Source organism: Aythya fuligula, chromosome 6 (assembly GCF_009819795.1).
Source record: "Aythya fuligula isolate bAytFul2 chromosome 6, bAytFul2.pri, whole genome shotgun sequence".
Lineage (NCBI taxonomy): Eukaryota > Metazoa > Chordata > Aves > Anseriformes > Anatidae > Aythya > Aythya fuligula.
In genome coordinates, this window is record NC_045564.1 from 8,913,356 (window position 1) to 9,056,034 (window position 142,679).

The 142,679-nt window shown below is 46.5% G+C and overlaps 4 protein-coding genes across 11 annotated transcripts in view; 1 reads left to right on the forward strand and 3 right to left on the reverse strand.

The window, feature by feature from the left end:
- Positions 1 to 10,562: 10,562 nt before the first annotated feature.
- On the reverse strand, positions 10,563 to 110,505 carry LRRFIP1 (LRR binding FLII interacting protein 1). 8 transcript variants are annotated; one of them, XM_032190258.1, is made up of 21 exons: positions 110,410 to 110,505; positions 67,926 to 68,012; positions 62,064 to 62,081; positions 58,211 to 58,258; positions 56,813 to 56,857; positions 56,243 to 56,293; positions 52,333 to 52,380; positions 49,007 to 49,063; positions 41,137 to 41,214; positions 34,949 to 34,981; positions 33,776 to 33,901; positions 31,038 to 31,208; positions 29,969 to 30,061; positions 29,379 to 29,471; positions 28,098 to 28,190; positions 27,501 to 27,642; positions 17,579 to 17,625; positions 16,556 to 16,673; positions 16,005 to 16,084; positions 15,242 to 15,346; positions 10,563 to 13,375 (listed from the first exon to the last, which is right to left on the reverse strand). In XM_032190258.1, exons 1-21 carry the CDS (start codon positions 110,497 to 110,499, stop codon positions 13,265 to 13,267), a joined length of 1,734 nt encoding a protein of 577 aa, XP_032046149.1. In that variant the 5' UTR covers positions 110,500 to 110,505; the 3' UTR covers positions 10,563 to 13,264. The 8 variants fall into 8 exon arrangements, with proteins under 8 accessions (XP_032046149.1, XP_032046150.1, XP_032046142.1 ...); XM_032190251.1 differs by lacking the exons at positions 10,563 to 13,375; positions 15,242 to 15,346; positions 16,005 to 16,084; positions 16,556 to 16,673; positions 17,579 to 17,625 and adding an exon at positions 22,619 to 25,782; XM_032190253.1 differs by lacking the exons at positions 10,563 to 13,375; positions 15,242 to 15,346; positions 16,005 to 16,084; ... (1 more) ...; positions 17,579 to 17,625; positions 110,410 to 110,505 and adding exons at positions 22,619 to 25,782; positions 74,562 to 74,651.
- Positions 110,506 to 123,665: 13,160 nt separating this feature from the next.
- On the forward strand, positions 123,666 to 124,997 carry RAB17 (RAB17, member RAS oncogene family). Its single transcript, XM_032189964.1, has 5 exons — positions 123,666 to 123,825; positions 124,050 to 124,201; positions 124,305 to 124,430; positions 124,708 to 124,801; positions 124,891 to 124,997. The coding sequence occupies exons 1-5, from the start codon at positions 123,666 to 123,668 to the stop codon at positions 124,995 to 124,997; spliced, it is 639 nt and encodes a 212-aa protein (XP_032045855.1).
- A 1,288-nt stretch (positions 124,998 to 126,285) lies between these two features.
- Positions 126,286 to 126,826, reverse strand: PRLH (prolactin releasing hormone). Its single transcript, XM_032189975.1, has 2 exons — positions 126,733 to 126,826; positions 126,286 to 126,452 (listed from the first exon to the last, which is right to left on the reverse strand). The coding sequence occupies exons 1-2, from the start codon at positions 126,824 to 126,826 to the stop codon at positions 126,286 to 126,288; spliced, it is 261 nt and encodes an 86-aa protein (XP_032045866.1).
- Positions 126,827 to 126,867: 41 nt separating this feature from the next.
- The window catches only part of MLPH (melanophilin), a 21,768-nt gene continuing 5,956 nt past the window's right edge, over positions 126,868 to 142,679 (reverse strand). Inside the window, exons 7-17 of the mRNA XM_032189976.1 lie at positions 142,230 to 142,358; positions 140,909 to 141,107; positions 139,798 to 139,961; positions 135,608 to 135,691; positions 133,883 to 134,074; positions 131,839 to 132,033; positions 130,632 to 130,787; positions 130,442 to 130,528; positions 130,175 to 130,232; positions 129,401 to 129,498; positions 126,868 to 127,017 (exon numbers count right to left, since the gene is read on the reverse strand). Coding sequence (XP_032045867.1) covers positions 126,868 to 127,017; positions 129,401 to 129,498; positions 130,175 to 130,232; positions 130,442 to 130,528; positions 130,632 to 130,787; positions 131,839 to 132,033; positions 133,883 to 134,074; positions 135,608 to 135,691; positions 139,798 to 139,961; positions 140,909 to 141,107; positions 142,230 to 142,358 — 1,512 coding nt within the window. The remainder of the gene's footprint in view (positions 127,018 to 129,400; positions 129,499 to 130,174; positions 130,233 to 130,441; positions 130,529 to 130,631; positions 130,788 to 131,838; positions 132,034 to 133,882; positions 134,075 to 135,607; positions 135,692 to 139,797; positions 139,962 to 140,908; positions 141,108 to 142,229; positions 142,359 to 142,679) is intronic.

Consider the following 142,679-nt stretch of genomic DNA (forward strand, 5'->3'; position numbering starts at 1 on the left):
CTGTGTTTGCATTTCTGCAGGCTGGAATACTCACTTATTTACATTGCTTTCCCCCCTGCTACAGCTGGGCGCTGACTTCCTTAGGATTACAGAGGTCCTTTCCATAATAGAACTGATGGACAAGCCACTTAGGATACCTTTATTGTTCTTCCTCACCTCCAACAGAGCATCCACAATTTTGTCTCTGTAGGAATAACAGAAATGACTGATTACGTCCCATTTCGTGCAATCCACTTAGCGCTCTAATCAGTTATTGCAGATGTTGGATTCACCACAAACCAGGGTAGAACTGAAATACAAACAATCTCACCTACTAGCCTCTGGATGGATTTCTTGAAGTTTCTTCATTAATTTGGTAAAGCTGCTCAAATTCAAGGTATTAGGAGAAACAAAGGCACCAAATGAATTAGTGGAGAAAGGAGCAGATGCTTTTTGCAGGGAATTGTCTCCAGTGTCCTAGAATTGCATCAAAATCAGCAAAAAGTGAGCAGATTATGTATTGTACAAACTTTATGGCTGATCTTTACTACTAAGAAATATTTCTGTTATGGAAAAAGAAAAAAAATGAAGAAATACAGACTCAGATCAGTAAGTGTTTTAACATGAGCAGTCACATTATCAGACCTGTAGCTTAGAAATAAAACTGCACCACGTATTTATGGTAACTGGCATTCCTGCTGCATTATGTAAGGTCCAGCTTTTATTTCCCAGAAGACTACAACTTCTGAAGTTCAATCCCCAAACACAGCCCATCTATCCAGTTTGTCAGAGCAACACCAATTACTAATTTTGCCTCATCCTCCAAGGACCGACCAACCTGAATGAATTAAAAGAAAATCTACACATGACACTTCTTTAGATTTACATTTAAAAATCCGACGGCTTCTCTTCCACTGTCAGAAAACCTTTTCTGTATAAAATCTGAAGGCATTCAAACAGAAAGCATTTCAAGTGAGAACTCAAAGAGGAGAAAAGCAAGATAAAAAATCCCATGCAAATGCCTAGGTTCCTGGTTTAGGATTAAGGAAAAGAGGGACCATCACAACTTGATGCAGAAACAAGTGAACGGTGCTCTCACTCTTCTCCAGCAAGACAGAAATTTGTTACTGAGACGTAACGTGCTTTCATATCCTAACGTCACTCAATATATACTAAGGTAACATGTTACAGAGCTGTAAGTGTTAAGTCTGCCACATAAAGGAGCCCAGTAATCATTATTGAGCTTTCGATTAACTGCAAACAGAAAACGTACCAATTCTTCAACAGAAGATTTTGGACCAGGACACTTTGTTTCTGAAGGTACTTGGGTAGAGCAAGGAATTGTTAAAGCAGCAGTGGGAAGGAGGGGTGCCTTCTCAGAAGCAGAGGTGGTACCAGGAGCTTCCACTGAATTGGAGGCTGAAGTGAGTGTTTTATCTTGATCATTTCTCTGACTGTTGTTGACAGAGTGGGTTTCATGCCACAGCTTCTTTTTAAGTATTTGGGAAACAGAATATTTGTTCTCTGATGAATCATTTACAAGCTCAACACTTATTGTTTTTCCTTTTATTTGTTTCTTGCTCATTTCCTCTACTGCTAACTTTGCTTCATTAGCATCTTTAAAGCCAAGAAATGCACATCTAGAAGCAAAACACAAATAGAAAACAAAGTAAAGCACATCTTAAGTTCCAATGCAATGTTGATAAGAATGTTATTAGTACTGGGAACTGTAGCAGCGCGGTTGGACCCCGTGACTTAAGTGACCTGTAGAGATCCCTTCCAACCTTAACCACTCTGTCAGTAAGAACACACCATGATGGTTCTGATTTTTTGAAACATTAACCGTATCTCAACAGAAAATTTCAGACTACTTAGCTTCTCTTAAGATGAGAAGCTGTCTGGAATTACAGGTTTTTGTCAGCTTATCTGTATCTACATTACTTACTGAAACAGAATAAAAATAAACTAATGAACAACTCCCTCTTCTCTCCCATGATTCATTTACTTCAACAGCAAAAATTCTAAAACAAGTAAAACTTTTATTACTGTACCTGTGGTTACCAGAATCCACACAGATAAGAATGTCAAAGATCTGGTATTCCCGGAAATGTGATCTTAAGTCATCCTACGAAAATACAAGCACATTTTGATTGCAAATGTATAATATGAAAATTCTGAAGAGAGGTAATACACTACTGCTATGTTAACAAAAATGGGTGTACCTCTGACACTGAAGAACTTAGGCCACCAACACGAACAAAGGAGCACTCGTCTGCACTTTCCATTATCTTTGCTTCTGGTAATAAACAGGAGAAAGCAAATTGTTCCTATTATTTCTATTATTATCTACTATTATTATATTATTAGCATTTAAGCTAACGTCTTCTCTGTAAGTTTCAGAAAACCTTTTAAAAAAAAAGTCAGTGAACGGTAAGTGTCTTCTAATGGAAAATGAAATATTGCCATGGAAAACTGAAGAGCTCAGTTTCTTCATACCTCATTCCCTGAAGAGGTGGACAAGGTAAGGTTTCTAGCTGCAGTCAGAGAGAACACTGGTTTGAACTAGCGGATCCCAATGCCTAAGCATGGGCAGCACACTGTAAGTCCCTGCCATGGGGCACACGAGCTCTCTGCTTTTACCGTTCTGGGCTTTGTAACCATGCTCCTCACCAGGACCCTTGGTTTCCTAACACAAGATAACTCTCGAGAAGTCACTGTGTAGAAGGATGCAGAAAAGAAGTATCCCAAGCTCCATGGCTGGCTAAGCATTTACTGATTTGGATGTAACCACAGCAGGTAAAGTTTTTGAGGAAAAATGTGGATGAGAAGAGCTGTGTAACTATACAAGATTCACTGCAAGTCAGGGCAAAAAAGCATGAAAATCCAGCTGGCATTTTCTTCAAGTTCCTCACACTTTTACAAAGCACACGGAGTATTCAAATATTAAATATCAACACCATTATTAGGTATAGCAGCTTAAAGCACATGACCTCACCTCTTAAATCAACCGTGTCTTGTTTTTCTTGTTGCTTTTCCATTTCTTCAGATATTAATGAAAATTCTGCTACTGTCAATTCCTCTTTAGCATCAAACCAATATTCATTCCTGTCTTCGGTTTTTACATAGCCTTAACAGTTCAAATACATTTCAGTGCGTTAAAATTCAGAGCACAGTATTTCCTAAGAATATTACATTTCTATGTATTTAAGAGGCTTCCAGCTACCTATGTTATTTGCCACTACAACTGGAAGAGGTTTCACTTACTTTCTCACACCAGGTTTTTTCTCACCACATAAGGTACGATATATGGCTGATACACACGGACATTGAACTGTCCCTTCTGTGATGGAAAGCTTTACATTAGACGTTTTACACGGTTCTCCCCACCACACCCCCTACACAACTTAGCTAGCAAGTCATGCAGTATCTGTACTAGAAGCAGCGAACTCACCATGTTGCACATCTTGATCTTTATGCTGTCCTTGCAATGCCTTGGAGGAGGAAGAGCCACTAGGCTGACCGCCACCAGTTAAACACGCGGTCTGCGGATTGTCCTACAAGTATGGTTCAGTTATAGCACAGAACTTGCACTTGATATGTTATTTTTTGGACATTCAGAACATTAATTAAACAGGTAAGTGTAAAAAAGTGAACCTACTGATTATCTTCCAAGAATCCCAAAGTTATTTTGTTTTGGGAAAACGATCACATGAACTGCATTTGTTATTACTGGCAGGGAATCTCAACTTGAGTCTTAAAGACTTTAATTGCATTTGCAATTAAAGGAGCCTAGGCTCAGCAACGTAAATGCCAATGAAATTCAGTAAAGACAAAAGCCCTACCACATTGACAGAAGTTTTGCTTTCTTGCAGTCTTAGAGCTTCTAAGTCTGCTTTCCTCATGCCTGAAACAGAACTGTAACAGAACCAAGAATGTAATACAAAATACGGCACAACAATTTTAAATTCTGCAATGATACTGAGTGCTCTGAAATATTGATTTAAGTATTTCCAGGCATAGAATGGGAAAAGCTTGCAGTAAAATAAGATGTACTTTATAAATCTTGGTGTAATTAGAGAACCAAAGTTTTTAATACCTGTGTTTTATGAAAGCATCAATTGCAATCTGAAACATAAAGCTGTATTCTAGATATAGGGTTTAGATTGTTTTTCCTTTATACCTAGAAGTCTTAGTAATCAAGTTTTCAGTTTATACCTAGAATTTTAGTAATCGGAAAGTGCTGAACTGAGAACATGACCTGTACATTGAGAACTTTTTCTATAAAGACAGCACAAGTACCACTCCACAGTCTGCATATGAGAACAGTGCAGAGTAGAACTTTTCTTAAAAAAAATCACTGTGCCCAAAGTGTTAAGGTAATCTTCCAGCTAAACAGTTTAGAGCAAAAAGATGCATCCTGAAATAAGAAATCCTAAGTTCAACATCTCTTAAGGTCTGCTCCCATTTACTTTGAAGGTTAGTACCATGAACAAAGACTACTTACTCATAGCAGAGGTCCTCTCTGAACAGCTGCCAAAAGAAAAAAGACTTGTCTTAATTTTCTAGAAAAAAAAAAAAATCACAATCAAAAAGCAATAAAACATTACCTTGCATGGGGTGTAAGAAGAAGAGATTGGGAACAAGTTTATCTCAACTGACAGTGGTGGAAGTGCATTTAAAGGTATGCCCATTTTTATTTTCACTCTCATGCTGTTGTAATTCTTTTTTAGCTCTTCCAAAACCAACAAGACAGATGAACCTAATTCAGTCTTGGCATAACCATTTCCATGGTATCTGCTAAAATATGTATAAAAAAGAAAAAAAAAAAAAAAAGATCAGACAAACATTTTATTTACTACTTCAAAAATTGCTTAAACATTTCACCACATTTAAAATTCTACTTTTTTTTTTAGCTGGTATCAATAACCCTGTTCGTATTGATAAACATTAACTTCTTATTTCCTCCTTTTTTTAATCTACATTTCTAATGTCTTTCTTTGGACTCTGCCATTAAAAATTAATGAATTTATACTTCTGTACAAGAGCCTGATGCTTTCAGCATCTAGAAGACACTTCACATATTTTCCGTGGAGCAGACAAAGCACTACGATATCTAAGGCAAGACTTCTTGGTGGAATCCCAGGTTTATTGCAGGACATGCACTTCACCAGCTGGAGACCCTTCAAACACCATTCCCTTCTTGCATCAACTCTCAGTTCTGCAGCCCTTCTCTTCCTCATTTACTACCTTGCCCCCAATTTCCCCTCTCTGCATCCAGTCCACTCTAGATTGTTCCTCCTGTATCTTTCCTCCTGTCTGGAAAGACATTCCTGGAAACAAACTGTTTCTGCTGGGTCTGTGAATGCCCTTCTCAAAGACAGTACAGGACAGATTAAATTTTAGGCTGAAAATGAGCCTTGACAGTTCTGAGAACATAAACCCCTTCAGATAAAAATGACAGCTATTAAACACTACCAAAAAGTATGAATACATCCATAATACTTAGCAATTAATGCCTTTTAGCCAAATTGTGTCCTTTTGAATGAAATACATTAAGGTACATGCCTGCTAAAACATGCATTTTCCTCCAAAGCCAGCTTGTAAACCTTCAAGCAGTGCTGATAGCACATCTGATAATGAGTGGTTAGAATCTGCAATTCTGCTTCAACAGCTCTCTGCAGTAGATTTTGACAGCAGCTTGACACAGAGTTCTTCACAGTTTGTTTGTCGAGGTGTCCTGGCCTTTAAAATAACAATAAATAAAACCTTGAAGCATTTGAGTCAATTATAGGTTTGTCACGTCTTATTTTGGGACAAGTAGCTTTCCAGAAGCTATTTCTGATACAATTTAAGGGAAAAAAAAAAAAAAAAGAAAAATGAAATCGGTTCCTTCTATTCACTCCCCAGAAAAAAAATGATGTTCTACAGCATCTAGTGGCACAGCTTTCACACAATATCTAGCCTTCGTTGAGAGCCAGAAACTGCACTAGTACCTTCATCATTTTTGTACAAAATGTATGGTCACAAGAATGAAGAGAAACTTAGCAACTCTGCTCATCTACAGATTGTACTGATTTTGTTTTCAGAGCCACAGTATATTCATCTATCTACTGGTTTTAGAGCCACAGAGTATTTTATTGTATAATTTTGTTTTTAGCTTCACAGGGTACTTTAGGATGTAAAGGACCTCTGAAGGTCTGCGGCTTGTATTACACAGCCCACAGCTGGAGGAACCTTTCCCAATGCAAATTCAGGATAAATGCTTCCTTATCCGTTGTTACCCCAGGATGTGCTTGGCCTTCTTTATCTCACAGGAGCACTGCTGACTGATACATGACCTGTTCAGAGAGACCCCCAGCTTCTCTTCTACCAGGCTGCCCCTTGGCCAGCCTGCAACCCAGCCCATGCTGCTTGGTGCAGAGCTGCTCTGCTCCTGCTGCACGGCTGCATTCATCTTCGTTCAGCTTCAGGTCTCACCAGCTCCTTCTTGGCAGGCCAGGTCCCTCCAGAAGGCAACCCAGCAATCTTTTGTGGTCATTTTGTCACAGACAGCCTTTCGATCTCAAAAAATCCAAGTCTTACTCAGCACCCAGAACGCTAAATCAAGAGCAGTTCACTACCCACCTGTCAGTACTTAGCTTCAGATCCCTGCTATGCAACTCAGCTTTGGATTCCCACTGCTCCTGAATAAAAATCATTGAAAAGAAGTTACAGGTTAATGTTTAGATAGACAAGTCCTGAGCAACTTAAGGTCAAAAAAAACTACCTTCATTTGTGAACTTCTCTCAGCCGCTGCAGGATTGCCATCCAGGTGCTTTTCCTGAGTGTCAGTAAGCTGTGAGCCAACATCTTCCACACTACCAGCTCCACAGGGCTCGTCCGTGTTGCAGGCAGCGTCTGCGCAGGTTTCATGGCGCCACCCCACAGGCCGGGATTTGTTCATCATCGTTATCTCTGTATTGACAACCCTGGACACAAGATGGACCCGGGCGCTGGTACTCCTGCTGGTTGTAAAGCAAGCTCTGAAATCAGAGGTTGCGTCGACAGCCTGGTTAACTTTGGAGTCGCTGCTGAGGTTTATCAGGTTTTCACAGCACTCCGGGTCCAGGCTGAGCGAGCTGGCCTTTCTGCCAGACTGACCTGCATCGTCCAGCCCAAAGAAGCAACTCTCGCTGCTGACAATCGCACACGCAAGAGGTTCCTCGCAAGAGTAAAAATCGCAGTCCCCTGTGCTTTTGTACAGTTGCGTGGCTCTTGCAGGGGCCTTTCTTGGCGGCAGCAAGGGATTTTCTTGCTTCACTGCCATGCTGTGAGCGTGCTGGTCATTCTGCTCAGACACCTCTTCGTTTGGGGCCACCTGCGGTGACTGTGCGCCATCAACCAGGGGAGCATCTTCCTCCTCTCTGTTCTCTAGACCATCACGTATGAGCAGATCTGGACAAACCCTCTCCTTACCCCCACAAGCATGACTTTCAAGTATATTTCCATACAGAACACTGTTACACGCTGTATGCTCTTCCTTATGATCACAAGAAGTGCTGCTGCAAACTGGCAGAGAGCCCTGAAGCAGCTGGGGAAGCTCTGGCACAGCTTCTTCTGTGTGGCCCTGGTCCCCTACGCAGTACTCAGGGGCAGAACAATCTTCTACCACGCCAAGACTTTGCTCCTTTGCGGCTCCACCACCTGGAACCTGATGAGCTGGATCCACTGCCTTTAGGGTTTTGATCTCCCACTGCTCAGAAAGCTCACCTGAGCAGTCCCTAAAATCTGGTTGGGACTCGTTAGCACTGACATACTCCAGCTGTGAATCTTCTTCACCTACATGGATCTGTCCACAGTCACACACGCCACAACTGGAATGAGTATCACTGCACGCCCTTCCCAGCGTACCAGCTTCTTTCTTGCTTTCCTCTACCTGCGCACAGCAAACTCGCATCCTCTTCTTACTGTACATTTCAATATCCGCATCCAAAGATGAACTTAAGTAAGGTAAGCTTTCCTCTCGCAACTCTAAGTCTGGAACACTGGCACAGTGTGCCTGGCCAAAACCAGAGAGGTTAGCTCCCGCTGCAAGGTCTCTGCTCAGAGTTTGCTGAGCTTTCTCAGAGTAAGGATAGAGGTGAGAGGTCTGAACAAAGCCCCGCGTTTTGCTTTTAACGTCGCTGCTCTTTTGTAATTCCATGGTACGGATACCGAAGCCCTCCCTCCTCAGAAGTAATCCACACAGCTCGCTTCACTGCAAGCTATCCAGGTCATCAGCTCGTCTCTTCCTACCGGTTTCTCACCTTAACAAAAATAAGAGAAGTTCAAGATACTCCATGGTGTATGAGAAGACAACGCTGTTTAAACAAAGACGTTAAACTATCCCTCTTATTATTCCCTATTCTAGTGCAGAATCAAGTAATTACACATTCTCAAGGACATCCAGAGCTCAATTAAGGCTCATAGAAGAATTTGCTGTCCTTCCTTCTGCAATTTCAACGGAGTAAAAGCATCCTGACAGGCCAAACCTATTTTCTTACACTGCTAGGAAAAGTTTCTGTCCCCATACCACTGAAGCATGCCTTGGCTGAATCACCCGAATCCCCGCAGATACCCAGCGAGCTCTTTGTGTCACACACTAACTTTGTCACAGCACACGACTTATTTCAATGCATGTACTGACTCTGAAAGCAAAGATGTAGACATTACCCTGGATGCAGTGACCACAAACTAACCTCACATTATTCCTACCGATTTTGTATTTGGCCTGTAAGCATTCCTTGCCACAGGAAGCTTACAGCTTCTTGATCCATGACCAGGGGATTTACTGTGGGGATCATCCTGCAGACGAGGAGCTACGTACATTTTAAAAACTTTAAAAAGTGAGCAAAAAGGTGAACTCAAGAGCTCTGTACCCCCTGAGAACTACAAACCCCGTAGACATTGGGTAAGTGGGAAATGGAAGCATATTCCTTTGAATCCTGAGGAATCAAGAAGAAATGTTTGCCTATCACGGAATCGTAAAAAAAATAAATAATTAATAATCTTTAGATCCAGGAAGTGTAAGACATAACAGAAAGCAGGTATTTTTTTGGCAGAATGTTTCTTTCAATGACAGAAGAAAGCCAGACAATTCACCAAAGTTTTTTCCCCGTGTTGCACTTGTAACACAACCAGTTTTATAGCAAACGCGTAGAAAAAGCAGAGAAAAAGCACTGGGGGATGGAGTCACTCTTCGTTAAGTTTGTTTCTCACAAATAGTTGTCTCTGCCTTCACAAAATATGATTTTAACAAAGACAGGGACACGTAGAGGTGACAGCCATTTCCCAGGTACACTTTTAAAGAAAACATGGCTGGTTTATAACAGGCAGCAAAATGCAGCCTTGCCTGCAATGCTCCCCTCTCCCCAGTCAGGCAGAGCAGCCCATGGGCCCACAACCTGAGCTTCATCTACCTTCAAAAAACACCTCCTGTGTTTAATGAGTGACCGGCAGATGCCAACATAAACCCTACCATGCCCTCGTTACCCACAGGTGCAGGTAGCTTTGTCTCTACACCATTACCTTTCTCTTCACACAGGCAACCTTCACTCAGAGCAACCACAGCCGGGAAATCTGGTCTCGCCGTAACACCACCAGCGCACACCCACGCAAAAATTACCAAATACTACCGCCGAGCAACGGCAAATCCCAACTTTTCCCTCAAAATTACGTGACAAAACCCCCAAACCACGGCGCTTCTCCCGCCTCGGGGAGCCCCCACACCCCCTCAGCCTCAGCCGCCTCAGCACGCGCCCAACGGCCGCAAACTGCCACCAGCGCCCGCCCACCCCGCCCACGCCCGCCGCCCATTGGCTGCGGGGGGAGCTCCCGAGCTCCTGATTGGCCGAGGCGCGCCCCGCGGCCGGCGCCGAGCGCCGCCATTTCGCAGCGCGGGAAGCGGCGACGCGGCCCCGGCAGCGCCTCATGGCGCCGCCTCTCAGGGCCGGTGAAGACCGGGCACTTCAGTGGTGTTTGAAGGCTGGTGTTGGTCCTGGCTGCCCCAAGGCCTGAAGTAAACTTACTTCCAGCCACATGCGTTATAGTTTTTATTCAAGTGTGCAAAACGCCCCTGAGCTGCCTAAAAACCACCACCAACCCCAAATCCAACAACCCCAACATTTACTATAAATACTTTCAACAGATAGTAAGTCCCACTAACACCACCGTTCAGTTTCCCTCTGATGAGATGCTTTTTCAAGGTCTGATCTTCAAACATACTCAAAATAACAGTAAAAATATTTTGAGGCCTCCAACCATCTGCCCCTTCAAACCTCAATTACCTTCAAAAGACAATCCCCCACCCTTACCCTCAGGGACACCCGGCGGTTATAAATGTTAGTATTTTGGGGGTACGTTTTGCACCAGTGCCTCATATCACAGCCCCCTGCCTTCAGACAGTGAACAACTGGGAAGTGTTGCTCAAGTTTGTGTCTGCGATAGTGTATTGAACAGTGTGGTGAGCCTGTTGTACCAGTGTTGTCCAAAAAGCCTGTATTTTCCAAGGGAACTTTTACCAGTAACGTTATGATGACAGACCACTCCATAAAACGTACCCGAAAAGTGACATTTTTATTGGCAAGTTCTGCTGATGAATTTCCTTATCCACGCTCCCATCTCCTAACAGATTTGTTTTCAAACAAACAAACAAACCAACAAACATTTCGGGTAACATTCCATTCGCAAACAATAAAATTATCGAACATTTAAAAACGAAAACAAAAGGATAGCAGTTTTAAATACAATTTCTAGGAAAACTCATCCTGGTTCTCCTCGGAGCCGTTCCTCGCCAGGCTGCCACCGCTCGGCTCCGCTTCGAGTCAGCAGGCTGGGCACAGAGGCTCTCCTGTTTGGAGCTCAATTAAAAGGACTGGGGCATGTGCTATTATTACCATTCAAAGCCCTGTTGTTGTACATTCTTCACAGGAAAACATAAACCAGTTTGCATTAAACCTACCGGTACTTCTTCTTCCCTTATTCTAAAGCTAAGTCATACTGAAAGTTAGGGGGAAAAATGCGGCTTCAACATTCAGCTACTTCATCACACACAAAGATTTCTACTAAGCATAACCAGGTTGAAATACACATCTGATTTGTCATGAGGTTAATGTTTATGGGGTGCAAGATGCAATCTACTTAATAAACACATCACTTCTTGATGAGCAAAGTATTACTTTCAGCCTTTTGGACCAACATTTAGTTGCTAGTTCGTTTCTCCTGAATCGTGCCAGGGGAGTTTTCACTGCTACCACAACCAAAAATGATCGGTGGCAATCACATACCGCATCATCAGTTGGTAAGATGTTGTATTTAGCATGTTTATTTGCATTCAGAAAAAAACCCTTAATTCATTTTTTAGGCCCCAGAGGCTTTGTACACCAGAAATTACACGAGTCAACCACAGAAAGTTGTAAATTGGTATCCACAGCGATTTTGAGGTATTCCACAAGAAACATGGCTCTGCACCTGAATGTTCCCCTCAAATAAAAAAAAAAAAAAGGAAAAAAAAAATCAAAAGTCCTAGCTGGAGTTGAAGTTTAAGATTCCTTTACTCCCCACGCTCTACCCGACTTGATCGACAAAGACATACTTATTTCCCCCAGGGGCACAAAAAACTTCCTCCTGGAATATTATTTTCAGTACTTCATTTGTAAGGTTCGGGGCCCACCCAGAAAAGGCAAAAAAGGAAGGTGTTATTTTCTAGCCAAACCACAGAAACACATTCAGATACTGTTTTTGGTTTATGTAATTTGCGAAGGTGCTCTAAGAAGATGCCAGCAATCCCCTGATGTTGAAAATAGCAGCGGTTTGTACTCTAACCTCTAGTCTGCGAGGAAGAGGCTAGGGAAAGATCTGGACCCAGAAAGTCCAAGTTAGGAAGAAATGGTCTCCTGGGGTCTGGATTTGGCTTAACAGAACCGTATCAACAGAAGGTTGCTCCTGTTTGCCAGGAATCTGCTCCATGCTGGGAGCAGATTGCTAAGGGATCAGTCACCTGCATTACTTGTGAGCTTTTGGTTAGGGCTGAAGGGGAAAGGACAGACTTCATCTTCAGGCAACTGCTGTTCTCCTTTGAGTAGTACATTCAGAATAATTTCCAATAAACCAGAGCTGTAGTGCTAGTTGTGTATAACCAATTCAAATGTTGCAGGCAGTTTATTATGTTATTTCTCATGAAAAGTGGAAAACCTGTACAGTAACTTCAGAAGGAAATAATTTGCTATTTCTGCATTTGTAGAAAAAGCATATGCAGTAACATTTTCTAAAGTGCTTCTTTACTTATCAGTTACTTTTTTAAGATGAGACTTGCATTTGGTAGTGGCATAGTTTTCTAGCAGTTCAAGGACCAGTAGATAGTTTCTGATGTAAAAAACCCAGTATGTATTTTGTTTAAGCAAGTGACACTTGATTTGACAAATGCACTGAAGTGATGTAAGTGCAAAGCCCACCATTTCTTAAAACATGGCCTTATGCTGGTTTATTAATGCAACTTTACATCCTTTAGAAGTATTTTACTTCAATTCCAAGAGCAGGGATTAAATAATACAAATAAGATTTGAAATCCAATGAAGCTATTGCCTATTTACCCTGAAATAAAATAGTCTTATGATTCAACTGGTGCAAAAATCCCTCCAAATACCTTTGTTTTATTGGCAAAGTCATTTAAGGTCACTTTTGCTTCCAAGACCATCTTCTTCCATGGTTTCCACTGAAGGAGTTTTGCTTTGTAATGGCTTGTGGTTCCACAGTGATTTGTAAATGAAAAAGCCTACTATGAATAACTCTACCGTAGTCACTAAATTACAGATACTGTCATGAGAAAGTCTAAAACTTAGTGTTTTATTAAAGTTTTCAGCAAGACACAAAATTCCAGTCCAGCTAAAGTGTTTTTTGTTTTTTTTTTTTCTTCTTTGAATGCCATTTTAAATGGCAATAAATGGCTGCTGTGCCTTCTGGATGGAGAACACACGGCGCCCCGATGTGCTTCTTACATGGTATATGGATACCGTCTGCCAAGTGTACCCAAAGTAGTGTGTAGAAGGGCCCCCGCGGGCACAGCCATTTGGATCAGCTACTCCTATGCATGTAGCGCAGTAGGTTTGAATCTGCGTAGAGAGAACCACGACTGGGTGGCACGTAGCAAGTGTTGCGGTTGTCTGTTGTCAGAAGGCATGACGCAAAGCATCCCAGACAGCGAGAGACAGAAGCATCTGCAGTGTTGTTCTCATTCTGTCAAGTAGTCGTTTCCGCTGAAAGGCGTCGGTTATTGCTGTGACAATAAAGCACTCCGGTTGGCTTTCATCTTCTCCAAGCGTTTTACTAGATGGCCATTGCTGACCTCGAGCTCTTCGGTTTTATCCAGTGCTGAACGAAGCTGGAGGAAAGAAGCAGAAAAAGAATGTAACTTTTGCAGTGCTTTTTCTTTCCAAAAAATAAAGCAAGGCTTGTAGATACCTCCACTAACTGTCAATATTGTAAGAGCTTCCTTACAAGATATGAAGCAGCTGAAAATTCCTACTAGCAGCGTTAACAGTGAATGCTCTTAACTGCTTGTGCTGTTGTTTTGAAGGCCACGCAGATATTTTCTAAGCACAGTGCCAAGAATCCAAGCTATTTACAGAATGTTGAACATATGGCTCGGACTTTGCCTTGGCTTCAGAGGCGTGGATGCTCAGAGATCCGTCGCGTCACAGACACCTTTCTCAGAGCCTGGCTTTTATGTTTCTGTTTCCCAGAATTACAGCCACTGCCTAGGTGCCTTTCTTTTCTGTAAAATCCACCAAGGGACAGGGGTAGGTAGAGAGAGGTGGAATGCAGACAGTCTGCAAAAGCCACCACCGTGATAAAGGTGCCAACGACTCCACAAAACAGATTTGAAGGTTTGTCTTGATTTGTGACTTGCCAGTCAGTAAGACTGACCCTGAGAAACAGTGAGGATTATTTATTATATAGAAGGAAGGAACATAAAGAGGTGTAGCATCCTGGTCTAGAGCCAGGAGAGAAAACAGCATTGCATTATTTGGTACCCTTCTGGCCTTGGGCAACCTGCTGCCCCCCAGGACAGCATCCTAAGGAGCAGACTAAAACCTTTAAGGTGGCTCATTTTTGACTGAAGCCACTGCACTTAGTGGAAGAGACTTCAAGACTTATTAGCCCAGAAGAAAGAAGCCTTTTACACAGCTCCTAGGGTACTCACCAGGAAGGAACAACAAGAATTACAAAATCTAATTTAAAGGCCACTTAATCCAGAATATCTGAACAATCCTTAGATATTAAAATGAACCACCCTAGCCCATTCCCCATCCCCTTGGAACAGGGACCAGAATTTAGTATCCTTATCTCAAAGGAATCTGATCACTATCAACACCACTCCCTGGTTAATGTTTCTTTGTGACTTCTGATGTTTATACAACAGATGCTTATAGTGTATTTGTGAGCACTGCCAGCTCTCCAAATGTTCATGATGGGCAACACCTGCCTCGGTGTCTTAAGAGGAGCGTTTCTTATCTGATAAGCAAGATAACAAGCAGGAAGGCTAAGTTCCACAAAAGACCACCTATTACAGGCAGAACAGCAGGAGGAATTTAGTAAAAGCAGAGAGAACCATCCTGAAAAAACACACCTCAGGAGGCAGGTGTGAAAGAAGCTGGTAATATATATATGTATATTTAAAGCTGGTTGCAGTTATTTGGAGTGAACATGAAGTTTGGCAAAAGAACTACGGTCAAAATCACTCTGAACCACTTCTCCTTAGAAGACCAGTGATTTATTCTCATTACAAACCTGGAGTTTATAACATCCAAAGTAAAGAGCTTCTGGGTGCAACAAGGACACCAAATAAGTAGGAATTATTCAGCTTGATGAATGGGGAACCAAGTGAACACTTCACAGTACAGTAACATGCAAAGCTGAGCATCTGAAGGCTGCTTCCAGATAAAAATTGCACAAGAAGCACCTGAGTTTGCTCCAGAGAACCAACTCTGGTACAAAGTGAGGCATTACAAGTCAGTTCAGGAGCAAACGCTGAAATGGCAGCGGGAGTCCACAGTCGTGACTGTTACTCCAGTTTGAGTGCTAGAAGTTTGGTTAAATAGACCAAATGCCAAAAAAAAAAAGGTAGCTGTTTATTCTTTGCTACACACCAAGACAGGTAGTTCCTGCTCTAAAACACACTGCAGACAAGTCTCCCCTTCTACAGCACAGACTGACTGCTAGTTTATGACAGTTTACATTTAGTTACCTCTCGCTGTAGTTTGCGTTTCTCTGCTTTCAGTTCATCTTCTACTCTTTCAGCATTTTCAGCAGCAGTTTTGTATCGGGCTACCTGACCTTCCAATCGTATTACCTAAAGGACAAGCAAATTTTCTGAATTAAACAACTGCACAAAAGGAGTTACTCCGAAGCTTTACTCTCAGTTAAGAGTGAAGTTACAGTTAAGCAATATCCAGAGAGAGTTGCTAGATTTTATTTTATACAAGGAAGGGATATTTTGAGGAAAAATACATCAAAGCCTGGCCATGGTAAGTACCTCCAGACCTTTCATACATCTCCATATTTAATACACTTCCAGCAACAGAAAATAGACTAAATACAGACTAAATTTACTAAATATAGCTATTTATGTCAGCAAGAATATTGATGACATACTCTGGCCAAGAGCAGTCTTGTACAAAATGCATGTATACTACATCATACACCAGGAGCCATGTAAGAATTGCCCGTAGCTAGGCACAAGAAAGCATTCTGCAGAGTTCTTAAAATGCTTTAAGTAGACATTTGTCTTCGAGAGGTTTTCATTTGGTGAAGACAAATAACATATTCTTTTTCCTATAGATCAATGCAAGCATTCTAGTCTTTGTGACTTAACTTCAACAGCCTTAATGCAACAATCCTGCTTTTTATTTTAAGGGAATTCACATTAATCAAGACTTTCTTTTTCATAGAATACAATACACTCTTTGCATTCTCACCAAGAGTAAACAAACAACAAACCAGGAACTTACATTCTGCTCCAATGCCGTTATCTCTTGCTCAGACTTTGCTAGTTTAAATTTGAGATCACTGATCTGTCTGTTGGCATCTCCTAAAAGAATCGCAGATTTATAAGAGATGTCAGAACAAATCTTGACAGGTCTCTCGTAAGATTTTCATGCTACATAAATCTACTCAGGACAGCAGGACTGTAGCTCTCTGCCTTGGGTTTCCTTCTGTATCCGAGCTGGCAGCTAAACCCATTCAGTGCCTAGCAGGTAGGAGCTATCCCCAATCTCATCTGATCACTTTCTGGCCACTCTGAAAGCAGAATTAACCAGGCGTGACAGGGAACTTATGCCCAGTTCTCCTGGGGAACACATGGGAGATTTCCAATTGCATTCTTGTTCAAAGGATAATCATTCCCTCACCTCTAGCAGAAGTGCATGGCTGGCTCCCAGGTTGAAGCTGCCTTAGAACCGAAGGCTGGTTTTTACCTAGAGCTACGTGTTCATTGTACAGACACATTCTCTCACTCACATGCAGGACACAAAAGTTCTCTTAAAACCAAAATGCAGCTCACTTTGGAGGTCAATCATGTGCATATCTGTCCCGTTTTCCAGAACTTCATCTTCTGATTGTGCATTCTCCATCTTGCCATTCTTTTGCTTTTCTTCCAGTTGACCCTTTAATTTTTTAACCTGAAAGACACAAAATAGCTCTTAAAACAAGTACAGTAAAATTGTGGCTCAGGACTCAAATTCAGTCAAGTGTTATGAAACTTTTAAAAAACTAAATTCCAAAAAATCTTTTGGTATAAAATTTCCTGGAAATTCTTTTGGCAAATAACACCATAGTTTAAGTATCAGTACTTATGCATAAATTCAGGACCAAGAATAATAAGAGGAAGAATGTTTTATTAAAAAAAGCTATAAATGTTCTGTTGGCACGTTCATATAAAGCATTCTTAAAAACCCCAAATTGTGATTGATTGTGCAGGAAACCCCAAGGCCAAGGATACAGTCCATAAATGAAAGCACAGGGCATCCTGGAGAGAAACCGATCAGCTAAAATGTTTTGAATAAGGATTATATCCACTATATCGTGGTATTAGCAATAATTACTTTAATTGCATTTTACCCATCTCCTGTAATTCCTCTAACATTCTTTCCAAATTGGTCACTACCCACAGATCCAGCAATTAGGAAGGCTAACTCTAGGAAGTAAAGCTTGCTTCTATAATTTCCGGATCATATATATGTTTTTCCCTTGGCCTCACCTAATCCAAAGCATTTTTTCAGAAGTAGTCATGACAGAGATTTAGGTGGCTACAGACAGGAATCTGGAATACTCTGAGCGCCAAATGTGCCTGGTTAGCAACATGAAACAGGCCCCGTGGGTCATCTGTTTCATGCCCTGAGCTAATGCACAGGAGAAAAGACTCAGGGGGAAGCATAAAGTCCTCAGCAAGAACACAACACATGCTGAAAGACAAGGTTTGGTTTGTTCTATAATCTGTATTAGGGGCATTTTTTGTTTCCTGAATCTTTACTGTTTTCATCATACATTTAGTTAACGCACAGCATCTCAGTTTGTGTGAGATTACCTGGTCTAGTAAGGATTCCCGTTCATCAATGAGTTTCCTCAGCCTCTCTGAAAGAGAAAACTGGAAGTTCAGTGCTGACTTAAGTGAGCCACGCGTTTCAGAGCATATCCGATATGACAACGAATCGTTAAGGTTAGTGAAACTAATGATGAAGGTAGTTATGCACGTACCACAGGAAATGAGGCCACAGACAGGACTGGGAGGGGGCTGCAGCCAGGGGAGGTTATGTCATTCTCACAGAGCATGCTTGTCACGGCAGTAGCAGCACCCAGCTGCATGCAAAGAGGCTAATCTTCTACGTTAGGTTAGCATGCAAGAACTCTAGGGTCAAACACAACTGCAACACAAAATCTCACAGATCTTTACAATTCAACATCATAAAAATACAGTAAACACCTGTAATCACAGCACATTCTCAACGCTTAAAACCCTCAGTTCTTTTACTAAACAGCATGACAATGACATTGTGTTATCCCCAGCATTATGACCATGAAATCATTTTTATTTCAAACACAGCAGTCTTGTAAAATATTTTCTCTTTTATCCTCCAGAGTAAATCCTCTCAGTCAGACATCAAGAAGGCAACAGGCAATCCAGACCAACGGTTGTGGCGTTAGACTTGAACCTGCAAGTGCTACAGATCAGCACACAGATGTGTGGGGCATTGATTAATAAAGTACACAGTACAGAATGAGACAACTGGAAAAGAGAAATAGAGGCAAGGAACCAAATCCCTTGTTTCTTCTTTCCTATTAATGCAAAATGTGAAAGCATTTTAGCAAGAACCGTACGCAATGAATCTTTACTCACAATTTTTCAGATCACTAAGATCACTTTACCTCATTCATTAACAACCTTAGTTTGTTCAGTTACCTCAACAGAAGTACACTGGAACATAGCCTTCAAATGTTCTCATTCGATATATTGACCTCAGACAGGTTTACTCCACGGCTTTGACACGTGTGTTTATTGTGGTTTTATTTGGTTTACCTCCCTTGCCAGCAAGCAGTCACTGCTCAGAACCAAGCCAGAGGGTGTGCAGAGCTCAACTCCACATCTAAGGTCTTGCCTGTTAGTTATTAAATTGTTAAAATCCAAAGGTCACTCGTAGGAAAAAAAGACTTTTGTAAACTCAAGGAAAGCAATTTATAGGTCACAGACAGAAGGGCTTTTACCAGGTGGATGGATTTTCATGTTGACAGACAAATATTTCTGAAAAGCTTTGAAAATGATTTTAAAATACAACACGCTGTTATCCTTGTTCACTGTTAAATCCCTAGCAGGCCAAAGTCTTCACCCTTTTTTTTTTTCTCTTGTTCACACATTCAATAAAGAGAATAAACAGTCTGTATCAACCAAACCATGGGCAAAACTGAAGTTTTCAACTGAAACTCCATCTATTTGGCAGACAGGAGCAGTCCATTACCTAGTATTCGTGGTAAGTCATTTCTCTCCTGTGTATACAAGTTCCCATGTACCAGCAGTCATTCTAGAGCATGGAATAAAACCTTTACCTTGTCTTCTGATGCAGTACTCAAATACAGACCCTAAAGTGACATCCCAGTTCAGCAGTTCTACACATTCATTTTGAACCTATCTTTTTATTAGCTATTTGTAACACGCCCAGCATTGTTACACCTGAGCATTGATAGGGGAGGAAAACACATTCATGTTTTTGTAAACTAACAAGAGAAAAATATCCTTTGAAAGAATAAAAGTTTCACATACTTATATGGGAAGCTGAAGACAGAAATTCTGTAAAAATATGAAGGGGGAAAAATGAAGTCCAATGAAGAAAGCGAGGAGGGCAAACAGTAAAAGGAAAGTCATAGATATTCAGAATGAAGATAGAATTGGGTGTCACGGGTCAGCAAAGATCGAGAAATGAAGTTACATAGGCTTAGGAAAGAGAAAAAGGACTGGTGCAGAAGAAAATCTCTAGGCCACTATAAACCTATCCCAAACTCGCAGACTCCAAAGAGGCCAAATAATCCACCTTAATCCTAAAAGGAAGTCAGTCATGCACACAGTCGAAATACTTTTATTACCACAACCACTGTTGTGGGGTGAAATACGTCTGCCTTATGAAAGGACACCTCCAGTGCCCAGTAAGGAAGCACATCATCTTCCCCCAGCCTCTCTCCCTGCAAAACCAGCGTGAGCATTTTGGGGTGAACCTTCAGATTGGGTCTCACCATCACTTCTCTCTTCCCTCATGATGGGCATCTGCACCACACTAGGACAGATGACATGCTGGCAGCAGGATTTACAAGATCACAGAAAATATTAGTTTGCTAAAATTGCTGCTTATGTAGAAAAGCTTTCTGCACGTGTAGATAAAAGATCTTCAGTTTCATGTATCCTACAACCCCACAGCAATACATAAAACTTACTTCAGCTTTAATACATCTTTTCATAAAGCTTTATTTTTGCTTTTAAGAGACATTTTTTCCAGCAAACCAAGGATCTGAGGGCTTCTAGAGCTATGTGTGGAAAAGAGCAATGTCCTGACTTAGCACATGAAACAGCTAATTATAACTCCCACGTAAAACAGTCATTATCCATATTTCAAATACAAAGATATTACAACGAATGAAATTACTCTGAAATTAATTAATTAATTACTCTGAAATCAATTAATTAATTAATTACTCTGAAATTCATCTCAGTGAGATCTAACGTTGGTAAGATGATTTCCAACCTGTTAAGGCACGTGAGCACTCTCATTACTTGGTAATGCAGTTGATTCAAAGTATTGCTAACTATGGTGCTGCTTCAGTGGCAAAATTGACCTAACATCCCCTAATAACCCACAGACACTTGATATCTCTTCCTATATTGAGGGAATTGTGACATGGGAAGCTGCTAATTTTAACTTTAATGGTTTGCATGGTCCAACAGGTAATTAATGTTGATGCAACTGAAAAGGCTAAAGCGTGCGTGGAGGGTGGGAAGGCCAGCAGTGAGGGCTGCGTCCCATGGAAACACACCAACGGCTTGAGGGAGCTGGAGGAATCCAACAGAAGGTGGCACAATATTGCCTCTCTGGATCCATCAACTTATCATGGGTCATTTAAAAAAAAAAAAAAAAAAAAAAAGTAAAAAAGTCTTGCACATCGTGACCCTGTGCTCACATGAGCTGGCTGCCTCTGCTCAAGACAAACTGGGTAACGTTGCAGAATCAGATTCCTGGTTTTAGTTCATCTCATGATTTCTTGGTTTCATTGTAAACTCCCTTAAAAGTTTGAATGTTATTTTGCTGTCTTTGAAAGTCTAAAACAACGCAAGGGACAAGATGTATCTATTATTGTATTTGTTAGATATCACAGGGAAAACATGAAAAATGGTTTTCAATTATGTAACTTTACAAGGCACCCATTTGGTAGGAATTTCCTCCTGAGACACTGTCCCCTCCCCCTCTCTCTAATGCAATACATTTTGTTCAAAAGCTAACTGGCATATAATATTTGATTTAAACTCCGAACACATCATCTTGCAGTTCCTTTTATCTTTAAGATTATTTCCCAGAGAGACCACCCCCCCTCCCTTGATGTGCATATACCGAAGAAGAAACTGAAGAGCTAAGGAACACCAGGACCACCTCCTGCTCCGTGGTGCTTGCCCAATTCCAGAAGTCAGGAACCGGCTGCCAACACTGGCACCAAGCAGCTAACATTCAAGGGAGGACTTACAGTACATAAGCTGTTTATCACCTGCCCATGTTCTTGTTCCTACTGTAGTTTCATTGAGATTTGGCAAGTTACTGCAGGATAAAAGCAGGCACATGGACAGTTAAGACTACAGTTGTCATTGTTTCTTTCCGTGACTTGCCTTTAAAAGAGGACTTCCCTTATAGATGCTTTTTTACCTTGAAGTGGTAAAAAAATAGTTAAAAATAGGTCGCCATTACCTGCCCTTCAACCATCCAGAAGCACTCCCGTTGTGTTTCTAACTCCTGAAAAATATGGGAAATGCTGGCACATGCCTAATTTAACTGGAAGTTGATCGTATATCCATCCACAAGGTTAGGTGACGCCTGGCAAGAACATTTAGTTATATATTTAACTGTACTTAACATTTAAATATAAATACCTTTAAATACTTTCAACATTAAACCATGTATTACAGTTGAACGTGGCAAGGGAAAAATCTTTATTTAAACACTACTACACGGCAAGGAGAGATACTTTAAAGATTTGTGACTTTTTAGGTTAGCATTTAGTGTAAACCCTTAATAAAAACAACTGCTAATACTTACAGAAACCATACTGAAGCTGTTTTAAGTTGGAGAGAAGTCATATGAAAGGAGTTAAAGGTTTATGGTTCTGTCACAGGTGTGCTGCCGTGGGTGCCATCGCATCCACTGACCTCAAACCCCAAGGCTGCCTAACGGGGCAGCTCTATCTATGCAGCACAACGCAATACATTTAAGAAAGCTGTAGAAATGGTGTTTGTGAAATGATACGGATTTTAAAAAAATATTTATGCAGGTTTATAAACAGTGCTCTGGACAGGCAATTTAAAGTAGAAAATATGTTTATTTCAATTATATACAGCTCAGTACATTTTGATATACATCTTAAAATTTTGCAGTCTGTTTGCAATCCATCAGCTTTGTAACATCAACACAGACAGAACCTTCCACAGCCCCCTCCCGACTGCTCAGTTTGCATTCCCTTTGGATGTTCACTGCTTAACACAACTTATGCAAAACATGCTCTTCCTCCCAAGCACTACAAAAGATGCACAAAATATAGCAGTGAGTCGAAGTGCCTAGTTCAAGCCAACAATTCAAAGTACTCCAGCTTTTCAAAAAGGCTCGGAGGGCTAGTACAGAGAACAACAACAGTCTTTAGTCTAACACCCAGTAAGGACTAAGACATCCAAAGTTATCTTCTCTCCAGAAAAAGAGGAGGAAAGAATTTTTCAGAGAAAAAAAACATTCTTTCAGAATAATATTTTGGAAAAAAAAAATATATATATATATATAATGCAGTAAGGAATGCAATTTTAAACAAAAACCTTCTTGGAAAAATAAGTATTTTGTAATATTCATAGCTAGACAGTACTGGATAGCAAACCTAAGCAAATGTTACAGTGTGTACTGATACTTGCTTAGGAAAAAAACCATGTGAGACATGGTGTAAAAGGCCTATTGTGGTGCAAAGTGCCTAGATGAAGTAAACATTAATATATTTGCTCCTTTTAGCAACCTGCATGCTGTACTTCCTTCAAAATGTGAATTGTTCCTCCAAAGTGTTTAGACTAAGCAGATTCACAGTGATTGATACTTTGGAATATGTCCATATTAGAAAGATACAAAAAGTGGAATGACATTATCTTGTTCCACAGCAACAAAAAATTGGTTCCTGGGCTTTAATCATTCAGCAACAAGTTTCAACATTAGATCTCAATTGTTGCTGAGCTACTGAGTTCCTTCATGACAAGGCGTTAACATATTGTCGATCACACATGGAAGTACATTCAGATAACCTATCATTAGAGTAGGCTAGAAAGGAGGAATTTCATATATAAGTTCCTCAGTAGCAGTTATTCACACTAAAAGTACTTTAACTGCAAGATAGACTGCATAGCTCGTTTGTGAAGCTTGCTCTTTTGGTAACATTTAACCTGAGACACAGCAAAACCAAACCCACGCATGATTTTTTGTGGCTAGGTACGTCAGTGAATAACTTAATAGTTGCATCATTACCATGTATATGACCTGGCAGTGTATTATGATGAGAGTTACCTATAAGGAAAAAAAACACCTTAAGAGTATGCCTGTATTCCTAAGGCCTGATCTGTTGTGCAAAGTGCATGCTTCTGTACTGAGACTGATCAAATGGCATGTATCTCGTGTAGCCTGAGATTTTTAACTTAGGATATTGTACAGTCATCTCTAGATTTACCCTTACCCCTTCTACCACCTTGCAAATCCTCTTTGCTTTCTGCCCTGTAAGCACTTTCCAAATCCTGTTCTGAAACATCTGGTACTTTTTCCACTTCATTAGAATCTGATGCTTTACTTTCATCTTCCAACACATCGGCCTTCTCATCAGTTTTCAGTGACGACGCTTCCCCTTGCAAGTGCCCTGCTTCCCCAGACTCATCTCCGTTCTTATGCCGTAAGCTGTCATCTTCAGTCGAGGGGACTTCGGTTTCTATTTCACCAGTTCTTTTTCCAGCTTCACGTGCTTGGGCAGTTTTTTTGACCTCACCATTTGCTCCATCATCCTCCCCATTCTGTGTATCAGCTTTCTCTCCATCAGATTTTTCATCAGTTTCCAGTATCTGTTTTGATTCTTCATCGAAGTCAAATGCATCACCATCATCTTCTAGTTCTTCCTCTGCTTGAGCCTCCAAGCTAACTCGCTCACCAATATTTTCATCCACCTCAGCTTTCTGTGCAAGACACTTATTTGCATCACCCTCAGGAGCAAATCCATCACCGTGGGGGTTTGCAAGCTCTAACTGTTTCTCATCTTCTTTCAGTGTTTCTTTATCAGCTTGGTTTTCACTAGTTCCACTAAGATCTACAGTTAACTCCTCTTTAGATTCACTTTCCTCTTGCTTCACTACAGCTTGTGCTTCACCTTCCTCTTGCTGCACTACAGCTGGTGCTTCACTTTCCTCTTGCTTCACTACAGCTTGTGCTTCACCTTCCTTTTGCTGCACTACAGCTGGTGCTTCACTTTCCTCTTGCTTCACTACAGCTTGTGCTTCACCTTCCTCTTGCTGCACTACAGCTTGTGCTTCACCTTCCTCTTGCTCACCTGCATCCTGTGCTTTGCCTTCCTCTTGCTCACCTGCATCCTGTGCTTCATCTTCTGAAGAGCTATTTTTCTCTCCCACTAGATCTCCTGTTGTGTCTTTACTACACTGAACTGTCTGAATTTCCACCTTTGGTTCTAAGTCTTCCACCTGTTCTGCCCTACTTTCCTCTCTTTTCCCAGACTCACATTGTATTTCCGTTTCTGATTCCTGAATTTTGTCATCTAAAACCCTTGGGTCTGAACTGCTTTCCTGAGGTGCCATTTCTTTCACAACGTCTGGGCCTGGCTCTGCCTGCTGCAGCACACTTTCTTTCACCTCGGTACCAGAGCCCACAGACTCCGCAGGTGCTTCCTCCTGCTTGCCTGCTCCTGCAGAATCTGAACACACCTCCAGGTTTTCCATCAGTACTTCTTTCTGGCTGTCTTCCTCAGCAGCTTTAACTTCTGTTTTCTCTTGCACATTCTGTTCCTCTAACAATGCTAAATGAGCATCCTCTGAGGAAGCTGGCTGAATGCATGCCTGATCTCCCCCCTCCTCTTTTTCACTTTTATCTGCTGGGACACCACTTTCATGGGACTCCTTCCCCTCCAAACCCACAGAATCCCTTTCTGTTGCCTGACCCTGAACTGCATTCCCCACCTCATCTTCCTCTTCAGCTCTATCACCTCCCTTCTCATCAGCTGTCCCATCAGTGCAGTCTTTGCTTTCAAGGAGCTTTTCCTCCAGGACATTTGTAACTTTGTTCTCAGCACTTTCTTCCACATGCCGGAGTGTCTCAAGGTGACTCTCCACATTTACCTCTTTGCTCAGGGAGCCTGCTACTTCAGCCCCTGGTAGCTCTGGCTGGTCAGAAACCAACTCACAGCTGTTAGCTGCAGTGTCAGCTGCTTGTTCCATGTCACTAGCACTCAGTGCATGGCTAGTCTCCACATCCTCTCGTTCTTCCTGTTCTGGAGCAGCTTTTTCCAGTTCATGCTCTGTCCCTAAGTCTCTGGGCATTTCCTGAGGACTCTCAAAATCCTGACCCTGCACTGAGCCCACCTCTGAGGTCTGATTTGTCCTTGGATGTGAGTTACTGCATTCAGCCTCCTCGCTAACAGGCTGTGGGGCTGCTGTGTCTGCTGACTCTGCCTCCTTTCTCAAATCATCTGCGTCACTATCATCATTTGAAGAAGCATTCCCTGACACAGGTTCTGCAAGGCTTTGGATTTGTTCTGTAAGCCTACTATCTGGTAACATCGCTGTTGACCCGGCATCGGTTTCTTCAATCACTTTTTCTGCCTCTGTGTTTTCATCAGCATGCAATGTCTGTACTTCCTGCTCCTCAGACTCCTCTTTGTGTTCCTCATGCTCAGTATTCTGCAAGATTTCTCTTTTCCCCACATCCTCCAAAATCTCATTTTTCATGTCCACTTCATTGGCTTTGCCTAAAAGACCATTGAGAAAGTTGAAGGGACCACACCACAGCACTTACCTCCCCACTTAAAACCCGAAAGAGAATGAATCAAAGAACAGGTTAATAGAAGATCAGCCTTTGCCAATTATGTGAGGCAAAGCAGCAATTGAATTAGTAAGGGTATGGGTTTGTTTTCTGATCAGTGAAATTCACCACCACCACCCTCTCAAAGCAAGGAAAGTCTCCAGTGCTGGCCTGTGTTTTTGTAAATTAAAGGATGTTTGCTCTTGGCTGTGTGAATTACAGCTCTTGTAGATGAGAACAACTTTGTTTCAAGCAGTGCAATTTAACAGTAATACTTGCAGATGGAACACTAACACGAAAGATTATGCTTTCTCAGCAATATTCTCTGCAACTTCAACCCTAACACCACTCCGTGCATGCAAGAGTGTGTGTCTGATGCCAGTATAACGAAGTGATCACAGATTACCCAGTAATATTTTGCTCCTTAGATCATAAACAGGCATCATTAGTGTTTATGTGGATATGCCAAGGACTGCGAATATAAAATCTGATTGGCAAGCAAATGTTTTAGTTGTTTAACATTACCAACACAGATCAAAGATCAAGTACTTAGTGCCCCTTAGAGCCACTTCATCCTCTCAAGGGAAAGGGACTTGTGTTTTTTTGGTTTTGTTTTTCTTTTTAAGCGCTGTTTCTTCCAACATTATTTAGGAGCAACAGGTATTAAAACAATGGTTTTTGTGTGGCTTCAGCAGTTAGCTATTTGGGTTTATGGTGTACCTGCTTCCAAAAAACAAAACAAAGCAAAACAGAACAAGGAGAGAGAGAACACATTGCATGTAAAATTTGCCCTTACCTTGGTTTTGGTGCTCCATATTGTTTCCACACAAAAACTGAGTGAGGAAAAAGCAGCCAACAGCCGAAAGCAAGATAACTTGCACTTGCAATGGTTGGCTGCCTGTTGCTATTTACTAGTATGTCATTTTAGAGCAGCAAGAACAAAAATGATTTCCCTTTCGTTCCACTAGCATAGTAGTTCTCTGAGTGATCATTCATCCTAACTGCCTAAGGAGGAAGTTTTTTTTTTTTGCCAGCCAGATTTCTGCTTCCTAACACTATCCATCTCACAGTCATGTTCTTTGAATTTAATGGCATTATTCCTGTTACAACAAGTACAGATGTTGAAGTGGTAATATTAACTGCTCAGCAGTACTAGATACCAAGAACAATGAATTCATGCACTAGTGTTTTTTAACAGTGCCCAGCACTGTTCAGCAATCACTGATAATTCTCAGGGATATAAATGACCCAGCGTACAAATTCTTTATGTAAAACTGAAATGTTTTTATTTTGATTCTTTAAGGTCCGTGCAGAAAAATATCGAGCAACAGCAGGATTACTCTGGGACAATTTTCAAACTCAGGGTTTGAATAGCAATCTGAATGATTGCTACTTATCTGTAATATGTAATATTTGTATTCTCGTCCTTTGTCACCTTGAATGGGGAATGAAGTTTGCCTTTGCAGGAAACTGCACAACATACTCGGAGTGATCATAAATATCAAGCAGAAAAATGCATAATGTGATGTGATGCACAAGTGATTGAACAAGTAGCATGCTGCGCGTGATGTGTTAATTGTCCCACTAACAAATGCCCAAACTCCAAGCAAAGATGAATGAGTAGACAGATGGACAGAAAGGTAGGAAAGGATATGCAGCACTTACCTAACATCCCGTCCCCTGCTGTCTTTAACGCCTGCGTTGTGCCTTGAGCAGTTTTGGAAGAATCCAAGTGTCTTTCGTTATCAAGTATGTCAGATGTCTCCCCATTGGTAGCTACGTCAGAGTCTGGGATTATTCCATGTTTCTACGGAGAAGCAAAAGCAATGCTTTAAAGCCTGCTGCTCGATCAGATGTTCTTGTCTTTGACATTCTGAATAAACAATCGCTTCAATCACTCCATTAAAAATGGCTGGAAGTCAGAAAATAGCACAGAATATTACAGTTCTCTGATTAGCCAGCATCACAGAAAGCATGTGATACCAGCTCTTTTTGTTTATTTTTAAACTTAAATCTGCTGCTTAAAGTGTTCCTCGGAGATGGGTCTCCTATAAAAGCAACAATTTAATACTGAATATTATGGTCTACACTAAGAGCTCACGGTCGATCGATATTAGGGTGAAGGACTATCAGAAAATTCCCGAACTGGCAACTTAGGAAAATAGAGTCCTTGGTACTGAGCTGAATTCATTTTTCTGCAAAAACGTACAGGAGGTAAAAGTCAGCAGTTAAATACAAGTTTTTCTTATTCCTCTTGCATACCTTCAGTTGCTCCTTCAGCACAACCACTTCATCTCTAAGGTCATCCCGCTCACTCCTTAGGGAATCAAAGAAATCTTTCTGCCTCTCTAACGCCTGAGTTCCCAACACAAACAGAGGGCGAGGAGATGTGAAGAAAGGAAGGAAGACAAGTAAAGAGCATGAAAAGCAAGTGTCAACAAGAATGAGCAGATTTAAGATATTCAGAGATTCATGGAAGTGGCATGTGTGAAAAAGGTAAAGTTCACAGATTAAAGGATTGAGTTTACATACACACTGATAAGCCTCAAATCCAAGAAATTCACAGCTTATTCAATAATCAGGCAGTCCCAGGAATTCCTACTGAAGACACTCAAAGTCTGAGCCTTCACAAAAAATCCTTCAAAGGAGGATTCACTTTCCATTCTTATCTGCTGGATGAGCTAATTCATATCCAACATACATGCTGAAGTAGTACACAAGTCCCACGTGCTAACGGAAGAGCATGAAAGCAGGACTGACATTTTAATAGTCTATTATGGGTTGTTAATTTCATGGGTTACTGTGATAGGTGCAGCACGTTTCAATTAACCAGAAAACTGCCAATAAGCTATCTTTAAACTCTGGGATGTACCATGTGCAAGTGCAAATGTTAGTACTGAACCCCCTGGTATTTCTCTATAAGCGCACAATAACTAAAAATCACACACTTTAGCTTCAAATTGCTGCAAGTTACTGGGCATCACAAACACGTATGAACTGCCAGATTTCTTTCCCCTTCTAAATTCAGAAAGTCTTCAGTGTTTGTTGTTGAAAAGAAAGCCATGCTTTTCTTTAAGAGTTGGTTTGCATTTGGCTTTGACAGGAGGTGGTGGGAAAGGATGAGAAACAAGTGAACGTTAGAGACTTTCATCCCCAAAGGCCACAAAGAGCTCTGTTACTTCTTAATCACACTCCGGTTTCTGCTCAGTCTGCAGATTAAATCTGAATAAGCAAAAAGTCAGTGCTGATGGAATTGCATTATAAATAGCACTTCCTTTCTCAATATGGCATACACAAACGGAGCACCACAGCAGATAAATTATCCCAGGTTTTGAAATCTGACCAGCTGCTAGGTTTTTCTTGGATTTTCTAATATTGAACAAAGACAAAGTTTACTATTTGCTAGTTCACTGGCAATATACTAAGACAGCCACACCAAGCAAAGCCACTGAGGAGGATTTTCTTCGTGAGGTTTTACAAAAGCAGTATCAGCTCAAGAACACAACGCCATTCTGAACACATTTCAGGAGTTGACAGTCCTACCCCTATTTTTTTGTCTTTCCACTCTATTGTCTCCTGAAGATCAGAAATTTCCCTGACATAGCTCTGCTGTTTCTGTTGCAGCTGTTGGATTTCCTGAGAGACGGGAGGCAAAAGAAGAAGACAGAAAGCAGGTAACAGGTTAACAAAGATGGTCAAGATTGCAGTGATGCCAAAGAATGAAAAAAGTCAGGTGCTGAAGTAAAAGGTTATCTACATACACAATTTCATGGTTTCTGACATCTCAGCTAAATCTACACTTCTGAAGATGATCTTACTATTCAAAGATGACTTAAAAAGTTAGATAGTTCCATGTTTCCTCTACATCTCCACTAACAGCTGTCAAAAACAGCTTATTTCATGTTATGGACAATGAAAAAAGGAAATCTATCTTCAGATAATACTTTTGAAAGTCTTATTTCTGTTAGTCAGTTCTAAACCTGTTTGGCCTGAAACACGAGTATTTCGTCAGGTGAGAAATTTGAGTAGGGAATAAAATTCTCTGTGCCTCACCTCCTACACACCTAACTGGGAACACACCAATCAAAGAAGTCATTAAACAACAACAACAACAAAAAGGTGAAGTTACTTACTGCAAGCATTTCTTCTCTTTGCTTCAAAGCCTCTTTGACTTCCATGAACTGAAACTGCAATATGCTATGAGCATGCTTCTCTCTCTCAAATTCCTGTGAATGAAATATTCATGAGGTTTTTATTGATCAGAAATAGCATCCAAGAAAAACAGAAGAAATTAAGTCCTAGCACAAAGAAAATGCTTGCCACAATTCAATTCCTGAATATGCTTCTAATCACAATCCCAAAAGAATATATATATATATTTTTTAAGTCTGTTTTGTCATTTTTCCAAGAAATTATTATTCCACCAAATATGGAAGTGGCAGCCTTCATGTAGGCAGTTTCACAATTTGAGCAGCAGGCTGCCAGTGAATGGCTTATACACCCAAGTCCTAGTGACTTCACAAAAGAATGGATGGGAACGTGGGAACGCAACCTGCTCTTTTGACATAACGCACTAAACAAGTTAGGTAGAAATTAAGGAATTAAACAAAAAAACACTACCAAATCTTCCAGAAACCATGTGTTTCACAGTGTGCTATAGTGAAATGTCCCCAAGCTAAAGAGCTGATTCTGAGAAGCTAGTAGGCCACAGTTTTAACACCAACTCACTAGGTGTTAGAGAAGTTGAATTCACATAAAACAATTCAGCACTCAGCCACATAGCTCCCTGAACTATGTAAGCTGCACAACTCTCTTCTGAAGGGAGCTTCATGCATTAAAATACTCTGGAAGTAAAAAAAAAAAAAAAAAAAAGAATCCTCCAGAAGTCACTCTGAACAACACCTTTGAATTCACTTCAAAGATGGAATGTCAAAGGACATATGATACTATCAGTATATCCTTACCATATAAAACATTTCTTTACTTCTTCAGAAATTGCTTTATAAAACAGACATTTCATGAAAAAGTCTGTTTGTATGACCACAAACACATAGCATGCTGCTACTCCACTCACTTTAACAGATCTAAACCAAAAACTTATTAAAAATCTTGAAGAGTAATTTGGCTGTCTCCTCCCAAAGGTGTCTGCCCCCCTCCCCAAATCCTTCACAGTTAAATAACATGCCACAGCTAAATACCTACTTTACTTTTTTCTTCATATTGCCTCCTGGATTCTGCCAGCTGTTCTTCTAACTCTAACAGGGCATCCTTCAGGGTATCTACTTGGTACATGAAATTTGTTTTTTCATTGTCTAGTTGAGCATTTGACACCATAGCCTTTTTATATTTCTCTTCAACTTCGGCTAAAGAGTCCTGCAAAGAATAAACATCCACAGTCAGAGGTCAGTCACACACACTCTGCCAGCCAAGACCTTGAACAAGAAAACGAAGTGCTAAACCACAAACTTCCTGAGCGCTCCTGCTGAAACCGGTGCTAATCACGCGCAGGAGAGCCTTACCAACTGTCCCAAGGTGAGGATAACCTCCCTTGTGCTTCCGCAAGCCTTCTGGTAGCAAGCAAGAAACCTTACCTTCAGATGGATAAAATGCTTCCTGTTCTCTGCCGCTTCAGCTCCTGCTTTCTCAGGGTTTTCTTCCTTCTCCCTCCTCCCCCTGCCCCTGCACATTGGCAGCTCAAAGCAGCTGCTGAAGATGACAAGTTGGATTTTTTTTTTTTAAAGGTAAACTGGCCTTGATTTAAGATCAGTTTAGGTAGCGCAGCATTAATGAGCTAGGCTTTAACCTAAGGTGGTTTAGCAGCCAGCTCACACAGATTTTTAGGGATCCTTTCAGTGTGAGGTAGGAGACACTAAATACGCTAACTCAGGAATTAGGATTTGCAGTGAAAGCTGCAGTTTTTGTGACTTGATGCATCATTTCTCATTAGGTTTCCTATATTGCATTCCCTCTTTACAAATTCACTCTAAGAAACAACCCCCATTGCCTTGAAAACCCTCCCCATCCATGTGAAACAAATATAAGATAGTGAGAGGTTTGTAATAACAATGACAAAAAGTATCTTCCATGCCATGCAGTCAAACTTGCAATGTTTGATTTTAAACCAGAAATAAAGGACGTACGTAGGCAAAACAGTGCAAATATGCAAACATGTTGATATTTCAGTTCACACATCAAGCAGTTTCTCTTGGGACTTCAGTAATATTAGAATGACGCACAGAGTAGAGGTGAGATTCATATAATTCCCTTTCCAGCCCATAAACAGAACAGGGGATGAGAGTGATGAAATGATCACAGAAATTAAGCCTGAATTGGTTTAGTTTGTTTTCTATTGACAAATAAGAGAATTTGTCTTCAGACCCGTATAAATTCATGTTCTTAAACACAAATTGTGTTTTGGTGCACTTTCCAGCCTAAGTATTAGAAATATTAAGCACAGGAAAGCAGTCAGAATTTGGCACCAGTGGTGGGATTGAATATCAGAAACGAGCTGGAAAGGAAGTATATGCAAATAAGAAGTTAACTCCTTCAGCATGCTGAGTTTTGTTTTATTAGCATCAGGTTCCATCACAGCACTGAGCTAGCCCTGGACATTAAGCACACTCTTTTATACCAAACCAAAGCCAGAATTAAAGATCACCTTTGTAACACAGTGTGGCTTAGGTACAAACCACCACAAAAAGGCAGTTTAAGGTATGCAGACCTACTTTTTTTTTTTAATGTAGCGTGACTATTTTGCTACATCTGCTACGCACTGATCAGGGAAAAAAACAACAGGCTTTACAGAAAAAAGGACAAATTACTCTTCTTTCCATTCACAACTCATAAGATGGGAGTAACTGCACCTGTTGCAGCCCTAAGCTGATGACAAACACAATAATTCACACCAATAAATGTTGTACTACATGCTTGGTGTCTATCTATAGCTTTGCAAAGTTAACTTTTCCAAAAATGTTATCACTAATGCTGTTCCTCACTTAGCACATGATGTTATGCTGATGTATGACACCAAAATTCATGCATGGCTTTGTGGAAGTGCTAAGTGCTTCCCTCCTGCCAGCTGCTGTGAGCACTGGTTAGCTTTTCATGTGATGCGTTTTGTTACACAACATTTTGTTACAAGTACTGAGGGTCTTTTCTGTGATCTAAAGATGAAATCTAAATGCCAGTCAGTGCTGTATATGTGCAACTTTCCAAAGGCACACCAGACCTTTTCAAATGAAAATGTAAGCAAAACATCTGAGCTTTTAACGTCGTATGATTTTTCATGGCATTGTAGGTCACGTGTTTTATTTTGTCTTCCAATTCTGGGAGGTTTCCTTACAAAGCAATTTAAAATATAGCAGTTTTAATTTGCTAGCAAAACAATTACCTTCTCAAAACAGCAAGACAGACATGCAAGAGTAATTAGCCGTCCTTCAGTCCACACTTGGAAGCACTGCTCACCACCTTCAGACACCAGGACAGCTACTTTTTCAGCTAATGAAATGTTTCCACACAGTTTACAACCACCCCCAGAAGAAAAGCATGCAAGGTCAGTTCTAGGTCTCACGCTGGCTCTGTGAATGTTTAGCTGGTGTTAATTACCACACTTCCACTCTGCAGTGAAGCAGTACCTTCATTTCTTTCAGTCCCTGCATGTATCTGCCTTCTACATCCTGAATCTGGTCCTTTAACTCATAGATATCCTGAGAGAAACGGTGAGAAAGGTGAATGATGTCACTGAAACTAAGGGGCAGAAGTACAACTGATACGGAATTATTCATATTTGAGGCTCTCATTTAAATATTTATATCACACGGGTTAAGCAGTCTGATCCCAATCTGAAGCCTTGCCAGACGACGAAATTTCTTGGACAGAAGTTTAAAAAATGCCATAGTTAAAAGATTCCTAACAGTTTGTGCTGGTTTTAAGAACCTCACCTTTATTTCTCTAATTGATGCCTCCGTATCTGCTGAGATGGACGTATCCCCGCTGCCTCTTCGTGAAGATGTCCCACCTAGAGAAGCTAACGTAGCTGCTGATAAACTCGAGACGGTTCGTGCTCCCTAGAATTACACAGTTTAAAATGGTTGTAATTTTTTTTCCTAGATATATGGATTTAAAAAAATAATTACACATAACATAGACTGTTGACCTACTGATATAGACAAATGACAAAACATTAATTGTGTTCCTGGGAGTTACGATATTTCTGTGTTAGCTTCAGCAGTCCCAAATTAAAACATGAGGAAAACAGCTAACAGCAATTGTTATCTAGGCATCTAACACAACCAGGGGCAAGTCTGTGGCTTTTAGGTCATCCTAATTCCTCGTTGGCCTCTGGTGCCACAGAAAACATTAGAATTCAGTATTAACAACAAACCCAGAGGAACGGGAGCTGTTGTTGCTCTGCTCCTGCAAGCTCCTCAGCAAGGGAAGGCTTAACAGAAAAGAACCCTTGCACTTCCAAATCATACAAGCTTGATTAAATAACCTCTTAGGAAGAAGAATCAGAAGATCAAGATTCACCAAGGGAAACTAATGAGAAAGATCAGATGTAAACACTTACCTTTGTAACAGCAGTTTGCACAGCTTAGATTTAAGTATTAATTCTAAATTAGATAAAATCTTTAGGGGCTTAGTATCATCTTGCCAGATATTTTTAAGAACTTGCATTATTATATTTTGTGGATGTTTTTTACTACTCTTCAAACTCTTCTTGCTTTCATTTATATGTATTTACTCTGCAGCAGTAGCCTCACTGTTTTTAGAGAACTGAGGGTTCTGTGTGAAGCCAGTTTCCCACTTAATGCAGTATCACTTTGGTTTTTTTATTTGTACACAACACTACAATTAAACCCTACAAACAAAACCAGTATTCTCATGGCTTAGCCTGAAGCAACTTCAGTCAAGTGCTGCTGAATGTCAGTTATAACTTCTGAACATACACATAGGTTTAAAGTTCAATAAATGCAGTAGTAGAAGGTCTGATAATTCAAAGTTTTGCCCCCACAGTAGGCTTCCTAAAAGATTTCTGTAAATTCACAGCAAGTTCTACCTACCTTAAAAAAAAATAAATAAAAAATCAGAGTAATTCACAAGATCCTTCTTACCTTCTCGAAGTCTTTTTCTGGCCTTTCCTCGATCTGTAAAACAGAGGTTCAGAAGGAATCGTTAGATAATAAAGGACAGGAGAAGGTACAATGATATCAGAAGGGGAATTCCTAAAACCTTTCAGAGACTTTTCATTAGCAATCTCTATGTGCTCAAAAAGCAGCTAGCAATGTCCTAGCTAGCACTTCAGGGCATAAGCCAGGACGAATCACCACGAGTTCCCAAGCAGTACATCGCTCCCTGGAATATATGCATTGATGAAAACCTATGAGGTCTGTAAGATAAGACAGAGGAACACATTTTTCCTTATCTACATCACAGTATTTCAACGTTAAGACAACAGTTATCTGTAGGTTATCAATGAAGGCATATAAATCCTACATGGATGTGAATGTAAACCTCCAAATCTTTTCCTTTACATAAGAACAACTGTATGCTATCTTTTTATTTATTTTTTTAATTTAATTTTTTTTTTGAAAACTTAAAACCATGCCTCAAAAGAACTCGAAATAGCAATTTACTCAAGTAGAGAGATCATACCATTGTTTAATTGAAGGCTGCAGAGACTTCCAGACCAAGACACCTTCTTGAAGCTGCAGTTTTATGGCCCTTAAATAAAATCAGCTACCTCTGAAACCCACCAGCAGATCCTTCCCCCGTTCACAAAAGCAAAGCGTCAAGTTCAGTTTGAAGGACCATACTGAACCTGCACTGCTCCCAAAAGGAGAAGAAAAAAACTATGAAAAATGAAGTCTAAAGCTTAAGACTTCCACTGAGTGTTCTCTTCTTGTGTCAAAGAGCGACTCACTTCAAGCAAAGAGCCCAGCAACGCCGAGGCTGCAGAAACTGACCCTGAAGCCTCTATGTGGGACCGGTGCAAAGTCTAAATAAACAGCCAGTCTGTGACTTCGGCACTTCCCTGGAATTTACTGATTCAGAAGCTGGATCCTGTGCTAACACTGGCCAAGGAGAAATAAATCAGAGCCAAAGTGGGATTTAGGAGTACAGAAAGTTACCACGAAGCAAGACAACTTCAATGCTCAGAAGAGAGAGCAAAAACCACACGCAACCTGGGCATCCCTTCAAGATGTTTTCACAAAACACTTTTAAAAAACAAAAGGCTTACCCAGATTGAAAGCCTAAGAGCTAAGAAGAACAGTGGTTGTGAAACGACTGAAAAACCAACACGGATCTGCTCCAGAGGAAGGCAGGGCACTGCTGAGGTTAAGTTAACACGTTTCATTTGAAAGAACACTCAGAAACCTCCATCTCTTTCCAATCAATTAACATTCATCATTTTTTTTTCCCCTTTGAATTCTACAGAGCAATGTGTGGATGACCCTACTTGTCGTGTGTCACACTGCCCACAGGACCCTATTATTTCATGCCAGGCAGCTCCGCGGGGTGGATTTGGCAGCCTTCTGGCCCTGCCAAACACCAGGTGGCTGTTTTAACAAGAAAGTTGTGGCAGTGCAAACATTGGTGTGTTACTACAGAGCAGTGTACACACACACACACACACACACACAGGCCTTTATATCCAGAAATTTATGCCCAGCCTTTTGCAAAGCCTGTGTTACGGGTTTAGGGCACAACTGCAAATACTTGCCTTCAATGATTTGTGGAATATAGATGGAAAAATGTTTTTGATGAAGAAGAGAACAAATCTTGATATGATTTTAATTATCCATCACCTGAGTTAGAAAAAAGCTTCCATTCACAACAGGGAAAACATTAAAGTTACTGTTACATTACCACGCCTGTGAAGCCTGCTGCACCTTCACTGCAAAACAACCCCTAGCAGTTCCGAGGATGCAATCATTCAAAGGTATTAAGTGACTTTTAAAATCAGTGTGGTTTCAAAAAATTCTAGGAGGTTTCATTTTCCCTGGTGATGCTCTGCTACACGCATCTATTTGGTGCCACGCAACACCCAGGGCATTTCATTTTCTTCTCAGAGGAAGAACCACTGGTGATTTCTTTCAACGCTGATGTTTAAAAAATTGATCTGTTTTATATGAATGTTTTATATAGCTTTCATTCTGCTCTTTTTAAGATTAATGTAGTGATAGCATCGCTCCACTGAAGACAGAAATCTCTTTTTCAGCCACCAGAGGGAACCCCAGGTTTTCAGCCTTCAGCCACTCTCCGAGGAGCCCTGTGGCAGATGATCCAGCAAGAAATCAAAGAAAGTTCACGAAGAAATGTTTATTTTTATTTGAAGCCACACAAAATTACGGTCCAAAATGTTTACCTTCCGTATAAACATGCAATAAAGAATATTATGGCAATTACACTGAGAATAACCTCTCTGCTCTCATGGTACTAAGCGTAGCCCTTCATTCGTTTTCTGTGTCAAACTCTAAAAGACTAACAGAATACTTGCTAGAAGAGGAGAAATGAAGAGTAATTCAGCTAATGATACACAACCTTTAATCTAGAGAACATCGTCCTTCTGCATTACCTTCTTCCTTGCCAACAATGTGGGCACTTGGTACTTTGGTATATAAAAACGAAGGAAAAGGATGCAATTTTCAGAGGATCTCCAGCACACACAGCTTCGTTTTGGCATGGGGACTAGGTTGCTCTTTGTAAAAATAACTACAATGGGATGATTTCAGCCTCTTCTGAAAGTTTTTCAGGCTAAAAGCCGAGCCACGCTGCCGTCACGTCAGCACTATCAGAGGCTTACTGCAGCTGGAAACTTAACGAGAGCAGAATAATCCTACAAGTCTATATAAGGCTCTATCGCCTATTTTTCCTAGATAATAAAAACATTTTAGCACAATGTTTTAAAAAGTATTTCTCCCTCCTCCACGGGCAGGTTAACCCTTGAGGCTCTTTGCCACCAGGGGATTATCCAGGTCACAATCCGACTTGAACACCTCCTGCAAAGTCCTGACACCCCGGGACAGTTCTGCATTGCATCCAGGAGAGAAAAAACATGAATCTTGAAGTCAAAGCAAGAGTCAGGACTCTAGAACACGTTGTCTAGCTTCCAGCGTCCTAAAGCAAGCTCGAGAGAAGCTAAATATGAGATTGCTGCTGCTGTGCGTGCTCCAGTACTGGAACAACGTCAGTGCGTGGCTGCCACTGTTCAGCTGCAGCGAGGATCTTGCTCAGAAAAGCAAGGTCTTTCTTGTGACATCTATTTAAGATCGTTTCCTGCTCTTGAAATGAAAACTTAGCCCACACCAAAGACAAGTTATTGCAGTGGGTAGTGCTGAGCAGAGGCTGGTATCTGCAGGGATGGGAACTAAAAAAGCAGCACCGCAGGCAGCCCACACAATCACAGCTTCAGCCCTTCGGTCGGCTCGGCTGGGGCACCCAGCAGCACAGGGCTCCTGCGTGCTCTCCCAGTCACAAGAGCCACCTTCACACCAGCAATAAGCCTTTAAAATCCTCCCTCCAGGGCTACAGGACACAAGCCTCATGTAAATCTTTACATTCTGGCTCTATCTCAAATACAGAAATGCTTGCTTTTTGCTACCAGCTTATTGATTTGAGGAAAAAAACCTCCAGCAGTTCGCATTAAAAAGCTCATCTCAGTAGCTCAGGCACAAAGTTTACCTCCACCTGTACAGGAGGGACTGATGCTGTTCTCAGTAGTCCTGAGATCTGCATTTAATAGCAAATATAATGCTTAAATATTAAACTTGACACATCCACATATCTGTTACAGGAGCAAGGGCAGCAGACAGCGATTACTGGTGGGAATAATGGGAAAAATGTTCAGGCACTGCACCAAAAATCAAACGTCAAAGTTGAGGCAGGTGTATTTACAGCTTGTGTTTAAGCATCTTCCTGGCCTTTGCTGTGCTACGAACAGCACAGCACAAACAGGAGCACAAGTCAGCAAAGCTGCGTGCAGCAGGTAGGACTCCTGCTCATCAAAAAGCTACCGTGACAGAGGGAGAAGCAGTTCTGAAAAAAAAAAAAAGATTTAAGGGCTGGAATGACAGGATATCACAGGCTTTAATCTAGAAAGTTAGGCTGACAAGTTCTTTGTTCTGTATATCTAATTTCTCACGACAGTTAATCAAGCTAGGGAACTGTTTGGTTTTGGTTTCATTTGTCCCATAGCGCCCAGAACCACAAGAAAATCATTAACTTTCAGTGTTAAGCACTCCTAATTTTTATTACAGTACACAGAGTTTTTTTAAACTATCAAGTGACATAAGCTTGCTGGGAATCCAGCTTTTTCAACCCACCAGATACTCCCCTTTCCTTCCTCCTCCGCCAGCCCTTTAAGAAGTAAACTTGGAGTCAACTCTCTAAGCGTGTAAATGCCAGAGCATATCTAAAGCAGAACCACGAAAGCATATGGCTTGATATATCGAGGGAGGGAACAGCTCATTTTTATGGGCTGGCGATAATTAAATACTGCTACAGACCCAAACAATCACATTTTTCCGCTCAGAAGTTACCGTGGTTGCCCAAGGAGGTCTTTATTCTTCTAGGCAACCCGAGCAGATGACATTTTGGGACCGTGCGAGTGGCAGCAACACACTGCTAAGCCAGCTGAGAAGACAGGGCTCAATTTCAGCACCCCGCTGCCAAGCCTGAGCACATCACTGGACCGAGGCACTGCTTAATGTAGGTGGAATAAATAAAAACGGGAGTCAAGAGGTGCTGCAATGACTTAGTGCACTAACTTGGAGGTGGCTTTGCAGTGAAGCTGTGGTGGCTGTAGGGTACCAGGTTCATTCTGCAGGAGGTGGCTCGGTGTCCCTACAGCCCTGTACCTTCGGGAGGATTGATGCCCCTGCAGCCCTGTGCCTTTCAGACCTGCTGACGTTAACGCTCTGCCGAGCTGACACAGCCGGCCTTCCCCACCCACGTGCGTGCAGCCAGGCCAAGTCGTAAGCAGAGAACGAGAGGACAAAATCCCCTACAGCTCCCAGAAGGGGCGAGCTGCGTTTTGTTCTCACCACAAGCAACCTGCACTCATGACTCAGGCTGAGCACAAAACACACGCAGTGGAAGCCAGCGTTAATGTAAAGGTACCCAAGCCTTATGCTTCAAGGTCTTTAATGAAATAAATCCCTGGTTATCCTAATTATTTTTTGCCTTGGGGATAACTGAAATTCAGTTTGCAAGGCCATTTAGGAAGAACTTCCGTGTTCTGCCTTGCGGTACAGCTGAAGATACAGACTGCAAGAACTCAGAGCTCCCTCAGACTCAGGGACTAATTAAAATATTGATTTATTTTTATCTCACCAGCTGCCACACGTTACCTGATAAAAATCAGGAAGAAAAAAAAAATTAAAAAAGCAGCTGTAGCCTTGCCTTTAAGGAAGACGTCTGCACTTTTTTATCGGTTCCATTTGCTTTTGCTCAACCCAGTTTATTCAGCATGTTTCTCCCCCAGAAGGACGGGGCTCACTCGATGAGCTGAAGGCTTCCCTGCGCCCTGCCTGATGACAAACGTGATGGGAGACATCAGATACCAACTGCAGACCGGGTGTTACTGCAGAGGAACGCTCTGGATTTCCACGCTGCACCTTACCTTGCTGCATGCTGCCGTAGCTTCGGGTATCCAGATATTCCTCTTTAATTACTCCTCAAGGCACCATTTACAGCACTTAAGTTCCAGCCCCTCAGCAAAGCGAGCAGCGCAGTGGGATGTTATGACTAAAGAGGCGCTTTGTGCGTGTTAATTTATGGCATCGCCCTCTCCATCTTGGTATAGACCAGTTTACTGTAAGCTTTTTTACTGTGCCTGGTAAGCTGCAATCCAACAAACACGCTCAGGTCCAGCCTCCGGATAGCCCTGCGGCAACACCACCACACCAAAATACTGCTGAACGGAGAGAAACCTGAAGGCTGCAGGGAGATTTAGGGCTTCCTGATTTTCATAGCCAAGTGACATAGAGCACTACCCATCAACAGTGCGCAAACTTTTGCGTAAAATGCTTGCCAATGTGCTTTAAGCTCAGTAATTTCTACACAAATACTGTGTTTTTACAGTAGAGGTACAATCCAGGTTCGTGTGACTGCTAATTTTTTAATTATTTTTTGAAATTTCTCATCTTGTTCATCCTTCATTGTCCCTAGCATAGCCTAGATAGCCCAATTAATACAGGCAGAAACAGTCTTATGAGCGACAGTGACCTCTTTGTACAGAAAAGACCTTGAAGAAGAGAAATTAAGCAGTGTAGGAACAAAAGAAAATAGAGGAGCTCACCACAGGACTGGCTCGAGCAGAGCTGGCTCTTGAGGATGCCCGAGATCCTGACCCAAGGTAGCAGCTGTACTCTGAAGGCTGCCGCAGGTGAACCAGGAACAGCAAGCAGAGAAGAGAGAAAAGAATTAGGATTGGGAAAGGAAGCAAGAGAGGATTGCATCTGAAGTTAGTTACGAAAACGGTTACATGCAGCTGAACAAAGGAAGAGCAGTTAAAGGTCAGAGAACAGACACTTCAGATGTTATTTTAAAAAATAAGGCAAGCAGTACTTCTAGTTGATGAACCCAGTAAAGAGCTTTGATTTAATATAAGAAATGGCAGAACACAGAGTAATTTTTATTTAAATATCTTAAGACAGCAGTCACAAATCAGAAACCTCTCAATTGCTACACAAAAGGCTCGATCCTACCACTCTGCAGGAGCATCGAGGCTCTCCGGTGAGCCTTCTTCAACATTGCACACACAAAAGAAATCTATGCTCCAAAAGCCAAAGCCAAAACCACCTCATCTACGTGGTGCTTAGAGTCCAAACGGAGCCCATCGCAGGGGCTGAACGCCCTCCTGACCGTGCAGCACCTGCAGCCCCTCTCTGCTGCCATTTTAAGCCTTTCAGGCCAGTATCCGAGCAGCTGAGCTGGGGCTGACAAGGGCAAGGAACGCGTACACACTGCTCTGCTTCCTGAGGTCACAACGCCGTGGCAGCAGAGAAGGGAAATGAAAGTTTAAAGCATCAGAGACACGGCCCTGGGACTTAGCGTGGCAGTAGGTTTAGAACCACTCCCTGCGTGTTCACAGGCCTCGGAGCAGCAGCTTCGCACTCAACCTTGTACTGAAACGTATTTTATAGAAAAATGCAGGAGCTTGTATGAAGTTTGATTCATTCAGAACAGATACGAGTTAAAGAAGCCACTGGATGTTTACCAGACAGGTTATTTTTCCTATTAGTACTACCTCAAGGCAGTTGTGACCAGAGCCTTTGCAAAGGGCCTCGTTGGTGCACCAAAACTTGTGCAGACCCTGGCACGGAGACAAGGAAGGAGGCAGCTCGGGGCCAGGAGCAAGCACGAGGAACTCCTCAGCAGCTTCAGCTGTGCTGCTGATGACCTCGGTGAATTTATTTCAGTCATTTGTGTCTGGGATATGAGAACACTGCAATCTGAAGACCTCTCTGACTGTTTATACGTGTGTACTCTTACCCTTTTTTTTCGGGTTTCTTCCATTGAGCTATGTGGCCGCTGTGGGAATCCCCCAAAACTCCCCAGCTGCCCTGGGACACCCAGGCCCCCACCAGCTACTGGAGGACTGATTTCAGTGTCTGTAACCATGCTAAGAGAGTGGCTCATATAAACGAAAATTAAGCTTGCAGTACCAGTAAGTGGTACAAGAGAAAGCAGGACATAACCCCGGCTCCAGTGCAGCCACCAGCTCGGTTCCTGCCACTGGAACAGGCCGGAGGGTGACCCAGCCCCGTCCTCAGCTGTCCTGCATCCACTGACATCAGCTCCTCAGCTGCTGAGCTTCACGTCGGAGCTGAGAATAAGCAAAATTTAGCACTACATCCCACAAGTCACCCCTTTTTTCAAATCAGAGCCAATTCAACTTGAAGCCCCTCTTTGCCCCCTTCAAAGCCACGAGCTTTTAACCTTACAGAAGCCGCAGGCAGCACTGTAGCTGTGACGAGGCCGTTCCCTTAGAGGCAAAAACCTGGTGGTCCAGCTCTTCCTCGGGCAGGCACCAGACACTGGAAGAGGCTGCGCCGCGCCCGGGCTCCCGAGCATCCTTTCTGCAGCCTTCCCTGCTCAGCTCACTGACAGGGGCTGGGAAAAAGTCTTCAAACAGCTCTCGGGCTCAGAGCCCGCTGTAAATGATTTCTCCCCAAAGCAGAAGCGAATCGTCTGGGCCTCTGAGAGACTTGTGGAAAACACGGGAAGACAGCCCGTACAAACAGAGGATTACAACCAGCTCGGCGCGGCGTTAACCAGCAAATTCACGGGACTGCAGGCTGCCAGAGCAGCCCAAACAGATAACTATCAATGGGTTTCACAAGACAGCCAGAAACACAAACGAGGCAGCGCTGGGAACCAAAAAGCCACGCGAAGCTTGAGGGCAGCAGCAGGATGCACGGCACAGCTCAGGAACCTGGGGCTCAGGGAGCGTTCGTCAAAGTTGGTTTCCTCCTCCACACTAATATAATTGTAATTTTTTTTTAATTATTATTTTTCAATTAAATTAACATCACCGCTTTGTTCTGGGGGCTTTTTGCTGTTCGGGTCTTGGTGGTTCGTTTTACATCCCTCTGGGATATAAAGCCCAGTGACAAGAGCAAGCCGGCCGTACGCTCACACGGCTCCTGCGCTTCACCTTAATGAAGTGGCGCTGGGGAACCCCTTCCTTTTTTAACCTACATAAATCCCCCTCTGCAGAAGACAAAGTCGCAGAGAGGGAAGGGACTTTCCGGGCTCTTTCTAAGGTATTTTATCAGGAAATGAAGCGAAAAGGCAGAGCTGAGCTGCCCTGGCTGCAGGGGCTGGGCTCTGCTTGTGCCACCCGGAGCCAGTCTCGGAGCGGCGTGGGTCAGGATTTAGGATTTGATGGTAACAGTGCTCGTTCCTACAGCAGGCTACGATCTGTCACAGGCCATCTGAAATGCTCTCAGCCCAGAAAAAGTCTGCGTTCTGGTAAAAACGGGTTAATGGAGGACAGAGACACGACAACAGGGAAATGCAGAAAACAGCTTACAGCACGAGAACTAGAGGCACTATACCGACGGCTCCCACTGTAAACGCTCTCGTCATACACAGACGCCTACAACCAAAAGACAGAGTCAGAGCAGGAGTGGAAGACCTACTTTCGGGTTTTGCAAACTCACAAGGTGCAGGGCACGGGGAAACGAAGGGCACGGGCAAGTACGGGGACGTCGCCCCCACGCAAGCACGAGCAGCATGCAAGTGAAGAACTGGCGGAGCTGTGCCAGGCACGTGCAAACCCCCCATGCCCCCCACCCATCGCCCCCTCATGCATTTCCAGCAGCTCCCCCACTCGCCGCTTCAACTGGTAACCTTCCCTCCAACCAAACCGGCGACATCAATTCTTAAATGGCTGAAGCGGGTTTGATTTGCGTTTCTGGGGCTTGTAAAATGTGGGAAAAACTTATGCCAGATGAACCCCACTTCGTAGCCAATTTCCCCAATTAATCTAAAGGGAGGAAGATGTGTGATGCATATTCCCAGACAGCCGCCCGCCTCCAGTTTACCCTGCAAGTATCTGGCTCGGGAAACACAGAGGGAGGAGGAAATTCTGCCCTTAAGTGGTGAGAATTGAAACGAGCTTCTCTCGGCTTTGAAGTTTGCACAAGAACAGTGGAATTTGGAAGTTTTGAAGCAGACTGTTGTCAGCTGCTACACCAGCAGGAAGAATTGATGTTGCCTCTCTCTGGCCTGCTCCTGCTTGCCCCGGGTAGTATGGCAACACGAAGATGAAGGTCTCCATCCAAAGAGAGGTCAGCAGGAGCACCACACACCCCTGGGCACTGCTTGCACAACGCCAACAGGGGTCAAAGGAAAGGGTCAGCAAGCCCCCGTCTGTACAAACAGCATGGCACGCGTGCACTCGGGTGGATCAGACAGGTGGCACCAGTGTGGAAAACATGGGTCCAACGAGAACGACAGAGGTTACAACGAAGGCATGGCTGAAGGCGAGCGGCTTCAGCGCTTGTGTTTAGAGCAGGAGCACCACAAACCCTGTAACTTCTGGCTGGCAGGGCATCGCTGTACAGCAAGGAGGGCTGAGGAAGACAAGCACAAAACTGTTTTTTTGCATAGAAAATGGAACACGAAACAGGAGGCCTAGAGCAGAATTAACAAGCCTGGCAGAAGACTAGGATTAAAACACTGCAGCAGAAGGAAACCCGGTATAAAGAATGTTAGTCAGCTGTGCCATAAAGGCATTAGATCTCATCTCGCACAGACTAAGAATACCAAGCAGACGTTTGTTTCCTACAGGAAGGGAGGACACCACGGTATACAGAAACACAAGAGCGCGATTTCATTGTAGGTTAAGTTGTTATCATCTCCGACACATTTGTGTGCAGCAGACAGGGTGTTTCTCCTCACTTCAACCAAGGGCAGAAAAAGAGCTACGTGCACAGACAGAAAGGTTTAAAGATACACACTTTAAAGATCACCTCTTGCAGATTTTGTTATTAAACCAAAGGGCAGAGAAGACCCAAGTTGCTCCGGACCAGGTGACGGATACTCAGCTCAGCACACCACACCCCAAGTGATTTGTTAGTGCTCATCTCTTGCAAGATGCAGGGATTCAGCTCGGAAAGCACACACGGTGCTTTAAGTAGGTGCAGGCAGCAGCAGTGCCCGGCTTGTAGGGGCACGTTCCCACAAGCCACCCCAATCCCATGCTGGTGGGGACCCCATGGTGAGCCTGGGGACACCACGGACCCGGTGACACCATGAGTCCAAGGTCCCCTGTCCCACCAGGCAGGACAGGTTGCACGGGCTCAAGCCATGTGCAGAGGACAATCCAACCTCTATGGGGACTTTAAAGCTTTGGGGTTTTCATCCAGCTATGACTTGCTTGCTCGACCCATCTTAAAGGCCTTAAGCTTGCCTGGCAGGCAAGGTGAGCAGAGCAGTTGCCCCAGATCGAATAAGGAACTTGCGTCAATTTAGATTTCCCTTATTTTTTTCCAGCCCAATTTATTTAGGCCAAAAGCAAGCAAAGTAACTGCAGGAAAGGGAGGAGCACCAAAGGAAAACTGTCTGCCCCTTTGTAAATGGCTTTCCATTACTCGCTCCAACCTTAAACAAAAGGTCTTCTTCAGTTTGGGGATTTCTTTTTTTTTTTTTTTGGTTGTCGAAGTTTTGCTAAGAAGAGCTACAAAGACGCTTAACAACTGGTCCAGATTTGCTCCTAACTACGAGAGGTTGTATTATCCAAATGAAATCACAACAAGAAGTCCAGGCCAAGCAAAACCAGGGGGCAACAGACCAAATTTCCATTTTGGGAGGAAGGCTGAGATGTGGAAGCATAGCCAGGGTTGTGGAGGCCCAGGTCGGGATAGTAGGAAGCCTGCATTGACGACAAGCAAAAAAAAATCAGAACTCAGTAACACGAAGGGCTTCAACCTCCTTTAAGTGGGGAGCAAAAAGTACATGAGGAGCTTATAAACAGCAAGAAGTCAGTCCTCACTGATGCAAGAAGATAAATGCATTAAGGAAACTGCATTAAAGGTATGAGGAGATGTGAAAACCATGTGCCCTTTCCATTTGTACAGCAGAGATTTCTTTCCAACAGACAGAGCCTTCCTCCAGCCCTACAGCACCTTATGCACAGGATACCTGGCTGATTTGTCTTCCATTGAAGGGTTCAAAGCCTCGAGCTCCTTCCTCCCTCCCACCACTGCAGCCCCTAAGACAACGTGCTGTAAGGGGATGGTCTGGGGGGGCTTAAAAGATGGGACATGTTCTCCAAAACATGGATGGAGCTCGTTGTGAGTTGAGCCAAGTGGAGGGGTGTTTAGCAGCATACTTCCAACGCCTGTTTGACTTCCAGTGCCTGTCTGACACCACCTGTTTTTACAAGGCACTGGGAACGTTATCTGTCAGGCATCATTCATTCTGGCTGCACCATACCTAAAAAAATAGCAGGTTTCTGCTTTACAGGATTTTTTTAGGCAGCAATATGCCATGAACAACTTACATTGCCTTAAACATCCATTTTTAAGGTGCACAGATATTCACATTTGCAAACCAAGGGCTGTTTTCGGCGAGCCCTGACCGACCCCAGCAGCAGTACTGGAGACAAAGCAGACATCAGCTCCGCTTCCAAACGTGGGAACTGCAGCAAGCTAAAGAAACCTCTCCCCTCTTGCTGCTGGATGTCTGTCACTGCTGGCAAACAGATGTGTGGATTAAACGCTACACCTGCAGGTGAACAGGGAGGACGGGTAACTGGCCAGCCTCGAAAAGCTAAATCTCTTCCTACCCCATTATTCTTCCTGCAGAGCAAGGCTTTCACTCAGAAGAAATCTGAGCACGTTGTCCTGAGCTTAAAGAAATGATTTTCATTCCTGCCTAGTGAGCCTGTAACCTATGCACAGGGTGTTGTTCACTTCCAAGGAATGAACCTGCCATCCGGCAAGCCCTGGGTACAAAGGCAGCCCGACTGCCAGGCACACGTTGCTCCCTTTTCCTAGAAGGTTGGGAACAGCGGTGACAGCAGGCTCAGCAATTCCCAGACTCTGAAGCTCTGCCTCTTCTCAGCTTTTCTGTTGTCACTACGTCAATCTTCAGTTAGGTCTGGGGCTTTTGGAGAGAGCAGTCCTAAAGGTGAATGTCAGCCAGACCAGCAACATCTGGTTTGGGATTTCCAGCTATTCCAAGTCACCTCTAAACTCTTGTTCACCTTCTAAATGAAGATTAATCTGAAATACACTTAGTAATGAAAACAAGGAGGTAACGATGCTGCCATAATTCTGCTCTACGTACAGTTAAGCCTCCACGCTTCAAACCCTAATGCCAAGAGGATTTTAAATTATTTCAGTGGAAAGCAACCCACTTCTTTTCCCTGGATGACTTTCCTACAGACATTTTGCTCTTGAGCAGGACGCAGAGCTCTGGAGTATGTCACCAAGGAGTAAGAGCATCGTTTGTCAGAAGCACTGCAGAATAAAGTTCCTTCAACTCAAACAGGTCAGCAAGAGTGCCAACAGCAGGACACGCTGCTTTCTTAGGAGCTTAAGCAACACTATTTCATTTTCTCTCAGCCACATGCACAAGCTAAATGCACAAAACCGTATGGAAGCACAAGCTAAATGGCCATAAAGCACACGGTCCTGTTTCACTATTTATACAAGTGCCCGTGTAACTTCACCAAGCAACCCACTGAAACCTGCTGAGACACTTAGCTAAAGGAAGCCTTATAAAAGCAGTTTATTTCCCCCTGAACACCGAGCTTCATTCTGCATACCCTTAATATTGCTTTAAAAGCCTTGATAACGTAAAGATCAACAGGCTCCGTACTGTAGCCAGGCAAAAAGCCCAGAGCAGTTCCCCTTCCTGCACCCAAAGGGGCTCTGCTTGGAACAGCACCTTGAAGGGTTTTGCCCATCAGCTGACATTTGACAGAGCAGGACAATCAGTCCCTGTAATTGCCACAAAACCCTTGTGCTGGAACAGAAGGGAACGCCGTGAGCCACGGGCGTGCACACAATGGAGTTAATCATTAAGCTTTTGTCACGGGAATATTTCTGGAAATGAAGCCCATCAGCGGTGCACAGCTAAGCAGGAACACCACCACTGGCTGGCCACCTCCGGGGGAGCTGCCAGAAACCCTAGAATGAGGTTTATAAAGGAAAAAAAAAAGTATTGTGTTAAGCAAACTTCACATAAACAACATGAATTTGGGGAAAATGTTAAAGCCCAAGTGCTCTGTGCATGCGCAGTACTCCCCGTGGCTTGGGAGCCCCAGTGCTGGAGCACGATTTGGGCATGTTGCAGGAGCTGGGAAAGTCACAGCACACGGAAACCCTGTGTGCCAGGGTCATATATTCAAAATATTGAAATATTGCTGGCAATCACATTTGGGTGAGGCTGAACTGTGACACGTTAGGCAATGCCAGCTTCCAAGTCCTATTTGTGCCAAACTCAGACACTTCCCGCCCCACTCATGGCCTAATTTTGCTGGTTTTTATTTTTAAAACAGCTTCTTGCTGCACCTCTGCGCCTGAAATTGCAAAAGCCACAACACGCAAGACAGGCAAAACCTGCTTTACCACAGAAAAGAATTTGCTAATTAGATTTAATCCCATTAAACAGCACGATAGATCGTATAGCAACAGAAATCAGCTACTAACCCTGCTAGATTTTCTACTCTGGGACGATCCGTACGCGTCTTCCTCATAACCATTAGTCTGTCGTGGAAAAAAAGGAAAAGGAAAAAAAAAAAAGAGAAGAAACTGATGCAGACCCCAAAGCCAGGTTTTTGTGATAACCATCGTTTACGAGGGGCAAAGGCAGGGACAGAGCTTTTCAAAGATACACCAGGAACAGGAGAAGTGCAGATCTAGGTCATGCTTTCAAACACGAGGATATGGACATTTGTGTCTGTCGCTATCTGTAAGCCAGCCAAAAATGTCAAGGATACTCCTGCTTGCCTTTTTTGACCCTTTTTTTCTTCTTGTTAAGAGAAATTTCTGCTTCCCTTGTTATTACAGCTCTGTAACACCTGTACCTCTTCAAACTCTTTGGGGAAGGGAACGCAGGATGAAAAGGGAACATTAGGGATGAGAGGATAATAAAATACATTTAAAACTGTAGTTACTAATACCTCTGGCAGCTGAGCAACTCGAAAGCATCAGATTATAGCTAAAAACTTAATTTTAAGTTTATATGATAAAGAAACTCAGTTTAGGAGACACACGATGCTACGTGAAATCTCCTTTTAGCTTTCCCAAATCACATCAAAGGGGGGTTAATTTTCCATCTGCCATGTGCCAGCATTTTGTATGGCAACCCACAGACCACCAAGGGGTTTTAGCTGGTTCAGCTGTCCCCTGCCACGCTCAGCAGCCTGTTTTGTTGTCATATGTGAGTTTTCTCTGAACACAGAAGACACAAACGTGCTCAGGAGGAGTGATTTACAAGCAGGGCTGGGTATTTCAAGTCAATAAGAGCAGGGCAGCAGGTTGGGAATAAAAAATAAAAATAAAAATCAATACAACGCAGATTGTTCTTAGTCTGGAAACACGTTTGAAGAAGTGATTATAGACCCAAAATACCTCAACAGATAGCATTAAGAGCTCAGATTTCTCAGCCAAGTCCCCACGCTGGTATCACTAAACAACAAAACCTGGTTTATTGAACATTAAAAATTTGCAAGTTCTCCGTGATGTTGTGTTTTCTTTGTTTAAAGTGGAAATTTGATTGGAATTTCTATTCCAAGTTAAACTTGAGTCTAAATTGTATTGCATTCCTGAAATGAAAGCCCACTAAGCCAATTATGAGCCAATTTTCAAGCAATACGTATAAATCATATGCTACACAGCAGCTTTCATGAAAGAATTAAACAAGTTTAGAAAGCCCCTGAGATGCAAGCTCATAAGACAAGGTCTGGGCAAAGCTTAGGATTCTCCACTGAAATGCAATGTTGGTATCGCAAATGGAGGGCCACTGCCCAGTTTCCATCTTTCAACAGTCTGGAAATGCTACCAGCCATCCTACACAGCCTTTTCTGGCTTTATCACCTTCTTCAGGCCCCACCAATCTGTCTAATGCTTTCCTAAAAATGGTTAAAACAGTGCTGCAGGAGCTGAAGGCAAGGATCCCAGCCCCACGTGGGCTGATGACCACTGCCGTTCCTTTTGTTACTACACCGAGGAATGAAGTTCATCTTTTTTTCAACAAGGCAATCTTGACCAAATGTAACCCCTTGGATCATTATCTGAATGACTGCTATGCACAACTCCCTAGTTAACATTAGGGTATTTAATTCCCCAGTTCGTAAGATGTTTCTCATTTATTCCTACCATTCTTCACTTTTGGCAAGTTGTCTCCCACTCGCCATCAGTATTTTTTTATCCCAGCCTTGCAGGAAGCCCCCTTTACTCCCTGAATGTAGACAAGTAGGCATTACGGACTCCCAGAGAACTGATTTCCCCTTTAAAACTCCACGATGCTGTCTTAGAAGAGATCAGAGGAGATCCCTTCCAGCTGTCACTGTTTTCAGCAGGATTATTTTTCAACTAACTGCATTTCTTTTACAAGAACTTGGTCTTGGCAAACGTTTCGCTCAAGAATGTTAGGCAGAAGCATACCAGAAGCCTTGCAGTCACGTTGTAGTCTCATCCAGCGCTCTTCCTTTATGCCCTTAGATAATTCCCTTGCTTAGGGAAATTATGTTGAATTGACACGATTCATTTTTCACAAATCCAGGTTAAGTGCCTACCACTTCATGAGACACTTCTAAACGTATCTAATTTAATTTGCCCTATTATCCTTTACATTTTAAACTGAAGCTCCCCAGTTCAGGTCATTTCCTTTATTTCCTTCGCCACTATGACCACCGTCCCCTCCTCTCCAGCTCAGATTTTTGAAGGCAAATGCTCCAGATGTAGCATTTCAGACAAGCTCTGCAAGGTGAGCTTTATCAGATCTTGCTAACCTTTGTACTATGCTATACTAACATGCTAAATATCTGATCAGAACCTTTATGAAGACCGAAACAAATAGGGTGGCAAACTGGGGAGGCCGAAATATTCTGTTTTATTTGCTGTCATTTCAGAACTATGCAATCGGCCCTACTAAATGTGCATTTGACCCTACTAAACGTGCAGTGCTTTAGGTGCAGCTGCCAGTAAGGTACTGCTGGTACAAAGAATTACCTTCAGATTGCCTTAGAAACTCTAGTGCTGCTCACCAGCCTACAATAAACTAAGGAAGTGTCAAAGTGTCTCTGCACTGAAGGAAAGCATGTAATTACAGTAATTGCCCTTGGAAACAGGCAGCTGAATTCTCTTGGTATTTCATCATCTCAGCAGACAGCACCTACCTGGCTGAAAGCGCTGCCGCTCGCCATGTGCTGTGCTGAACAGTTAACATCCCGATCTGAAAGGCGCTCCGGGATCTGTTCTGACACAAGGCGCTACTGACGGTGAGACAAAGGCAGCATTTAAGCAAGCTGCCTCAGCCTCCTGAATATCGTTTCCTCAGTTCAAGCTTCAGCACTCCTACCAGACGTAGCATACGTCGAATCTGAAAATGTGCTCTTGAAGTATTGCTGAACTACTAGTTACACAAATGTTGTTATAATTCAGGGCTAACCTCTTACTTTGAGACATGAAAAACATTACTACTCCTTAGATGAAAAGATGCAGCCTCTATTATATGTATTTTTCTAGCAATATTACTTATTTCAGTGCTATGTTAAAGCTCGAGTTTGGTTTTGAGTTTTCCAAGAGGCTCTTTAGGTACAACACCAAGATCAGTGTTGGGCTTATGCTACATTTTGTGGATAAAGAGATTCTTGGTATTCATGCAGACCCAACCAGGCCTTGAGTTACACCGTATCCTTGACATTAGGCTGGGGAGCTCTAAGAGCCAACATGCTTGCACATATCCTCTGGTCCCATACACATTTACGTTGTGTATGTAAAAACCTCAGACAGACGGTTGAGATACATACTGCTTTGGAGTAGTTCTTCCTTTTGGTCCTCTCATTCTCTAATCCAGCCTGCAGTGAGATTAAGAATGCAGGGTGAAAAGATCAATGAATTTATGTGCACACATCCAGAGCCAGGCATGCATACCACCGAGCAAAACCATCAGCCCAATACTCCTCCAGCTCTGCAGAGCATGGCTCAGTCAGCACATGTGAAAAAAATCAAATCTCAACTCAAACGACCGGTTATTAACAGGTATTGTTAAAAGTGATGATAGTACTGTTAAATTTAGTAGCCACAGTTAAAATTATTCATGCTTGATGGGTTAAGTCAATTAATTGAGCTACCAGCTGTCTATACTTACTACATCAATAGATCCATGCAAAATCCAAATGTGTTTGAACTATTTTTGTATATAGGTCACTCAAACAGATTCATTGCATCTCTAATCTGAAATAGGGCAGGGAATGAAGGAGAGTAAAAAAAAAAAAAAAAAGCTAGAGAGCCTATAAAACTGCTCTCCAGGCTGCTTTCTGCAGAAACAGAGACCTCCGTTTCAACACGGTACTGACACAAGACAGCACTGCTAACACTAGGAGGACATTTAAAGATCTGAGCTTCAAGTCCCCATCTTCATCCTGGTCCTCCAAGAGTCAGATCTGTGCTAGGAGGTTTCTGAGGGTTCTCTCTTTTTGGGTTTATGCTGACATAAATCTAGATAGAGCCAGTCAGATGATGGACAGAGTAACAGAGAAATAAAAGTTTCTGTCTTGTCTTATGATAACTACTGAACTGGACTTGATTCAGATCTCCCTGTTGAAGGGGGGTGTGTGCATCCCAATGGTAGGCAAAGGGTCTTCCCACTGGGACCACAAACTGCCTCAGGATCATTTTGGAGCATCCCTTATCTTATGTGAGCTGTCACAGTTGAGGTTAGTTCCTTCTTGGCAATTAGTTTTTAAACACACGCTGCAACTTTCAGACTAATCTCACCACTGGATAGGCGCTGGCATACTCCAACTGAGACTGTCAAGGCATGGGAGGAAAACAAAACATCAGAAGGCAAGGGAAAACACTAAAGCAAGCGGTGGCAATCAACCCCCTCCACCCCCCTACAAGAACAGCAAGAACAGAGATTTAAATCCCACATAAGTAATTCTGATAACTCCGGACTTTTTGCACAAAGCCAGAAGTCAGGAACTTTGTCAAGTGGCCAAAACAGGGCAACATGCAAAAGCTCCATCACAAGTGACTAATTGCAGCAATATTTCACGCTGGATAGCCTCGCACAAGAGAGACAGCCAGCTGAGAAGTGGGAAAACAAGGACACTTGCAGTGGAAAAGTGACTGAAGAAAACCAGTGTCTTGACAAACACAGGATGATGATGTCATCATCACCTCGCACTTATTCCAGGAGAAAACTCAGAATAAAACCCAGGCAGGTTAGCAGGGAGGTAAAGTTGCATATAAAAATGTGTGTTGCCCCATTTCATGAGAGCTTTCCGTACAGAACACAGCCATCGCTTCGAGGAGTAACTCCTAATGCTCCCAGCCTCACAGTGACCCGGGGTGCCACGGGCACAGGATCTATTTTCAGAAAGTGGAAGCCTTGCAGACCAACTATAGTGGCATCCCGCGACTAAGGAAGTAGTCTTCAAATGTCCAGAAAAGAAGTGTGTAGTTTTATAAACCCTTTGTGGACACCACACAGCAGTTTCTGGGGCTTTCTTCATGCTCAAATAGCTCAGAAGTCCTCAGAGGTGATTTGTAGTAGTAGTTCAATTTTTTTTTTTTGCTTTGTTTTAAACAAAGTAGGAGCCACACCTTCACGAGTTAAGCACAGATGTGGTCAAACTTAAAATAAGCTACTGTGTATCCGTATTAGGGAAATAATGTCACTTAATTGTGAGTAAAAGAACCAAATGAAGTGTGAGGGTAGATTTCAGTTTCAACTAAACATACTACTTCCTTTCTCCTACAATCCCAGTGACATTTGGACATCAGGGAAGGAAGTCTTCAGTTATCCCAGCTCCTGCCAAAACTCCTCCCGTGCGTGCCCAAGACGTCAGATATCTTGCACAGCAATATTCAGTGTGCTGCTTCCCAAGGGTAGGGGGGCGTCTGTGCAGCATCATGTGAAATACCAGGCTGTCAAGCTTCAGCCAGATGGGTCTGTCAGAAAAGGACATTCTCTGCAAAAATATTGGGTATTTATGGGCCATCTCCTAAGCCAGCTGAAGATCCTTGTTCAGCAGAAGAGCAGTGGTTAGCATGGCCCGAAGGCACGTTGACAGCTCCAGGAAAAGCATCAGAAAAGCTCCGTCAAGGCACGGTTGGGAACAGAGTGCAGGGCTTCTGCTGCTTAAATGTATGAAAACAAAAGGCAGGGGCAGGATTGAACCATGAAAATGCATCAAAGGGATCCCCAGTGGCTTTCCATGAAGACAAGCAGTCTTTCAGATGAACACAGTGCCAAAGTGCTTGCATTATACCCCGTGAAGGGGGACACAGCTCCAGCCAGGGTTGAACAAACTTACATCATAGTCACCTTCTGAATATAAAAAAATGAAATTTTATCTGATCTAGCATTTTTTTCTCCCCCAAATGTGTCCAAATTTGAGTAAAATTAACATTGGTTTTCAAGTTCAGCCATAAAGATAAGCTTTCCTTCGTTGAATCTTTCCAATTTTAAGTCACCTTCTCTCAGCACTCGACCAAGTTTGCCATCCTAAAGAATCACGATTTTCACAGCACTTCTTAAGTAGTAATAAGGAAAAAGGGAAGAAGGCAACAAAAAAAAATTTAAATAGCTATCATGCTATCTTACAGTGACATACATTAAGAATCAGGAAGCGCTGACCAGCCTCTACAGTAGCAATAATTTATTTTTCCATCTTCCAAAACTCTTTCAGAAGCCCAAGAGGCATTTCACTTAACACTGGAGATACTCTGTCTAGGAAAAAAGGGGTACTTCTAGCCTATATAACTATTAACAGGAGTTTTAAAGAGAAAAAAATAGATGAATTTTATGAAAAATAAAACCTCCACAGAAGCCAGAAGCCAAGGACAATAAACAGAGACCTTGCTGTGAACGATACAGGTCTTGCTTGCTCCACAAAATACAGCTGACCATCCAGCCTAAACCATGTAACCAGTACTATTGACGGATTAGGAACACCAACAGAAGCTCGAGTTATTCTCAAACACAGCTGGTTTAGGCCCAAATCGCTCTGTAACGAGCTAGAAGCAGCTGATTCACGTTGAGAAGCGCCGAGCACTTCCTCCACGGTGTTACTAGCGGTTGTTTCTGTTGTGTTGCTACCAAACACTGCTCCAGACCACCAACACACGCTGCCCCAACAGCATTAGCTGGTCAGAATTAAACTGCTTAAATTACCTCCACAATTGCAAGAGCTGATTATGTAAAAATCTTAACTCTAGCACGTGTAAGGACAAGCACTGTGCTGGTATTTTGAGAAAAAGCATTTGAAGTTTTTTTCCAGATTAGCACCGGGTGCTCTCCCTCCGCACAGCTCAGCTCAGGGCTGCTTCCCAAATTCTCAGTATCAACAAACAAGCAGGGGAGTTTCCACGGTGCACACAAAAAATAGCAGCCCAGAGCGTAATTTTGGCTGAGGACTTCCTGCGGCACTTGGCGAGAAGCAGTAACCAGAAGGGTATCTGCAGTCACACGCTTTGCTTGTGTTCCTCATCAGTGAGTGCAAACCTGAGAGATCCCCTGGTTCAAAGAATTACTGGCCAAAATATTTTTGAGAAACACATGCACATTGAACATGGACAGTGGCATGAGCTTGGAAGGAAGATGTTTTCAATGAGTTGAGAAAAAAAAAGCAGAATAACCGCTCTGGTGGTACAGGAGGTCAGCACCGTCGATACACACGCATGCAGACTGAAATTGTACAATTTACCAACCCTCAGGCTTCCACGGCTACCCACTGACATGCGCTCATCTTCATCCGAAGCCTAGCAAAAGAAAGTATAAAGACAAGAAACCAATGAAAAGAACAGAAATAACAGGCAGGGATGTAAATGCGGGTGGCTTTGATGGGACAGAAGGACAGAAAAGGCTTAAAGAATAAATATCTAATAAAAGAATTTTGTTAAGCTATGAGCAAAAACTAAATGAAATCACACCCTGCCCAAGAAACATTACCAAGCATTTTACTACAGGGTGAATTATGGATTTGCTTGGCCATTCCTTGTTCTGTGTTCTTGGCCACAGCTGAATAAATTTACATTACACCCTCCAAGCAGGTTGTCTCCCCCACCTCCCTTGCCCCCCCTTTTATTCTCATGCATTTGCAAAAGCTCCTCGGAGTGGCTGGGGAGAGGGCAGAGCAGCCAGGAAGTGGTTTTTGGTGGTTTATTCAGCTAGGGGGGAAGGGGGATGCTCTATTTTTTTCCTTCTAAAAGGAACTGCCTTATATACGTCTGTTTACTTCAGGGGAAACGTTTAGCTGCAAAGCAAAAGCAAATACTAACCGAGGCATTTCTTCGGGCTCTACGGGAGTAACGCTCACTGTCTTCCTACCGAGGCAGCAGAGAAAAACAAAAAGTGAAGTGTTGAAAGGACAGACACACCGACACAGAGCCTTCAGAAAGACACAGGGAAGCTCAGAGCGTTTAGGAGTCAGGAAGGTTAAGCCACATAATAGAAGGTGACACCTTGTCAAATCCCAAAAGCCCTTTTCCCTTCATGTTGACCCCAGCTTTCTTCCGTTCCCTTTTATTTCACTGTATGCTTCTGTTACATTTGCAGGCAACCTATGCAGGGACTTATTTGCATCTCAGAAATCTGTTTACACGATCAAGTGCATTCCCCTGCATCTGGGAATCGGGGTAGTCGCAGGGCCCTTGTAATTAAGCTTTCTGCTTTACAGCCCTTCAAAACCTGGGAAGTGCTGTAGCATAGCGCTGTAAAGGCTGTGGCATTTGCTGCCTGTCAGTAAATTAATTTTACATGGAATTCTTGAACAGTGGTAGGAAACGGGAGGAGAAAGTTTCAGCATTATAATTAAGGGTTCTCACGTCTGAACTGATTTCTAAGCCAGGGAATTACTAGTAGCAGGGAGCTAAGCTCACCCAACGAGGGTTTGAAGAGACTTAGCGGCTTATCTGCGAGACTGCAGCATCTTCAGGTTGCTCCTTGTGACAGCAGGTTTCAGGAAGGCATGCACCAAACCAGCATTAATGCTGGCTAATTAGCAAGGCTCGCAGGGCCTTTGAAAGTTTTCCTCCCCGCTGGAAGTGAGTTGCTCTGTTTTGCCTTTTTCAGCGTGCGCGATTCACCCGGCATCACTGGTAAGTGATGCCATGAACTTCAGACACACCAAGTCAAGGCCTTCCAGCCCTGTAGCAGTTCCTTCATCCCACATCAGGGCTCGTGAGAAGTCAGATGGTGCTAACAGCCAAGTCTATACCTGAGCTGCTAAGCCAACTCCTGTGGGACCAGCAAAAGCCAGCGTTGCCACAGGTCACAGCTCTGGAGAGCAACCGGAGCAATAAGTACAAGGATGACTGAAGCAGCACGGATAAAACTTGCCCAAAATTTAACCAAAGACAGATTTGAAGAGACTCACACCGAAGCAAACCCCACAAGAAATAGAATGAGTACACACACTCCTTGTGTGAGGGGCTTTAGGGGGTCTGTAGGCCAACCTTCAGGTGGCAGGGTCTGGACAGAGGTCTGGAAGAAGCGATGGCTCTGCCCAAACCCTTCCCCTGGTTAGGCCACGTTTCAGGTATTGAACCAAAATCTTTGTGCTAAGGGAGGAGTTCACGCTTCCAGTGTATGGAAACACCGACTGGGGGGGTTCACACTAGCAACCGTACAAGCGTTCAACACGTAAAAGCTGGTTAACCACGTCGATCGAGGCCTACCATCCACTGCTCGATGTCGCCCCACTTAGTATCCAGACCATAATATTTCTACAGACAGAAAAAGGGAGAAACAGAATTTAGATGAGAAAGGCAGCTACTGACATCGCAACGTGCATCGCCAGGGGATTCACACACACACATTGCACAGCCATGCCAGGGACACAGGGACAAGGCCCAAGGCCCGCCATGCAGCACATGCTACAGGAAAAGCTTCGAGGCAGAGGGGTGTTCACGGGACATCTTCTTACTTCTCAGCAGGGCAAAAACCCCAAAAACAGCACTATGGGGAAAGGAGCAAAGGGTGTAATGAGTCCTGAGGCCCTGACCCACTTAAGTCAAGACTCATTAGGAGGGAGCTGAGCACGGAACACTTTCAGGAGGAAAAAACGCTGTCAGATCGTGTTTACCACACAGATTTGCCAAACAGGGAAGACAAGGTGAATGAAATGCAACTAATCGCGGTGCATTCTTCCTCGCTGTTTTCAGAACTGCCCAGATCTCCTTTTTGTCCACCTTTCCATCACCGTGGCAGCAGCACTACCAGCAGTGATGGCAGCACAGGACCCTCTAGAGCTCTGCGCATTTCAGCACTGAGTGCCCTAAGTTTTCCTAGCAGGATCTTTCTTCTGAGCTGCTTCTCAGGTCGTGTTTTCTCAGCATCACGTTTGGAACTTCCCACTGAACTTGCATTTCCACCAGACAGCCACTTGTTCAGGATCAACGAGTTGAACAGGCCTTTTCTTCCGCCCCAAACCCGCACTTGGACTGCAGTCTGGGGAAGTTTGCATTCCTGATGGGAACTGTAACCCCGCTGTGCGAAGGAACAGCACCGGGCTGGAGCACAGTCACCAGCTGGAAATCCTGCTTAAGGAAGTACAGCACGTGTCTAGGAACAGTTCACGTTATGCATTTCGTGTACCTGTGGAAAAAACAAGCCTGTACTTGCCTGCTTTCTTAGAGGCTTGAGGAGGCAGGAGCAGCAGCAGTTAAACCTTAAGCAACAACCTAAACTCAGGATCTTGTTCTGGTTTATGCTCTGTAGTTAGCTCTCGCTCAATGGTATTAATGCAATTTGACTTTCACTCCTCAAAATAACTATTTATTAAAAAACGAGAAGAAACATCTGAGCACTTTATGCACTTTTATATTGCATCAGCTTATTCCTACTTTGGAGTTCTTCCTCGTTAGGCAGCAAAATGATTTTCATTTAAGGCCATCTTCATTTTCATTCTGACAGCCTGAAGGGAAGGAAGCTGGTTATGAGGTAGAAATTGCAGAGAGTTGCCCCATTAGGAGGCCGTCCTGGACAACCCAAACTGCACAAAGACCTTGGGATGCTGTCAGGTGTGAGGTGAAATTGGGAAAAAATAATATTAGAAAGTATTTAGGCCAGTAATTTGAAAATGGGAAATGAATTCACTGCATTGCAGGTTTAAACAGTATGTGAGCATCTCTCTGGAGCAAGAACAGACAACAGTTCAAGGCATTTAACCACATCCCTACGAGGACATAGAAGCATTCCCTTCCTCTTTCCCTGTTAAAATCTATTCTTCTGCTCAAATATGTGCAGTAACCCTCTACGCTGCTTATCCAGGTTGCACTTACATGAAATTTCTCCCTTAAACTACATGAAATTAGAGGGCACTACATGAACTACCATTTCTCCAAGCTTACGTGCTTCCTCACATGTGCTTGGACTGCTTACTTCCAGGAAGAACTGAAACATGTGTGTGACAGCATGCTGTGCAATTGCGTTTTACATACATCATGTGCTGCAAATGAGCCCAATTCCTAAAATTATATGAACTCCAGCTGGTCGGGATTGTAGACATGAGCAGAACCTGCAGATTAAACTTGGTGGTAAATCAGATCAGGTAAAGCCTTATTAAAGGCTTTCTTTCCCCCAGATTTTCTGACACTAGAAACAGATTTAATTAAAAAGCAAACAAAACCGTACAACCAGGGGGAAAAAACACACAAAACGTCAGTATAAAGGCAGGGAACCCTTTCTCACACCTAGGAAGGGTCCATAAACACGCTGATGACTTTTGTAAGGTCTCCTACTTCCTTTTTCTTCTTCCCTCTGTTCTTACTTTCTGACACAGGCTTCGGAACTCGGTTTCACAGAAGGGAGATGAGGAAACACCCCCTAAAAGACTTGTAAGGCAGAAATTAAATTCCACTTCCAGTCTTTTTCTCCACCATTTGAAGTGACGTAGCAATGTGCTTACTGCCCCCAAAAGAAAATTGTTAATGAATGGGATTGCTCGGTGACTATTTTTAATCTGAACAGCACATCTTGCACTGGATTCAACCAGCATCATCTCCCATATCAGCTATTTTGTCCCATCAGCCACTTCTCAATTCTTTAAGTCATCTGTTCTGCCCAAAGGGGCCTGGCTGGAGCGAATGTATGGGTTAAAGGAGATGGAAATGCTAAAGGCTATTCATCTGGTCTTAAGTTGGATGTCTCTGCCACCCTCAAGTTCTCCTCTACCCTGAGAGGTGATACTAAAATTAAATAATTAATGACATTAATACCATTGAGAGAGAAGTCCAGATCAGATTTGCTCACTAAGTGACAGTGAGACTGCTAGACTTGCAAACTCACTACGGGATGTTGTGAAGCTAACCCACTTATCTTCTCATCCATGTCAGGACACCAACAGTAAACAACTTCTTTGTTTCCATGGGGCTGTGTATGTACCAGGAGATTAAATTAGTGTCCATAAAGGAGACCGATAACGAGCCTGGTGATCCACGGGAAGCTGTTAATGTGATTCACTGGGTACGCAGTCACTGCCCATATAAAAACAAGAGTAAGATGTATTTGTCACCAAACGAAGCGAGTCGGGATTGAGCACATGCTTTGGGCAGACACCTTCACACAGGCACTTAAAGGAGAGGTCAGCATTTCCAAAAGCACACACTGCTATGCCAAGCATTGGGAAACATGCAGCCAAGGCCAAAGCAAGCAGGCTGGGGGGCTTAGGACACATTTATCACTCAGCAAGCAAGCAAGCAAAAAAAAAAATCTCAGAAAAATTCATTCATTGAAATGGAAAATGGGCAGGCTTAAAGAAGTGCATGCTTTGTCCCTCCCTGCAAAACCTCTTCAGGGCTAATCTCCCTGCAGGAACCACACAGGGCATGTGCTGGAAGTGCAGGGGGGCCAAACAGCTTTTGGTACAGGGCAAGTGACCCCCGTTACAGCTATGCTGATTACTATTATTATTAGCTGAGCCACCTTTTCGAGCTACGAGGAGGAAATTGGGAAGAGATCATGCCTTCAAACCAAGGGGGAGAGTATTAAACAACGTAAAAGTGCTTGTAGCTTCTTGGGCAGACGGCAGGAAGGCCGTGCACTTTATTTACAGGACGATTACAAATTCAACCACCATATCCCCGATTTACTCGGTGCCTTTCTGCAGGCAAAGTCATCTCAAAGTCACTCCTCCTGCTGGCACCTGTTAGGTGCTTGCCCAGCCTGAAATATTTCCAGCGATACACTTGGCCTTCAACAGCAACACTGCTGTATGGTGACACGGGAGCCACCCTATTTGCACGCATTGGATGGTTTGCAGAACTGCTCTTCTGCTTGTTGTTCATTGCCAAATAGTCACTGGGAAAGGTTACATGAAGTCCTTGACCAGCCATTTTATGCAGGTCATCTTCCCCCACTCCCCTTTATTACCCACCCCACCGGGCTAGGGGAGGAAAGGGGATGTAAAGGAGTGGAAATACAAAGCCTGCTGGGCATCTTCCGCTCTACAGAAGTTTTTTCTGAAGTGCTAACAGGACTGGTAATGTGAGAAAACATGCATGCAAACAAGAATGAAAGAGCAAGCCCTACCTTCTGAACTTGATAGATCTAGGGGGAGAAAAAAAAGGGAAGGAAAGAAACAAGGAAAGAAAAGCGAGCGTGAATGGATGAACAGCAATGCGATGTTCCATGAGCCAGGCTAGAGGGAAAAATATCAATTTTACAGAACATGAATACAGAAAAATACAGAGTAAAACACGAATACAGAAAAGTACACATTGAAATCCTGTCAAGCTGAGTGAAATGAAAGCAGGGTTTATGTTCCAGGCCTCCTCCACGTGCCTTGCTGAAATACGCTCCTGTTTGCCTACCTGCTGGACTCCTGGAGGTGCAGACACTTCTCCCTGAGCTTTGCACTGGCCAGAGACTGACCCGCTGTAAGGCAGGGCCTCTTGCCTTTCCAACCCTCCTTCTAAATGTCACAGATGCCCAAATATTCACCTGGGGTGACAGTCGTGCATCAACCAGAGTAAAAGCAAACCCAGCAGTGCCTACAGAGCAGCTGTCCTTCTGCTAAGGGCAATACCAGCACTGCACATCCTCCAGCTGCGTGCGGGACAGTGTCAGCATATCAGAACGAGGGCTGCTCTAACACAGCTGAATTTAGCTGAAGCAAAGCACAGCGCTGCTCTCAAAACCACCAGCTGCCCGGGTAAGCGCCGACGCTGAATAAATTCGCCCACCAGCCCCCTGCTCCGTGAAGGTGAGCCAGAAGGGGATGTTGCTCCAGCTCCAGCCCTTCAGCTGGTCAGAGGGTGGCAGGGAGGTTTGTCCCCTGTATTTTGGGGCCAGAGGATCCTCGCCACCCGCTGCTCTCCTTGGCCACCTCAGGTGAACCCTGAGCTGGGAAGCAAAGCGCCCTCCTGCCAGTCACTGCCTCAGTGCCCAGATCAGGTTCCCCTTCGTGATTGGGAAGGCCAACTGCAGAAGCCAACTTAATACCTCAGAAGCATTAATTCCTCTTGCTAGGAGCACCCAGGGGATAATTGAGACCCGCACTGAAAGGCAGCGTTCCCACACAACTAATCACCTCGCTGATCTGCTGCTAAGAAAGCCTCTGAGAGGAAAATGAAGGCAAGCCTCCCACCGTTCCCAAGAGCAGGGGCTGATCTGAACATGCAGAGCACTTTATCTGCGCGGGAAGCCAAGCACCACAGCTTTACATGCAGCTGGTGTTCCTCTAGCTCTGCCGTGGACGTGTCTCCCACACCACGCTCCATATACACGCTGCTACACGGATGCTTTCAGAGCACGCCACGCACGGCTTTATTCTCCAAACCCCGACGCTTCAGGCTTGGCACAGCAGGTGCTCCTGGTGCGTGCAGCAGGGCACTGAAGAGGTTTTGTGTCCAGGACCCAGATTACGGGTGGCTACGATAACAACAGGGCCCTTGTTCGGGGCCGGGCACATCAGAGCAGTGGAGAGGACACGGGGACAGAGCCGTGTTTGTTGTCCTCACTGTCACCACCTTTCACAAACCTGGGGTTTCTCGGTCAGCCGTTACATCAGCTCGTCTCTGAAGTCACCAGTCTCTAATCAGCGTGCTGTCCTTGTTAGATAACACGGAAGAGGGAAAAAGCCTCTTTCAAACAGTCCTCTCCATTGCAGGTATGCCCCCCACTAAGAGCTTAACAGCCAACAGACCTCTGAGCAGCCTCCGGTCTTAGAAAGCACTTTCCTCTCTTATGGTATCACAAAAATGTGCTTTGCCCACAGTATTAGTGGCAGGCTCTGACTGACACGAGAGAAAAAAAACACCACAAAGTATTGGCAATGCATGTTATGCCACCAGAAGCATAAATGCAAAGGAGGACAAATGCATGCCAAGTGTGCCAGGGAAGGAAAACTGACAAAGCAGCAAAGGCAAATCTTGTGCTGAAAAAGCAGCGAGGAGAGCAGCACACCGCACGTGCCTCGGACTAAAAGCCCAGGCTCATCTGCTGGGTGAAGTGGCACGCAGGAATCTTACCCTGCAGATTAGGGAGTGGGAGGAGAGCCTTCTCTGCTCACTTCAGGCATTAAGGTTGGCTTAAACAGTGGTCTCCGAGTGTCAGTCCTCGAGGAGACATTTCAGCAGCACCCACAGGAGGTACTCCTACAGAAAACGCTCTCCACAGTTACCCCGAATGCTGCAGCTTTAAATTGTCTTGAAACATAACTGTTGGATAAGTCTTGGAAACAGGGCTTTAATAAATTTTATTGCAAGCTTCTACAAAAAAAAATAAAAAATCTCTGCAGTTTAACCTGGTAACCTCGCTAGAATTAACAGTTTGGTACTCGGAGAAACCAGCCAGCTCTCGACTTGTTCTGCTGTGAGTGAACAATAAATACCTGCACGCACACAAGTGTTTGACTCAGCACCAAGCACAGCCCTGCAGCAGGAACCAGACGGACCAACCTTTGGCTCTGCGAGCATTTAAAGAGCACGGCAGCGGGGTGGGGGCAGCACAGGACCCGTAGGTGCCGGGACTCCTATCAGCTACGTGCCACCACCTCTGACAGTCACCCACGCGGCTGAGCAAGGCAATTGGCATCTGCCTCTCCTGCTCTGACTTACTGCGTGCTCAAGGGTGCCAGAAAGCCCGCAGCAGCCTCCTGCTTAATCGCTTGCATCTCTGGTGGCTAGCAGCAGCAGCAAGCAGCGCAGAGCAAGTTCACGCGGCTGTGTTCAAGCACATCTGTGCCTTTCTCAGAGCCTCTCCACGAGGAGCGTTGCTCTGTCAAATACACGCGATTCAGGACTGACCACTGCCCTCGTCTTCACAGAGCAGTGTAGATCGTGGTTCCTGTGCTTGTTTTCTTTCAGAAAACATCCTTTACCTGGCTTACTTCCCTGTTAGACTTGCACGTGTGCTCTCCTTACCTTCCTCTCCCTGACAGCACGCTGCTGCTCGGCCCGAGATGGTATCAGGCGATGAGATGAAACCACCTTCCCAAACACACCTGGGATCCTGTTCCACCACCCAGCACTGCAGCAGCCTTCTGTCGCAGCTTTCCCACATCGCACAGCACAGTTCTTTCCTCCTAAAGCCGTCTATACCTTAGATTCCCAACTCAATTTACATGAACCAAAGGCAGGTCCTGCTCACCACCACCTAAACCCAGGCTGCCTGCCACGAGCTCCTCACCATACGCTCCTCTAAAAGGAAAAGGACTGGTCAATAATGTGGCTGATAACAACCACAATCTTAATTTCCAGAAGAATCACCTGTGCTGAAATTTCTGCTGTGCTACATTAAGCCAATCCTGCCAGAAGGAGCTTGGTATGGTATCACACACTCCCCACCATTTACTGGTGAGCTTTATTACACGGCTGTGACTAATCTTTGGGGCATTCCTCACATGTGGCTACTTTAACAGCTTTCTAATAAAACAGCTGCTCCTTCTACTACAGAGACTTCCATGATAGAGAACAAAAATCTCAGGTACCTGGTGTATTGGCACTTCCAGCAAGAAGAGCATGAGCTAAATCATATACACAGCCTCACAATGCAGAAATTATCCAATTATTTTCAAGTTAGGAAAAATGAAGGACGGATTAAGAAACATCTTTAATATTTGCTGGTGGGCAGGACAGGAGCCAGTCTTTAGTCCAAATCCAAATCAGTAAAACACCCTATTTCACTGCCAGCGGGAGCTATATTGCCATGTTTATAGCTTGTAATGGGAACATCTGGAAACTTTTAACCTAGGCCAACAGCATACATACATTCTCAAGAGATCCATGCTCCACCAGAAGCCTGTCAGAGCATGTACACTGCTTGAAGCATGAACAAGTACACGCACACGCAATAAATTTATTCATTGCTTTTTAAATCCCATAACTGGCTCTAAGAAGCCTTCTGAAGTGGTAGCGCTTAAAGCTCTGGTTGTTTGACATGTGTGAATGTGCTATTTATTTCTCTGAAGAGTTTGGGAAGGAAAAGGAAGATGGCAGACAGCAAGCTATCCAGACACCAGTATCACCACAGTATGTTCTCCGAAGAAGCAGCTGCCAAATCCCTTGTGCTGCTTGCTACTCAGGGTTTTATTTATCTGTGCTCTCTTTTATTATATTTGGAAGATATCTGTGGCAATGAAAAGCTTTGTGCAGCCATCCTCATTAGCTCTACCTTGCATCTGGGGGCTGAGATGAAGCTATGTGAAAAATCCAGGGAATATCCAAGCTTGCGAAATATTAAGCAAGTGTGCAGTCACAGCCTGTAATTTATGCCAGTGAATTACAAAACAGATTGTAGTGAGTATCTGGGTTAGCTTGCACTGAATTCCCTGTGTTAGCGTGACACCCTGTACCATTCCATTTCCATCTACATAAGATTTTCACCAAGTTTCCGATCAGTTATTTGTGGGAGCACACGGAACCTTTGCAGGCTTTAGCTTCCATACCAACATTTCAATTTACTAGGACGCCCTTTGCAGCAGCAGCTTTTAATCTTCAAGGGGTCATCAAGGCTCATTAGTGTCATCTGCAAATTAGATGGTAAGGCTGTCAGCTGCCATGACACCCATACTTAGTTCGCAGCCCAAACAAAACACCTACTGTTTGTCTGCTGGGGCTCCCAAGGGCTGCTGAGCAACTCCATCACACTACAGGCACACCAGGAGGCCTCATGGTACCAACACTCATCCACGGTGCAGCCCTCATGGCCGTGGGCTGGGCTACAAGGAGCATCCCTCAACAAGCAGCAGCTGTAGCACTAAAAGGATCCGCTCTTCTACGGGCACCGTGCTTGCAGCAGTGCCCCCCTGCAGCTCTTCCTTCTGGGGTGTTTGCAGGAACGTCCAACCCGGCTGCGGGGTGCTAAGGCACATCCAAACGTGCCTCAGCTCGGCGAGGCACAGGGCTCGGCACGGCAAATTGCCCACCAACTTCCATTCCAGGCTGTTCTGTTCCTTCTCTGCATCCCAAAGATCAGACGTATGCTGCTTCTTCCTGCATAACCCCTCCTCCAAAATCCTTACTTCTTCCCTTTCCATCAAAACTTATTTTACTTGGATAAATTAAATTATGATTGCTGTTGACCCTGCTAGGTCTGCTCTGCTGTTTCAATAAATCTCACTTCATTTTTGTTTACTGGACATCAACAAATGTAAGTTTTAAGCCCTGCTGCTTGTCACACCACTGGGTTGGTCTGCCCATGCTCCCAGCTCCATTTTAATGGCACAGTCTGAGCTTCTGTGGCTTCAAAACAAACCACTGCTCCCAGCTTCCTGGAGTGGAGAGAACACCACACAGCTCAGCTCCTACCCACCAGAACAGGAGCAGAAGTGGCTGTTTTGGTCTTCAGGATCATTCATGACTATTTCTACTCTGGAAGCCCATGATCTGCCCTCACACTGACACGTAACTTTGCTGATTGCACAAAAACAACAGTTTTTTCCAAGGGTTTTGAGCGGCTACACTGGGGATTTCATCCAAACGCGCTGGAGTAGGCAGTGTTTTACCAAGTTCAGTTTCCAACTGTCAGCCACCAAATTTTACCTCTACCCACAGCAGACCATCATTTTTATGAACAGGACAACCCCAATTTCACAGCAACGAAGTGACACGGCTTGCAAGAAGAGAGCCACAGGAGGGCCAGGACTCTCCCTCCCTCAGTATTCCCAAGGAAATGTTAGGAATTCACCCCCAGTGCGCACACAAACAAGCTGCATACCTTCAGGTTTAATATTAAACAATGATTACGAGCTAACTAACCACTGGTGTTTCTCTGGGAATTGTTATACTGGATTATTCAGTGAATTATTTTTCCTGGCCATTTTATTTCCTATCCTACGATAGCAAATAAAACTGAGGAGCACCAGCTCCGCTCGGACTGAGGTCTCAGCCAAGCAGAGGCTAGCCCTCTCTTCCAGGCTCTTGGATCATGCCCCCAGCACCGTGCACGTACCTCCTTCTGCTGCCGCTCCAGCTCCTTCATCCGGATCTCCCGTGCCTCTGCCCGCGCCGCTCGCTTCGCCGCCAGCCTCGCTTCAGCCTGTGGAAGGGAACACAGCGGTGAAATCACAGCCAGGCGCTCTGACGCGAAGCGCACTCGTTCAGCAGGGCCCCAGACACAGAGGCTGGACTCGGCAGGGCTGTAAACACACCTGTAGGAGTTAATTCCCTCCTGCAGGGAACGGCCCTGCCTTCCACAGCTTGTTGTGCTTCCCCGGCAGGTAATGCACCCGCGTGCGGGCACTACCCCCGGTTAGCAGCCGCCTTGAGCAGCGCCCCGTGCCTCTTTAATTACCATTTGTGGGGCTGGAGAGGAAACACTGCTAGGGAGAACACTGCCGGATTGATTTATTTAAGAAAGGCAGGTCTGGCTTGTTTATTTTTTATTTTCCCCCCCATGCGGTGCAATTGTTTTTTTTATTGACGAGTTAATTGGACCCACAGTAAACACGTTACGTGCTGTTCTTCCCGGCGGCTGACACGGTGTGAGCGCACAGGCGGGTGCAGCGGCTCGGTGAACGCTGCCTTTCAGCACAACTACACACCACCAGGGCTGGAACGATGGAGGCAAGGGAACGGGGATCCCGAGCAAACACACCGGCTCCATCTGAGCATCCAGACGTCGCCATTCAAGCCCAAAGCTCTCCAGAGGGGGAAACCTGCCAAGAACAGGCCTCCCACGAGAGCTATAGAGCTTCCTCATTTCGACGGGGTTGGAAGTGCCAGAACGGGCTGGGAAGGAACATTTTTAATAATCTGCTTTAAATCCCAGGCGAAAACAGGAAGCCTGATGTGCAAAGTCAGCTCGGCTTTGGTCCGGTGGGATTGCGAGCGGTGCATCCAGTGTGATTCAGGAGGGCTCAGCAGGGAGCAAGCGGGATCGCGCGCTCTCGTCGCTCTAGGAGGGCACCCAACTCAACTCCCCCGGCCCCAGAGCTGCTCCCTGTAAGCAAAGTACCTGTTTTGGCAGGAAAAACTACAATAATATGCAGGTCAAGCACACAGAAAGTCAGAGCACCAGCTCTTTCGCTAGCACTCCTAAACAGAAGGAAAACCAAGAGGAAAAATAAAGGTATCCTGCCCACCCCCAAAAAATGTTCAACCACTCAGACCAGCAGGAAGAGGGCTACAATTTTCAGGTAATAGGGAAGGGCTGGGGAAAGCCAAGCACAAGCTCCTATATGGGAAGTCTGAGATCCTGCAGCGTTGTACATCTTAAATCCTCATCAAAAATAACACCAAAGAATCTGAATTAGACAGTCCCTCGGCAAAAAAATAAAAAATAGAAAGTAAAAATAATAATAACAGGCACACAGCCAGCAGACGTGCTATATATCTATAGATCCTGGGGACCGTTTCAGCTCCCTGTTGTGCAAATGCCACACATAGAAATGAAAGGAGTTTCTAATCCGTACACCCCAGATGCCTTCAGCTTGAGAAACCACTTGCAACACCAGAAAACCTGCTCAGAGGGTAAAAGCGTCCACGGCAGAAAGAGCCGATGTTGGCTCGGCTCTTTTCGGCTCCTAGTCTGAATTTCGAGGCAATCAGCTGGGTTCTGGAGAAAAAACATAAACACACCTGTGTGCCCTACCAGGGACAGAGGTTCCAGGCTGTGAGGTCTGCATGTTTTTAAGACAGCTGCTGTATAAACATGCTCCAAGGCATACACTCAAGGTAAGGAATCACGGTGCTGGAAGAAGCACTGGATTGGCTTTACGTGATCCCTCTTTACCTGAAAAGAAACCTAAATAACAAGAGGGCGACACAAAGCCAGGGTTATTTGGATGTTAAAATGATTGTGGGTATCTTCCTTATGAATTTTAACAACCAGCCGATCTCCCAGATTAGAAAAAAACAGCTGTCTGTACAATGCAGCTGCTGTGCTTTACACACATCTGCATCTTCCCATGCATTCTCCTTGTACCACAAGGGCCAAAGGATTCACAGCCTTGCAAGCTGCACTGCACAAGTACACATCCTCCAGAACCGAGCACAACAATGAAACAAAACTTGGAAAATGAAAGAAAAAAACAATATTCCAAGCCCTCCCTGAGAAAAGGCTTGCCAGTTCCCTGGATACCAGCACTGACTGCAGTGATTTAGCTTTCTGAGCATCCCATTAAATGGCACGTTACGTATACATGTATATACAGGATACGATTTGGTTTTAGATGCAATCCGTGGGGAGCCTCCAATTTACTGTATTACAGCTTTGAAGCCCTCGCCTGCTCATACAGAGCCAATTTTCAAACCTTTAAGACATGCAGGAGTAAAAATACATTTTCCTTTAGTATCCCGGGTTGGCTCACGTCCTGGAACGAGCATATGTTTTTTATGAACTTTGTCTTTCCAGGCCCACATGGCTCCTCAGCATTAAGTAGCTGTCACCGCAAGCAAGGGAACAAAATATTCCAGATCCTTTTAAATAGCTTTTGAATTAGGATTTTCTCAAACTTAACAAATCCTGCCATTAGCACGTACCCTACCAGCACCTCTGTTAGAAGCCAGTGCAAGGTTATTCCACCCCAAGCAGTAACTAGCACTTCCAATTGACTCGCTCGTGTAGCACCAAAGCATCCCAGACGCTTTCTGGCTGCAGGGGCCACGGGAGGTCTCTGCTCCCAGCCCTGAGCAGTGCTGGCACCGAGCTCTGACCCCGCTGCTCAGGGTTTTGTCCACCTGGGTCTTGAAAACCTCCGAGGCTGGAGGCTTTGCAGCTTTGCAGGGCCGCTGCTTTGATGCCTGGCCATCCTCACAGAGACTTTTTTCCCCTCCTGCATCATGTCAAGACCCATCCTCTCCCAATTTGACCTCACCCCCTCCACGCATCCCCCATGAAGAGCCAGCCTGTTGGCTTCTCAGTAGCCTCATCTTACACAGCGGAGGAACAAAGGGCAGCCTTCCATAAGCCTGGTATTTTGCAGCAAATTCCACGAGTGAACTGACCCTTACATTTCAGACGTGTTCCTCAGGGTGCTGGGTGCTGTCTAGGTGATCACTGAATTGTTTCCAATCCAGCTTATTTCGTTACCTTGGGCAAGGTCAGTTAAAAAGGACTTTTTGGCACTTCAGGCACTTTGAGTTCCTTTGGGGGGTAAGCAAGAGCTCCCAAACACTCGCCTGTACCCAGAAAGTTGTCACCAAGGAGCAGCAGGTCAGCCAGCAGCACAAGGTCCACGTTTTACTGCAATGGTTCCTAGCCCTTCACGGCTGAGGCTGTCCACGAGCCTTTGGAGAGCATTTTCTGGCAGTTTTCCTGCACAAAAGCACAGCCAGGTGCTGCAGACACATGAAGGATCGCATCGTGACCTCCGCTGCCACTACGGACTTTAGGCAAAGGTGTAAGAGGGTCAGATTTATTCTGCACCTCTTCCTCAAAAGCAGGAGCACGACTCAGCTTGTCTCGGTTCAGCAGACCACACACTTGGGCTGCATTTTCGCATTAACAGCTCTCTGCTATAAATACCTCGGTTTCTTGCACAGCCTGCAAAGCACGGCGTGAGCTCGGCCCTTCTCCCCGTGCTGACTGCCCCAAAACAGGCTCTGCCTGAACGGCCCTGGCCTCCCTCCAGCCCCAGCACTGCCAGAGCAGACCCGAGTCACCTCGCCCGTACCCCAACAAGGGCCACAACGCTGCTCAGCACACCTCCAGCGGCGATGGGTGCAGGCAGGCTTTGAAAATTCGGAGTACGAAAGCTAAAATGAGAGTCTCCGGGCTGCTAAAACAAACAGCTATTGAAGGGATTTGAGATGAGATAAATCAAGACCGAAGGAAGCAAATCTTAGAACCATCTAAAATTCACTGCCGACTCCGTGAGTAACGCAGGCCTCATCAGAAGTGACAGATCACTGGCAAAAACAGACGAGTAAGAACACAAAGCCTAATTGCACTCATTAAAGAGCTTTTGTAACTCCCTTCTTACGAAGCATTGCGCATCTGACAAAGATTGCTGGCGGCTTCAGCTGAACCGTGCATGCCATCCAAAAAAAACCTGCAGGGGCTTCATGCAAAGCCCCGTGGGCAAAACGAGAGGAGACGGCAACCCCGCTGCCGAGAAGAGCGTGGAGACCCACAGCAGCTGAAAAAGAATTGCCTTATTTCAGGGAAGTCGCTGGAACTCTGCAAGTACACATCCTGCATTTTTGTCATTTCAGTGCAGTCGCCCGCAGTGATTTATAGCTGCAGACGCCCTGCGAAGTGCGTGTTGCTTTTGTCTGTCCTCCTGCTCTGCGCCCCACAGCCCTGCTTAACGCTGGGTTCAGTGTTCAGAGGAAGATCCAGCCCTGCGCAGCAGATCCTTATCGTGCACGAAGGAGTTTGGCACCTTCGGCCCTGCGACCTGCTTCGTTACCGCCGTGCGACACCATCCAAGAACAAGCTGGACACCAGCCGGGCAGGGCCAGCAGCGTTTCCTCCCCCTGTTTGCCCCACGGGGCTGCGGGGAGAAACGGGAATATCCACAGCTGTGGGGTCAACCCGTGCTGTGCCCAGCGCTGCTGCACGAAGCACAATGCTGGAGGAAGCGGGGACTTCCCGGCCCCGAGCACGGCGTCCTCTCGCCCGGGGAAGCTGGATGTCCATTATCGTCCCGACGAGAGAATTATGGAGGTGCCTTGGTTAGGTAGAGGCTGATGACACACATCCTGAAGGTGTGCATTCGCGGAGCTTTTCCTTTCTGCAGCGTTCAAGGGTTCATTGTTACACTGGAAGCCCCAAGAAATAGCCAACAAAGGCAGGAAATTATGCTGCTTTTTTGAGCACTGAAAAAAAATGATGTGGACTTACCACAGGGCTACACGCATAGAAGGTTTCAATCTATACAAAGCTCTCCTTAAATCCAACGTACTCAAAATGATCTGCTTCTAAGGCTAAAAATTAAGATTAGGTTTGTTTTTTGTATTTTGCGGAGGGCTGAAGCGTTTGTTAGCTTGCCAGCATGAAACCATATTCAGAAAGCTCTCTGATCCCAACGCCGCAGACATTTTAAGACATATGTTTGCCCGACTAAATGATACCTGCAAGCCCTGCAACAGCTATTACATATTTCTGTAACAGCTATTCTCAGGCTGAGTTGCTTGCCAATGTGCCCAAGACAGAGCCAGCAATTGGCATTTACTGTGAGCACAACTTTTCATGGGTGCTGCCATCCCGCTCCTGTGTGCTGCAGGTGAAAGCTTTTTCCTGAAGCGTTGCACAACGGTTCGCTCCCTTTACGTCAGTCACATGCTTCGTTAGCCAAAAGAAATCTGATAAGGCTTGGTGTACTTCTCAGAAAGGTACGGCTTATTTGGACAGGCAGCACCTGACTTGCTGTATCCCCACAGTGCAGCAGGCGCACGAATTCACTGCAGGAAACCCGCAGCTCTGCTGTCCTCTGCCTCCCCTCTGCTCCAGCAACAAGTGATGGAAACCAGCGAGCCCCAGGAGCTGCCCCTGCATTATCACACGCTCCTTCGCCCTGAAATGAGGCTGTCTGGAAATGACTTCTGTGGTTAGAGGTCACTCACCTGCATTTTTTTGCAGCCGAGTTGGGATTATAAATAAATACACTTTGCACCATTTAATCATCTGATGGCAAGCCTGTGAATCACGCAGGGATTGCTCAGCCCACATCCTGCCCAGCTTACCTTTCTCTTCCATGCAAATGGCTCAGAGGGCAGCAGGTTCGCCTAAATATAAACCAAGGATTCCTTGCTAACCACCACCCTTTGGGCAGAGAGGCCCATTAAGGGCTGGTCTGACAGCTCCCCTCTGAACCACGGGGTGACAGCGAGGAACGAGGAACGGGGAGAGCGACAGCTCGTGTCAGCAGCTGAGAAATCCCTCCTTTAAAACTTCATGCAGGCTCGGGGCTGCTTTGAAACTTGTAGGAAGCACAGACCCAATTCAGCTGGTGTATCTGCTCCCATACCAAACTGAGCAGCGAGCAGCTTACATTTTTGTGCCTTATTTTTAAAAAGCCTTCAAAAATTCCCAGCCTTTTGCAGAGCTAGCTGCCTGTGACTGTCAGTCAGGGGCAAAACCAGGCACCTTACTAGCTGTAGAGCTGCTGTGAATTACACACGTGCCCAAAATAAGGCTAAATTCTCATAAACTGTTCCAAATCATAGAAAAAAAAAAAAAAAAAACACATGTAAAAAAGCCACAGCACTTTCTCTAAGCATCCACGATCATTATGCTTGAATTCAGGCAAAGGCACAGGCAGCTGGGGCAGAAACCTGTAGGAAGCAACCTCACAACACAGCGGAGCCGAGCAGCTCGATAAATGCCCAGGAACCTCATGGTATCCAGGGGACTGCAAAATACCAGTGGGACTACAGGCACAGTCCCTGCTGGGCTGAAAAAAAATAACAAACCACGAAGGTTTGTTGTTGTTTTTTTTTTTTTCAGGCACGTTCAGTGCAAACACACACCAGCACGAGGGGAGCTGACTGAAGGCTGAGCAGCCCAGGAAGAGCTGAACGAGTACAGGTGCTTCCCCTGCCCCTGCCCTGCTGGGATTTTGGGGCTGGGGCAGCCGGGGAGCCCTGGGCAGCACTGCAGCCCTCCCTCTCCCTCCCTCCTTCTCCCCCCCATTTGCCTTACCAGTTTCTGAGCTTCTGGGCTCAGGCAGTCTGCTTCCGTCTGCATGGCCGCAGCCTGTTCTTCTCATGAAAAACCGAAAGAAAAAATTGAAAGTGGTAACATAAATCCCCAGTGCTAATCGCTAGCTCCCTGCTGGGGGGCACGCAGCCCTCCTGGCGTCCCACGGGTGCCGGCACAAAGCTCTGACACCCAGGGGACGAAGTCCAAGCCTGGTTTCTTGCTCGCTCAGCGGGCTGCCGGCGCTCGGCTCTGAGTCAGCAGCGTGCGCGCAGCAGCGACAGGCAGCCACAGCCCCGTCCCGAGCCGTCGGGCTCCATCAGCAGCCTCAGGATGTCACGAGCAGCGCAGCAGCTCGCCCCAGCGCGCCTCGGGGTTTCCTCGCGGGTGGCAGCTTCCATCGGGCGCGGTGCCAAAATCTCCCCCAGACCCAGGCGGCTTCGGTGAAGCAGCTGGTGGCAGCGCTGCCGTGAAGCGCTTCCCCTCGGCAGATTACAGCAGAGAAAGGGTTGTGAGGGTGGTTTCCAAGCTCCCCGGGCTCGTAACCTCCTTGATAAACAGCAGCAATAACTGAAACTCCCTGCTCAGCGCATGGCCGCCCTCTGGGCAGCACATCCAAGCCGCGTCTCTGAGCACGCTGCAGATAACACCCAGCAGCACCTGAACAGATCCCTATGTCTACCTATTCACACAGCCAGCATTTGCATCTCAGAAATAAACCACCTAACGGCGGCTAATTTGCTGCAATTATACCAAAACGGTGTGCAGGGTTGTGGGGAGCTGAGCTTAAAACGAGTGATCTGAGCTGGATGCTCCAGCACGGGCTGGATTCTTTAGGAAATAGCAATTACATGCTAAATAATAAAAATAAAAGCGAACAAAAAGCATTTTCTAAGTCTCAAGGTGCTGCAGCGCAGGAATAGGGAACGTTGGCTGGACAAAAAAAGGCAATTGTGTGTTTCAAGAGGTCTTTGGTGATGAACTAGATGGGACTAAAACGTGCTGGGGAGACACCAAAAAAAATCAGGAAAAGAATTAGAAAACACAGGTGTTTAAGCAGCACTAAATGCGTCAATGCCTCAAGACCCACCTAAGAAAATTCGATGAATAGGGCAGAGACCCTGTCTCCAAAGATGTTAGTGCCACCTCGATCCCACCCGATTTGATGGGAGAAGCAGAGGCAGGGCAGGGAGGAGGAGCGGAGCGCCAGCAGCTCCTCGCAGCCGCTGAGATTCCGCAGCAGCAACAATAGCAAACACCACGAGTCATCTCTTCCTGGCACCGGCTCTTCTTGGGCTGCCCAGACGCAAAACAGGGCGCTCCCTTAGCAACTAAACCCTGCTCGCTCTTTTCCTGGTCACCGGCAAAGGTTGGGACCTCGCGCAGCCTCCACCCAGCAGCTGAGCTCAGTTTTTCCATGAGCTGCTCACCTCGCACCGAGAAGCCGGCTCCTCACCCTGGCAGAGCACCCTGTTCCTGCATCTTCCGTGCCGCTGACAATGTTTTAGCTAATTATGGAAGCGCTGGCACTGTTTTGCATTCAGAGGGTAGGATGCTGGCTGGATTCGTTGGCAGGCACTGGACACAGCCACGTCCCGTTGCTCCTGGAAAGGCTGGACACACGCACGGGGAGGCTCTGCAGGTGTGAAACTGGTTCTCTGCCTTCCATCCGACTCCAAAGCCTCCCATTTCTGGAACCTGCAGGTATTTTTTCCCCTTAACCAGCGTTTTGCTTCATTACAGGGTAAAAGACTCAATCTTGCTTTTAAAAAAAAATCTGAAAAAAGCGAACGGACTTAAGTCTACTTCAAGTGTGTGCATGAAAGCAGAAAGAAATTAACAGATCTAAACAATGCATGCTCCTGTGAAACAGGAAAATAATCACACGCCTCAAAGCTGTGTATATATAAACATTAACTAGAGAAAGTCAGGCTTAAGCTACTCTGGAAGATGATAACTGGAGCTTCAAAGACACACAGCTGCCTCGTGTTCAGGTTCCTCTTGGTGAAGACGAACTAGCCAGGATGCATTTCAGGCACGCCTGCACAGCAAGACATGAAATGGCCAGCAAAAGGGAGGCCCAGCACACCTCAGATGCAGCCCAAATTCAGTACAGACCAAACATCCCTAGCTTACATTTAACACTCACCTATTTCACTTCCCTGAGCAGCTCGTACTGAAATCAGGAACCAGGCCAACGTAACGTGCTCAGGAAACGCTGCCCTACTCAGCTGGTACAAAACACAGCCCTAAGCCCTTTATTTCAGGCTGATAACGCTCCCGCCTGCCACATTTCCCTTGCCCTCTGCCAGTAAGGGCAGAGGATGCCAGAAAATCCCACTGACCGGAGGAAAAGTGAGTGCTGCAGGTCCTGGCACGACCCAGCAGCCCAACGTGGAGCAGAGTGCCTCGTTCTGTGGCTGCAGCCCGGTGGTGCTGCTTTTCTCAGCGTTCTTGAGTCCAGCACAGGTTACCTGGGGTTCCTCCTCAGCGCTCAGCTCCTCATCTTGGCACAGCAGAGCCAACGCAGAGACCCAAAAGCCAAAGGCAGATGTGAAGAGCACCTCTGAGCTGTGGCAGTTTGCCCCACAGTAGGACAGGAGCCAGGCCCTTACGTTAGTTCTGCAGGAAAAATGTCCCACACACCTTTTTCTGATTACTTCCCAAATCGATACAGAACCCGAGATGTTTGTTTTCACTTTGGTTACTCGAGAAAACACTTCATGCCTCAGGGTAAATCACAATAAACAAGGGCACTACAGACCTCCAGGTTGAACTCAAGGAGCAGGTGGTCATTCCCATCGTCACCAACTTCCATTTCTCAGCGATACGGAGCTGACAGCACCCAAAACACGAGGTGGGGCACGGCTGAGCTGATCTGACACACGGTGTGGTTCATTTGGTTTGGACAGGCCAGCAGGTGCTGATGGGTTTCCCAGAAAGAGGAACTCTGCAGCCACATCATGCTCTCCTCCTCACCTCTCCTTCCTCCTGGTGCTCGTGCCCTAGGGTGACACCGCACTCCTACACAAACGCAGGCCTAAATCTTAAACATCCGATTCAGAAAACTGCAAGGAGAAGCGCTCTGAAACAATCCCTTACCTACAACTGCAGAGTAATTGTGCCATAAGGAAGGAGGAAAGATCACAGCCATTTCTGAGGTACGTTACAGTCACCCATAAAATGCAAACCAATTCCATTAACTTCGCCTCCAGCACAGATCACACCCAATTGATTTTTTTTTTTATTATTATTATTATTTTTTTATTTTATTTTTTTTTTTATCTTCAGGGTGTGTTGTGCCAGAGCTGCTTTCTGCAGGGGCCTGGAAGCACGGCTTCAGGTTGGAATAAAGTAGTCAAAACCTTTCCAGGTAGATTTAAACACCAGAAAAGCCTGTGACATACAGCACAGTGGCTCCAGCTTGGACCACACCAGTATCAGTTCCTAAAATCAGCAGCCACACTGCAATAGCGCCTGTCACCTCCATATGCAACTCAGCTGGTTCTACTTACACCTACAAAAATTCTGCTCTGTATTCCCTTTGTCATCTTCAAGTAGCATCTCTTGGCATGCCAGCATCGTCCCTCTACTGCATGTTTATTACTTGCACTGTCTGTTCCCACCAGTGAGAAGACCAGTCTCATTTTACAGAGGAAAAAAAGCTGGAAAGCACTTTGTCAGAAGAAAAATTTGGTTACTCAAGGACTTTTTTCTCCCCTCCCACCCCCTCCTCCTCAAGTTTGTAATCTTGTTCTTCTCATGTTCAAGAATGTCTATAAAAATCTACAGAGTAACACCCTTCTGAAGACATGAAAGCAGAAAAAAACGACTCGTGCATTTCACTTCATCATTTCTGTCTGCTGTGGGCACCCTGGCACCCTTGCAGCTCAGCTGGCAGAGTTAACAAAACCTCCTTGTAAACCGTAACCAAGGCAATGAACTCAAGTGTACACAACTAAATGCTTCTTAGGAAAACAATGTCCGGTTTTCATCACCAAAATGTACTGCCAGTATCAACAGATTATTTTCGATTGAGGCTAGAAGGCGGCACAGCAAGGAGGAGGAAGGAAACCGCTGAAAGGCCTAAGTGCTTCTCGGCACGGCGAAGTCAGATGAGCTGAAGTCATGCTAGAGGGGAAGCATGACTAGAGGGGAGGCAGCCGTGGTCTAATAGCAGCTCCAGGAACCCATTTAACCCCCAAACTCAAAAGAAATAGTCAAAAGTGTTTTGAGCCTGAATACATTCATGCCTAGCATCACAAAGCATCAGGAGTTTGGAATATGGATGCAGGCAAAGTTGTGGGATCTTCCCATTTTAGAAGAGCCAGATTTAAGAATAGCTCCTAGCAGCTTCCTGACTGACTCAAACTTTTCCGTCCCTTTGCTTAATAATGGGAAAAATGTACAGAATTTTAAGGTATCAGATGAAAACAATGGGTTTTGGTTAGGAACATCTCAGAGAGCCCGAGTATACAAACACCTGTGTGAAAAGCATATGCAAAAAGATCTAAGCAGAGCATTTCACCTGTAAGCCAAAAATGCCTCTCTGCTAGTGGAACCACAGTGTTGGGCCTTGTCAGCTCCCAGGCTCTGCCTCAAACCTAAAGCTTTAAGAGCTGGAAGCTGCACTAACCATTTCCACCACAGTGGGAAGTTGTGAGACCTGAAAGACCGAGAGGAATCCCAAAGAAGAGCGAGCAGAAGGGCAGAAGTGCTGCCCCCGATCCTGCCCTGTTGTAGGGCCATCAGCTGTGGCAGATGGGAGCTCGTAAAAGCCAGGTCTAACAATTTAGACTTGCAGCTAAATATAATTATGGTTTCAGCCCAAATATTTGACCTTCATCCTCACTATGGAGGATAACAAGCACGCTACCTCAAACATACAGCGATCCTGCCTTTTCCTTCCATGCAACCCTACAAGACTGAAGTTCGGTGGGAGATGAAGTGATGCTTCTTACGGAGAATTTTCCTTGCAAGCTTGACTTCTCATTTTGTTTTTAAAGTTTCTCTGAACCCCAGAGCTTTGTTTTTCTCTTTGGTAACTCCCAAGAGCCAGGAGCAGGGAGTACAAACAGGCAGACATTCCCCTCTGGCATGCCGATGGTGCTAGCACGAGTTATCTGTGTTTAAGGGGTCAGCATTCTTGGTCTCCTCGCTCAACATTTTGAGCCAAAGACTGGGAAGAGAAGGAAGGGAAGAAACCCGCAGCTAATGAGGAATTTACATACAAACACTGTCAGCTTTGGAGAAACATTTGCTTATGCATTTGCCTGGAAACTCATCTTGGGGAGATAATTCAAGCATGTGAACAGGAGCTGGGCAGTCTTGTTGACACAGCCCCTTTCCCCCATACATGAGGGGAATGTTTACTTTGCAGAACGCTGCGGCGAACACTGCGTACGCTTCCACAACGTCAGAGACAATTAAGGAGTAGCATCCTACTTCATAAATTACATTTCCATGTAGTCACAAAGGGCTGGCTGCTAAAAATACAGCCTAAACAATAACTCCGCTCCATCAGAAGCTTGCATGGATTGCCAAAGTAAATCCTACGGTACGGAATCGATCCTAAAACAGCTGTAAAGAGGGGATATCCTGCACCAATTGCCACAGATCCTAGTAGGGGCTGAGAGGCATCTATTCCTTTAGCAAATGTTTTGGTTTCTCAAACCCCAAGGTATGGGGGGGAATGCTGTGGCATTCACGAGTTAGTGGGGAGGCTGTAAGGTGTCTTTTCCTCTCCTACCTGCTCAAGTAATTCACGCATGCTACTCGTACAGACCTTGCAGATGAGTTCTTCAGCAGCTCGCTCCTGGTGCTGCCCCCGGCGCGATGCTGTGCCCCTCGCGTACCAAGCTGCAGCTTCGGCCACAAGCTGGGCTCTGCTTTAAGGCTCCAGGCTCGTGGTAGGAGGGACGGTGCTCGAGGCACCTCCTTCAATTTAAACAAACCCCCTCCACGTGGAAACGCTGGAGAATTTCAAGGCGGCTTCGGAGGCGACATTGAGGAGAAGCTTAGTTGACAACTAATCAGCTCTGTAGGGCCCTGTAAAAACATTCCTGGAAGCAGCAGAGCCTGCAGAACGGGAAGGTCGCTGGTCAGGAGCATAAAGCCATCCCGAGCTATCAGTTTGTATACAGAGGGCATACCACTTTCACAGCTGCTTAGAAATACGTGCCCTGCCCCATTTTCCTCTGCTGATAAAGCACGGCAGGGAGGAAAGCACAACTCTGGCTCAGGAGCTGGCTGGCAGCCCCGCAGCTTCGAACCCCGAGCGCTTTTCTATAGGCTGCGTGCTTGGCAGAGCACCAAGGCGGTATCAGCTCACCACATGTAGGTCACATCTTCAATTAGTGCTTCCTCCCTAAACGGCTCAAGGCAGAAAGTGACTGCTCCCACCAGGGAAGAATTTGGATGCCACTCCACAGCTGTAATCTCGGGGAACAAACCCATGAGCTTCGTACACCCCACGTGTTTCTGCTCTCATGTGCTTGAGCTCAATTCATGTAAAATAGTTCGGAGGAGTCGATGCTGACCTTGGAAACAGCTGGGTCATTCACTCAAGTAAACGGATCAGAATTGTTGAGTCTAGCAATGATGCCCAGAAGGAAAAACACAACAAAACCCAGCTAACTGACAGCAACACCAAGTCCTGGAGTCTCACCAGAAATGCATGAAAAGCTTCCCAGTGCCATCTCTTGAAATACTCATTCGCATGAAGCTGCATTCAGTGCTCTCTTCCGCTTCCTTTCCCTAAATACTTTTTTTTTTTTTTAATATATATAAAAGAGAAACTTCTCTTTTCAAGCAAGCACACTGACCCTTTTCAGTTCTCCCTATTAGACCAGCAGCATTTTGCAATGACTTAACCACATGTAAAATGTAGATAAAACTGAACCTCAAAGAAACAGAAGCAGAATGGTGAGTTCCAGAGTACTTTAAATAATGCATTTCAGCTTGATTTTAAAAGAGCATTTGTAATAAGCCACGCCAAGTTCACTGCAGACTTTAGAGGGCTTAAGAGCAATCTGGGCAGAAGAGGGTACCTAAAGGAGATAAGAGCTTGTAAAACCCGTCCCACAGTAGGTCTGGAGTTAAGAACTCCTCAAACAGACTTGACATCTTAACTTAAAAACACATATCTGGCATTCCACATTTCTTTTTTTGGAGGGAAAAACTGCATGCCTGCTATAATACAGGCAGCAGGATTATTATGCGGGTAGTGCTAATGACTTGGTAGCACGCAAAACTTGGTAATTTGGGCTTAAACCATATATGAAGTGAGAGATGGGAAATAAGTTGCAATCTTAACGGCTCTGCATTGTCTCTGGCTTAATACCTCACTGCGATGCTACGAATGGAGAGTTGAACTGCATTTTGGTGCTCCACTGCTGCTTCTTCCCCGTGAAAATGAAGTTGCAAACAGAGCGCATTTCTCACCACGGCTGGTCCGCTGGCACAAAGAGGTGGCAGAAAGACTTTCAGCGAGGAAGCAGGCATGCAAAAATGAGTCCAGCCGCTGGTAGACATCAGCAAAAATCAAACACGTTTGTCTTGAGCACGCTCCTGGAGAAAGTAAGCACAATAACCAAGCTGGGAGGCTGCAATAAACAGCAGTATTTCAGGCGCTGCTTCACAGCATAAACACGGGTTGGGGAGGGCTCCAGGGCTGGGCGAGTGCCAACATCTTCTTGAACGTGGACATAAACAGTTTTTGTTCCTGACTGGTACAAATATTTAAAATAAGAACCGATATTCAGAGACTGCTACAAGCAAATGTTACCAGTGATGACCAGAATGGGGTACCCACAGAACTCCAAATTTCACCTGGATACGAGTCAGCAAGTCTGGGCTCTGCACCTTTAGGAGGTTAAAATTGCCGGTACAAACCTCAGCAGCTGCTTAGAGCAGTGTCCATAAACTACCAGTCGAGAAGAAAAAGACCCTGAAATTTTTAAAATAAAGGTTCTGCTATTGCTTTAGGAGGACTGAAAATACTGCAGACCAAGCAAAGCACATGGTGGGGTACACAAATAACATTACACAGCTAAAATAGATGATGAGTATCAAATGAGAGAGCACAGGAGGGAGGGGAAGTAAGATGCTAGTGAAAAATAAGTCTGGAAGGGAAAAAAGGCTCAATAAAAGTACAGGAGACAAGTGCCTATGACACCCAAGCTTTAATAGCCATACTCCAGTTGCTGTATACAAACTGTTATTCCTTAGGATTAACTCAGGAATGAAAGAAACTTGTTGCTCTTCTTTCCTATTTATCAAGTGTCTGTTTTATATCTGTTTGAACAGAACAAAGCCAGCCACTGCTACAGCCAGTTACACAGTGTTACTCCCGCAGCAAAGGCAGAAACAGCTCAACACCAACAAAGATCAAATTTAAGTCCAGTAAATCATAGAATTTTAGTAGAAATTTAGGAGAAGAAAATCCACATGATTATTTTTTAAAATAGCATCCTCCAATAGGTCATAGTGAACCTACAGATACCAATTTTATTTATTATTCCTCTCTCAACTGAATGCCACGGGTTAACCGTGCTGAGCCAGGTAGAGGCTTTTTCATTTGCAAAGACAACACCACTCCAGCTAACTGGGAAGCAGAGCTCGCCTACAGAAGGCACAGCCCCAGGACAGCAATTGAATCTCTGGATTTCCTGCATGAGGAGCCCTCAGAGAGCCAGGCCAAAAGAAGGCAGGGCTACAGCCGAGGCAGGAAAAGTGTTTTCAGAAAAGGTTTTTACTCATCGCATCGCATGGAGCTGGCCACACCAAGTACAAGACGCCCAGAACGACTGTATCAGTACTCCGAGGTGGTGCAAGACTGGAGTTAGATCATGTGAACTGCTGGTACTTGAGAATCACACTCGTGTGGGGCCCTCGCGTTGTGCAATAGGTCGGGACAATTTGTCTCACTATGTTTCAGTGGGATGGTTTTGGAGAGCTTCGTGCCAAGAGCAAGGCAGTGAAGCTGCACAGGTCTCTGCCATCAGTTCGGAGTGATTCAGAACTTCACTGTGCTTCAGTTCCTGGCCCAGAGAACAGAGATTACACATCCCTCTGGAGGAAAACCAACGCACGAGGGAGCAGTTTGAAACCTTCACACAACATTACCCAAGTTTTACGCCAGCAGAACAACCGAGAAACTCCAAGAAAAGATTAATCTTCTGCACAGTTAAGTCGTTTGTACTGAGTGGGCATACGGGAGAGCACGCGGGAAGGAAACATCGCTCTTGTTTGGAATTTAGCTTTCAGAAGCAACTTGTGCAATATAGCAGCTCTCTGCGAGTGCAGAGGGTTATTGCTCGAGCAATAGCCCATGAACTGCAATGCAGAAGTGCTGACAGCAGGAGAAGAGGTATGAGAGAGAGTGCAATTCGGTCAGTATATCACACACTTGCCAAGTCCGAAAGACAAGTGTCATGATACAGACTTGTCTCTACTTTTATTAAAAAAACAAAACAAAAAGCAAATCATACTAAACACCAACAGCAGAGCAGTGCAAATTCTTGGAAAAAAATAGGAATAAGTGCTTTTTTAATAAATAAACAGATTCAGTCCTCTTGAAATAAAAGAATGTTCCAATTTCCCATTATGCAGTGAGGCAAGTCTTCAGGTCAGCATCTCATCGAGAAGGTCAGAGGAGTCCTGGCGATGAATTACTCCCTACAGTAAGGCCAAGAATGAACTTCCAGCTTGTTCAAGCTGTCCTGAAACCCACAAGAGGGAGTAGCAATCAAACAAAGCAAACGTTCTGTTTCTACAGAGACAGTACTTCACTCACACAAAGCTGGATCCCCGGATTTCCAGCATGTGTTTAGTTACCTGAAAATTCAGTCAGGATGAAGATTATTTGCACTTTTTAAGCTGACCTCAGGATGACAGAGAGGATAAGAGAGCACAGTAGAAGGTATATGCTTCTGTATTCCTACTGAGGACATGGTAATTCAGCCTTCCTTAAATTATTACCCCTAACAAAGGCATTTCAACCACTTATGCAAAGAATAATAATAAAAAAAGCTGAAGCAAACCAGCAAAGGTGGCAGAAGAAAAGGGATGTTTAGTTTGTATTAAGCTTCTGTGCCCTCCCCCCCTCCCCAGAAATGCAAATCCTACCTCACTTCGTTTTGCCAGTAATTTATTTTTGGTATCCTCATTCTCAGCTTCAGTGCTTTCGAAGAGCTCTAACAAAACCTATGCATTTTTTTTCTTTAAATACCAGCCATCCAAAAGGTATCGGCATCTGCACTCAGCACTTCACTACAGCAGGAAAAAAAACACACACAGCATATTAGGAGGTCCTGTACATGCTCATGGCTCCAACAGGGGCTCCCTGAGAGCTCAGACAGCCCCTTGTGCTTCTCCTGCTTTTTAATCCAGCTGTCACGGGTGCGGAGTTGCTCAGAGCCACAGATGTACAAAACACACCTGGTTTACAGGCATGTCTGAGGGTACAAGCTTTGCCAGTGTATTGAGAAATATTAATGTCAAGTATTATTAATGAGCACGAGGCAGCTTGCTACTAGAGCTGCAGTAGGCTTTTAGGTTATGCAACAAAAAACCAGTGAAGTTATACACGGTTATACAACTTCCATTTGTTTTCCTAGGTCTGACAAGAGGTCAGGATTTTTCATGGGCAGTAACATCTCAGAAAAGATTCACAGCAATTTATCAAAGGCCTTAATGATGTCACATCACCTTGCACAGCCAGTTAATACAAGGGTTCAGTGTTTAAACCAAATAAAACATGGAGAGACCACCTCCAGGAGCCCTCCACATCACCAGAAGCAGTGATAATGTAGCAGGCAGTAATCACCCGTGGCTCCTGAGCACCAATTAAGCTGGGAACTAACGGAGCTCCTGGAAACCACAGCTGCTGCCTGCGAGGAAAAACATCTCCTTGCGGTCACTGAGAATTCCCCATGACCTTTCCCCAAAAAAAACAAACACAGATAAATCAGTTTGTCCCTGCTGAGCTCCCAATCAGGCTCTGCCCACCTGCTCCTCCCTGGCAGTCGCACGAGGATATTGCAGCCACGTCCTTTATGAAGCTCTCCTGTCTCCCACAAGCATGAGGATGAAAATCCATGCTCGTCCAGCCAGTTTAAAACAAAATAAGAGATCAATCAGTTGAGACTTAAGGGAGTAAATGGCAGACTTGTCCAGCAGCTCACAGCAAACACTGGCAAAGGAAGCAGCGCTACCTGACCATCTTAAATGATTCTTTGTGAGACCTAAGAATTGCTGCTAATCGTAATTGTGTAAAAACAGTATGAATAATTTTAAAGATAAATAAATTGGCTTACGGAGGGACTTGCTTGTCTTTCGTTAGGAGAGCACTTTAAATACAGTATACAGAACGTGCAGACATTGCCTGGATCTACAGAGCACAACTTGCTGGGAATGGAAGCGGTAAATATAGCACACAGCTTGGACATACTCCATCTGCAAGTAACTGAGAAAGCCTATTTTCACCTCGCAAAAGCATTTAGCACCACTTTATGTCTAGCCAATGCTGAGGAACAGGCTTGTGAGCTATTTATACTCGGAGATAAAGGTGCCAAAAAAGGTTTTAAAAAACCTTGAGGTCATCAAGCCTCGGTCTATCTAGGAGATGCAGCGTTCCAGCTACACAGCCCATCCTTTGCTAGGGCAGAAGGAAGCGTACCAGGGAAGTGATGCTCAGTTTCTCTGAAAAAACACTTAAACAAGTGAATACAGAAGCTGGATGTGCTGTGTATTTGGCCAACATGTGAACGCATTCAGCTTATCCATTAGGTAACAGCAGGTTTAGGATTTCTGCTAAATAAAACATGTGGAGCTGCACAATTTTACACCATCATGCAATTAATGAATAGTCAGCTCACAGCTGGTTAGCAGCACCACAAAAAAAATCCCATCGCTGCTCCACTCGCACAAAGAAAAGGCTGCAGAATTATATGGTTATTAGCTCGGTAGGGCTTTTGTGATTCTGACAACGTCAAGGTTATCTGAAAACAGCCTCGAACGTTCAGAGGACTCGTTCCAGTTGTGCTAACAGCTCTCCAACAAATGCCACAGTGAGCAGAGTCAGCTTCACTGCAAGCCTGTGGTACCGAGACGGGGAAAGCCACCCGGGTGTAACTGGTTGTGCACATCCCATAGTGTCTGCAACAAGCCTGAGAAAAGCAAGGCAAACTGTCTTCAGACGGGCTGAGTTCTAGTACACGGCAAGATTTATGACAGAGGTAAGGCCAATGAGCAGTCCAGGTTTTGACAGATCTGCCATTATAGCCATGCTGCTGCAAGCAAAACGCTCAGAGGTGCTCAGGGGGCTGAAAGAGCTCTCAGACCACCACGGGGTGACACTGCACCTGCAGAGACACTACAGCTACTGGCCTGGCAGCTACCAGGACAGGAGGAAACATGAGGCACCAGAATGTCGATCCCGAAGGCATACTTGATAACCAGAAGTCAGAATGTCAAGTAATATTTTTAAGCCTGTCAAATGCCCCATGCCCCAAATAAACCCCATGCCCCGTTCCCCAGCCAGCAGCTTCTTCCCAGGGCAGCTGGCAGGCACCCGGCTTATCATGGACACGGCTGTTTTGCAGGTGCATCGTGTCCATGCTTCACCTGGGAGATGCCACTTCTAAATGCCCTTACAGAGAGCCCAGCCACCTGAACACCCACTGCAAAGGATGCAACACCTACACTACGAGCATGCTGTGCTGATGCTTCCGAGTCTACCTCTCCAGTTGCCACTTGGAAGCAGAAATTATTTCTCATGGCTTGGCCTCCCCTTACAGAAGATTTTCCCAGTAAAAACACGAGCAAGCCAACTAATTTTAAGAGACTGTCCCAAAATTCCCCTTAGTTTCCTTGCCAGGCTCAGGTTTAACACGTGTGGAGATAAAACACCCCGATCAAGCGTAATGCAATATCATTACAACCCTGTTGCAGTATTTACTCTCTGCAAAGATATCCATTTCTGCTCTCTTATTTATACAAAATCTTGTTAACTGTTCATGTTTTGGGAGCGCACAGAGACCAACTGAGATCACAACTCACCTGCATTAAGCCAAGAGGATCAAATCTTTCATTAAATGAGCGTATGAATCCATACCTCAAATGAGTAACCCTGCCAGTGCTGTCCTGTACTCCTGAACAATTCTTATCTCCTTCACAGCACTGACACTAAAAGGAAAACACATTGGTGAGCACCCCCTACCAGCTCCAGCTGGAACAGCCACACTTCCACATGCAACAAGTCCTCAGCACAGCTTCCTGGCCCCTCATTTGACATAACTGCTTACTAAGCAGCTCTGAAAATCTTGACTAGAGGTTTATCCTCTGCAGCACGCTGTAATTGTTACAGACAGTGCGCATCAAGTAGGACACTGGTACCGTACTGGATCAACAGTGCCCAAATCATCCAGCACCCCCATTAAAATCATTTCTTAGTCGATCAGGATGTTTGCCCTGCAGCACGTTTTTCATGCTGTTTGGGTGTTGTTCTGATAACAGTTTATCAATAGCAAAGCAGGTGACAGGCTCAGCATGCTGCTACCAGAATCCATCCCTCCTCTCACGGGGATTCACACGGCGCAGCTCCCAGCAAAGGAAGCGAGCCTTCTGCTGCAGTTGCAGTGAGACAACGTACTCCCATCTCCTTCCAAAACAACGAACAAGGACACACAAACCATTTAGCACCTTTCCCTCCTTAGGTAGCTTCTGTTAGCCCTGTAAATTTTAAGTATAGTGCTGAGAGCATTGATCATCTGCCCCACATAAGACGCCATCTATTTGACCTTTTCAATCCTGCTATGATACCGCGTCTGACCCAACAGCCATCCCTCAGCACCACCAAGCCAGATGAAGGGTTTGCTTTCCCTTAATGATGTGCAGCATTGAACTTCTGCCATGCACTTACATCAACTCCGCTGGAGTGGAAAGAACTCTAAATAGGCTGATTAGCATCAACCCCATAAAAACCTCTGTCCCGAGGATCAATGAGGTGCACAGCTCAGCCCACGGAGGCAGCTGCAGAAGCTGGGGTGGCGAAGGCTGTGACTTTTACAAGAGGAATTCACACGTTTCTCCCCTGCTAAACCAGTGCCTGCTGCGCCATGCCCCGTTCACAGCTCGTGGGCAGGCACCTCTTGATCCGATCTCCTTAGGGCATTAGCACACACTGCCAGCAAGGCAGCTGCCACTCGCCCCGCTGCGTCCCTCGGGACGAGGAAAGCTCCGTTCTTAACGAGGTGGATACGAGCGACAAGGGCCAGATGGCAGAGGCGTACTCACCATGTGCTTCTCTTTCAGCAGGAGACACGCTGCTCCACAGATCTGTTGCGCTAAAAAAGCGAAATCAATCTGACTTGCAGTGCTTACTGAGTCCAGGGGATACTCCTGGACAACAGACTGCCGCCCGCTTCTCCTTCGCTCAGCTCTCAAACCCAGCAGCAGAGGAAGAACAGAAGGCTGCACATCGCTCCTGCCTCATCCACGAGCTATCCTGTAGGTTGGTAAGGAAACGATTGCTGTTCGTTCCCCTGCGGTATCTCAGAGAGAGAAAAAAAAAAAATTGGCCATCTTTTCATCACGTTCCTGCTGTGAAGTTTCCCCATGACAACCCAGCTGATTTGTGCAATGGTATTTCTGTATCTAACAAAAGGAACAAAAGATCGGGAACAAAAGAAAAATTGAGTAAGAGAGGGGAAAAAAAAAAAAATCTACTGCTGGAAATATGACTGAATTGTTAGAAATGGAGTCCAACTTTTTAGAAAGAGTACAGGCTGCACACCCAGCACGTTCTTTGACTTGCACTAAATATAAGTACCTGGCAGACGGGGAAGAAATGAGAATAAGTACAGTTTATTGCGAGATTGAAGACCTGATCTCATTGTGAGACTAATGAGGAGAAAACAAATTTAAGTGCTGACCTATAGTTCTAAAATTAGTTTGTTAAATGCATTTACTACGAGCAATGCCATTCAGATTACATGAAACTCAAAATAGGGCTCTAGAAAGCCATGCATGTTTCCCATAGCACTCACCACCCTCCAAAACTAGAGTTCTTCATGTCTAGAAGGTTTTGATGCTCTTCAGTTACATGTGGCTGGGGGCTGCACAGGCTCTTTTAGGTGCTGTTTATGCTACAACAACTGAAGTCCCCAACTTTGTAATGCCTCGGTGATACGAAGCGCAAGCACCGTGGCTCAGCTGAATCCAGCAGGACTGCCCACAGCCTTGAAACTAAAACCACATGTTCAACTGTCAGGAGAGGCAGAGGTCTGGTAAGTATAGCTTGAATATTATATCCCTGATCCCCAAGAAGCACCAGAATTAACAGTATGCAACTGTGCTTTCTCTACTGCACAAGCTGGGTATAAAAATAGTCTTTCCTCCCTCAATCAGCCTTTCATTCTTCACGGTGACATTTAAACCTTTTATGCTACAGGGGTGTTTCATCCTGAATTCGGCGCAGTTCTTGCTCATTGTATCCCTCATGTGTTCACCAAAACCCTAAAAGAGCATCACATCAGGCTCACGCTGCTTGTACCTCTCAGACACCCTCAGTCCCAGCTCTCCAGGCAATGGTCCATGCACACATTACTGGGCTTTCTAAGAAACTGTCTCAAAGAGAAGACAAAATACGGTTAAATACAAGAGGCTTAAGAATCCTTTATTTATGTTTAAAATGTGCAGACTGATTCTCTTCTCATTACCACTGCCACCAATGAGTGCTCAGACCAGAAGCGATGAAAGTCGCTTTTAATACCTATACCTTTTAATACCTACACCTAAATTTTCAATCTCATGGACACAAACCTTCAAGAGTCATTTATTTAAAACATTTAGAGAACACAGGATCTCTACAACAGTCTCAGCATTAAACCCTCAGTTACTGAAAGGAAGGAGCAGGGTGTTTGGCAAGCCCTGATGAGCTGAATCCGCGCTGGAGAGGGGGGCACAGCCTGAGCTTCCCCTCTAAGGTCTCCAAGCTGAGCCTTAACTGCACGAAGCAAGCAGGAATGTAGACAACTGCAGAGATGGCAGAGCAAAGCAGAGGTGGTTTGGGGAGACTTCGTAAAGAAGAGATTTTTACGGATCTGAGCCTTTTGATTTCCAATTCCCCACAAGTCAATAGGCTTTAAAATGTTCATGCTGCTCCACAGAACCTACGGACAAAGTGGTCTGAAGGAAGTGGCTATTTAGCTCGATCAACACAGAGATATTTATAGAATACTATATTTTAAGAAGGGCAGTGTCTTGATTTTTCCAAGTTTAACCTTAAACCACTACCACCACCAGTCTACATTAAAATTTGTTTTTAAAAATTACGTTTAAAGGAAATGCCCACTATACCAATAGATAAGCAGAGCCTAATAAAGTTTTGGTTAATTATTTTTCCATGTTTGTAACTGACACTCAGCTCACATACCTGTGTATTTAATATTCCAAACAGAAGTGGCTCACAAAAGCAACTAACATGTTAAAGTAATAAGTCTTTCTCTCACCCTGCTTTAGCAGAAGATAAGATCTGTAACTCTGGGAGCAGCAGCAGCAGCTCAGCCCTACAAAGGAAAATCTATACGGCCTAAATTCTTCATGAGCGCTTGATTTCATCTGAAAGAGTGGTTTTATTCTCAACTTCAGGGCTGGAAGCCACAAGAGTATTTATGCTGTAAAAAGCTGCTCAGAAGCACAGCAATGCATTCTTGCTTCCACTAGAAAAACCAGCACCTGCCTGAATTTCACTTTCTTTGCACAGAAATAAGGCTAGGGAGCACAGCTCAACTGAACATGAGGGTCTGAAAGCATTTTTCAGCTCCTCTCCCCGACTCCTTCTGCAGATGGGCTCTCCAAGGCCACAGATCTCACCAGCCTCAGCAGTTTGGCTGGTTCTGGATGCGTGCAGACCTGGGAAGCTACAGAAAATCCTGTCACCTCCAGCAGTTAGCCTGTAGCTCTCAGTGCTTCCTCTTCTGGTCTGCATCACTCTGCTTACCCTTTCTGGGACGACTGCAACTCCCTCTCCTTATCTATCCTGCCCCTAGATGGCAGTGGAAGGGAAGCATGCAGTAATCTATTTCAGAAATAAACCAATTAGTTTATCTGGATGACTTATTTGTTAACTTAGGATGGACCCCATCTTGAAATCCAACAGTTGCTAATGGTAAAATAACAACCAGAAGTGTAAACTGTAAGGAACAAGTTGAAGTTAGTTTAATTGATGATATAAGGAACCAGGAAGACACTGTAATTTATCAGTCCCCAAAAAACAGAGTGACTGTTTTGGGTGTTTTCCATTCCCTCATGCATTTTTTTTTTTGTGGTTAAAAAAATCTACAAATAAACATGTTATATTTTAATGAATAAAACATTAAATAACCCACACTTAACCCTACATTAAACTGAATAAATGCCTAAGTGACAGCGCCAAGACAGCTTTATGGTCTAGAATTTTAGCATCATCTTCTTGATAAGGTCATCCAGAGGAAGTTGCAAAAATACTCTCCCTCCCTCACTTACACAGGGTTTGTGGTGAGTAGGTAGGTGGTGATTACCTTTCCACTCCGAGGAGGAGCACTAACCAACAGCCTGCTCACAAGCCTGCCCCTCAGACCGAGATTACTCAGGTGCGAGCAAAAGGCCAGGACCTTGAGACCTGTACCAAGCCACAAAGAGAAGGAGCATCAACTCCTCCCACTGAGAAATCCCCAGCAGCTTCAAGAACCTACCCCACGGCTGACAGCCAGGTTTCTTTTCTGCATCTGCTAAGTCCTAAGCACTGCTGCAAGCATCCAACTGCAACAACATCTGCCTTGGTGACAACACAGATCTGACAGCTGGAGATCCCACTAACAACTCTCTAAGGCTTTCATTCCCTTCCCCAGTACCATTTCAATTTATTACAGGTGCTTAGGTAACTCATTTCTGCATTCAGACAGCTGGATTCAAGTACCCTCTATGTCAAATCTGCAGTCGAAGGAGAAGCGAGTGGAATACAAGTAGCAAAGACTGATGTGGAGTTACCTAATTCAGCATTCACTTCAGGCTGAAAAGTGTCAGCTGTTGGAAGTGCAAGCTGTCAAAAAAGATTTCCTCTGAAATCCTGCTTGGTAATGGTCATCTCAGTACGTGTGCCAGCACTGCCTCTCTCATTTCCAGAAATCTGCCGAAAATCTGGATGTTCACGTTCGCAGAATCATTACTAATTTAAGCGGTTCCAACTGAGCAGCTAAAATTGAGTAATTCTTCTCAATTCCAATGCGGTAGTAAGAGGAAAATTATTTTTCCATGTGCTCAGATATTTACACAGCCTTACTTTTGGTATGGTAAGCTCTTTAGCTCTTTAAGGATTTATGTTCAAGCTATAGCAGAGGAAAAGGAAAATCTGCTGCACCGTACATTCCTGGTAAACCAACTGTGGCTGTGAATGCCACACTTCATATACTTAAACTCACTAAGAAGCAATTTTATAAATAAAATAAGCTGAAGCTAAAAAACAAAAACCAGTTAATAAGACTGAACTAATGGTAACTATAATCTCCAAGCGAATATTTTTTCTATTTTCTGTTCTGATTCAGAAAAGCACTTTGACTTTTGTTGGAGGTAGTGTCAGGATGAACGCATGCTGTGTTCCCTTGGTCATGTTTTGTCCTGTCCTTTAGGGGCTCACCATCACGGTTCTGCACCAATGCACTGAGTATCTGCTTTTCCAGAGGAACATCCCAATACCAGATGATAAACCACTATCATTATGGCTTTTGGAGAGGAAAAAAAAAAAAAAAAAGAAAAAGAATTAACTATAACATAACTTTCACAGATTATGAGCTGTTTCTTTCAGAAAATAGCTTCTCTGCAAGCAATCAGTGCCTCTCCCTCCCCCTCAGCCTGCCACCTCTTGGCCTTTCAGGCAAAATTTCAACATTTTGCCAATTGATCGTGTCCTAAACAATGAACAGGTATCCACCTCATTTTAGTATTCAACCTTCATCTGCAGCCCAGCAGACTGAGCAAACCACAGCACCTCAAGTGCACTGTGAACACCATGAGATCACCAATCTGCTTTCCATTATGGACTGCCCCACGTCCAGATGGAGCTCATTAAAAGCAGCAGTGTGGCAAAAGGCAAGCCATTCACATGAGAGCAGAGGGCTGCAGCTGTTGACCAACTCAGCCATCCCCAAATAACTCCCGTAACTCCAGCACGTAACACAAGCCTGCCTTATTTGTCCACCTCGGACTGCAGGAAACTCTCACCCTTCCTTTCCAAGAGGGAAAGGGTAAATCGAGCAGATCAGATTCAAGATGACGTAAGTAACTTGTCCTTGGTGACTTCAAAAATCCAAGCAGGGAGCAGGGTTGCTCAGTCCTGCCACAACAAGTCTCAAGCAGAGTCTCTTTGCTCGTCCGGAGCCACAGAAGACCGTAACACATGTAACGCATTCTCTGCGAGGAGGGGAAAAAAAGCAAAGTGAAAGTTCAGTTTAATTTTAGAAACTGATTTCCACTTCCCTCCGTGAATCACGGGAAGCCTTGCCAAAGACGTGGGATCTGAAAGGCCCTTCCTTTTGTCCAGCACAAAGTCTTTGCTTTCATGAGAGGTAAAGCTGCTTCAACTCACTGCTATAAGATGTTTGGCGTTGAAAAGCCAAAAACCATCACAAAAGGCAGCTTTGTATTCAGGACTGGACAGACTATACAGCTGCATTTACACAAATTAGGAGAGTTTTTCTGAGTAATGTTTTTACACTCCAGAAATTCAACATTTATATGAGTAAATACAGCCAGCTTATTAACTTCTATCAAATTATCCTATACAATTACTAATTTTATTGCACTCCCTATGCAAACATTGTTATTTCTTCCAACTAGAAGCATCGATAAAACCTTTCCCTGAAAGCTGCCACTTTCTCTGCGAGGTTTTGTTTTTAATTACAGTTCTGCTAGAGCCTATTGCTCCTCACCAGCATAACTTGATCTTTACTTCTCCAACATGCAATTTGCTTTAATTACATGGCAAATACCGATAAGGCCATTAACATTAATTATGAGAGCCAGAGAGGTCTTTACATCAATTACCAGTACAAACCAAAGCTCTGAGCAATTTTTTCTTTTAAAATAAAAAAGAATTGACTTGATAACCTATCCTACCGAATTGCTCAGGACACTGGAGCCACTTCCCTGCGTACAGTCTCGTTGGGTGACAGCTGATTGCACGTGTCTGGGCTCTGCAGGGCCAGGAAACTGCTGTACTGGGGACCTGCAGCTGCAAGGACCACAAACTGGGAGGACAGAGGCTGGATCACGTCCAGGTTTTAGGCTCAGTTATTCCTAAATCCTCCAGATTTCACAAAATTATCTCAGAGCTCAACCCTGAGAAATTAGTTTTGTTCCACCACACGATAATGTTAGCAGCGTAGCTTTCAGATGTCTCCAACGGCCCCGGAATAAGCCCTGAGCAATGTCTTAAGTGATGAGCACGGGTCCCTCCTCTCCTAGGTGCATGTTTTTTTCAGCCCTCAGCTGTCATTTTCAAGCTCTCTTTTTGACGACACTCCAGCTTCAGATGGCTACTGATTGCAACAGGACCTTATAAAAGAAATTAGCTAAGCTTTCAGCCTTCCCACATGGGGAAAAACAACAACAAAACATGACTACATCCACGGAGCAAAGCTCCAGTTTAGAGTTTCACTGTTACTCAGTCTTTTATCAGAAGTAAACACTCACGGATTTCCTTCCAACTAGGGCTCGTTCAGAGACGTTCACCATTTGTTGTCAGCGACTGAGCTACAACCTTGCCCCTTTCCTTGCACACCCTTCCCACACCCAGCTTTGTCACCTCGAGAACAGGAGGCACGGATCAAGCTGATAGTTTTGCTCCTGCGCTTTACCAGGATGCTTTTACAGCTCTTCTTTTTCAAAGAGCTTTGAGACAACTGCCGAACAATCACTGCCTGCACCCTCTACAACTAAATCAAGAGAAGAGCCAGGGTGCCAAAAGTCTTGGATGCAAGGAAGTGCCTCTGGTCCAAACACAGCGATAAAAGGTGCGCTACATAGAGAAGCGGCCAGAACTACTGGGATTTATCTTGGCCTGCCCTGTCCACTCTTACAGCTCATTCATCAACTCATCAGTTCTACTGATTCTCTTCTCTGACGTAAGTATTTTAAATCATACAGTTGGAACTTGCCAAACCTTTGGGGACAGGACACGACAACCTCCTAAATGTGTACTAGGATTAAAAAAAATATTAAGAGGAGCAGGAAGCCTGCTAGGCACAAAGGCTCGTTTTCTGTAGATTTTTATTAGTAAATCAGTGTTGCTTCTAAATGTGGACCCTGCCCCCTGGAAGCATCGTAATACAACAGCCACCGCACCAAGGAGCTTATATTTGCAGTGAGTAGGGCCAGTAGTGTTTGCTGTGCTTTACAGAGAGCTATTCCACCCAGTGCAATGTCTGCGTAATCGATTTTGGGTGCCAAAATACTAGCACTAGATCAAAGCCATCCTAACGAGGAGACAGGAGGGGCTGGATGCATCAAGGTCAACCTTCCAGTTGATTCATCTCTGTAACGATGCCTCATGTGTTGTTTCTCACCTTATCAAGTGCAGGTAGGAAAGGCAGCTCAGCCTTTCTCATCGTGCTTCACCAAAGCCCAAAACACCCAAACCCTGAGCCAGCAGCTCTGCACGCCTGGAAGGCTTTCCTCTTTCCCTTCTACATGAACACAACTTATTTTTCCTTTTCTTCCCTCCCCGAATCAGCATCTCAGTTGTAAAACGTGGCATTTGGACTGCCCCAGCAGCACAGATTTTCCCATGGTACTCTGCCAGGCTCACTTTGCTCTTGGTTTGAGTCACCGTTCGAGCGGGTAGCTCGCTCTCCATTTCCATTCCGTCCTTACCCTTTCTCCTGGAATTTCCAACAGTGCTGTGCTAGAAAAAGTGAGCCATCTGCCTACAACAGGCCCTCGTAGTTCTCTGCACTTCTTGAAGCTGCAACAAAAAAAGACTACAACTTTTTGGTTTGATGAGCTTGGAATATTCCCCAACGCAGACAGCTGACACGGGCGCGAAACCGAGACAGCAGTTGCACAGCACATTGATTATCTTCTAAAAGCAGGAACACTGAAAAGCGTTCAAGCAAAACAAACGCTGAGCACTCTGACATCTAACTGCTGAAGCATGTGATGGCATTGCCATGATTTTCTCCCATGCCCCTGAACTAGCCCATTTCTAAAATAAGCACTGCTTGACAAACTAAAAAGGCTTCTAGGAAGCTATAATTTTTTTCTTTTTTATCTTGGGGTTTCATATTTATGTAGCATAATCCCACTGTGTAAGCAAGCAAACAGGATGAGGAGATAAACCACCACAGTGTAACTGCATCGCTGTGCTCACACTGCCTCCAGCTTGCAGATTTTTTATTTCAGATGGACCTTTATGGCACTAGCTTGATTTTATTTTTTATTTTAAAACAAGCCTGTAGCTGGCAATGGTCAGTTCAATTTTCTGAGGGTGCCCGGCTCCAATACAACGTGGGAAAGGAAAGAAGATCTGAAAGCAGCACATGTCCATTGAGAGGCACAACGTCACACAACACAGCAGCATCATCAGCTCCTGAACGAGCCAAGGCCTCTCAGCATCCCCTACGGAAACAACACCCAGCAGTCAGAAACCTGCATGCAAATTATTCCTGTTCCTCGGAGATAAAAAGGTTGAATTCAGCAGAATTAAGACCAGCAGCTGATGAGTAAGAGCGCAGAAGCTGGCCAACAGCCATCACTTCAGGGAATAGAAATATTTATTGCAGACTCCCACCCAGCCTAAGTATTTGAACGCATAATAAAAATAGGCCTAGCTTAAGAACTATTGTGCAAGAAAAGTTATTTCAAATTAATGCTCAAGAGAACAGAAGGCTGTCAACAAGACCCGCTGCCTTCTCCAAACACAAATCCCACTCCTGTACTTTACAAGGTGTTCCCTGTACAGCTTGGTCACGCCGCAGACAAAACGTGCTGTGATGCTGCAGAGTTTGAAACTCAATCCATTTACACAACTGTCCCGGTTTGGCAGCGCTAGGATTAATGTTACGTCCTGTTACACCCAGCCTGCACTCCTGCTGTACAGCTGAAGCAAAAGCAGCAGTCTGACGCAAAAAAAAGAGCATATAAGGATTGCACAACTATTGTAGTAGCCATTTGTAAAGCAAGAATGCAATTCAGCCTAGGGTATTAGGCATCTGGATTGCCCTTCTGTGCCATTCCACACTTTCCCTCTTTTCCCCAGTAACCATCCAGGAGCAAACCCAGGCTGAGCAATGTCTTGCTGCTCCTCAGATGGCATCCTGTCAAGCTCAGCACGTTGCAGAGCGTGCTAGGGGCAGCGTGTTGTTGCTATATATAACTGGCTATCTGGTGCACAGCCTGTCTGACATTGAAGGCGAGTTCTCCTGGGTGGAAAACATTTGTTTCATCCTCCTTTGGATTTACTTTTACTCGCAGCACAACCCGGAGGAACACGAGTGCTCGTAGGACAGAAATGCAAACGTGATCCAGGCTTTGGGATGGGAAGACTCATGGAAGACACCTACCACTTCTACCTGACCATTTAATTGCTTTAAGTCAGTAAAAGTTTTCATAAAGCAAGCAACAGTGTGGTAAAAATGAAGATTTGAGCACAGTGGAAGACAAGACAGGCTCTGTCCTGACCACGCAGCACAGCGTTTACTCATCAGGAGCCACACTGCATGTTTATTTAAAGAAAAACCGTGACAGTGTTCCTTTCAGCCTTACTTTTATGGATTGCATAGTCAAAAACAGTCACCCATACTGCCTTAACAGTCCATATCTGTTTTTAAACTGTTAGGGTGTCAAAATTATTATTATTATTATCTGTACTAAGCACTTCCAACAACAGTTTTGATCCTCAATCCCACAGCTCACTGGCAGCAAGTCAAAAATCAGTGTGTTGGGATACTCGACGTGAGCTTCTCACAGTAAGCTAGATACGCAGAGTTTATCTCCAAAAATGTAACTTTTTTTCCTCAAAACGCAGGATAACGCTATACAAACCATTAAAAAATGTGGACGCTTTACAGTGGCTTGAACATCCTTTTAAAAGAAAAACAAACAACAATGCAAGACAGCCTTGTGTTTATGCAAAAGTTTTGATACGGACTCAGCAGGACTTTGCTTTCCCAGCCGTGTATTTAAAAAACAAAACACAAAACCACTATTCTCCTTCCCTGTTTAAAAGCCTTTTTCCCTGGAAAGGGCTGACCTGAACTTCAGGGTATTAAAAAAGCCCTTTTCTATTTACAGTTCAGTACTTTAGGAAGTGGGAGTTCCAAACACAAACATTCAAGTACGGAGTCAGCTCAATCTTTGCTTACACAGCACCTGCAATAAATAAGGTGCCTGCAAACTACCCCAAATTAGTTCCTCACTCCTTCCAGGTGTACTGCCGCGTTCTGGCACGGACTACTAACAACCAGTACCGGCTTTAATGCTACGTTCCTACCTGGCCCCAACCAAAAGAGAGACAAAACTGTACGGTTTTAACACGTGGCATTAACATTCAAACCTGGGGATGACCTCTGGAGCACCTTTCCTCAGGAGGAACGTCCTCATCCACAAGCAGATTTAATTAAATTTAGCTCGTTACCCTGATTAGAGTTAACAGAGCAACCTGGCAATAGACCATTTGACTGTGTTTACAATGTGTTTAGTCGGTCTACAGCACGCTGGTTCCAAGTTGCAAGGCACTGTTTTTCATTACCTCTCCAAACACATCAGCTTCAGATTAAATTTTGAGAAGTGCTTAGAGTCACTGTAAGGACTGGAGATGATCAGAAGTACAGTACAGCAACTACAGGAAGGGATCTGCAAGAGATACCACCAGAAGAGTCTCATTTTTGCTTTTTTTATACACATACACATATATACACACAAGAGAACTGCAAAAACTGTCATGTTTCCATGCCCCTCACTACTTTGTGAGCTCTGTTACATGTGCAAAGAAGTTTTGGGGGACAGTTGCACGCAATTCTTCAACCATTAACACCTTCAACCCTGCAGTGAGACCTGCAGCCTTTTGCTTACCTTCGATATCCCCAAGGTAATATCCGAGCTGCAGGCTACCTGGATTCTGCTGGCAGGGCACGGGCTGAAATTCCTGATTTGCAGCATCAAGCAGAGAAGCGCCAAGAACTGCTTGTGCAAACCTGACTTCAGGGAAAGCGCTGATATCCGGAGAAACCACCTCAACAAAGCCTGAAATTGCTTTTTCATGTCGGTGCAGCTGTATTCTAGCAGAGGAGAAGGTCCCCCTGCTACACCCCATGCTTTACCAGATTTTCCATCCTTTCAACAATAACACCGAACGTCATGCATGCAGTTGCAGCGCTCTAACCATGGCTCCTATGGACAACAGCCAACTTCCACGCTGAGTTTGCAGAAAAGCCACGGAGAAGAAATTTCAGAGAAAACATTTCAAAAATTCACGCTTCCAGCAATTCTAAACAGACTTGTGACAAAAAATATATTAAAAGAAATTACACTATCCTCTCTCTCACCATTACAGCTCATTAATTTCTTTTCATCTACAAGGGGCTCTTACCTGGTCAGCAAACAGGAATCACCCTCTCGTTTGCTATCGTTTCACGACCCATTCCCTCGCGTTAAGAAAAATTCCATCAGGGAGCCAGGACATGTCAAGACAACTTGCACCGAGCGAGATGGCGCTGAACAACCCAGCGGCTCCGATTAAAGCCGAAAAACCAGCCTTGTTTAAGAAATGATTGGACAGCTTTTGCGTGGGGGTGGGAGAGGATTACTGGAGCCAAACTGGGTCTGAGCTACGCTGGATTACCTGAGGAGCCTGCATCCTAACAGACACAGGGAACCGGGGGACTGCAGGCACTGCTGGGGGATGCAAATGGCCTTCGTGGTTTTTTTTGGTGCTATTCCTGAAATCCAGGCATGCCACTTGGGATATGCTGAAGGCACTGCCAACAGCACGGAGGTGCAGCCCTGCCCAGGCCCTGGGCATTACCCCAGCACATGGGACTGCAGTTGGATCCCCCGTCTTGCAGTCTCAAAGATCGTGTCACAGAGTTTAACGTGGGGAACAGCTGGTTTAGGAAACTGGCACGCAACACCAAGCGTTGTGAGAGTGGGATAGACCTGCAGCAAAGGATCAGCCCTTGGGAACCACGTTCTAGTAGAGGAAATTACAACAAAAGCCCAGTACCTTGCAGTTCCCTACTGGCTTCTGAGGTGTGCTAAGCAACCTTCGAAGTGCTGCAGGTAAGGTTTTTGCACCTGATCCTTCCGTTCACAGACCCGCTGATCTTCACTGCCTCCATTTGCAGATTTCTCCAGTAGATGGTAACGAATTCTGGGCTACCAGGTGCCTCTTTGCTAGCAGAGATGATTTCCAGGCTGTCTGGCGGTGTGTGCTTATTCCATCAGTGATATAAAAGCACCTCCCCAGCACACAAAGAACCTTTCTTTGCTTGCTCTAATAAGGTTGCTCGTTTTTTTCCCAGGGTAATTAGACAAGAATGCACAAATATTACTAAAAACACTGTGTAGCCACTTAAACACACTCTCCATCTAGCAACATCATCCCTTGTATCCGCATACAAGTGCTCTGTTTCCCAGAGCCCCTAGATTCCTCCACAGTTCATGGAAAGGTTAGGTCACATCTCTGCTTCAATGCACTCACTGCACGTCGGGACAGATTTAAATTTCATATCTAATAGACAATGGAATAGCATGACCCTTGGGTATCACAAGAACGTCCCAAAAGCCCACTCCAATTTTCAACAGATGCTGATTCAATGTATTTGTCAACATAAATCCTCTTAGAGCTCAGCAACACGTCCAGGAAGGCAAGAAGTCGAGCCCAGCACACACACATCTCGTATGGGAGAGCCGACATTTTAAAGAGAGCAGTGGATGGGAAATGCACAGCAGTGCAATAGGGCTGGCTGCAGCCCATCCGAATTTAAACAGACGTTCCCTGGAAGCACATAAAGTTAGTTTTACTATTTTCCTAGTGGCAATTGCAAGGACTTTGAATTTGCAATCAGAGAGAAACAACAAGTGATTACACAGACAAAAAAACAAACAAACAAACAAAAAAAAACACACACACACAAAAAAACAGAAAGCCATTATCTGTTGTTATCTGTAACCAGCAAGAGCAAATATTTCACATTTCCAAGTGAAGACTGCAGTACTTGGGCACCAGTGTAAGCAGCCCTATCTTAACCACGCTTTCAAAGAGAATCTGAAGTGATGTGTGTTTTAAAAAGGAAGGGAAAAATGTAGGGACTTCAGTCCCCTGACAGAGCCCGGGGACCTTTCTGTGCATGAAGCACACCAAGAGCCTTTCCTTACGCTCCTGGCATCCCAGGATGCCAGCTGATAAACTCTCCATAATTAGAAGAGCCAAGTGGGGATGTCTGAAATCCATCTGGCCTGAGGGAGCCTGACCCAGCTCTCAGGGTGCCAGATACTCCTGGATTCCGTTTCTGTCTGCTCGATGAGGCTGGCCAACGCAGACAGGAGGGACAGACTCATCTAAATTTAGTATTCAAATGTGGGGATTAAAGAAAGCGTATTTTGAGATGTAGGAAGTACTCAAAAGAGGAAGGCAAAGAAAAATATAAATATTCAATTTAAATCAGAGACTGGCAAAAGGGAAGGTCAGCAGCGTGTAAAAGCAGAGACCACGAGGGAAGCAGTCCTGTTCCTACAATTTCTTTGTCTGTGCAGAAATCTGGACTGAAGGCATCTGCAGGACCACGAGTACAACCTGCCACGAGTCACCAGAGAGACCACTCACGACAGAGGCAGTATCACTTCGTCACAGGCAACACTAAAAGCCAAGTCACCAGCCAACCAGCCAAACCAGCAGAGGCACGAACGGGCTGCTTCTGTGGAAGTCACTTTCAGTAAGCTGGGAACATCCTCGGTCTCCTTTCTGGGAAAGATAAATCAATGACAAGTGACATGAAAAAACTGCAGGCTGCAACTTTTATGGTGGGGAAAAACCCAGCCCTCAGAGCCTATTTTGGAGGAAGACTGAAGTAATTGGTGACTCTGTCCCACTTGTTTCTTTGGCAGAAGCTTGTATTCAAACTCTCTAGTCTCATTCACAGAAAACATCAACCTTCTGACAGCCGAGGAAAGCAAATTGCTGCTCTGAAATCCTAACTGTTGTTTTTGCATTTCTTCACACGCCAACGATAACAAGCACTGCCCTGCCTAATTGCCAGGTATCAAAAATAGGAGCACAGAGGTGGTGATACACCTGGCAATTTTGGTTTACCAAAGGCTCCGATTTCTTGTACAGCAACATACAATACAAAAATAAAATCTAAATATTTTTCCTCCAAGAGTACAGCTCACGAAGCATCCAAGAACTAGAATCCAACCTGAGTTTTTGCAATTATGCTGTCAAGATGAAGCTGTCTCACAAAAGAAATGTTCACCTTGCACACAACAGCAGTGCTGGAAGGAGAACAGAGCTGTGAACAAAGCAGCCAGGAGCTAGAAGCATCAGCGAACGACCAGGCGTCCTCACCACATCCAAGCCTGGAACGCAGCTCGGATTTGGCACCGGCTGATCACTTTCTCTATCTGCTGTCTGCAGCTCAACTCTCAAAAGCTGCGGTAGTGTTTAGGTGGATAAAACACAGCCCGGGCCAAGCAGCTGGCACGTGGGCTGCAGCCACGCAGAGGAGCAAAGCAGATTAAAAGTATTGCTCAGAGTTGTGCCAGTTAGATGCAATTAAACACAGCACCCCAAACACATTGTTCCCTAACCCAGTTCTGCTAGTTTTCCACTCTTTACGGCTGGCAGCAAAACCTTTGAAAAATGTTGGGTTTTAAAGAGAGAGCCCTGCCCCAAAGAACATGTCCCTAAAGTGGCAGTACACACTGCCTCGGAAATTCAATTGCAGGAAAAGGTGACGCAGCTGGGGGACTGAAGGAGCAGAGCAGGACTGTAGGCTCAAGTGCAACTCACACCTACCGTGGGGCACAGCTTGTTGCACCAGGGGTATGCTCCTTTCTGCCAGCAGATTGCTTTAAGCAGATATCCGTGTCCCAAAACACGCAGCTGCCAGCACTGGAAGCAATCAGAGCTATCTTCTCCTCCAGGGACAACCAAAACTCAGCTGGTGAGGCCATGAAGGTGCTTGCAGCCCTGCTCGTTGGGAAATAAACCCCCAGCCTTGCCCTTCATGCTTCGTGACATGGACAGTTTCAAATTATTACGGTGGTTAGAGGTAGGTCACACTCCTGCCCATCTGGAAGTATTACTTCTGTGCTTTCCCAGTATCTAAATACTGGGATTCGTACCTTCTCTGTAGCCTCCAAAAATCAGAAGGTTTTAAAAGACCTGAGCAGAATGCATACGTGTTCATAGCAGGACACTGTCACACAGCCTTTCATGATAATCTCTATTGAAGGCCATTTCCATACTGCAAGCACTGCATGGCATGACGTTCAGCTCTTCCTAGGGCAAATAAACACCTTCAAACTACCAACAGTGAAGTACAGCTGTTTAAGTGCTTATTACGCCATGCCAAGCTTCAATTTCAGCAGGTAAAGCTTCTAAAAAGCAGGCCTTTGAGAGTTTCCTTGCATTTCTTGCCTCTTACCAACAGCACGGGGGGCTCTCCATCCTCAGAGCACCTGCAAGTACTGATGTTATGATAGGGACTGATGTAACGCTCTCATTTCTATGTGCAGGCCAGTTCTTTTTCCAGCTTTAGTGAGAAAGTTCTCCAGCCTACTTTTTGTTCCCTACCTAAAATACCATGAAGGAGAAGAGAGCGCCTTGGGAGCTGATGTCACAGCCTTCTTTCCATACAACACACTCCAGCACTTCCCTCGCCTGCACCGTGTGAGGGAAGCCCAGACAACATTGCCATTTCTCCGCTACGCACAAGGCCAGCGATTCATCTCCAGCCGGTTCAGACCCACGAGCAAGTGCACGGGATTAACACCAGCAGCAGAGAGCTCCGGGATGAAATGCCAGTGTAATTATGCCCACTTTCCTTTCTCAGAAGCCTCTCCCGTTTGTAAAAGCTCTCAAAGCTACCTCATGACTATCTGAAGGAAAATTTGGCTTACTGCAACGCCCCCTGCCCCGTTCCATTCCAGCAGGGAACTTCTCCCCCAAAAAGTATTTTCACAGAAGCGAGACAACAGCTGGTATTTCGGGGCTGCTATTTTAAGGTTTGCCCGTGAGTGCTTACATCCAGCTAGACAGATTCGCTGCTCGGGCAACCTGCTGACTTGACAGGAGGGACAAATACCTTGCTCCACAAGCCTGAAATGCCACACGGATTATGCTCCTCACAACCAAATGAGGAAAGGAAACCCGAATGGTGTTAAAAGCACTGCAAGTGCGCTTCAGCTCCAACGTTATTCAGCGACCAGCCTGGAAAAGACACCCATCTAGAAGAGGCAGTGATTAGTACCACATCCTGCGGACCAGCTCAGCACCTGGGCTTGCAAAGAAGAAGGCTGGGCTCCCCGTGCTGTTAATCCTAACAGCAGCCTCAGGCCTGCCTGAAATAGGAATCGTGGTTCCTACACAGCTGTTTCCTTGGCCGGTGAGGGAACAGCTGAGGAGGCCAGGCCAGGCCCAGGCACACAAACAGACAACCGGTTATTTAACGCCGCAACAGGCGGATTGTGAGCCGGGACGCAGGCTACAATCACCCATTTAACTGAAATGGGATGGTCTTAACAGTTGTGTCTCGCCTCTTAAACCATCCATAGCTGCTCCTTCACTTATTTCCTTCGGGAAGGATTATAGGAAAAAGGCACTGGCTTTATGTAATGCTTTCTGGCTACGCAGCCAATAAACGGCACGTTCAATGAAGAAGAGCGTATTTGCTACATAAAACGGCCTTAGCTTTGGAACACTTCTCCGTAGCTTACTGGCAAGCATTTCCTACAAAGGCCTCCATCCCTCCTATATTTAGGTCAGCTGGGCTCAGGCCCAAGCCCTCCAAGAGCATCCCTTGCCTTCACAATTTCTATTCTAGCAACAGCCCTACAGCCAGACACGCTTCTTCAGATCAGCTGCTCTCATACAGCAACACTGCCACAAAGGCAGGCAGCACAGAAACTCAGAAGTCGGTCAGGTACAAGCACCTGGTGTACCAAAAAGCAGCCTGGTTTTAAGGGCTGAACTGTTTATCTGGCTCACAAAAGCCTTTGTGCACCTCCTAAATACCAAGGGCTGCTCAGAAAAGTTCCTCCACTGTACTAAGGAGGTGCGCAGCCCTTAGCTGGCACTACCTAGCACACCCTTAGGGAACGCTCTGGTCTGGGCAACAGCTCGCTGAGGTCTGCGTGGCTTGTGCTCCACACGTACGTGTCCAAGCTGCTTGATTCAGCTTGAACATTCAGCAAAGGGTTTCTGTGTGTAAACCAGAGTCAAATTAGCACCTCGGTTTCAAAGCCAGGCCTTTATGTTCTATGGACAATTATCACAGCTTCTCTTCACTTGTCCTGCAAGTCCGAGTTAGGCTTCTGGAGTTGCTTGGTGCCTTCTCACTGCACCCAGTAGGGCAGGCTGGTCAGCTTCACCTGCATTTCATGTCATTTCTCATCAGCTACACTTTCTGCTCCTTCACAGGGGCATAACATCACCATTTTTTAATCACTGAGAATGAAAATCAATGCTCAAACTAAGAACTTCAATGAAACAATCAGAACTATGATTCAAATGTTGCCAGTTACTTAAAAAGTGTATATATACACACACACAAATATAGGTGACAGTTCTTGAATACTGCAAGTAACATACAGTGTACAAATCATGAAGCACACCTCATAATATTACCTTTTAACAGGAAAAAAATCAAATTATATTAGTCAAATCAATAACTTTTCAAATTAATTACCAGTTAAAGAGTTCTCCTTTGTAAATCGCTCAATGAAAGAGAAGATTTTTAGCACAGAGATGACAGCCAGGATTGTTCTGAGGAGTACAACACATCTGTACACAAGACATCAGGAAAGCAATGTTTAAATTACTTTCCTAATAAGAACAAGAAGTTTGCCCTGACCTTGCTTTCCTTGTTCAAGAAAACAGAAGACAGTAATTAATATTATCTGCCTACAGGAAAAATCTTATTTATGTAGACAGCAGTTCTCATTGTATTTGCAAAATTCCTTCTGCTCACAGAGCACTTCACCATGACAGTAGCAGGCTGGAATTTAGGAAGAGATACTCCCCTAGAAATGATGTCCCAAGTGATCATGCCAAACCCATCCAAAAAGCAGGGAAAGGGCTGGAAACCAGTCCCCGTAAGGTTTACAAGCCCAGGGTTAGCTGCCTTCCCAAAACACACGTACACCAGCCCGAGAGCACACATAGATGCCGGCACAGCGTGCGCACGCAGCTCCTGCTGGCACGGACCTCGAGGAGTATCAAACTGCTAGATTTTGCAAACACTGCTGGCATGTATTCACGGAGAGGAATAAAATAGCCCAAAAGTTTCCATTGACCTAAACACAGAATAATCTACTGGCGTCAACACGAGTCTGAAAGCAGAGAAGCCTGTCATTGATCAGCTCCGCTCTCATCTGCAGGAGCTGACAGCCAGCAAGCATAACCTCAGCAACAGCAGCTAGGTGTACGAACAGCAACCCCTGAGCAGCAGTTAGCTGTGTCCGTCTGAAACTCACAACGCCAGGTTCCTTGATTTCACCTTATTAACGTAATTGCCAGTCATTTAATTGCAAGTCCAGCTCAGCAGCAGGATTTATTGGTGTGGCAGCGCTCTTACCTGACGGACGAGGTGATGTACAGCAGTGCTGCCTTCCCCTCTGCTCTGAGCACGTCTAGACAAGGTGATAAGCCACCTACAGCTGAGCCAGTTCAGAAATCCCCCCAAACATTTTAATCTGAACACTACTGCTAAAAGCCTGTCACTACAGCACGCTTCACTTTTACAATTTCCTTCCGCTCACTTACAGTTGCTTCCTCTTAGCACTGTTCACACATCCTGCGGAGGCGAGGGCTGCCTTCTTCCCTGCACAAAGCTCTCTTTTGGTCCGTGCGAGACTGCACCTACGGCAAGATGGCCCATTTGCAAGCTCAAATCAAACAGCCAGCTTATGCTTCAAACAGCAGGAGGTTAAGTCCTTACAAGCCTTAGTGGCTCCTTAAATGCAGTACAGTAAAATCCCCTTACGTGCGTGCGGTACAGTCAGAACTATCTTTTTTTTTTTTTTTTTTTTTTTTTTGGAGATGTTCTGACAACAACAAAATACAACTGGAAACTGTCAAAGCAGCACTAACACCCCAGAGGAAAAACAGACGGGAGAGACGATGCACACACTTCAGCTTGCTCCCAGAAGTAGTTTTACCACAGGATCTCTATGCATAAATCTGGTTTGGACCCCCTTTTAGACTCCCATCCAAACCAGCCAGCAATTTGTGAGTACCTGCGGCTCCTAGGTGAAAAAGAAAGGAGTAAAAACCTACACAAGAAGTATGTCTACATGTAAGCTTTGCCTAAAAAGCTGTGAGGAAGGCTGGAAGAGATGAAGACTCAATACGCCTTGCAAACTTCTCAACACTCAGCATCTTTATTAGGAGGAGATGAAAGGCTTACTTTACATTTTCAAGAGTTCTTAGCACTGTACAGACGGATGCAGCCGGGACTCCCTGTGTGAAGAGCAGGCAGTTAAACAAAACCATGATAAGGGCATAAAACCTAAAGAGGGAGTAATGCAAGGAGTTAAAACAATATGGGAAAATGCTGAACCTTGAACTTCTCAGTTCAGTTTTAGCACTCAAGGGAGAAGATAAAAGGCACGCTTGCGGAGGAGTTTTCAAATAGGGTTGTCCCTTACCCCGTGCTCAGAGAAAACAAACAAACAACACTCTAAGTGTCAAACCTCTTTGTGATACAGCAAAGAACAATATGGCAAGCTAAAGGAAAGTGGGAGAGAGCCATGAAGCAGAAAAGAACAACCTAGGCCTCTTGTTACAGATTTCTGTTTTGCTCAGAGGACAGTGGCCAGGACACAGTTGTGGAATTTAAGCGCTCATCCCCAAGTCACTCCCAGGATGTTATCATGACTCAAGCTCCAGCAGACAGCGCAGTCATCCTTACGTGCTATCTAACGTGCGGACACAAGGCGTTCCTGTCCTCCCACCTCAAACTACCTCCGCAGGAGCTTCCCATTCCCAGCAGTGCTCAAAGAGCCTCTTCTTGTCATACAGAAGAGCATTTTCTCATCATACTGAGGCACATCTGACTTCTGTTAATGTACCATCTAAATCACTCACAGAGAAGTTAATATAGCACATATTCCAAAGATGCTACAAACAGCTCAAGAACAGCAGAGACGTCCCAGATCAAAACTGCCCTTAGAAGCTGAATCTGAGAAGCATGATGTTAAAAGTAACTCAATCTACCAGCAAATTATCACTCAAATTTATAAGTCTGCCTTCTACCTCCCTATCCAAAGTTTATAAGCCTGCCTTCTACCTCTGTAGCCATCAGCAGCACACTGCCCTGCAGCAACTGAGCTTCAGGAAAGGACACCAGAAGAGCCTAATTGGCGTCAGAGGGTTTTATCTGGCTGAGGTCATGCCTTCAGCCAACCCACCCAAATCAGACAGGTGTTGGCAGAAAGGGGAGCAGAGGCAGGGAACAGGACAGCCACCTTTAGCAGCAGCCAGCTTGGACACAGCGAGGAGCTGAACCCCAGGGCTGTAGGGCCAGGCTCGAGCCTGGGTTACCAGCCTCCTTTTTGGGAGATTACCGGAGGAAGGATGCAAAAGAGTCCACATAAACATAAAGCCAAATTCACACCACATTTGCCATTGATCCCATGCAGCTGTACGCGATCAGTACGAATTAGCTGGTAGGAACAAGGCAGTCATCAGCTGTTCTTAACTGTTTAAAGTCACATCAAGCCCAAAGATGCGATGTCTAATGAACCACATGCCTAACTCATTACATATAAACATATGCAAGCCAGTTTCCAAGTAGATTTATGCCTGCAAACACCGTTCTGCTGTCTTTTGGTGTACGTTTTGTTCTTATACGTACCTCCAGGAAAAAGGAGCGCTCCTGGTTCTCGGTCATTAATACCAAGCCCACCACAGCAGACAATTTTTGCTCAGCAAAGAGGCCAGACTACGTACAGCAGGGCTCCTGCCTGGGCTGGCACAACGCAGTGTTTCCCTCACGTATAAACACCCTAAGTGCTTCAGGCTTAAGTGGAGCCCTCGGATCATAAATAGCCCCACACCGCTGCAATTAACGTTACCTTTTACTTAGCGTTTAATGACTTTGCCCTTGAACATCCAGGCTGGCTGACGGCCCCAGAGGCAGGCGGTGCTGGTGGGGTGTCTGGGGCTGCTTTGGGTGAGGATGTGGGGACACAAAGCGGTGTCACCACCACTGCCACCACCGCCACCACCACCACACGCATCCCAGGCTGTGGTGCTGCTCCAGGGAAGGGCGCTCAGCTTCCCGAAAGCCACCGCTGCCGGACGCTGCTCGCACAAAAGAAATCCAGCTTTGTCCCCAGGGGTTGTGGCTGAGGCGGAGAAGCGCAAATAATGGTGTTTTGGGGTTATTTTTGTGTGTGTTTTTTGTCTTTGAGGGGCTGCGTCTCGCACCTGTGAGGGGATGAGGAGGGGGCACCCCCCGGCCGTTACGGCCGTTAGAGCCGGGGGGGCTGCTCGTGGGCGGCCGTTGGGAGCCCTGAGGAGGATGAGGAGGAGGAAGAGGATGAGGATGATGAGGAGGAGGGGGATGAAGGACAAGGGGGTGCCGCTCACCTCACGGGCGATCTGGTTGAGCGCGTCGTCCTCTGCCGTCAGGCGCTCCCGGTTCGGCAGCCGCTTCCTGCCGGCGCCCTGCGTCCCCATGGCGGGGTGGGGAGGATGGGATCCGGAGGGGATCGGGTCCGAGGGGATCGAGGGGGATCCGGCTCCGCGAGGATCGGGTGGGAGCCGCCCCGCGCCCCCCCGGCTCCTGCCTCAGCCGCCTGCCCGCCCTCAGCAGCCCGACACACAGCGCCCCCGCCCCGCGCATGCGCCGCCGGCTCCGGCCGGGAGGGGCTTGCGGAGAGAGGTTTTGGGGTCGGGGTTTTGGGGATTTGGGGTGAGGGGTTTGGGGTTTTGGGGTGAGGGGTCTGGGGGTTTTCACGTGAGGCGTGTGGGGTGTGGTGTGAGGGATTTGAGGTTTTGAGGAGAGGAGTTGGGGTTTGGGGCTTTTGGGGTGAGGGGTTTGGGGTTTGGGGTTTTGTACCGTGGGTTGGTGGATGTGGTTAATTCCGCCAAACTGCCAGCATCGAGCAGCTCGGTGCTTAGCCGAGGTGAAGTAACTGGCGCCAACAAAGAGCCAGTGATCTCCAGGATTCCTGTCACAGCCCTCGTACCACTGTTCATACCCCGAGTACATCCCCTCATACCACTGTTCTGACCCCAAATACATCCCCTCGTGCCACTGTTCTGACCCCAAATATGTCCCCTCATACCGCTGTTCTAACCCCAAATACATCCCCACATAACGCTGTTCTAGCCCCGAATACATCCCCCTGTACCGCTGTCCTGACCCCAAATACGTCCCCTTGTACCACTGTTTTGACCCCAAATACATCCCCTCATACCGCTGTTCTGACCCACCCACCAGGGATGCCACCCACCAGATCAGGCTGGCCAAAGTCCCATCAACTTTGGCCTTGAACACCTCCAGGAACGGGGCACCCACAGCTTCTCTGGGCCACCAGTGCCAGGGCCTCACCGCCCTCTGAGTGAAAAATTTCTTCCTAACATCTAATCTAAATCCCTCTCTCTCTAAATCGAGCCCCCAGATAAATCTTAGAAAGGGGAGGAAAACAGCCAAAGCTCAGGGCAACTCCAAATTACAGATCAGACCTGTTCTAAAATCAGAAATCACCACAGCATCACTACCCACAGGGTTCTGGGTTTGCTGACCAGATCTGTCAGCCCATGCACACCCAAAGCCAAGGCTTATCTGGAAGTTTTCATGTATGATGATGGGGATTTGGGTCATTTCTGCAGAAGACTGATCCTCGAATTCAAAACTGTGTCAAGCAGTTTAATATATCATCCCTTCCCATGAGGGCATTTATCAGGACATAAAGCAACCAGTTGCTGCTTCAGGAAAAAAAAATAGTTCTAGCAGAATCCCTTTCCCCAGATGGGTATAAACGCCCTCCATGCAATCCAGGCTACTGGGCTTCTGGTTCTCCAGAAACTACTTAATTGTCACTTGCTGCTTTTTATACCAGTGACATCAAGGTGACTATTTATAGCCGGTGCCTGTGCCGAATCCATTGTCTTCATTCCTCGGCAGGGCAATGCCTGCAGGGCCCCAAGTGAAACGCGATGGGACAAACTTAGCAAGGAATCACGCAGACCTTTGGTGGACAACTGTCGACATTACTTTCTCGGAAACGCTGTGTCTTGTTTGTTTTCCTTTTTTTTTTCTGTAGACAATTTGGCCTGTGTGTGAGCTCACAGCTCATCTCAAAGTTGTTTGGGGATCCATCGTTCTTCTGATGACTCAGTAGCACGGACCAATGCTGTTTCATGTGCCTGGGACTATTTATCTCTGCAAGAAATAAACGACTTTTTGTCAGCAGAAGCAGCTACGTCAGTCCCCCACTTTGCTTGGGCACTGCAAACAAGGGTGCCACATCCCCAGATTGGGAGTCACGTCTACTCTGACTCCACACAAGCGGAGACAAAAGCACAGGCTCTGCAAGGCTGTGCAGGGGCTTTAATAGTGGTCTGGCTGTGTGGGTAAAGCCTCACTGTGACTGGTTTTCCTAGATATCCCACAGGCTTCCCTCCTTCAGCCACCTTCACACACCAACCTCACCTCGCAGAGGCCTTGCTTAGCCCTATCAGGCTGTGCATAGCTTGTTCCCTGAGCCCTTATCCTTGAATTTGCCCCTGCCCTTTGAGGAATTCTGGCTAAAGGCACAGGGCAGAGCCTTATTTTTAGGCCCGTGTTACCCAGGGATTTCAACCACCTGTGTGGCTGCATCACTGTTATCCACGCGAGGAATTTCCAGTTCAGCCGTGCAGGAAGATTTGCATTCGTGCCTTACTGGCTGGAAGCCTTGCAGAGATTTGGCCTTACAGCCAAGCTGAAGCTTGCGGGGCAGATTTATGTCTGAAAACCTGCCATTGAGAGAGCTTTCTAAAGAAAAAAAAAATAATAGAGTACTTGGAAGAGAAGTTACTGAGTGTCTGCAGTCAGAACTCAAATCACACATGCACTGAAGCCTAAGGAATCCTTTTTGCTCGCATTCCAGACACTTACAGTAATTTCTTCTTTTAATACAGTCAAAATAAGCTGTCTCGTTGTAAAGACACTATACATACAGAATTTGTCCAAATAAATATGAAGTAATGATTCAAATACATTAGTTTTGGCTACACTGTGAAGTGCATTGACTGCCGCTGCAAATTAAATACTGAAACACACATTTCTTATTTTAACAAGCAACATGAAGTCGAGGCTCATTTTGTCTGAGAGCCATAACTGTGATTAATGATACTCAGACAAGCCTGAGTATCCCATGCCAGTTTCAAAGGGCTCTATTTTAAGAGCATAATACGTACCTCGTTCTCCAATATCCTGCGTACAAGGGGGCCATTTCATGCAGAGTACATCCCAAAGACACAATTTTCCCTCTGTGCTGCTCTTAAACCAAACCGCCTTGTAAAACCGCACTCTGGAGGATCAGAACAAGCAATCAGCTGTTAAAGCTGCTGCTGCTTGTGTACTCAGTAGGCCCTTTTTACATAATAAAATTGATGTTTTTATGCACTTCACAGCAAAATATGGTTATGTTTCTATTAGCAGCAAGCCCTGGGATAGGGGAATCCAGTCGCTAGCTAACAGCATTGAAAGAAAACACAGGGACACCTCTCTGCTACACCATAGGACTGTGGCATCTGGCTAGCCAGAAATGAAGTTTGACAGCTTTAATAAGATGTCCATTAGCCCAAGGAGAGTGGAGCACTTAAATACTTTGGAAAACCAACACTTCGGAGGCCGATATTTCATATTGTCAAGATACGTGAGAGGAGCAGAGCCCCACTAACACCATAACATTTTGCAAACATAACAGCAGTGCTATCCAGCAGGGTCTGCGGATATATTAATGGGAAAAAATTACATCGCGGACAACTATGTGCTGGCACTGAGGTACTTCAGAAAAAAAAACACACACTGCTGCATCTAAAGGGCTTCTCCTTTATTCTACCTCCTAAAGGGCCCATGATAATTGTCTCTTCAGCAAATGAACCCTCCTGGGAGAAGCCTTGAGATGTTGGTGTCACATCTGAGCAGCATCAAGACAGGGCTCAGGAGACCGATAGCGTCCATGCAGATGTATCGGGATTAAATTCATTTGTCATCATGTCAAAAGAGTGGCTATTTGCATCAGGGGAGCTCTGTTGTGCCGGGAACCTTGCGTGGCTTCACCTCAGAATTGGACCCTCTTCAAGGCCAAGGAAGAATCATCCTTCCGAAGGAGTTTTTCAAAGCCTTGGGCTTGATTTCATTTAATGTTTTCATTAGCACTCCCACGCAAGTAGTCCAGCGCTAATGAAATACACCCTGTGCATTTCGCGGGGTTATGAAGCAACATCAATAAAGGAGGATAAAGTCATACGAGAATAGGAAGAGGCTAAGACACGAGTGGAATGACATCAGGCAGACTGCAAATCCCATGTCAAGGACTGAACCCGTGATCTCATCAGCCGGAAGTGACAGAAGAGGAGGAAGTTCTGGGGTCACAAACTGATCATGGGTTAGTTGTGTGCCAGCATCACAACACAAACAGCAAAAAAATATATGTTTTATGTTACAGCATTTCAGGTAAGGGTGTCTCAATGCAAATACTTCCACCATTGCACAAAACATCCACAAGACCCTACCTGAAATGGTGCCTCTTCATCTGGTTACCTGTGTGAAGAAGAATTCAGACTTGCATAGCTGTAGGCAGAAAATCTGCATCTCTTTTCTATAAACCCCTTTGGAGAGAAGAGCTGGGATGATTCTGCATAAAGTTTGGAGCCAAGTTAGCACAAAAGCTACAGGCCATACATAATAGCAGTCTGGAAATCACAAGTTTATTGCCAAAAAAGGTCTGGACACGCATCCCAAACTAAGCATTATCATGAGTGTCTGGCTGCAGACACCAGCACTGGGGGCTCCCTGCCCTGCCACAAAGTTTGGGACATCAATATCCATCCTGCTGGCACCGCAGCAGCCCCAGAGAGTTCTCCTGCCCCCCCGATGCTCCTGTTTGGATGGCATAAGACCAACAGTTCAATCATGCAACATCCAAATCCGTGCCAGGCAGGGGACTTTACCTGCAGTTTGCAAACTGAGCTTGCAGAAAACTGCCCGTTTTGTGCTAAAATGGGAACCGACTCGAGGCAGCCTCCTCAGACCTCATCTAATTAGGAGCAGACATAGCACGGCTCAGGGTTTTTCAGTGCAAAGCGAAGTTGAGCCAGCTCCACAGCAGCTGCAGGGAGCTGAACCGCTCCTGGGCTGCTGCACAGCAGCCTCGTAGCCGTGCCTGACTCCCAGCAAAGGCACATCAGGGTCTGCTGTTCAGGAGCTGTGCCGCTAGCTGCTCCCCCAGCCAGCTGCAAAATCTGGCTGCTTCTCTTCCTCTGGTTCCCCTCTTGTCATGTAAAGCTACGTTTTAAGAGAGCCCCAGGCTGTTTTCTTAGAAATAATGCATCAAGCATGAAATAAGTGAGAGCAAGGCATCACGCAGCCTCGTTACACGGGCTGGATCCTTCCTGCTTATTTGATTTCCCTGAGGTTTGTCTGCTCCATGCTGCGTGGCTTTGTCTGCTCCGGTCCCAAATGTTCCAGGGTTAAGCTGAGCCACATTTTCCGAGCAGGCCCTCCAGGTTTTCTTCAAGCCGAGTTGTTTTGGACCGCAGTAATGCACAGCCACAACACAGGGCCTGAAAATGCCAATTGTTTGTAGTGGGTTGAGTGTTTGCACTAATTAGTGATACTGCCCCATAAAACAGTGCGTGGACAGCATTTGGAAAAGCCTACGTGAACACCAGTTTAATTAATTGGAGTGGAAGGAGGAGCTGTTTGCTGTCCCTATGGAAATCCATCCAGATTGATCCAAAGTTAGAGGAAAAACATCCCTTTTCTCCAGTGCCAGAGAACCTAGCCATGCTTTGCTTCTAGAGATCTTCCACACCTGTCAAGGACGAACTATTTCCCATTCACCACTTTTACATCAAAATTTTAAAAATTGCCGTGTCTTTTCTCAGGAAACGGTTCCAACCACTTAATACCAGGAAGAAAAGCTCCTGCATTTGATGTCTCCCATTTCTGCATGCGTGCTGAAGCTGTGCATCACTCCTCCATCTCCTGCCTCGCTCACCCACCCTCCCAAGACAGCAGCAGACAGCCGATATAGTTCCTGGCTGGCCAAAAACAGGCCGTGCTAGTGCTCAGGGATGCAGCCTCCAGCTGTGCTAATCACCAGCAGGGCAGGAAGGCAGGTCATTATCGTTTCCTGAAGTGAAGAAGTCTGCCTAAACTCGGAAGTGAAAGAAGATACCAGCAAGAAAACATTGGATTGAAACAGAGACAAAACACTTCAGATGTCACAGCGCATTCGAGCTGAAGGTGCATCTGATTTTAAGTCATAATACATTTTCCTAGCACCCCTAGCATCCCTATTTTTTCCATTCACAGGGAAAAATTACATTTGGGAGTGATCCATGCACTCAGCACACTTTCCCTGCCCTCTACCCCCATGCACCCTGAGCCATCAGCCAGCTCCTGCACCCCAAGCCCCTCACCAATTACCATCCTCTGCAATTTCCTTGTCGGCCTTTCCACAGCATTAATTATTATGGCACTGAAGCCCTTCTGATCGCTCCCTGTAGGGCTGTGAGGGAATTATTTCCCCTGTTCTCCGTCAGCAAAGAGCCAAAACGGTCGGGCAAGAGCTGTCAAAATTGCTAGTGCTTAATTTTCTTGATGACTGTAGAAACAATTAAAAGAAGATTTTCCCCAAACACACTCAGTTGACACAGAATGCTTTCATTTCAGCAGCATTTAAAAAAAAAAAAGAAGTAACAAAAAGGCACTGAATAACCCAAACTGAACGTAGAGGAAAATGTGTGCTTGCATCTACAAGCCACCAAGTTACATAGACAGCTGAATGGCTTTGCAAGCACCTGGCTGGAAAGAGATCCCAAAGGCAGAAAGAGAACAGCCTTAGCCACAAATTTCTGCTCTTTCTTTTGCCTTTTTTTTTTTTAAAACAACAACAACAAAAAAAAAAAACTCAGCTCATAGCCACTTATTGCAGGGTTTCCAGCTTCACATAGGGCTGGGCACTGTCAGGGGGGAGTTCCCCAGGAACTTGTCAGACACCACCTTCATTGCTCAACCTCGATTTCTGCAGAAGTTTTCATCCTCCCTGACCTTGCAGCAGTGGTGGTGGCTGAGAGGAAAGGCAGACCTTTCTGCGGTGGCCTCTTTCTGGGCGGTCACTAAAGCTCCTGAAACATCCTGAGCGCATCAGCGGCTCCACAAAACTAATTAGAAGTTCCCAAAATAATTTTTAATACATTTTTCAATTAGGAAAGGAGCTGCTCAAGGTAATAGCAGGTAATGGTTTCCCTCCCTGAGGCATCTCCATCCCTTACTGGCTCGCTGGCAGGGGATGAGACGTCTCACCTCCGCGTAGCAGCGGTGGTTGGCACAAAGCGAGGCTGTTGGGGCTCAGACAGATGAAATAATTTCTATTCCCGTGCGTGTACACACCACGCCTGCAACACCCAGCCCGTGAAGCCAAGGAGCAGCTGGAAACCAGCCAAACGCACTGATGTGACCCGAAAAATAAAAGCAAGGAGACTGCGCGGCCACCGGCCCTCTGCGAGGCAGGGGGAGACGGACCCCATCCTAAAACGCCCTGTGAATGTGTCTGTGCTATACATCCAAAAACTGGGTGGGGACTCCGGCAGAAATAAACTCGTGTTCACACCCACATGAGCTTTCCAAGTCTGTGCGAGACAACATTGCTCAAGTATTTCCCCCTCTCCCCGCGCTGGCAAACCGCTTGCAGTCGCGTTCATCACGACTGTCTCGTGAAAACACAGACAAACAAAACACTGCTGGGGGAGATTAACTGGGCTGGGAGATATTTTTTTGGCTGTCAGTGAACTCCTCCATGGCCCTTTGCGTAGAAAGGTGCTGCCTACAGCCATTTTTTAGCCTGTTTTCCTAAGAGAACGAGCCATATGTGATCACTCTGTCCATGTGTGCCTGTCCTGGACTAAAAGCTTAACCCAGCTGGCCAGAAATCACCAAATTTTATCATCAAGGTCAGGGTCCATCCCCTTAATGTGCTATACCCCTGCTGGCAAAAAAGCATCCCCCTGAGCTCAGGGTGGGCAGCAGACAACGCACGTGGCAGGGGGAGCTTAGGGGCTTTCATCATGCAAACCCTGCACCTTGATGGTAACGATGAATCCCCTTTTGTAGAACTTTTCCTTCTTTTTCTGCATCCTCCAGGGGTTCTCTTCTCCCAGTGCCCCAGCTGTGGGTCTGTCCGGCATCCCCCAGCCATCCCTGTGACCATCCGAGTCTCATTTCCAGTGGATTCCCTCCAGGACCTGCCCCTTCAAACAATTTCCAGGCAAAGCCATAGGAAAGCATTTCTTGTGGTTCACAGGCACTGAAAATGTTTATTGTAGTCAGTAGTTATTTTCCCTCCTTGCTCTTTAACACGTTCACCATCACTTATCATCTGGGACCCATTAATATTAAGCGTGTTTAACATTTCCAGGCCAATCTCTGGAGTGTTTTAGCGACATTAATAATTAATAGGGGAAGGCGAGCACTTTAGAGGCCTGAAGCAGTTCACAACAGGCTGGGTTTTGAGGCTCAGCGTAAATATCTGTTCGTCATTGCGACACCACTAACCCTCAAAATATTTCGTAGCCCTGCCATTGCAAGAGGGAGGAGCTCGGTTTTTCTCTCATTAACAAAGGCAGAGCTCTTCTTCCTCTTAGGGCTGACAAAATGACTCGTTAAGGCTCTGTTGCAACAGCAGGAACAAACCTTGTCTGTATTATCGTGAGCAGGCTACCGTCAGTTTTCAGCGGGTGAACTCCAGGGGATCTCATTGCACCAGCTCACGACGTTACTGCAGGCACAGAAGAGAAACAGCAACAGCTTGCAGAAAGGTGGTGATGTCCTCTCAGAGCTGGTGAAGCTCCTAGAAAGCAGGGACAGCAAGACGTAAAGTAGACACGAGTGGTGCATTCATCCTTAAACGTTTCCCAGCACGATTCACAAGTCTATAATTCGATTTTCTGGAATTGGCTCACTTTCACATGGCGCTTTACCCAGGGATCTGGAGGGGTTTAGTAGGCAGCTGTGCATCAGCTTGAGAGCACCGATTCCCTTTCCAGCGTGGCTTCCAGGAGCCTATTTGGCAGCTCGCAGCTTGGGCTTTGTGCAGACAGTGGCTCCTTGTGTCCTCAGCACGAGCCCCGAGCTGCGAGCAGCCCCCGTGGGCTGGCTGTGCCTACCCCAGCACACCACATACCTGTCAGCAAGGGCGGGGGTAAAGCAATAACAGGCCCCTGTCAGCATTATGGACAAGATCTGCTCAGACCCTGGGCTTTCTGCTTCACCAGGATTTTTTTTAAGAGCACCTCTAAAGTGATTTGATAGCAAGAGAGCCCATTTGCAGCTCATAAACGTAATTTGTCCTGACCTCTCACTTTGAACTCGCTGTGCTTACCGTGCTTCGGATGTTTCTTCTCCAAACAAACCAGCCTGTAAAAATAGGAGAGCCTTGGCCTATTCCTGAGGCTTTGCATCCCCTGCCTCCCAAAATGAGCCTGAAGCTCCCCAAACAACCTCGTTATTCCCCGAAATACCCAGGCAGTTTGGAGCCTGCTCAGAGGAGCAGGGTAAGGCAACAACTGTTTCTGCAAAGAGCCAGGACCGCAGATGGACTCTGCTCATTTTTAGCAAGACTGGCTAAACCGAAATAGTTATCCCAAAGGCAAGGCCTGCTAAATATACTCACCCACAAGTGACCAGTTCCTTTGAAGCTGGCAGTGCAGAGGGACAAGACGTCTGTCCCAAGCATCTCTAGCAGCCCCAGCTCTGTGCTTTGCTCTCACTGCTAAGGACATAAAGTTTCCCAGTGCCTTTCCAGTATAAATAATGCGTATTTTTTTTTTTTTTCTGCTTCTCCACATCCCCTGGGAACAGCAGAAAGATAGGAAAAGCCACTCGTGCTTTTAGGTACTTTCTTCAGCCCGCTGTGCAGCAAGAGATGAAGCATACAGCAGTGCCCACGGAGCAATCTGGGTGGCCAAAATAAACCCTGGGAGTTTTGCCCTAGGAGATTTATTCTGACCCATTCTGGTAGCCCTTTGTGCTACTAAAACGTTGCAGCTCCTGCAGGAAAAAGGATGAAAACAGAGCAGCGGGGGAAGGCCTGCAAGTGGTTTTGAGGTGCTCAGGTCATGCCTCGCTGGGTTGGAATATTTGGTGCCTACCAGCCCTGCGGCCAGAGCTCTCCTACCAGGTCTTGCGGTGTAACCACAAGCGTAAAGCTCCAGGAGCAGGTTCAGAGAGGAGACTCGGCAGCAGAGAGCTGTGCTGTCTGAAATCACGGACGAGCTGTGCCCCCTAGTGGGTCTGCAGCTGGAGAAGGTCCCGTGCAGGAGACGGTGCCCACCCCAGGGACACCTCCCCTGGGACCCAGGGGGTGCTTATGAAAGCCCCTGCCTCATCCCAGGCAGATGCGACTGGGATTGGGAACAAAGACAAGAAGAGAAGTGCCCAAACGCTTTTCTACCCCTCTGCTGTGCCAACCGAGGTTCACGCCGGTTTGGGATTTCACAGGGTGGGTAGGAAACTTCTTCAAAGGCTCCCCAGATCCTTTCTATCCTGGCTGATGGGCAGGGAGCCGGGAGGAAAGGCTTTCCTGCCCTCCGGCCAGGAGCTGGGTGCAGGTTAAGCTCTGCTCGGGGGCTGGATGCAGCTGAGTGGTGTCGGTGCTGGGTTTTGTTCCCCCCCAAAAAAGAAAAATCCACTCTCATTTGGCTCACAGACCAAAAAGTTACTTGTGCAGATCCAGAAAGCCTTCAGAGCTGGCTCTGGAAGGCAAGGCGTTACAGAGGGCCAGGTTAGTGCTACAAACACAAAAGCCACCTTCCTTTAGGTTTTTAATGACCTGCAGATCTTCCTGTTCTCTCTCCAGACCGGTTATCCCAATACACCATGCTCTTCCCCCATTAAGATGTAAGAGCTTTAACAAGAGCTCTCTACAAAGCGCCCAGCCCCTGCGGTAACCAGCCATTAGTTTAATTAAAAGGCAGGAAAAGCCCAAGTGCTCAGGTTTTTTTCTTTGCTCGCTTTGTCTGCGCCTCGCCGGCTTGTCTGCGAAGCCCTTTGCGGGAGCAGCGGGTGTGCCGCTTCCCACCCGCTCCCCAAAAACCAAATCCCTTTGGCAGCCCCAGCTCCGAGTTATCACAGCCTGGGACCAAAGAGGAGTCTCACCTGCGTCAGCAGAAATCACAGCGTTAGAAAAAACCCTACAAAGGCTGGATCCCTGGCACCAGCCTGCCTCGTACCCAACCCTCCCCTTCCCCAAATCCCAGCTGCGGGATGCGGGCGGTGATGCTCGCAGCACCTCCGAGCTCAAGCCACCGAAAAAACCCAGCTCCTGCAGCAGGGACAAGGGACAGCGGGGACAGAGGGAGCACAGAGGGCAGGGTTTATGGCCCTGCCTCGCCCAGCCGGCGGGGAGGGTTTAAGGTTCACCCATTTCTGCTCACCTCTTGGCTCTGGCACCGCTCTCCGGCAGCTGCTGGCGCGCCTGACGGAGTTTCGCTTTTAGTTTTCTGCGGAGAGGAGGCAGCCGGGGAGGTTGGAGGAGGCCGTCCCCATCCGTCGAGGCTGATCCTGTCTGCTGAGGCTGTTCCCGTCCGTCGAGGCCGTCCTCATCCATCAAGGCCATCTCCATCCGTCGAGGCTGTCCTCATCTGTCGAGGCCGTCCCCATCCTCCGCCACCCCTGCGCCAGAGGAGAGCCAGCCTGCAGCCAGGTAACCCCTTCCTCTGCCTCCCACCTCCCCCAAAATCCCAAGACTTGTGTCTTCCCACCCATAATCAGCCTCAAATCCCAGCCATAAAGGCAGCCCAGCCTCCAAAATCGCAGTCGGAGGGGGATCTCTGCTTGTTGCTGGCTTTCTTTCCCCAGCAGGGCGATAATGACCCAGGCTCTGCTCCCCACAGCTCAGGGGAGGGCTGATCGTGTTGGGTAATCAGCGCTGCGTGGATCCAGCAGTGTGTACACATCAAAGTGTCTTTGCAGTGCAGGTTTCCCTGTCCCCTGGCAAGCTTCCCCTAAGCACGGTGACTGCCGCAGAGCTCAGCGCCAGCAGGAACGATCTGGGGACGCCGGTGTGCTAGCACCAGCTGGGGAAAAACAAACAAACAAACAAAACACTGTAAAAAAAAAATCCCACGTCCCAAACCTGCAGGGTAGGTGCAGCAGAAACCCAGCAAATGGCTCCAGCATCCTCTGAGAGCTGCTGGCTCAGACATCAATTAGACGCTGTTAATTTCCCAGGAAGTTAAACAGAGGCTTACACGACACTTCTCAGTGTCTCCATCTCCAAATCTTTGCATTCCTTTTATTTTTTTTCCCCAATTATATCTTTTCTTTGGAAATAAAGGGTAATATTTTTTGGAAATATTTACCCCTGAGAGTGAACACAGCAGGACCCCCCCCCCCCCCCCCCTCAGGTTAGCGATAACGCAGATACTGATTTATCGAGCGGCAAATGCCAAGCCCTCGCTGCTGCCTTCCAGCTCAGATAACTGCTCCACCTCCTGTTTCTGGCTCATATCACTAACAATAAAGCCCATAAAACGTGGATTTTATGCAATGCTTAACCCTCAGCTGGAAGCAGGCACGAAGCTGCTAGGGTAAGGTCAGCAGAGCCTGCCCCAAATGTCTGCCTCAGGACACAGCTGCCACAAAATAGGGAGTCTGTTTGAGGTCGAATCAAACTTTTTCCTAATTTTTCCAATACCAGCAAGGTTTCTGGTGTGCTCGGCTGGGGCTTAGCTCACGAAACCAGCAGGAAAGGAGATTTCAGGGTTTCTCTCTGACACCCTCGCCCCAGCACAGGGAAGTCAGGGAGGCTGCCTCGGCAGCGCCGACGAAGAGCAATCCTTCAACAGCAACAAAAACAAACACTTTCCCCTAAATCCTGTTAGTTTCCATCAAAATCAGAACAAAACGACTTGTTTTGCTTTCTTGGCGACCAGGGACATGAACCCCCTGCACCCTCTTACCATGGGAGAAAAGAAATTGTTGGAGACGAGCTGCGGCGACGCTCCCCCTCTGCAATAGGTGTTTGCAAGGAAATTTCCAGCGATTGCAGTAATTGTCGAGGGGGCTTCGTGCAATCTTCTGGGGTTAAATAGAGGTGCATTTTAAGAAATAATTTGAAAAAAGGAGTAACAGGGTTTACAAGACAATCTGCAGAGCTTTTCATGCGGCTGCCTGTAAAGTTTTTTTGAGCATTACCTATGGCAGCAGACATAAAAATACCAGAAGGAGCGCAGCCTTATGCTGCATTTTATTTTTATTTAAATAAAATAATAAGCCAGATAATTACCTGCGTGAACTGTGACCGCGCTCTTTGTCATCAGGCTGTACAGTGCATTTAATGGGCTGAAAGCAGAAAATAATCAAGGGAATAATAATAATAATACTTCCAATAATCGAGGGAAAAGGGAAAACTTGGGCAAACTCCAACTGGGCATGGGCAGGGCTGGGTTTAGGTGTTAAAACTGGCTCTTTTGGACAATGTTGGACTTGCTGAGTTGTGGGAGAGCCCCCAAAAGCCGTTTTGAGGTCACACCACACTGTCACCAGTAGGGATTTCATGTGGGATGCTCAGCTGGTGGACCTGGGGTCACTGCAGGCATGTTTTGGGTTGGTTTCCTTGCAGATGGCGGTGCAGGAAGGGGCGGCAGGCGGCTCGCTGGAGAGGCATTGTCCCACCTACATCTACAAGGTGGTGCTGCTGGGGAGCACGGCGGTGGGAAAGTCGAGCCTGGCCTACCGATACTTGAAGAACGACTTCCAGGAGTCGCTGCCCACCGTGGGATGTGAGTGAGCATTTCCCCCCTCCTACCCCCAAGGTGGATTTGCTTCCCCCGTTTGCTGCCAGCTTCGGGAGTGAGCAACCAACCTCTTCTGCTGGGGTGATGAAAACCCATCCAGTTTCCACAGCAGCATCCCCAACCTTGAATTGGGTGCAGCCCCGTGGCAGCAGCCCCAATCTCTCCGTGCTTACCCCAATTGATTGAGCCCCATCCTGCCTCTCTTTCAGGCTCCTTCTTCACGAAAATAATACGGATGGAGTCGGCCACAGTCAAGCTGGAGATCTGGGACACGGCCGGGCAGGAGAAGTACCACAGCGTCTGCCACCTCTACTACCGGGGCGCCCACGCCGCCCTCCTCGTCTACGACATCACCAACAAGGTGAGGGGGGTGCTGAGCCCCTCAGCACCAAAATGCTGCCCCGAGACACCCCACTGGTGGGGCAGAAAGCTCTAGGAGCCGTGGTGTTGCTGTCTCTCCCCAGGAAACGCTTGGCAGAGCGAAGCAGTGGCTAAAGGAGCTGGAGAAGGAGTTCCTGCACGACGAAATCGTCATCGCTTTGGTGGGCAACAAGACGGACCTGGCTGAGGAGAGAGAGGTCCCGGCCGAGGTGGGCACCTGCCTCATCCCCCTTTCCCCAAAGGGCCTTTGGGCACCCCCAAAAGGAGGTCTCTCAGAGGTCAGTGATGCATTTACAGGCAATTTCTTGGTGCAATTTCATGGCAGGACCTTCGGCTGCTCTTACCCAACCCAAGCACTCTGAATAAGCCTGGCTGTCATGGTCACCTTGTGCCCCCAAACTTCATTGATGGGGGAGAAACTGACCCCTGAGAGGTCTCCCCATGCCCCCAGGGCTAGGGGAATTAACTCTGCTCTTCTCCTCCCAGGAGGGCGAAGAGTTTGCGAGGAGCAGAAGCCTGCTCTTCATGGAGACGTCGGCGAAATCCAACCACCAAGTAAAGGATGTCTTTATGGCCGTAGGTAAGACACAGGGGGAAGCATGAAGCCCCCCAGGCACGGACGGGACCCCTGGGCAGGGGGTGCTGCCCTGTGGCTCTGCTCCCCCCCAGCCCTTCAGCTCCTGCAGCGTGAAGCGGAGAAGGCGCCGGCCCCGCACCGCGGGCAGCACGTGGACCTGGGGGAGAGCAGGGCAAGGACGGGGTGCTGCCGAGTGTGAAGGGGCCATGGGCTCCCCACGGGACATGGCATTGGGGAGGACAGGAGGGACCCGACCTCGTCCTTTCGGCGTTGGTGGTGAGAAGACAGCGGGTGGCACGTGGATGGCACAGACCAAGGACCTTCCTCGTCATCTTCTCCATGAGAGCGCACGTGGTGCACGCACGGGGTCCTGGGCCAGGCTCTCACAGCAGCTTTCTCCATGGGGGTGACCTCCTTGCTGGTCCCAGGGACCGTGCTGCCACCAGCCCGGCCAGGATCCCATCCCATTGTAATGGGGTTTTAGCATATGGGTGCGAATAAAGAGCCTGTCGCCCTCACCGCCTCCTTCTCCCTGAACCCCCATATCCACACGCAGGTGGGGACCACAAAGGTCTGGAGGTAGCAGGGATCAGAGCCCGGCAGCAGCTGCCCAAATTGCTGTGGTTTTTTTTATAGGGGAAGGCAGGACACTCTCATCTCCTCCACCCCCAAAGGGTGAGGGGACCCTGCCCATGGGGTGACACCACAGCTGTTTTTTGGGGTGCACAGTGACTCTCAAACCCTGGGAAATGCTCGGCCACAAGGCAGTGAACACCCTTGGGGATGCTCCCGTGGAGGGGACAGAGCTGCAGCACCCCTTGCCCAGCCTTACTTGGCCCCAAAAGCCCCCCCGTGCCCCCATAGGGGCACCCCACAAAGGAGCACCCACCTGCACCGCCTCCCAGTGCTGAGCCACTTCAGGGGATGGGAGCTCCCCCCAGCAAAAAACAAAACCCAAGGCTGCCTCCTCCCTAAATCCCCTCCATTAATTAGGCAGCTAATTAGTGAATGGCTGATTGCCACTCACCCCCTGCCCCCTCCCTCCTGAGATTAACCCTTCCCTCCCCAAGCAGCCCCACTCCCAGTGGATGGGGCTGGAGGTGCTCATCCCCTCCCCTCAGGCTGCTTGTGGGGACTCCCATCACCCTCACCCCCAAATTGGGTAAAAAGTGGGTAAAAGTGGGCTGGGGGGGGTCCAACTTGTGAGAGGATGCTGGGGAGGGGGGGCAGAGGGTGAGGGATGGGACCCCACGTGCTCACCCCATGCCACAAAATGGGGCTTGGTGCGGGGACCCCAGAGGATTCACCTGAGAAAGCAGGGTGGGGGGCCCCTGGGGCTTAATTTTAGGTGATATCAGCAACATTTGGGCTCGCATCCTGTGCTCCCCACCCCCCACCCTAAAGCCCTCTTCCCCACGCGCTCGGTTTCGGAGCAGAGAGGCAGGAGGAGAGGAGAAGGGCTTTTATTGGGGTCCCCCATCTTCAGCTCAGGCGCTGCGCTCCCGCCGGGGGGGCTGGGGGCGCAGAGGGGCACAGGCTGGCCGCAAGCCGCCCCCCCCCAGCTGGGTGCCTTCTCCCAGGGCTCGCCGTCGCCCGAATCTCCCCACCGGCCTGATCCCGCGGCCGGTGTACCACGAGGGGTCGATGTCCGGGTCTGCAAGGCAACGAGAGGCCAGGAGGCATCAGGGCGATTTTTTTTTGGGGGGAGGGAGGGATAACGGGGCACTGCACCCCCCTCACCTCCCCGAGGGAGGGGACTGAACCTTGAGGGAGGGTGACAAAGGGGACAGAGAGGTGCTAAAGGCTGGCGGAAAGGCCAAACCAACCTGCACGCCGGCCCCCTCCCTCCGTCCCCCCCGGATTGAGGGCGAGGGGCTGGGGGTGCGGGGCGCTGGGGGTGTCTCGGGGGAGTCCCTTACTGCTGCTCTCCTTACTCCTGATTGCCATGGAGCGCACGCGGGTGCTGGCGGCGGGCAGGGCCAGGCAGGCGAGCAGCAGGCACACGAGGCAGGCGGCCCCCAGCTTCATCCCCAGAAGGATTTTTTTTTCCCCCCCTCTGTTACGACGGCTCAGCCCGAGGACACGGCGACGGCGATCCCCGAGGTGGCTGCGGGAGCAAAGGGATGGCGGTGGGACAGAGAGAAAACCGCGGGGTTCGCTCCAGGTGGTGATGGAGACAGCGCGTCCCCTCCGTCTGGTGGCCCTGGGGAAATCCAGCCCTGTCGGGACAATAAAGGGATGCAGAGGGCACGGAGCACCCTGCTCATCCCTGTCCCAGGGGGAGCTGGAAAAAAAGAGAGGGACGGAGGTGAGGACGGCATCGCGTGGCCGCGGGCACGTGGGTTTGCTGGGGCGCATCGTGGGGTGCCAGCCGGGCAGCGAGGTCGGTGCCTGAGCATGAACACCCCGCGGGGCAGCACGGGCTGGGCGATGGGTTTTATTTCTGCAGACACCTGCCGGGGTGAGGGTGGCAGAGCAAAGCTCGGCAGCTTTGTTCCCAGCGACGCCTGCGGAGGAGAAGTTTGCAGAAAGCCTGGGGAGGGCTCGGCGGGGGGAAGCAGCCGGCTGCCAGCTCCAGCGCTGGCTTTGATGGGCCCCATCCTTGGAAACCCCACCAAAGCAAATCCCCGGGGCCAGAGCAGCGCCTTGGAGCCGTCACCCAGCGGATGAAAGCGTGGCAAAGGCAGAGAGACACGCCGGGCTCGCGTCCCCCGGTGCTCCCGGCCCCCAGCACTTACCGTGGTTCGAGGCGAGGTGCCCGGTGCCGTCCCGCTCACCCTCCGAGCCGGAGTCCCCCAGGACGCCGCTTTTATGCCCGGTTTCGTGCTGATGTCAGAGGCCAGCCCCGGCGGGGACAGAGCCGGGGCATCTCCTCTCCTCTCCTCTCCTCTCCCCTCCCCGCCGCCCCCTGCGCTCGGCGCTCATCAAATCAGGGAAGGGATTTTCGTGACTCATAAGGGGCCATAATTTTATCTTCAGCCGGCCGAGGCAGATAGCTGGGGAATATGTTAATCCCCGCGTCCTCGACGTGACGTTATTCTGCACGGGAGGACGTTTTCCCCTCCGTCACCCTGCCCTCGTTTAGGGGGGGAGGCTCTGCACCCCCCTCCCACGTGCTGCTTTTGGGAAATCAGACAATGAAACCAGCAGGCTCATCCCCGGCACTTAAAACTGCTTGAAATGGGTTAAATCTCTTTAATCTTTGTGCTGCGCTCAGCGAGGGCTGATCCCCCCCTCCTGCCCGTGCAGGGGGATGGTTGGGCGCTGAACATGCATCTGCCACCTGGGGAAAAAATGGGACTGCCAGGATTTCAAGGAATGTCCCCAAATGGGGACGTCTCCATACTGGTGGGACAGCAAAGGTGCTGGCCAGACGGTTCTGGGGACAGTCACACACCACAGAGGGGCTGGGAGGGGACACAGCCAGGACACAGGGACACTTTTTGTCCCTTTTGCTGTCCATATTACCTCCAATCACGAGTTCCCAGTTTACTATCCCCGTTCTTTCCCCCACCCCACTGTGGGGCAGCGAGCGATCACAGGTTCTGGACACAAAATTGGCTTTATTGGATGACTTAGTGTACGTATATATAACATCTACACGGGCAGACAGGGCAGGAAACCAGCGAGTAACAGGATAACTACAGCCTGAACAAGCAATCAATACCATCCCAAGCCTCCTTGGGCCACCTGCAGCCCTTAGCTTGGCTCGATCTTTTGAACTTCAGGCCACCAGGATTTTTATTTGAAAAAAAGGAAACTGGCTTTGATGCAGCTGGAGTGGGAAAGTTTCCAGGCTCCAGCCTTACAAGACTGCCCCGGGGTGACTGCAGGACTCATTTCTGGACTGCTAGGAGTCTCTATGGCTGCTGAGTTACGTGCTTGGGAATTCACGGTGAAGGTGAAGGGCATTGACCAGCAGGTACTGAACCAACGCTTTTAGCAAAAATCTCCCCCAAAGCCTCCAGCCAGAGGAAGCAGCAGCTGGAGGCAAATGAGCAGTCTGGGTTTTGGGGTGAGTGGGTGTTACCAGTGCTGCTGGCACCTGGCAGGAGCTCAGGGCCATCACAGCCCCCGAGGGACATCAGCAAACCTCAGGGAGACTCATGAGGAACCCCTGTGCTCTGCTAGCTGCTGATGTGACCTCGCGGGGAGAGTGGCACCAAACCTCCCTGCAGGTAGGGAGGAAGAAGAGGAGGAGGAGGAGAAGGAGGAGGAGGAGGAGGAGGAGGGCAGCGTTCTGTACAAAGCCACAGCCCCGCGGATGTGTGCCCCCACACGAGGACCCGGCCACGCTCCTGCACCCTTGCTTCTTTTGGGGTCCTTGCTGGGGTCCTGGCTTCCCCCCGGCCGGGCTTCCAGGGGCAGACGGCAGCGGGAGGAGGAAGGGCAAGCGCTGGGGGAAGGCGGCGAGGCTCTGCGCTGAGGTCTCCTGTCGTCAGCAGGAGGCTGCCCCTCTCCTCAGGGCAGGTGGGTCATCACGGGCTTCTGCAAGGCACCGACAGCACGGCCTCAGCTCGTCCCCTGCCCCATGGGATGAGGCCAGCGTGCTCCCCATCCCTCCCCGGGGGTCTGAGGGGGGCTGCGTGGCCGGCCACGTACCGCAAAGAGACGCTCTGCCCTCCTGCTCTTCCCATTGGGGTTCCTCTGCGTCAGCGAGCCGCGGTACGCCGAGTTGCGGTCGAAGGAGTCGTCAGGACCTGTGGTAAAAGAAGAGGTGAGGCTGGGAGTAGGGCTCTGTGATCATCTGAGGCACCAGGAAGGGCACCTGGTCATCATCGCCCTTCCTCTGCCACCAGTTTCTGCCTTTGTGGGTCTGCTTTACGAGTCTTTGACCTGAAAGGGGATGGAGCCATCCCATCACCCAGCCTGGGCAGAGGGGATTATGCTCGCCTGGTGACGTCCAGCCTGGTTGAGCATCCCTCTATCTCCTCATGGGGCTGACGTGTCCCCTGCGCTGCCCTTATCTGCTGCCCTTCTCCACCAGGAGGGCAGCTGGGCAGAGGGGACCTCGCCACCTCCCAGCCTGGGGAACTGAACTTTAAATTGTCTGTACTTGTAGGGAAGTGCGATTCCCTCTCTGCATTAAATGATCTTTTCCCCTTTTCCTCTGTTCATCTTCTATTTGGCGTTATCTGGACGAAGAACCATTCTTTCTGCCTGTGAGCTCATGGGGCGAGATAAGAGGGAAATAGAAAAGTCATTTCCTAGCGGCCCTCGCTGATAGCAGTCAGGATGAAGCCACCCCCGGCCACCCCAGCTGCTGGGACAGGTCCCAGGTCACTGGAGACCCTTGGTGGCACGGCCACCGGGGTGCCACAGATGAAGCAATTTGGAGGATGGGTGACCGAGCACCCCCGAGGCCACGGCTCTTACCGCTGATATCAAGGGGGCTGTGGAATTTCCTCCTGAGGAACTGCGGTCCGGACATCTCCTGCAAGAGAGGAGGAGATGTCAGTGGTGAGGAAGGGGACAGGGGGACCGAGGCACCCCAGAGGCTGCCTTTCTACAACTTTAAAGCAAGTCCTCTCGAGAGGGGAGGTGAATGCCTCACAGAGGCACAGAATACGCGCCTAGGGAAGGTGCTGATGAAGGGGCGAGCACAGACCCCTCAGGATTGGGATGATCCTGCCCAGCACTCACCTGCCCGCTCTTCCTCGCCTTTTCCACCGACTTCACGGTCAGCCCTGCCGCGGACAGGGCCGCAATTCGAGATTCGATGTCCGATATCTTTAAAGAGAGAAAAAATAAATAAGCAAACCCCCATGGGCAGGGCCTGGAAGACTCCCAGCCGGCTCCGTTTGCTGCCACCAGCTCTCGGGGCTGCCCTCACCTCACTCTCTGCCTGCTGCACCCGAGCGGCTGCCGAGGCCACTTTGTCCTCCAGCTCCGACAGCTCCGAGTCGGTCGTGCCGCTGTGCTGAGCCCCTTCCTCAAGCTCCACAAGGGTCGTCTCGAGCTGGTACGTCTTCCCAGCAGTCAGGTATACCTGAAACACATGAAAAAAAAAATAAAAAGCACAACATTGCAAGTTAACCTTCCTCCTCTTCAGCCCCAGACACAACAGCTCCTGCCGTTGTTTTATGACCACCTTCCTGCCTCGCAGCACTGACAGCACCGCTCAGTTCTGGCAGGGCTTTTCATCTCATTTCCTCCCTTCCCGAGGTTTTTTGAGAGCAATTACCAATTGGGTGATGCAGCAAAAGGCTCGACATGGATACAAGAAGGAGCAAAACTCCATGACCCCCTTGGGTAACATCAGCATCCTCATGCCATGCGCCCAGAGGGGAGACAGGCACCTATGACCAAGCTGGGAAGGAGGCAAATTGATGCTCCAAATCTGGTCCTTCTTTTTTAAGGGTGTTTGTGTGGCTGGGTTGCTTGGGTCAGGATTTGGGGGGCTGGTTTTGAGCAGCTTTGCACAGGAACTGCTCTGGGTGTGCAGAAATGATGCCAGACCCAGGAAGGGAAACACGTGTGTAGAGCGCAACACGGCCAAGCCAAGATGAGCTATGGGGTGTGGAACAGGGATGCGCGGCCACTACAGGAAGCAACATGTTGACTTTGCTGTTTAGATAAGAGGGTGAGAGGAGCACAACTATCTCCCCTCATAAAACCATGGCTTTTACTGCCACTTACCTCCTCCTTGGCTACTACAAGGGTGCGAGTCCAAGCAACGCAATTTAGGAGACATTAATTTGTCCCCACGCGCTGACATAAGCTGACCAAGTGGGTTCTGGCCATCATTTTGCTGAACAGTCCCCAAACTTTGATACTGCTAATGCACGTCCAGCTCCTCCAGTTCTATTTTTTTTTCCTCCATGTTTCTCACAGGCCGAGAACATGGGTCCCTCATGCTCCTTCCACCTTCCTCCTCGGCATCTCCTCCCCGTTTTTCACGGGAGGATCACAGGATCTTCATACACGTATGGGGAACACACACGCAACCTCTCCAATCCCTTACTGTGCTGGCTAAGCAAGAAATCTGGGAGGCTCTCTGCATTCCCACCCTGCTCCCAGAAAACTCTCGGGAACCTTACATTTTCTTCCAGCTCACGGTACACTTCGGCCACCTCCTTCCCACCTTCCAGGCTGGGATGCTGCCCTCCGAGGGGGGCACAGGGCCCGTTGTGCTGGCTCTCTCCATGCACCGACTCACGGACCGCTTTCTCCGTGGCATTTATGGCTCTCAGGACTTCAGTTGTGATTTCGCTCAAAGCCTGAGCCGACGACCTCTGCAAAAGCCCAGCACAGCCAAAGTGGAGGGCGATGAGGAAGAAGGAAGGAGTGAGAAAAAATTAAATTAAAAATTATCATTGTTTTAATGTGTGCTGATGGTGTGAGAAACAGTGTGAGAGAGGGTAAAAGGGGCATTGGGCCTTTGGGAGCTGGAGAAAGACGGAGATAATTAAAGGGCTCGCATTGTTCCTGAAGGGCTCTCCAGCAGAGATGGAAGTGTGGCTAAAAAAGAGCTTTGATCTCAGCTCATGCTTCCTTGGGGACGGCGTGACAAAGGGAATCACCTCGAAACGCAGGTGGGGAGCTGCCATTAGCACAGAGCTGCTGCCGGGCCAGCTCCCCGTGGTGCAGGAAGGCTTCAGAGAGGTTCCCAAGGGACCTTTCCCTGCCTGGAAGTGGTGCCATGGAGCTGTTGGCCAGCCAAAGCATCCGGCCACCTGAAGGCTTTACAGGAGGGGAAGGCAACAGCTCTGCCTTACAGCTTTACTCTGCCGGGGAAACCCATGCCATCCTCTCACCCTTTTTCCTCCCAGGATGGCCGGTTCTGGTGCTGCACTGGAAAAGCGTGAGGCCTAACACAGCTTTACAGGGTCTGAGCATGGATGTCAATAACAAAAAAAGAAAGTATTGCATTGCCATGGGGCCAGAACTTGGGGCTCGTGCCCTCTCTTCCCACCCCAAGGAGCGCTGACAGTGGTAATGCTCGTGAGCACTGCCTGCATTAGCCCCGTCGCTCGATCAGTCAGAAAGCACGTGTAAAAATAGACCGAAGAAACTCATCATCTCTCTCTCGGCTGATAATTCCCTAGAAACCAAGGAGATTGGGGTGATGTGTGCGCTGGAGACAAAGACAAACAGTTTTGTTTACAGCCGCACGTATTTCCAGGCAAGCCGCTCTGCGGAGAACCAGCTCGCTCCGTCCTGCTGGCACTTTTATCATTTTATGGTGCCCTCACCGTGCGGCACCGAGCTTCACGTTTTCCCCTAGGAATGCCTGCTTTTGCTGCAGCCTTCCCCTGTTAGAAGGCTCCTTCCCGACTACACAGGAGATTTGCACAAAAAAGACTCAGAATTAAGCAAAATCCAAACCTGGCTCTTGACTGAGAGGGTGCTGATGCTAATTAAGGCTCGCGCCCACCACTGATAAATGCACTCTGAGTTCTGGTCTGATAACTGCAGATCAAGTTTCTTTCGGATCATCACTTTGTTTTCTAACAGGAGACACCCTCATAAATACCTCTAACAAGAAACAGGAAAGTGTAAGAAAGGTTGCTGTTAAAAAAAAATCTATGCTGCCACAGCCTTTAACCCAAACTGCTCCATCTACACATCACTGCAGTCATTTTGAACTCAATGTCCCAAACAGGTATTTCATGTTTTTGCTCAAAGTGTTACTGTGATGCAAAAAGCTGGATTTTTGTTTCCCTTGGCAGATTTGCTTTTACTTGGGCTGTTGTAACTCAGCTGGGTCTCTGCTTCGGAGCTGAGCTGGGTGACTTCTGTATTGCCCAGCTGACCCCACTGAGATGAGCGTGCTGGCATCCTCCCTGCTTCAGGGCTGCCTTTTGGGCAAAAAGTAGCAGAATTTAGGGCAGATCCAGAGAATCTGGGCTTCAATGTAAGAGGCACCAATTGGTCTCTCCTCCTGTTGCTGGCAGCAGGAGGCGATGGGAGGTAGCACAGTGCTCTAAGTGCAGGTGACACTGACCCAGTAGAGTGGAATTGGGACCCCAAATTTTGATTTGGGAGGTGTGGGATGAAACAAGAGGCACGTTGGCATGGTGCAAGGGAGGAAGGAACCGGAGGTGGAGCCCAGAACAGCACAGGGAGGAGGGCATGGATCACCTTTCGAGCCTCACTGGCCATGTCATCGCTGGAGAAGCTCATCTCTGGTTTCTTCACTCGCGTCTTTTCTTCACGCTCCTCTTCTTCGGAGGAAACTTCTTTGTCGCTGATGTGGCTGGCTAGCTCCTGCAGCTTCCTCTTCAGCTCCTCTTCCTCAGCATCAGGATCGAGCTGGGGCTCTGGGGCTGGAGACTGAAAGGAGAGCAGGGAAAGGACAGAAGGGAGCCGTGTAAGTGCAAGGGTCTGCTGTGGGGACATGGGGATGCATCTGTCTCCAGACACCCTCACCAAGATCAGCCGGGTGTCCAGCACCAAAGGGGATCAGGAGCACCCCATGCCCACATCCCTCAGGCCTGCCCACCACCTCCTTCACAGGGCACAAGTGGCAGGGAGCAAACCAGCAACTTTAGGCTGTCCTCCTCAAAATCAATTCCATCTGGGGCCCACGGGGAGCATTTCACAACAACCCAGAGATCCACCAGGCTGAGAGAAGCAGCCGTGCGAACCACCATCCCCCCGGGGAGCCTGGTTGTACCGCATCAGAGCCCCTAGGTGCTCCGGTTTGCGATGAGAAACCAGGCAGCACGTTTTCCCATAGGATAGAGGGCGTATTTCCACGCGACCCTGTTATTACACACGATTCATTTTACCCGCAGAAGAAACCCATTAAACTCGCTGCGGTTGGAAGGGATCTCTGGAAGTTACTGAACTCGCTGTCCCTCGAGTGAAGACGGGAATACAATTACCTGCATCGTACCTGATGGCTTTTGTCTAAGCTGTTCTTAACAGCCTCGAATAATGGCATCTGCAGCAGGCAACCTTTCTCCCAGGCAACCTATTCCAGGGCCCTGCTATCCTTTCTGCTAGAAAGCTTCCCTTAATAGTTAACCCAAAGCTGTCCTGCGGCAGCTTACACCCATTACCTCTACCCTGATCTGCCACACACATGGAAACAAAGCTTTACTTCTCCCTGAAGCACCTTTCTGCCTGCTTGGATACTTCTGTCCCTCTCACCCTTATCTTTTCTTTCCTGGGGTTAAACCACTTGGCATTTAAAGAATCCCATATATAATTTTTTCTAGACCTCAGACCATTCTAGGTGTTCTGGTTAGGTGATCAAATCCATGTTTTGGAGGTTTTGCTGATGGCTGCAGTTCTGCCAGCCTGGTGACACCTGCAAACATGCACACCTCCTGCTCTGCTAAATCTGGCTGGATTTACTGACAGAAACACTGAACAGCTGTCCCCGTTCAAAATTTGAGAGAGAATAAGAAATTGTATTGTTTTTTAGATGCCTGGGGGACTTCTCTGTAATTATCACTACTGAGCCATTTGTGGCCAGTGCACCTCATCCTAACGGGTTCACATGAAGGAAAAGAGAAGCACGCAGTCTAAAGTTAGAAACCCAAAATCAATGTTAAGTGGCCTCTGTTTTCACAGATTCTACATCGTTGCCCAACTTTAACTTAATTTAGCTGCTTTCTTCTGAGACTGATGGCACAGTAAGACAAGGGCAGCCCAGAGGAGATACAGAAAGCCTTCTTGCCTCTGCTCTCTTACTCTAAATATTCTTGAAATTAGCGTTTAATAGAGAACCAAAGCAAAACCCAGTTGTTTTCCTCGTGCAGAAGGGGCAGGGAAAGCAGAAGCTTGCACGGGGACCAGCTGATAGGAGGGGAAGGGACGGGCACCGTCCACGTTTTCTCCCCAGCTTTGCCCTGTTACCTCGGCAGAGTGCACCAGGATTTTTTCCTCCAAGCGGTTCAGCATGCGTTCGATTGCGGACATGCGCTTGTTGAGCTCATGAATCTAGAGGAAAGGAGAGAGAAAAGGAGTAGAGGACAGAGCCGCCACCACTGCTAGGGTGGTGGGAACACAGCCCAGGGCACATGCAACCAGCAAAACAAAAAGAGCAAGGCACCACCACCATGGGCTCCCCAAAGAAGTCACAGCAGGAGAGGAGGGTTGGAGAAGGTTTTACTCCATAAACCACTAAATAAATATAATAAACTATAATAAACCCTCACCACCAGCCCCAGAGTGTCCCTTGATGTCCAGAGGCATCGGGACGTGACACAGCCAACTCTCTTCCCATCATTTTTGTACTGCCCCAAATTCAACTCAACATCAGTTTTCGCTCCCTGCTATGACATTTTTCATGCAGCTACTACCCCACTGCCCCCTGCTGAATACAGCACTGGGAGAGGAAGAGGGAGGGAGGAAGGAATTTCCAATGAAAAAATCCCAGATAGAAAACGTAAAACTGAAAGTTTTCCCAAAACACTTTGAAATTTTCTCGCTTCTCAGTGCTTTGATTTATCAAGACTCTCGCCCCTCTTGTCTCCCTTCCTTCCTCTTCCAGCTGAAAAAGTGACCAGGAGAGGAGTCAGACAGACAAAATTCTGGAAATCAAAGAGAAATTGCTTTCTATGCTCAAGAGCCATGACAAATTTTTGTGGTTAAATCACTGCAAACATAAAAGGAAGCTTTTTTTTTTTTTTCTTCTTCTTCCTTTAGAAATGCAAGTTTTGCTTTCTTCCAAAACAAGTCTTCCTCCTTTGATCAAAACAAATAAAATACAAATGATGAAAAATATTGCCCGTTTTACATAGATAAAACACCATCTTCCACATTACTCGTGCTCTGAGTGGCTGCCTCCCATTCAAAAGGGAGCGAGCAGTAAATGCAATAAGTAAATGCAGCAACAAAGGGATGCGAGGGCTTTGCTTTGTTTTTATAACATTTCCATCCTCTCACTGAGTTTTTGTGCTTGCTGGTGTTTGATTAATTAGATCCTCACAACAGCTTGGAGAGATTGCATCTGCTTAAGTGAAGATGAACATAAAAACCTGACACTGGGGAGAGCAGAGCACGGTAATTACCGTCCTGGATTGAATGCATCCTCAAGCAGCATTAAGCCTCCAGGCAGGAAGCAATCCAATCCAGCTGTAAGTGGTTTCTTAGTACTGTTGGGCCTGACTCTTGTGCCACTCTGGTGACAATGAGAGGTCTGCAATGGACCATAAAGCTCAGAAGAGGAGACCAACGTGAACTGAGCACCTGGTGCTACCTGCGCTATCCGTACCGCAGCTCAGAGAGGTCAGAGCATAATGCAGGGTTTGCTGTTGACGAAGACAGGAGATGAAGAGCCTTTTTTTCACACTTCCTCACAGGCCAGGCTGGTTCCTATGCCTGGTGCTCACTGTGCAACACAAGGAGTGCTCAAAGGCTGCTGAACACCGGTCTGTTGAAAAGCTTAAATGAACAAACCAAAATAAATCACAGCCCGTAAGCAAGACATCAGCTAGGGCAAATGGCATTTTTTTTCCTTGGGACTGAAGACAGGTTATTTTAGCAGAGGTGCAGCCTCCAGCCTCTCAGCTAACCAGGAGACATCTGCGAGGGACCCAAGACACCTAATAGAAGCTTTAGGTAAAAATGAAGGAGTCAGATTGTAGGAATCAGAGGAAAAGCAGCCTAAGACTGACATCACAGCTTTGGAAATCCAGAATTAAGATCCCTTTAAGTGCACCAGAATGGCTTTTGGGGAGAGACCCAAACAGTAAAAGAGTTGGTTTTCCTTGTGGTTTGGTCCTGCTCAGGACCAAGACCTAGGCCTCTGCTGAAACCAAACATTTTTGTGTGTGAATGAGTTTTTCCCAGCTCAGGGCTTCTTTTCAAGTCTCAGATTTAAGAGTTGTGTTTTTCATTTTGGATTTTATTTCAACACCTGCAGCTCCTGGAGTTGTAGGGCTAGTATCAATCTCTGGTTTTGTTACCAGAAAATTTAAGTTTCTTCTGTTAGGGACTGAAAAGCACGCTCCTGCCAGAGTTAAAGCAAAAGAGATCTTCAGATCAAACACAATTTTGATGAACTTGCACCCACAGCAGTTTTAGAGAAGTGGGTTTTCATCTGTGATGTGGAAGTGACACAGGGTAAAGAGATGTGCTCTCCATCTCTCAAAACCTTCAAAAGACAACAAGGTGTCTGCCAGAAAAACGTTGCCTGTGAAGCAACAGGCTATGGGATGCGATACCGGGTTAACTCGTGTTCATAAAGATGCTTCTGGACCCTACATGGCACAGTCCAATGTCTTGAACCACCAGCTGGGAGCCGTCTAGCACTGAAACCTGCATCTTCCTGCCTGCTGTGGAATTGCAAACTAGCTGTGAGTTTTGAAAGATGTTCTTTGGGCTTGTACCAGGCCTCTCCTGGGCCAACAGTGACAGCAACACGTGCGTTGTTCCGAAGTTAATGGGCCAGCATGGAGCCTGGTTTCTTCCTGCTGGGCTGGGGGAAGGCTCTGTGGGACACGGTTGCTAGCTGTAAATGCATCAGCGGCATAAAGGGCAGGAAGGATGAAGAGCTATTTAAGCTAATGAACGGTGTTGGCATAAGAACAAATGGGGCTGAATTAGGAATTAGAAGATGTCTCATAACCATTAGGGTGATGAGGTGCCACAGCAGCCTTCATACTGGTGTGATGGAGCAAAACACAGAGCACACTGGACCGTGCTTAAGCAAGAGCTTGCGGAGGCGATGAAGGAAGTCATCTGAGGCACTGCTAGGAATTTGGCCCCATTTCCCCACTGCAAAGCCCTGTGCACATTTCATGCCTAACGTACCGTGGTCTCATTAAGGACATCCAGTCCAAGGTTTTTCCATTTACTGGGGACTGAAAAACGAAGCACATTCACTAATTTGAACGTATGCTGAGAGAAAGAGAAGGAAAGGAAAGGTTTCTCCCTGCTTAGGCACACGAAGCATGGTGATGAGGGATGGCTGTGGTTACAGACGCATTGCCAAAAGCAGGGTCAAGGATGGCAGAATCACCCCTGTAAGCAGAGACCAGCAGATTTCTTCCCCATATATCTGTGTAGTCAAGCAGCACCGTGCATTTTGCTGCTGAAGAGGGCTGAGGGAGGCTTTACCATTCTCACCGCCGACCTTTCTCAAAGGCGGCGTCAAGGACTGCAAGTCCTTATTTACAATTAAAACACAAGCTCGCAGCCCTTTCGACACCCTTCTCTAGACTGTTCCCCTGTTCTCATTCAGGGGAGGGACGTGGCAGGTCGGCCTGACCCAGTCCTGCTGGGGCTGGAACACTCCAAACCGTGAAAGAAAAGGATCTCGAGGCTGATTACGTCTCCAAGCCTTGACCTGATCATAAAGCCCCTGCACATTTAATTGAAGAAAGGGGACACGCAAAACTATAGGTAGCTCGCAGTTTAACAGGGACAGACTGGAGAATTGACAGCATTGAAGGCAGGCTTGTTACTGCAACAACAGCGCGTACAAAGGGAAACGCCAGCACTTGGCTTTCTCCCAGCCATGGCTGCAGAAGAGGAAGGTTGGAAGGAGGCCTTGCGAAAGGTCCAGAGTGCTCCTGTGTAATGCTAACGGGGCAGAGAAACCACTCTTCTCCCTCGCCATGAGGGAAGGATAAGCCCTAAATGCAGCTCCATGCCCCTGAGCCTGCTCCCATGTCATGGCCACCTCTGCAGGTCCCCACAGCGCTGGGGGCAGAGCGGGGCCTTGGGCCTTCATCTCACTGGTGCCACCCGGCTGTGACAAGGGGACAAGCCAGCCCCTAGGTCATCCCACATCCCACCGCCGTGCTTGGCAAAGTGTAATGGCCACACTCCTTTCTCCCCTGGATCCTGCAGAGAGAAGGATCTGGAGCATGCAGGGAGCTACAATCCCTTTTGGGCCAGCACCTGGCAGGCGCCGGTGCCAAACTGCACCTCTGCGGAAGGGGACAATGGCTTTGTGCAAATGTATTGTGTGTTTTCTGGTTATTTGTGGGTCTGCTTCACCTCTGAGCCACACCTGGCAGATAACAAGGGTGGTTTGTGGCAACACAGCCTTGGCCACAGCCGTGGTCCCGCAAGGGGCTCTGCAGCCCGCTCAATACCTGGTTTCCCGAGTGGCTGATGTTCTCCTGGGAGGAGGCTCTGCTCCGGCGTTTCACGTGGTGGGGCAGGTAGGCAGGGACCTTCTGGGCTCCATTCACATCCTCGTCAGAAGTGTCCATGTCTGCAGAGTACGGGGACCGGGGCTGCTCACCCCAGGGGCTGCCTTTTGGAGAGAGAAGGCTTCAGTACAAAGATCCCAGAGATTCATACGAACTCCTGGACATCAGTCCCATCCCTAAGACAAACAAATAACCAGTCCCTTCTCCAGGTTACTCTTTCTGTCCTTTGTCAGAGCTGCAAGCAGAGCTGCTGAGGTGGAGCTGGGAACAAGGAGCATCATCCTCACCCTCTCGCACCCCAAACAGCTGTGCCCTAAACCAAAAACTGACAACGAGTTTTTGATTTTGTGGCAGTCCAGGTTTGGACACTGCACTTCATGCATTGAAGTGCTGGTAGGTATTTATCTCAGGGGTACCAGCCTAGGAGGGAGCATTTAAAAGAGCAGACCCAACACCTTTTAAAGGAGGATTTCAAATAAGATGAGAACAATTGCAGGAAAGGGAATTAATAAACCTGAGGGCCCTGCTGATTTAACAACCCAGACAGGCTCAGAGTGGGAATTTAAATGGTACAGATTAAGGTTTATCCAGTGTTTCCCAGTGCTCTGGAAGCCAAACACTGGAAAATACAGCCAGGCAGTTTGAGACCCAGAGTGATATGTGCCACAGCTGCCTGTAATGCAAAAGATGGCATTCAGTCCTCCTGGCTCTGCTGTCACAACAGGAGACAGCGGTAATAAAAGGCAAATTCTGTGCCCTCATTTGCTAGGGTATTTATAAACCACAGACCCCACAGCCTGCCTGTGCAGCCAGCGACCAGGATTTTGTTGGGGACAAGACCAGCCCATTGCAGCCAAATAACTTCAGATGATTCTTTTGTGCAAAAAAAAAATATATATATCACTTCTGCAGATGGGCATTTTGTCTTGACACTCAAGCCTTTTAGTCACTTTCAGGTTGTTCAAAAAAGCCATTTGCATTTTGGTCCAACTGTTCTTGCAGCCACCTTTCCCCAGAAGGAGCGAGGAGGAGTCCAGCCCCACACACCTACCAGGTTTTGTATTTCTTTCCAGGCTCCTTCTCCGCGAATTGATGGTGAGATGAACCTCTGTGCTGAAGAGCTGCTCTGGAGGGCTTGGGTGCTGTTCCTGTTCTTGCAAGATGTGGTGGAAGACTGCTGCCAGACCTGCTTCCTCCATCCTGTGCTCCTGGGGGGCATCTTCAGCCGAGCTGGGGAAGCCTGGGAAGGACTGAGAGGCAAGGATTGATGCCGGGCTGCTGCCAGTGGGGGTTTCTCTCCCTTCCCTAGCAGTTCCTGGCTTTGTCCTCCAATACATGCATGGGCTGACCTTTTATAATGCCAGTTTTTAACAACCCAGCTTAAAGGCCTCTTAACCTTGCTGCTCAACACTGAGCAATACTTAGGATCACTGCCAGGGGGCACTGTTAATTTTTATGAGAAATAGGTATAGAGTCGCTGCAGCTAGGCAGAAAAAAACTTGGTCCCTAAGATCCACTCTTTTAAAACACCATGGCCTTTTTCTTACTAAAATAATAACGAGCTTCTGCTCCACATATCTGCAAATGATAGATTGGATTCGGATCATCTTGGCAGAGGTCAGCCTTCCCTAGATGTTAAATCCTGCAGCACAAGGGCAGGCTTAGGTAATGAAAGAATGGATCTACTTCCTTGCCCCAAACTCGTATCAATTTACGTGGAATTGTGTGGATTGGCTTTTTGTTGGTCTGTTTGTTTTACAGCCTTTGTGACGTGTCTCAGAACATCCTAGTTCTAGCTAGGAGCGGAGTTTAAATTATCACAGCCCGGGGTCAGGCACCCGGGTGCTAGCACAGCAGGCGTGGGGCCCTGATAACACGGCTGCCTCCAGGGTGCACCGGGCTCCTTTCTGCGCCCCTCTTGTGGGGCTGACACTCAAACGCTACATCCCCAGTGCCACCACATGGGAAAAACAGCCCCAGACTAGATGGTATGATAGGAGAGCAGGCTGTTTTTTATTTTTTTTTCTGTCCCTTGACTAGTGAATGTTCAGTTTCCAAAAGCTAGCTGGAAATTAGAGTGTCCCATAGCCCTACAACAACACGAGGAAACAGCTGCCTGCAGAGATCAGCCAAGGGATCTGAAGGGGGAGATGCAGAAAGTCTCTTGGTATCTCATCTGACTGACCATCCCACTCCATTCAGCTGTCCTAACTTGGCAATGGGATGGGAGAGGATACAGCAGGGCTCTGGGGAGAATCAGCACCGCCGCCTCTCAGCACCACCATGCAGCTGCAAAGCTGGCCGAGGAGGTGGCAGAGGTGGTGAGGAGGAAGAGGAGAGGCAGAAGAGCAACCCCACCACCCCACCAGTACCTGGAAGCCATCTGGGCTGATTGGTGCTGGAGAAAGCTGCACAGACTGGCGGCGAGACTGGGAAGAGTACTCCGAGTCCAGTTCGAAATCAAAGGGATGGACAGACAGCAGGCGCTTTGTCTTGCGCATCTTAGCATGGAAAGTGCAAGAAAGGAGAACTCAGCGTGAACCACAGCTGGTCCTGAAGAAAACAGCCCTCGTCTCCTCAGTCTGCCTGAACCTGTGCACAGGCCAAGGCAAGGCTCCTACTTTTCTGGAGAATATTTGGCCACAGGATTATCCCGTTTGCAAGGAGCCGGGTGTACAGGACAGCAGATGCTTATACTGGAGTCAAGGAAAAGCAGGCTCCTGACTTACACAGCTCTGGATCAGGACTGTGGCCATCAACAGGCAGAGAGAGACTCTCTCCTGGTTTATAAAGGCTCAGTGGGCAAGCTGAGCTATTTGACC

Bases quoted from the DNA above. Each gene is read 5' to 3' on its own strand.
- PRLH (XM_032189975.1), bottom strand. From the start codon at position 126,826: ATGAAGCTGGGGGCCGCCTGCCTCGTGTGCCTGCTGCTCGCCTGCCTG. The intron at 126,453-126,732 runs GTAAGGAGAGCA...GTTGCCTTGCAG, and splicing joins GCGCTCCATGGCAATCAGGA to ACCCGGACATCGACCCCTCG.
- RAB17 (XM_032189964.1), top strand. From the start codon at position 123,666: ATGGCGGTGCAGGAAGGGGCGGCAGGCGGCTCGCTGGAGAGGCATTGT. The intron at 123,826-124,049 runs GTGAGTGAGCAT...CCTCTCTTTCAG, and splicing joins GTCGCTGCCCACCGTGGGAT to GCTCCTTCTTCACGAAAATA. The intron at 124,202-124,304 runs GTGAGGGGGGTG...GTCTCTCCCCAG, and splicing joins TCTACGACATCACCAACAAG to GAAACGCTTGGCAGAGCGAA.
- LRRFIP1 (XM_032190251.1), bottom strand. From the start codon at position 110,499: ATGGGGACGCAGGGCGCCGGCAGGAAGCGGCTGCCGAACCGGGAGCGC. The intron at 68,013-110,409 runs GTGAGCGGCACC...TCCCTTCCACAG, and splicing joins TCAACCAGATCGCCCGTGAG to GCTGAAGCGAGGCTGGCGGC. The intron at 33,902-34,948 runs GTAAGAAGGATC...GTGTAATTCTAG, and splicing joins CAGAAAAAGACTTCGAGAAG to GGAGCACGAACCGTCTCGAG.